Raw genomic sequence first — 110,489 nt, forward strand, 5'->3', positions numbered from 1 at the left:
TTTTTTTTTGTATACCCCTTTTTACCCCCCCACTTGTTCTTGTATTTGCACTGTGGGACTGCCAGAAACGGGATTTCAATTTTCTGTATGTATAACACATGTGGAAACTTTGACAATAAAGTGGACTTTGACTTAATGATGGTAAATATAATCTCCCTTAAATCAGACTTTAGTTCACCTGGAGTAAATTCAGCAACTACCCTGCAGTATAAAAAGCCATTCAAACTAGCTGCACCTTTACCAGCTCTGATAACACTTTAATGATCAATAATTATAAAACATATCAGAGATATTATTCTGAAATGGACCAATCAAACAATGACTGCTTTTACTTTTGGTACTCAAACAAGTAGCCTATATGTTGATGCTGATACTTGTGTACTTTTACTTGGATAACATTTTGATTGCAGGACTTTTATTTGTAAGAGAATATTCCTACACTCTGGTACTTCTACTTTTACCCAAATACAAGATCTGAGTACTACGAGTCAATAGGGTAGGAAACGCTGGAGAGCTTGGCGATACACACAAGACAATCTGGCAGAGGACAAGAGAGAGTGAGGAGGTATATACAGTGGGGAGAACAAGTATTTGATACACTGCCGATTTTGCAGGTTTTCCCACTTACAAAGCATGTAAAGGTCTGTAATTTGTATCATAGGAACACTTTAACTGTGAGAGACGGAATCTAAAACAAAAATCCAGAAAATCACATTGTATGATTTTTGAATAATTAATTTGCTTTTTATTGCATGACATACATATTTGATCACCTACCAACCAGTAAGAATTCCGGCTCTCAAAGACCTGTAGGTTTTTCTTTAAGAAGCCCTCCTGTTCTGCACTCATTATTAACTGCACCTGTTTGAACTCGTTACCTGTATAAAACACACCTCTCCACACACTCAATCCAACAGACTCCAACCTCTCCACAATGGCCAAGACCAGAGAGCTGTGTAAGGACATCAGGGATAAAATTGTAGACCTGCACAAGGCTGGGATGGGCTACAGGACAATAGGCAAGCAGCTCGGTGAGAACACAACAACTGTTGGCGCAATTATTAGAAAATGGAAGAAGTTCAAGATGACGGTCAATCTTCCTCGGTCTGGGGCTCCATGCAAGATCTCACCTCGTGGGGCATCAATGATCATGAGGAAGGTGAGGGATCAGCCCAGAAATACACGGCAGGACCTGGTCAATGACCTGAAGAGAGCTGGGACCACAGTTTCAAAGTAAACCATTAGATTTACACTACGCCGTCATGGATTAAAATCCTGCAGCGCACGCAAGGTCCCCCTGCTCAAGCCAGCGTATGTCCTGGCCCGTCTCAAGATTGCCAATGTCTGGATGATCCAGAGGAGCAATGGGAGAAGGTCATGTGGTCTGATGAGACAAAAATAGAGCTTTTTGGTCTAAACTCCACTCGCCGTGTTTGGAGGAAGAACAAGGATGAATACCACCCCAAGAACACCATCCCAACCGTGAAGCATGGAGGTGGAAACATCATTCTTTGGGGATGCTTTTCTGCAAAGGGGACAGGAGGGCTGCACCGTATTGAGGGGAGGATCGATGGGGCTATGTATCGCGAGATCTTGGCCAACAACCTCCTTCCCTCAGTAAGAGCATTGAAGATGGGTCGTGGCTGGGTCTTCCAGCATGACAACGACCCAAAACACACCGCCAGGGCAACTTAGGAGTGGCTCCGTAAGAAGCATCTCAAGGTCCTGGAGTGGCCTAGCCAGTCTCCAGACCTGAATCCAATAGAAAATCTTTGGAGGGAGCTGAAAGTCCGTATTGCCCAGCGACAGCCCCGAAACCTGAAGGATCTGGAGAAGATCTGTATGGAGGAGTGGGCCAAAATCCCTGCTGCAGTGTGTGCAAACCTGGTCAAGAACTACAGGAAGTGTTTGATCTCTGTATTTGCAAACAAAGGTTTCTGTACCAAATATTAAGTTCTGTTTTTCTGATGTATCAAATACTTATGTAAAATGCAAACTAATTACTTAAAAAGCATACAATATGATTTTCTGGATTTTAGTTTTAGATTCTGTCTCTCACAGTTGAAGAGTACCTATGATAAAAATTACAGACCTCTACATGCTTTGTAAGTGGGAAAACCTGCAAAATCTGCAGTGTATCAAATACTTGTTCTCCCCACTGTGTATAGGGAATGAGTAGCAGGTGAGGAGAAGGGCTGGTGAGACCATGTGAGGGGAATGAGCTGATGGCAAGCGTCTGGGGGAAGGGAGAACCTGAAATGACAGGAGAGTTATTCATGCAAACAACTTAAAATGTATAGAACTGTGACAGTATTAAGAGTTAAGGTACTCATTGCAGAAAAAGTCAAAATATTGAAAAATATTTTAAAGCAAAAGCACAACAACGTCTTAGCAAGATGCCGCCACTAAGTTTTCTGTTCACTTACTTATGCTTTTAGTTAATTAAAAATAAGGTTGGATGATTCCGTCTCTAAATAAATGTATTTTAAAAGTTATTTTTCAAAGTATTTTGCGTCAAAATCTGAATTCATAATAGCTAGTAAATAAATCTATAAAAAGTACAAAATTGACCTCCAAAATGTATTGAGTATAAAGTAGTGTGAAATGAAAATACACGGGCATAGTTTCTCTTTTCATTTTATAACCCTTGCAATCACCCTGAAACATGTACTCATTCAATTAAAAAACTGCTACTATATCCCCAGGTAATTTAGTTGCATTTAGGGTTGTGGTTATTTTATTATTGTGTATTCTAATTTATTATGCCTTTTTTTAAATTTTAGTAGTATGTTTATTTTTTTGTATTGTGTACTCTGTCAGTCAAATCTGTGAGGAAGGACACTGAAGATAACTTTGTGAATGTTTAACTGATAACTGACTTTTATAATGTTAAATTGTAGTTGAGTTCATTTAAATGCAATTACTGGTATACTGTATATATATTGCTCAAGAGTTGCTCTTAAATGTTTTATAGCTCAAAAATATGGTGGCCGACAGGTGCAAATGCGCTACAATTTCCATTTGGAGAAACGCTCTGCAGTTTCACAATTGATGCAAATAGAAATACTCAATCGTATCAAAACACATTAAAATGAAGAAACCTCTGCACCTCTGAAACTGGAAACTGTCACTGGAAACTTAAATCTAATAGTTTTATTGGCTCATTTTAACAGTGATCATATGATTCCTTCTGACATTATTGCAGATCTGCTGTTAGCTAGCTAGCTAAAGTAGTTAACCTAGTCAATTCAAATATACTGACAAAACACTTACAATTATGAAACAGTCAGTTTCTCAGTAACTCTGCGACAGTGACAATTAGCCAACCTGATAATCCCTGAACGTCAAGAAGCGCTCCGGTCCCATCTCTGTGCATCACTTTTTAGTGTCCCCGTTTCTGTTGTGTTTGGAGCTTCTTGCAGCATACTTTAATTGCACTGTATTTTAAAGCAGCGTTTCAATTCCGCAGCGCTTTTAGTAAACGCTGCGAGTGTTGGTGAAGATGTTTTTTGGCACATTTGTTATTTTTTTGTATTTACATCATTTTTTAAACTGCAGCGCGTTTCTGCTATTGGAAGTGTTTTTGGCCGATATAGCATGTTTTCACTGGTTGGCCACCGTAAAACAAATAGAATAACTTTTGCCGATTAATAATTGATCGTTAATAATATTGCAAGGCCAGCATTATATGGTACTGTAACTCCGCTGCCAACCCTTAGTGTACCAAAGGTCAATTATATAGCCTCATTAGCCTCACCATTTCCTTCAGAGACACCTTACTGTATTACCTGTTTTGAAATTGTATCTTGCCTCATACTACTTTTAAACTCTGAGTAGCTCTTGTGGAAATGTATCATAAAGTCTGATATAAACATATGTAGTCTTTGTACACTTGTTGCTTTGGCTCCCTGTGGCTGTGACTCCGGGATTGCAATTACTTTTAATGTAGGTTGAACCGACAAGTTCTTATAAAAATGCATTTGTACCGGTTTTAATCAAACTCCTGCAAGATGTCAGCTATGTGATCATCTAGCTTACACAGTGACAAGGCTCAGCATTACAGAGCTACGGTGAACATGACTCTTGCATAAACTCTACAGATGACAAGGCTTTGACCACAGAGGCATGCTTTTCCAGTCTGCATGCTGCTTTCCTCTCAGGCATGTTTGGAGCTCTAAAATGTTCACCCACAATTCACATCCAAACATTTTTTTTTGTGGGAACATTCACTCCGCCAATACATTTAATTATTGCAACATTGTTTGATAACTATTTTTTTACATTATTGTATTTACAGGCTCCATTTAAAGTGCAATGTGTAGGTCAGGGACACCTGCTTCTAGACATAGTGGGTAGTATTTTACCTTTACTACTGGCTCCATACAATCTTAATTCAACCAATTATCTAAAATAATCAAAGAAGCCAGTTATCTTACATTCACTTTAGCTGTAATAGTTTGGCAAATTCATTGTATTCTAAGTTTTTGAGTATTGAAATGTATTCATCTCAAATCTATACAAGTCATCACATAATAGTTCTTGTTGCAATAATAATATTCAATCAAAGGCAGTTATCTTCAAACACAACTCATTTAAGCATAAAAAACACAAACACATCATGGGAGGTTGGACCCTGTTATGCCTCTCAAAGTTGTTCTTTGGTAAATGGCTAAAATGTCCTGCCTCCAGAGATCAAAAGTATTGGTAGCAACCCATTTGTATGGCTAGTAACCATGACATGTTTTTTAAAGAATTTAGGGCAACCAGTGCCTTTAATATAATGACAGTTGAGAAATGGGGAGACAGAGGGGATGGCATGCAGTAAAGGGTCTCAGCCTGGATTCGAACCTGAGTCCACCGCATGGATGAATGTCTTTGTGATTTGCTTAAAATTAAATAGTAAAGGTTCTAAATAAAATAAAAAAGACATTCTCACTTTCTCTTCATTTCCATATATTGCTATGCATTTTTATCTGCCTCCACCACCAGAATATTGATGTAAATATCACCTAAAGCAACTTGAAAAGCTCAACATGTCCAGGTTGCTGTGGATAATCCACAAACCCCACTTTCATTGAATAGTCTCTCTAATAAAGAGACTACGACAAAGCAAACTGTAAAACACTTGCATGCAGGTCCCTTGTGTAATGATCCACGTGTGGTTTCCTGCTGTGTCCCACTTAACTGTTGTTGAGTCCAGCCAACAGCAGACCATGTTTTCAGTGCATGTTGGGGGCTAACAGGCTTAACGTTTAGGACAGTATAGTCTGTGTGACATGACAGGATCCCTGTTTTGTTTGTTTCATGAAGTGATGACAAAAATGTCTGTGTGTAATTGCTTCACCATTTGAAAAGCACTTCTCCTTCTTAAACTCAACTTTAAAGTTCAAGCCCCGTCTCTCGTCCATTGAATAAGCACAAAAGAAACAAGCTCTAAAAGAATTCCATTAGTCTGGGTTCCAAAAATCTCTCCTGACAGAGTCTTCGTGCAACAGACGGCTCCCGCTGTTTGATTCAAGTTGGAACAAACATATCTTGACAGTCAAACCCCTTCACATAATTACTGGGAGGAGCAGGTGCCCAAAACCGAAGGCAGAGATTAAACACTAACATCCTAACATGTTTGCTTATAGAAAATAAGGGCAAGGTTACCTACTTTATTATTTACAGGCCTTTTGGATGAACAAATATGTGCAATGGAATTTCATAATAAGGATACAGAAAAAGTCATCACATTCCTGGTAAAAGAACATTTTAAATAAGGATTTTCAGCAGGATAACAATGTTACAATAACTGTAAAAAAGATGTATCCTGTTCATTTTCAAGTTCATCATTGTGTTTAATTCCTCTCCTGGGACATGTCTCCATGCTTTAATGTTCAGAAAGCTCTTTATTTTTCTCATACTGCCTGTGCTGCAGCACCTCTTTACACCCTCTGTCTGAAACCAGACTCTGATTGGCTGGCTCTGATGTGATTGGTCAACCACTTAGCGATGCGTCGGAAACGATGCGCTCCTTAGTATGTCACATACAATGTGTTGGAGCGCTAACCAATAGAAGCGCAAGTGTTACATACTGATGTCACTATGTTCTGAGATAAGTAGTGTGTGGAGAGAAACTCCCTCTAGACGGAACACAGGTATTTTAGCCTTTGTAGACCATTTACATGCACACAAACCTATATAAGCCACGACAGGAAAGAAAAAATCCCCAAAAGCACAATATGACCTCTTTGAACAAATAAAAACACAATATATTACTGAGCACGCCAACATTAAGACACTTCCCAAGTCTCCCAACAGCAGGTGAAATGAGTCTCAAATGTTCTGGAAAACAGATTGCTGTTTGTTTGTTTACCAACCAAGAGTCGTTTTTAACAGGATCACGATTGTCCAGTCATAATCAAGTACACATGCAGTGACTTTAAAGGTAACCTTACTTTAGCAAAGTTTACATTTAAACTCAAACCATAATATTTTTCTAAGTTCCACTTCAGTCATCTTGTTGCGCCTGTTTACGTAGTCTGTTTCTAAATCTAGCTAGCTAACCTTGCATCAGCATTATACATTTTGCTTTACCTTTTGGCAAACCGTATATGCATGGTACACACTGCAGCCTGTGAACATGGTGTGTACCTTAAGAATTAAAAAATTCCATTTAATGGTGGCAGATCAGGGCTAATAGTAAACATGAGAACTCATGGTAACACTCAAAGTGGGGTTACTATAGTTTCGTTGTTAAGATTACACCAGACGAGGCGGCAGTGGGGACAAGCTTTATCCCTGTCTCTTCATAACATTCTCCCACATCTGATGCTGAACTGATATCTTTTCCAATCCTCACAAACATCCTTCTCTGTTCATGTACTTAATGCATCTTGTAGACGTCTCAGCTTCAAAGGAATGGGTAGACATTATGCAAACACGAATGTTATAATGCCGCCTCTTGGCTTATTTGATAAACATTTAGAATCAAGTAGCAAATAGTGAACTTATTACAGTAAACCCGCATTGAAGTAAGCTGTTGGTCCTGCTCTATGGTAGGAACCTGTTGGGAGTGTCCATTGTGCACTGCTGGAGTCCATGTGATGCTATGACCGCCAGCTGCAGCTGCACAGAAGAATCTGTTTTGCCTTGTTCCCCACAGTCAGGACAGCGTTGTGTCCTAGATACGTCCCTCTGTTGCAGATGCTATGTTTATTTGGGATTCCGTCACACATCTGCTTGGGTGGTTCAGAGACCTGGAAAACAAACTGTGTGAAGTGAATGGATTCTTTCTGGAGGGGGAATGCTACAGAGCAGCATGCCTGGCAGAGGGGGGCTGAGGAGGACGGTTCCCCACTGGGACCTACAGGTTACTTCAATGCTGGTTTACTGTAATAAGTCCAATATTTGCCATTTCACTTTAAATGTTAAAAATTAAGAGGCAGCGTTATACAGTGGTGGAAAAAATTAAGAGACCACTTCCGCATTATCACTTCCTCTTGTTTTATTATTTATAGATTTGTCTCTCAGTTAAATTATTATTTTTTATTATTATTGTGTTCTATGAACTACTGACAATTTTCTCTGTGTTGAAGTTCAACAAACACTGGAAGGCTGCCATAGATATAGAGATAAAGATGTAAAAACATTTTGGAGTAGTCTCTTAATTTTTTCCAGGGCTGTAGATGCTCCTGTGATCAAACTGTACCTCCAGAGCTGTAGGAGTCCTGTTTGCATAATGGCTACCCAATTTATCCTGGATTGCTTTGGAGCTAAGAAATGAACGCTATACATTGTGTTTACAAAATGCATTTGCAAGTGTAGTACATCTCCTGAGCTGCAAGAGGAGGGGAGAAGTCCAGCAAACCTTCCATCCTGAAACAAGGGACATTCAGCTGTCAGAGCCACAGCAGTCATAAGCGGGAAACACGTGAAGGACAGGATTACGTAATCAGGATATGAACTGTTTTCCCTAACAAGCAGGGTTTTGTTTTTCATCATCTTGTCTTTTAAATGAAAGAAAATGAAGAAGTTAAGTCTCTGTTGACAAAACTTTTTTTTAATAATGTTTCCAATAATGTTACAGTTGGTGAGGTGACAAGGGACACCTAGCACAACAAATATTACTGTATTCTTTCCTTTAAGACGAATAATAGCCACTGATTTTGAATTTCAAAATATCATAGATTGGTATGGTGGAGAAGAAGTGACACATCATTCTGCATCACCCTTTAACTGCAGTACCATCAATATGGTAAAGGGAATATTTATGTTGTCCATGACTCAAAGCGGTGTTACATGCAAGAAAGTAGCATTGAAATATATATATTTTTTAAAGTACTGTACTCGCTATGTTGATATGTAGGTGTAAATTGCACCTGTATATGCCGTCAAAAAACAAATGTTATTATCATCTGTAGATTAATGCTAAATGTAAGTAGTTGATACTCAGAGACCCGGCTGGCCAATAGGTGTTGATTCAATATGAAGTTGTTCTGCTACAGTATGAGGTCAGCTACAGGGTTTACACAGACGTTCCCATAGTTCACAGTGGATCTGGATTCTGATGGATTATCAAGCATCAGAGCGATGGTTGGCCCTCTCTTTGGCTCCTCTTCTGACTTGCTCCAGTTCAGCCATCATGGGTAGAGGACCCTCGTACATGTTGGTCTTGATGGCTCTCAGCTTCTCCTGGTAGTCCTTTGGCAAGCTGTTCTGCTCTGCTCCCATCACGATCACCTGCGGTGGATGAAACCAAAGATATTGACTGTCCGTACAGCCGAATAACCCTGTGTTCTCAGATCATGCATCGTGGATTTTTTAAAACTCAAGTGTCAAATGTGTTGAGTTGGATCAGATGGGGTGTTTCCTGGGGCTGCCTTCACAAACATTTTCAAAGTAGCTACTGCCTGGAAATACTCCTAGAAAAAAGGCTTGGAGGCAGGGTGTGTTTAAGATTAGGACAACAGTTACTTTTTGTTCCTGATCCTATTTTAGAAGATGGTGGATGATTTTCACCTTAAACAGAAATGAAGTACATTCGACTGATGATGCCTCTCTTTTCTCCCTTCACTTGAAGTAAACATGTGAATGCAGGACTTTTACTTTGCCATGTAAATGTTTACCTATCACTATGACAGCCATTCCCAGTTAGAGCTTTAGGATTACTGGGGACTGGAGGAAGGTTGTAGCTGACTTAATGCACTTTAAAGTAACCTGCTTGACTTTATTGGTGAAGTGACAGACCATGGCTGTGCTGTGTAATAACTTTCATTATGAGTGATCATGGTCTGAATGAAAAAGGCTTATTATTTACTTGTTTATTCTTTGGTAATTCTTTGTGTTGATCATTTATACATTCTGATGGTCTGGTGCTCGCCATGTGATCGCCAATTAAATCTGGTTTAATTCATGCAGTAATTAATCCTACCTGTGTCCATACAGCAGAGGCTGAATATGTAGACTTCAGTACAGGAAGTGCTATAATTAATATCGGTTTACGGTTTATGTTTGAGCTTAATCACAAAGTGGCTAGTTTCTGCCAGACATACAGTACGTAATGAAGCTATTGGATTTCAAGATATATGTCATTCCATTTAATGGTGGCAGATCAGGGCTAATATATGTCACTGCAAAGAACAGAGAAACAGCATCTCTGGTGATGTTGCTTAGTGGAATCCACAGCTTATCTTGCAGTTCAGCTCTTAAAATACTTAATTATTCATTTTCCAAGTCCACATCTCATTTTATAGTATTAATACTGTTGAATACTCCATTCTGATTGGTCAATTTGGCAATTCCAGAAGTCTGTTAATAAATCAACTACTGTGTATGCTTGATATGTATGTATGTATTTATGTTTAGTGTATTTGATATTGAGATATCCTAAAGTAACGGAAAGTAATCAAGTTACATTACTTTTATATTGTGCTACTTGGTTACTGATGATTTACTAATTGCAACAACATACCATTTTGAAGTGGTCCTCCCAACCCTGCCCACTATAAATACACAAGATGTGATGCATTACACAACTTTTTTTCATCCACCTCTGTACTGTACTTGGCACTGGTTTGTTCTTTGTGTATCAGCTATGTGATCATCTAGCTTACACAGTGACAAGGCCCAGCATTACAGAGCTACGGTGAACATGACTCTTGCATAAACTCTACAGATGACAAGGCTTTGACCACAGAGGCATGCTTTTCCAGTCTGCATGCTGCTTTTCTCTCGGGCATGTTTGGAGCTCTAAAATGTTCACCCACAATTCACATCCCAAACATTTTTTGGTGGGAACATTCACTCTGCCAATACATTTAATTATTGCAACATTGTTTGATAACAATTTTTTAACATCATTGTATTTACAGGCTCCTTTTCTCTCAGGCATGTTTGGAGCTCTAACATGTGCAGAAGAACAGTCTGTTGTTCAAGCTCACATTTGTCCGATCTGTCAAACGTAGCATTGCAGAGCAGGGGTGTTGACTGTATGGATCTGTTGATCACATAGTCAGATGAGCAGACTTATTCCAAAAGCTTCATGGAGAGAAAGTAGTGCAAAGGTGATGATGCCCCCTGACCTGAATCTTGCCACACTTAGTTAATTCAAAGCACTGCTATTAAGTAACCCAAGAAAAATAGCCCAACCACAGGAGGTGACATTTTGTCAAAACCAAAAGCTCAAAAGATCCGTTTAAGGGCAGCAACATATACTAAACTTATGCATTATACTATATATGTTTTTAAGTAATGCCATGTTTCAGTCAATACGTTCTCAGTAGTTCCACCAAAGAGACATTTAAAGAATTGTTGTCGACCCAAAAGGTCAAATGATCAAATACTCACACAGAAGAACAATGATTTATAAAGAAAAGAATTGTGTTGAGTATTAGTCTGTTATTTTTCTATACTCTCCCATCAATAATCTCATGTTCCCTAAAAAATATCTTGTGAACCTTAAAAGGGACTTGAACCCCAGTTTGGGAAACACTGGACTCATCTACTTAACTGTATTTAAAGTAGATAAACTAGCTCCATCCAGAAACAGCTTAAACCGTTGCCATATTTAAATTGTTACTAACTTAGTATCAAATCAATTAATCATGTTTTAAAATTAACCCCCAATTTCACAAAATTAGCCGTACAGGACTTCACAACACCTTCCTCGTCCCATGTTCTCTCTTCCACTTCAAACAATGCAACACTGTTTAGTCATGTTTGCCAGTAACCAGCTGTTTTAGGTCTTTTTAAACTTGATATTTCTTAGCCTTTTAACATTTTCAATAAGAAGCAATGGGCATGAGCTTAAGTCAGGCTAGTCAGAATGTATTGAGAAAAGGACTCACACCAAAGCTTTGTCTTAACTCAGATACTTCCCTTAGTAAACTGCATGTTGTGCACTGTGAACACGCATAAACACAGATGAAAACACATGACTTTAAACTTCTGTCACATAGGGAAGATGCCACATGTGAAGTGAGGAATTGTTATGGCAAGGGAGTGTGCCTTTATTGTTACATGCTGTGTGGACATTGCCTATACAGTTGAACTTATGGGCCGCTAGCTCTAACAACTGAGCTATGAAGTGACCCTATGGAGTGCTATAGTGTCCAGCATTGCTCTTTTAATGTTTCAGAGTGCACCATCCGTGTGTTTATATTGCATTTTGGCAAATTTTGTGATGCACTCAAAACAGCAAATCTGAGGGTCTGTAAGGGTTTTAAAGGTATGTTGCCAGTAAAATGTAAGGTTGAAGAAATTGTTTGACACTCGCAACTGCCTGTCAAGAATCATTGCTCCAGCATTACAGTGATTTGATACGAGCTGACAAGCAGTGAAAGCAGTCTTACCTGCATGTACTGTGGTGACGGGGGGGCGTACACACAGCTGTTCATTATGTAAGTACGACAGTTGATCTCCTGCTGTTTTGTCTTCACTGACAGCTCCACAGGACTGTAGGCACCTAACGTCACATTCTCTTGACTGAGACCGCATAGAAACACACACATGGTACATGTCAGTTTCAGAGGAAAACATTCAAGAAATCCTGGTGAGGCCATTGAAGAAATGTTCAAATGAAGAATACACCTGTCTAGAGACTCCAGATCAGACATGCTCATCCTCCACACCACACCCCACACCTTGTCCCCTGGGCTGTGCTCTATGGTGGCCACACCTCCATGCCAGCGGTCACTGGCAAGGCCTTTATAGTTCCCAAACATCAGCCTATAGTTCTGAAACAGAGACAAGTTGTGTGTACAGCTCTTATGGGGAGGGAACATACAACTCCGGAAAAAATTATGAGACCACTGCAGCATCAGTTTCTCCTGTTTTACTATTTATAGACATGTCTTTGAGTTAAACGATTTTTTTTTTTTCATTGTATTTTATAAATTACTGACAACATTTCTCTGTGTTCCAATTCAACAGACACTGGAATGGCTGCCATGCATGTAGAGATTTAAGAAACATTTGGAGTGGTCTCTTAATTTTTTCCGGGGCTATAGGTGCTCCTGTGATCAAACTGTACCTTGAGCCTGGCCACACAGTGAACTGCTGCAGAGGGGTTCTTTAGCTGGAGCCGCTCCTTCAGCAGGTTGCTGCCATATGCAAAGTACAGGAAGGTGTGCTCATTCTGCATGTTGTCACCAGCTTCTGCCAGGGGAGGATATGAGAACAAGGAGGGTCGGAGGTGAGGAAAGGTGGAGAGTTTGAGCCGAGCCAGCGGAATGTGGAGGAGCGGAGGGCGGAGGGGAGAGAGCATGAGCAGCAGGGACAGATCTAAGCACCAGCCTTCCAGCACCCACACACCATTCTCATGCTAATCCTGCACTGCCATAAAGCCCTATTCACAGTCACAATACATGGTGCGCTTATGTGTTGAGCCATCAGCTCTGAACCACACACACAAACAAACACAAACATGCACAAATAAACAGGCCATTCAGTAACATAAACTTGAACTTTATTTCTTTATATAAGGTCTTCTGTGCAAACCTGCAATACAAGATAATACAATCCAAACACAATTAACATCAATTTAATGGACAATAACATGTATTACAAAAGTAATTATAACATAGTAGAAGAGTGTAGAAAAAAGATGACTATACACAGCTCAAAAGAAAAACACTTAAAGGGGCCCAATTAGACTTCTTGGGGTTTTCCCTTTCCTGTAGTGAGTTATATAGGTTTTTGTGCATGTGAATGGTCTTGATAATCTTATAGTCTTAAAATCCCTGTGTTCATTTTTTGTTCATTTTTTTGACCTTTTTGAACATTAAAGCATGGAGACATGTCACAGTAGAGGCATTAAATACACATATGAGCCTGATAATTAGCCTTATATGTCCTATGGTTAATGTTTGTACTACGTCCATGTTGCATGTTACCAGTTGATCAATAACAGGGCCTCTTTAACAGACAGGGGGATATATTTTGTTGAGGAAACTCTCCGGTGATGGCTGATGCTTTGCTTTACATATTCAACTGAGATGTGGGCCAAAACAATGTTTCTATGTAAACTATGGCCATATGCCACTGATTTCACACTACTACTTCCCAATAAAGCTCTCATAACATTCACTACTACTGTACCTTGACCACTTGTTGTTTTCCGGTTGAGTGCTACACCTGTGAATTTACATGACTGAATGTGACGCTACCAATTTGGGTCGTACTTTACACTGTGCCACCTCAGGGATAAACAACCCTCTGTGTGTAAAAACAGAGCCCTCCTGCAGCCGAGCTTATCAGGAGCTTCATCTTTATTTACTTCTGTGTGTGTTATCGAGAAGTAAGCTGCTTCCAGTTAAATAACTCATGTTTATATTTGAGCTTGTTGGAACAAATATTGAGAAATTATGGGATTAGTTGTATTTCTTGTGGTGTTTATAACTAACAAATAATCTCATTCCACTCCTTATCTGGTGTATATGTATTGATTTATTGATGGCCTGTTGATGTTTGATTGTGTTTTCTTGTCTAGTGACAAAGTCTGCTCATATAATAGATTAATAATAAACTGTTGGGTTGGTCACAGGCTGTTGGTTATAGCATCGCTGAGAGGAAGCAGCTCATACAGGGTCTATAAATACAATGTGATATTGAAAGACACGTGCAGCATAAGACCCTAAACCAGTTCCACATAACCCACAACTTATCCAGCACACTGCCAAAGCAACAATCAAGAGCAGCTGTCCTTCATCCATTGATGATTCAAATCGTAATGGTGAAACATTCTAAAAATACACCAATCAATAACATTATGACCACTGACCACTGAGGTGAAGCGAAAAACAGAGAATATCTCATCAGAATGGCACATGTCTTTGTCCTCAAAGTTGATGTGTCGGAAGCAGGAAAAATGGGCAAGGATAAGGATGTGAGCGACTTGGACAAGTGCCAAATTGTAATGGCTAGACGACTGAGTCAGAGCATCTCCAAAACTGGTCCAAGAAAGGAAAACCAGTGGACCGGTGACAGGGTCATAGGCAGCCAAGGCACATTGATGTACGTGGGGAGGGAAAGCTGTGGTCCGATCCAACAGAAGAGCTGCTGTAGCTCAAATTGCTGAAACAGTTTGTTGCGTATGGGGCTGCGTATAGCCCCAGACCGGAGGGTGCCCATTCTGCCCCCTTCACGGAGACAGTAATCCCTAAAGGCAGTGGCCTCTTTCAGCAGGATAATGCGACACTGCAGAAATGGTTCAGGAATGGTTTGAGGAACACGAAAACGAATTCAAGGTGACTTGGACTCTCAATCAAACCAACATCTGTAGGATGTGCTGGACAAACAAGTCCGGTCCATGGAGGCCCCACCTCACAACTTACAGGTCTTAAAGGATCTGCTGCTAACGTCTTGTATCTTTCCTTTTTTATATCTGTGTTTGGACTGATTAGTTAATGATTGGAGATCATTCAGTAGTTAGGCTTAGGTTTAGGGTTTTTTAGGGTATTCCGTAAGTGTTTGGTATTTTTTAGCTTGTACATGCTTTTGTAAATGGCAATATGGTATTAAAGCTTAATAAAGTGTAATCCTAATGAAATGTAACTTTTAACAAAGTGGTATCCTGGGTACATATGATTTGCATATCTGAGGGAGAGATTTATGATAATACAGGAAAACAGGGGGAAAGGAAGCAATCTGCCCAAGGGGGGTATCCCAATTGTTCTTGGTAGGGTGTGAGTTTTGCACTTTGATGTTTCCTTGTAAGAGAGTTTGTCACACACAGAGCAGGGCACACTCAGAAGCAGTAGTCAAATGGTCAAGGGCTACTGAGAGAGATATCATTCCAGAGTGGTAATACCAGAGAGTTGAACTGTGATAATGAAAACAATTTAGTAAATTGGGCTTTTAACAGATATAAGAGTACCTGGGGTTAGGAAGTGTGGAGAGGAATGATGACAGTTTAAAGTTAAGCTAAACATAGTATTGTGATGAGACAGGAACTAATTTAGTCAGCACCCTGTCTAAGTCTAGTAGAGACTGAGAAGGAAAGGTAAGTTATAGTCTTAGTCATTTGAAGTTATTATAGGGAGAGCAACAAATACAAGAATCGTTTAAAGAGCCATTTAAATTGCTTGAAGAAAGAAATTTGATGACAGTATGTTGGATTTCTGCAATTCATCTTTTCAGCTTGTTAAGATCCAAACACTAACAGGTAAAAGCAATTTTAAATGGTGCCATTGATAGGATTTACACACACGATCCAGGCAGCGAATGGGTTGTGGTGAAAGACTTCAAAAGATGGAATTGGAGAAAGCCAAGGCGAGCAGGGCCATCGCAAGTCTTGCTGTTGACCAACTCCGTTGTGAAGGTATCTGAGAGGGCAACTCGAGGGAACCACAGGAGACACTGCAGGAAGGCGACACCTCGCGCCTGAGGATCCACAGGGCGATTAAGGGAGCTCTGACTACATCTTTGGAGCTTGTAGAATGGAGTTTGTATGGAAGGAATGGAGCCCACATTTGGGCAAATGGGGAGTGGCACAACAGAAAGCAGTTGCTGCCTTTTTTCATGATTGCAAGCATTAAAACAAGGATGTAAAACACATTATATATCGATATTTTGTTTCTTTGCATATTTGCCTAATTGCCTAAATCATTTTCTCTAGACAGCAACTGATTTTAAGTTGCGACGATAAACACATGAGCTCTCTCTAATTCTAGATGTGTCAGAAAGATATATTGTTAGTTAAGTAAGTTAAGTTTTGGATAGCTTATCAGGGAGTCCAATTTTAAATATCTCCATTATCTGTTATGATTGTACTTGTTAGCCCTGTGGCCAATCAGATTCTTCCCTCTTTAGCTCCTTGTGTTGTGGTTACTTGAATATTGCTGTGTTCTGCATTGACTTTCTGGTTGTAAGTGAGTGAGTAGTTTTTGTTATAGGAACTAAGTCTTTCACGCTTCAACAAATCATGTTGTTTTTTACTTTGTTCAATCCTCTGACAGAAGGCAAATTTGTCTCAATTTGTTTTGACCTGCCAATGTTGTTGTTTTATTTTGGGCACCAGATGGCGGCAAACATATAAAAATGCACTCCTATACAGTTTTCCAACAAGGCAAAATTCTGTATCATTGTGCAGCTATGAGCTGAAGGGGTTCATGTACGGTGTTCTCCATATTTTACAAACTGTACTGTGAGTGCAGTATGCTGTGGACCTCTTCACCGTTTCTTTCATAAATTCCTTCTATGATCAGTGGTGAAAGTAAGTAGTACTCTACTCGAGTACTTCACATATATCTCTATTATACATTAGCATTTTCAACAACAAATACATTTGCCATTAATACAACTTTTCCCATTTTTTTGGCAACCAGTGCCTTTGTTGTAAAGATAGATTTGAAACAGCTCTACTAGCTCTAAAACACAGTCTACAAAGTGAGCTAAACGACGGTCCCTTAATAGAACTTTTAACTTAAGTGTATATTTCACTTCAAGTTCATTTTGCTGATGACATTTATATAGTTACTTGAGTATACTTTTTAATGAACGATGTTTACTTGTCATGGAGCAGTTCAAGTTGTACTATTGGTTTTCTTTTACCTCTCTCAGCTCTTTATGATACACTGTCTGCCACGTGGTAATCCAAGAGAGAAGAAGCACCCAGCAAAACAGGAGGCAACACATTTGGTACGAGATTTTTATTTTAAACAAATAGGAGACTACTGTCTGCAGTTAAGTGTTGCATAGGATTGTTGAATACGGTGGGCTGGAGGACAAGGTGTTCTGTTGAAGCTTTGTGATGACACAGCAGCACTTCTCACTGGATACATTGCCAATGAATATGAAGTAAAACTAATTAAAATCAATTAAGGACTAAGACTGCCTCTACCACGAAAAGAGAGATAGTTTCAGGATGGGATGCGTAGTTTAAAATACTCATTATTATGCTTAAGGTCAGCTACTTCACACACTTTAAATATTCCTTTTTGATCTGGTACTCTGTTAAAAACGTACTGTAATAATCCAGTGGACAGCTAGAATATGTCACCCCACACTGGTGCAGTGAGCCTCATGGCCTCACAAAAGACATATGTACAAAGTGCACTGTGGTGCTAATCAATTACAAACAACACACACTCATCAGGTATTCCCACGCATATCAGTCATTGCTTGTGCCCTATTGGTAAGATGCAGGAGTTTGAGGAACTGTGTATGGAAAGGTAAGAGGTTAAAGAAAGCTGATCTATTCTTTGAGGTGATGGAGTTTTGGTTTGACCCACCTTGTCAGAGGTAGAGCAGCTCATTGAAGAAGGAGCAAGAAAATCACAGGGGGTCAACTCAAGTTCATCACACTTGAAAAGCAAAGATGGAGCTTTCGTCAACATACAACTGAACATGAGCCAAAAACATTTCGTTGAATAACTTATCAACGGAGAATCTAACTGTAGAAACAAAACTTAAATGGCTGCTTATCACCTATCATTTAAATGCACTATAAGCACTAAAGAGTTACAGTATAGCTAAAGCAACAGCTAATTGTTCAAATAAGCACTAAAAGGCTCAGCTCGCTTGTTTTATATTGTGATTCTAACCATGTTTTAATCAGCTCTACCAAATCCAATATGAAATAAATGGGAGTGTCATGTCAAATGTAGAGTTTCTGTTCTCTAAGCAGCAATACTGTTGGAAAAAAAAAAATATATATAGTATGTTTTTTTTAGAGTTATAAGGGATAACTGACCCATTTAATGCAAACATGTTTTCCTAGGATCAAACTGCAGCGTGGTGAATGTTCCATTGAGATCGGGATTCAGCAGGCACAGATTCACTACTCTCACAGCCACTGTCTAGAATAAAATAGTGGTTGGCTGGAGGGGTTTATTAGATGTAAGGACAGTGAAAGTTATATGAGAAATGTATGTAGAATAGTTTAAGGATCCCTTCCCCTAAGGAATATAACTTCAGATAAAACACTAGTTATAATCTAACAAAGTAGTATTGAGTTTAAATAAGTTCCATTAGTCTGCAGCTTCAAACTAAACTAGCCCCGCCCGCTCTGGATTCTATAAAATAGGGTTGTAGCTAAATTGTTTTGCCCATCCATTCTTTCAAGCATACCCCTGTACATGAAAACACACACACACACACACACACACACACACACACACACACACACACACACACACACACACACACACACACACACACACACACACACACACACACACACACACACACACACACACACACACACACATTGTATTGTACAGTGAATTGTGCAAAAATATTTATGACCAACATGGTTGTTTAGTACATTGCGCAAACAACTAAAAAGTGAGATGAGCAGTAAATGTTTACAGGGGTTTGTTCAGATCTGAAAAAAAATCCCATTTCGACTGAACACTGTAATCTCAAGAGAGGCAGAACTCACTGCTGAACCAGCACACTCCTGAACGCACAGAACTGGAGATGTGGCCGGTTTCCTTGGGTTGTCTTTGGTAGCACTTCTGTTTTCTTTTTCTCTGTCCGTCTGTGTGTCTTGCCCTCCTGCTGTTTCTCCTCACGTCTGTGTCGACGAGCGCTCGGCCTTCGTCGCCCCATATGTCGCCTTGGAATGTTGAGCTGCTCCGCGTCACTGCGCCTTCCACAGAGGGTTGTGATACACCCAGCCTTCACCCTACACACACACAAACATAACAGCACATTCATTAATAAAAATAATTTGTAACACATTATATATCAGTGAATACCTAGTTATTGTCCCAAACGCCTGCGTGTCATAACGATTGCGACCACGTGACTTATTGAGACTACTAAATGTCATCACGCCGGACATTAGAAGCCTTTAGCTCAATGGGGATGCACATCCATGCGTAGTTTAACATCTGGCCAAAGCATTTACGCTTCAAAAATCTAAAACTGGTGAAATTATGCTTCTGAAATATAGTATCATACACATTGACCAAAGTCTTATTTCCTGCAATATAATCCATCAGAAAAATCCCCTTCCTTTTTGTCAAAAGAGCCCTTTTGTGATGCTAACTTCAGGGTCGGTCTACAAAAATAAGCAACGCTACACCACTCTATGATTTGGCAGAGTTCCTAAACAGGCTTTTCAGAACATACTGTAACCCCTGACGTGATGCCAGTTGTGATGCCAAAGACCCTAATATTGGATATCCTCAAGTTGTGATGCCAAAGACCCTAATATTGGATATCCTCACCTCTTTAATGAAATATTTGGGTTTCCAGGGGATGTGGGATGCAGCTCTCTGTTTGGCCTCGCGGCGCTGCCTGTCTTCCAGGCAGCGTTTGTGTTCTGTGGCTGCGTCTAAATTTCCTCCCTTCAGTGACGATGTGACATGCTGCCAAAGACACCTAGTGACAAAAATATAACAGAACAAGAAAAATCTTCATTATTATGCCTGGAGAAACCGGCAGAATATAGCTTGCTACATAGATACTACATTCATGTAAACAGCATTTCCCAACTATTTGTCCAGGGTTAGTAAAGAATCAATTAACAGCAATGTATTAAAACTAAACCTCAATCTCAACCTCAAAAAAAGCTAAAAAGGCTGTTGAAGTGACGTCCTAAATTAGAGGGCAAAAATAGAAGAGCACACTGATTTCTCATTTATCCAAGCCTGTTTAGCTGCTCCACTATAACTATGATGCTAATAAACAGAAACACAAAGGCTCACCGGGACTCGTACTGGCCCTGCTTCTCTATAGGCTGGATCTTCTTCTTGATGATTGGCTGCTTGGAGGTATCTATGACCTTGTTCTCCCCGTTGCTGTAAGTGAACTCCAGCACCCCGTTCCACTCCCCCTGGGCCTTACACACAATGTTTCCTGTTTGGTTGTGCTTCACTTCTGCTGTCACTCTGTGGGAAATCAACATGAGCATTGACACTGTAGGAAGGGTTACTTTAAAAAGTTACCTGCCTTTCATTTAGCAGATTCAGGCAGTAGGCGTATAGATCTACACTTAAAGTATTAACAGCTTACAAAGAAGGAATACAATATAAACCCTTTGCAACAAATTAAATATGCCCTTTTAGTTTTCTACAGACATTGTAATCCTGCTAGTAATCCTTCATTTTAGAAATGTAACAGTAATCTGATTACAAGGTGTTGGAGCTATATATTGATTTGTTAATTAATGGTTAATATATATTTTCTTGCTATTTTGTTTATAGCAAATGTATTATTATTTAGTGTCATTATTTAAGTTAATTAAAGTAATTCTTCATGCTTTATTTTGAAGGTGGTTATGTACACCTGGTGATTATTATATATTTGAGACAGGTGGTGGTGGGATTGGCGCACCAGACAATATGTGGTTCTTTACTGTAACGGCTAATCAAAGACATAAAATAGAAACTTAACTTAAACTAAAACTGCTGCTGGGGCACCATGTGTATTTCTTTGTTACACAAGGGAAAACACCAACTTTTGTTGTATCCTAATACTGTAATCTGTTACTTCCCATGCCTGAGCATTAATGATTGACATATAGCCTCTAGCCACATTGCTATGTTTTCAACAGTATTTTTGGATTGGATCTTCCATGTATTTTTGTTAGTGATACAAACCGGATAATACAACATTCTATGATAAGGAAATACTGGGAAAAAAGCCATTCTGCATACTGATACTTTCGATATTTTGCTTACACTGAGCTAAAAATACTTCTGTATCACTACTTAAGTTACATTTTGAATTCAGGATTATAACTTGCAAGGGAGTATAAAAAGTATGTGATTACGTCTTCCATTTTTACACATTGTCACTTTGCTGGTATTCTATATTTTGAGCCAACACTTTTATCGGTAGTTTTATCGGCTCCAAACTGTTGAGTACCGGTATGTGCTGAGGTGGGAGGAGAAAGTGTTATATTTGTGTTTTTTTGGGCACAAATCTGCATGTATTCTTTTGTATAACACTAATACTGCGTGTGAAAACAACATACAATGCCTTGTTGAGTGGTAAAATGGTACACAAATAACCTAGGAAAGTGTGGCATTGGTATTTCTAATCATAAAGCAGCGTATGTCTCTCTCTGCTTACCTGTGTACTTTTCCTCCGTAGAAGGGTTTTGTGTGGAAAGTGACGCTGGCAGAGTATCCACTTTTGGCACAATTGATGGTGACCTTTCCCCCAAGTTCCACCCATGGCACTGTCAGGATGGAGCGGGCGTAGGCACAGGGCAGAGTGAACACGTACTCCTCATCATGCTCCAACAAATACAGCACACCTGGGAGACACAGGACACATTTCACAGCTCAGCAGACAGAAAGGAGCTTTACTGAAATGAAGCATCACTATGGACTGCTCCGATAGAACTCAAAGGTCAGGATTTATTCATCCTGCACAGACCCGGCGCCCATCCAGGATTTTGTCTCCCCCAGGAGAAAGCAATGTTAATATTGTCAATGTGTAGGCCATGGATGTGTAAGAAGAGAAGGAGTAGTCCTGCACACATTTTAAATGTAAGCCAATGTGAAGAAATGTTAATGTGAGACAGTCGTAGGATAACGCAACGTCAGAATAAACGCAGGTGTCTGGAATAACTGTGTGTGTGTGTGTGTGTGTGTGTGTGTGTGTGTGTGTGTGTGTGTGTGTGTGTGTGTGTGTGTGTGTGTGTGTGAGTCTGGTTTCAGCCCTGAGCGACACACACAGAAGAGGATATAGCAGGAAATGGCATAGCGTACATATTATTACATCATATTTATCTTTAAAATAAACGCATGTTCGAGGTAGCGTTACACACATTTGAGACATGTTTATTGCATGTAAATGAGGCCAGAATGTATTACAGCTTGTTTATCAAAAAAATCCCCCGTACAGAGGTCCAAGTAGTTCAATGTTTATGTTGTTCCTACTATATCCACCCATTCATTCAGTAATTTTGTGAATGGTACATATATCACACAACAGAATCACCAGGGGCGATTCTAGGGGAGGCCAACAGGGGCCAGTGCCCAGGTAATGCTGACCTGGGACCCCCTTGTGACCCCCCCTTCCAAAAGAAAAAGTTGATATATATTTGAAATGATTGGCTATAGCGCTGGAGCTGGGGCAGAACTAATGTAACTCAGCATTCTAGTCGGACCCCTTAGATCGGTACACTGCACGGCTGAAACGTGCAGGAAAAAAAACAACACTTCTCCGACCAGAGGCTGTTCCCTTTTTACGTCAAGAAAGATTAAACATTTGCCGTGGAGAGACTAAAAATCATAGAAAGTGCAGGATATTGCTACTGTAATGTGAAAGAAGAAGAAACCTCAGCCTGGGATGCAGAGACCCGGATGTACAGCCTGATATTCAGTGTTGCAGCAAATAATGTTTATGTAATTTAATAAAAGAGTAACTTAGATACTGAAACAAGTCTGCAAAGGAAAAACATAACTACTGAGACAAAGATCTGTAACTTAAAGTCACTGAAATAAATATCTGTACAGAAAGAAATATCAATTGCAATATGCTTTATGTTCAATTTAGCAATTTCTTTCTCCTGTCTTTTTTAACTCGCGTTTATTTTGCCCCTCTCATAAAATAAGTGGCCGCAGCCTGGCCCCCCCAGTAAAATTGTCGAGAACTCAGAGCGGTTTATAGCCCAAGATACATAAAGGAGCAGGGAGAAGAAACTCTCCTTACTCAAAAATAGATGGTCTGTCTTCACAGCTGCCACCAAACTTTACAGTAACATAAAAACAAACAAACCAACAAACAAGAACCAGGGTCAACACAATTATCTATGAGCAGCAATTATGGACCTGGGCCGCTCGTTTTGTCCAGTAAAACCCGCTGCTCGGTGCGCTTGCTCAATATTGAAATCCTCATCGACATTCAGCTTCTCTCAAAACAGTTTTGCCACAAAATCAGACGTGTTTGCGCCCTCATTTTTCAGGCATGGAGTATATTCTTAATTATTCCATTGAGCACTGCTTTCAATATATTCACATTTTTCTTGAATGTGCAGACTGTGGATAAGCACAAATCAAAATTCTCTATTTTATTTAAGGATTTTATCGAGCACCACAAAGCGTTCAGGTGTTTCCTCAGGAGCATTGCTTTCTCCTTTTCACGGCTTCTTCTTATTTTTGGTCTTTTGCAGAAATAAAGCCTGCATGACTTTAATGTTTCTTGGTTGGTTTGGTTAAATTAGTAACAGAAAGTAACTTGAACCTAGCCGCTGCTGCTCACAAAATGACCGTGGTGGCCCTATTCCACTTCCATATCGCTCCGTTGGTCCCAAACTGGGTCAACATATCAGCGCTGCTCCAGAAACTAGCACTTTAATTTCTTGGTCTGAAGCCCTGGTGTCATTCTAAATATATTAAATGCGAATATATATCCGTAACTATGTTGTTTTCAGATCAGTTAAATTCCAGATGCACATGTCACTTATAGAGAGGAAGATATGGTTGTTATCAGTGTTCGAACTATGCCGAGATTTTCGGGGGGTCCCATTTTTCTCTCGGGGGGGGGGGGGGGGGGCGGCGCTTGCTCTTGCGCTTGACTCGGATCCCCCGAGTCCCCCCGTAGTTCGGACACTGCTTGTTATTAATCGGCAAGATCAATAGCCTGATGTGCCAATGCCAGCTTTTATTTTTACTTAGGGCCCGGCCTCGGAAATCAAATGCCCCCCCATGGATTTAAGTTTTCCGCCAGGTCTGATGCTCTGTTTCTAGCAGAGGTGGGGTTTGATTCTTTATTCTTGGCATTCGTTAGCATAATATATGTCAATTTATTAATTTGATCCGTGTTGCAAGTTGCAAGTGCCAGCATTAGAGAACACACTGAACAGACGTTCAATCTCCACACACACACACACACACAGCTTTAGCAGTGAATGGAGAGCCGTGACATTTCATCCAGACATTCAGGGACCCCAGAGGAAACCCTACTGACTACTGGTTAGCCCCATTGTACATTGGATTTATTCTCCTGTCTGTAGTTTGAGCCATGCATTGCAAAAAGATCTGAAGTATACTGTCAGTTGGCCTCCTGGGCACACGGCCACCCCCACCCCCTGCTACTTATATAACAGACAGCTGTCCTGTGCCCAGTCTGATGCTATGGGCCCAGGTCGAACACAACACATCTGTTTGCCAAAGACACACTGACATGTACACACACACACACACACACACACACACACACACACACACACACACACACACACACACACACACACACACACACACACACACACACACACACACACACACACACACACATCATTTAAAATACAATGTTTCAACTGACATTTTTGCACATTTCTACCACGTTTTAATCCAGATATGTATTTCGAAATAACTTTTCGTATGCTAATTGCATTTCCTGTTTTTATATATTTATTTTTCCTTAAGGTGTTTATTTGTTTTATTACATATATTCTTTTTAAGTATTTCTCTTTTTTTTCAATTCCGGCTCTTTTTTAAATGTATTCTTCTGGGTATAAGAATTTACCATGTTTGTCTTTCGTCGATTTTTTCCACAAATGGGTTCACTCTGTAGTGTGCAGGCATACATGCGTGTGTTTGCGTGCGTGTGTGTGAAACAATGACCCACATGCTGCATTCAGTCAGTCGTGCTGTTCTCTGCTGCACAGGGAGCTGACACAGAATGCAGGCTGTAACATCATGAATAGTGTACATTAAAAACTGGGTTTCTTTGTTTTCATGCCACAGTACACTTCATGGCAACATATTGTCTTTGTGCCTCAGGGGTCTGTATTAAACACATGACTTGTTAAGGGCCAACTCTTTCCATCAACAGCAAGACAGAGTTTGGGCCTCACTGTTGCTCAGGGGGTGAATCGAGGGCATGGTAATGTTTCCTCAGTGTAATCATTGGAATGCTGCATTCAGTGCTGCTATCTGGGCTCTACCACATACCCTATACCCAGCTCAGTACCATTTAAGGAGTTTACATGAGAGGTTAAGGTGTCTGTGCATGCGAGAGGGAGATGTACAGTATGTAATAACCCTCAGGGAATGCATGTATTCCTTACTGAGAGTTTATCTCTGAACTTGTAGTATAAACCCAATGAGGGTGTTTAGTCAATGTATCAAGTTCCTGGGCCACGTAATCTGCATTATATTTTATTTCAGATAACCTTCCTTGAGTGAAAATGCAAGGAGCTCACGGGAGGCACGTCAAACTTGAACTACTTGAACTTGAACCAAAGACAAATTACATGTCAACCGGTCCACTCCCGACTGAATGATTTAAAAGCAGGCCATATGATGTAAAACTGCATTTCACAATTCAGTTCCACGACTACATGTTAACTTGGTAAGGCACTATCACCTGTCCTAAATAATAGCAGAAACATAACCTTAACAAAGCCAAATGACCACCACCAGCTCAGGGAGACTAAGATTCACATACACCCACACAAATCGTTGGCTTAACGAGCAAATTTGGAAATGTCGGTGACTAGGATACACCAATACGCTCACTGCAGGGGCGGGGGATCAAACCACCGAATCCACATCCTTAGTCAAAGTCTCCCCAAATTAAACTTAAGAGACCATAAGAGTCAAGCCAACTTGACTCCAAGCCAACTCTGCATCTGCATGAACATGGAATATTTATCACTGAATTTCAAATGTTCATCTTTTCCAAATCAAAACAATATGGTTAGGAGGAAAATTCAAAAGTTATCCCTGATAATTGAAGCTAAACAATAAAACAAAGTGAATTATTACTGCTGGAAACTACATCTTTACATCACATACACAACAGTGTTTCCAATGGAATTAATAACATAGGGAATATTGGACACTCTGAGCTTTTGATGTCCAATACGTTTGTAGTACTTCCTCTTCGATACTCTTATCCTGTTCTACTGCTCTGTTTTTGTTTCAATGCGCCTGGTCCTGGTTGTGTAAGATCTGATCAAGATAACTACATATGGAATGAACACATGCATATGGCACTCTGTTTTGGTGCAACATTTGTCCAATTAGAGGCTGCAGATGGAATATGAGTGCTGCTGTAGGGATTCACCGCGCTGAAGGAGGAGGCTCTGAGTCTGCAAACAGCTGTGGATGTCTGATTGTGGACAGCCATTTATCTATCTGACACCATCTGATTGCTCTGTTGTGTTTCTGAAGCAACATTACCTTCTTTGACAATGATTCAGAAAAGTGATGCAGGAATGAGTCCCAAAACCGGGAAATTAGTTAGCATTAGCACTTCCGGTTCCCTCATCATGACATTATTGGAAAGTGCTTTTGGTTTGATGCCTGATGCCTGTGGTTAACACAAGCTTAAAGATCCCCTATTATACTTGTTCTCAACAGTATATTATAGGTCTCAGATGTAAAATTCATGTCTCGCTAGTGTTTGACTTAGACATCGAACAGATCATTGTAGCATCCCATAAACCCCTCTGTTTCAGCCCTGTTCCAAAAGTGCTGATTCTGTGTCTGTAGCTTTAAATGCTAATGAGCTGCTGCTCTAGGAGGAGATTCAAGTGGTTAGGTGGGCGGGCGTTACCTTGGTTGGTTATTGACTAATGGTTCCACAACCCCAAAAAAACTGGGACATCACAAAGTTGCCAAATCTGATCAGCTCATTCTCAGACAACTTTTTATATATGGATCAGGATGAAAAAGAGAGAGAATCTTTTACGTGAAAAATGTCCCAGTTTGGGAAAAATAAAGTATTTCTGATTCTGATTCTGAGATTATCCTGCTGATCAGAACACAGTAGGTATCATAAAGCCACAGAGCTGCTTTTCAATATTCTTAAGTAAGTCCAATGGAAAAATCCCCTTGCTTTTTGTCGAGGGAGCCCTTGCGATGCTACTTCCAGGATTGTCTACAAAACTATGTTATCACTGCACTGCTTTATTTGTCCACTGGTATTTACATTTATTTATTTCAACCACCATTAAAGAAGTTGCTGAGGATTTTTGTGAAACATTAGAAGGTCTACAGTAAATTTTACCACAACACAATCAGCTAACCATGCATAATGTAATATGTATAATACTCCATAGTTAGCCTCTACTAACACTTGAATGAAAAAACAACCTTTCAAGCTCCAGCGCGGTCAATGTGTTAGTGTGTAACTCATTGCAAAACCATGAAAATCAAGCCAATATTTAATTTTCAAACAAGCTACAGATCTCTTACCTTCCCCGACCATAGACACTCCGACAGACATGCCCATAAACTTGCTCTTGGTCCAGACATGCGTGTTGACACACATCCTCTTCTCCTTGCACTCACAGTAGAATCCTGACACAGGTGGATGATGGGAAACCTGCTCTGCCACAAAACTAACATGATAGCAGTCTGAGTGTTTCCTGCTGCTACCACCCACCCCCCTCTTTGGGGACCCAGGAATGCCCGACGAGTCTGTGGGTGCTGAGTTGGGACCGGGACAGTTGGTGGTCCTGAGGGGTCGCACGCGGACCCGAGGCACATACCAGGAGCAGTGGAAGTTCTCGCCCAGGATGGGGTTGTAGGGCTTCTTGGCCACAGCACCCTTGCGACCCTCGTGGAAGGCGGTCAGGTAGTACTCCACAAAGCGGACCATGCGCTCCTCTGGCGTGCTGCCGCAGGTGATGGACAGGAACATGTCAGGGTGAGCCATGAAGTTGGCGTACATTTCTAGCAGAGAACGCTTCTCCAGGATGAAGGTAGGGAGCACCACCTGAAGAGGGATGGACAGAGATGAGAAGGAGGTATGGCTGTATAATCGACTGTTTGATCACGGAACATGGAACTATGGTCATGCTTGCACTTTTTCTGGATTCTTAGACTGTTTTGCCTAAACATGATGAAACAGAAAACCACATTGAAAAAATATTACGTTTTAGACAAAACTTGGACATTCATACTTAACAACATAAGAGGTGCTTAAGTACTTGTGTTGAATAAGAATAAGAAACAAAGGGATTTAAACAAGGGGTTTTTGTACAAATGGGCTCAGGTCTGTTATAACGTTATCATGAATTGTTCAAATGAAAACTTGTAAAATGTTATTTTTTGGCCAAGAAACCTACGGATGAAGTTGTGTTGTTGAAGTGATTTATTGTTTTTTTTTTGTTTATGAGCCTTTTGTATCAAATTGGTATTGAATATCGTGGAATTTCCGCAGTAATGTCATCTATTACTGCAATAATGGGTGACTGATCATGGTTTTTTTTTCTAGCAGGGATCGCAAACTTATGTTGGCTTGGAAACGCAATATTTTTAAACACTGTTTAATTTTGAATAATCAAACAAAAAAAAGTTGTTAGTATTCATGTTTATATCCATTAATGTTTAACAGTGCTGTGTAGTTGGGTCTTGGTAAACTGCAATGAAAACTGTCAACTTGACGACTTTTTACCTAACTTTATTTTATCTCAAATAGCTTATTGAAACCTTGCTCTTAAATAACAAATGCAAACCTTGAATACTTTGTACTTCTGTTTTTTTTCATTGCATGTTAAGGGGTGGTTTGAATTGGTATGAAACAACAAAACAAATAAATAAAAAATCCTTTAATGGAACGGAAATATTTTTGCCAACAGTTGCAGGCCTGAGGGAGTGTGCATTGAATGATGGTATTGATGTTGCCATGACTCTATATTCTCCTTCTTGGGGTCCCCAAGTCCTCTGAGAACTCATGCCAGTGTGCATTGTTCACTCTGCTGATGTTGTGATTCTTGACTGCAGTGTTTATTGTTGAAAATGCTGATTCAAAGCAATGTGTTGCAACATCAGCATGAACCTTTTAAGAGAAAGTGACAGGGTCAAAGGGAGCTTTTTCTAAGAGCTCAATAACACATTTCTGACAAGAAGCTGGTTTTCATTGCCGGTCTGGAAATACTGTATGTTTTCTCTAAAAAAGTTTGACATTTAAGATATTCAGATGGGACAACATATCAGAGAGAAATACAACAGCTTCCATTTTCTGTTGATTTGCAGAAACTTTACAAACACTTTGGCTTTTCAGTCCAAGAAATGGTCCAGAAAAATTTGATTCATTTTGAGGTTAATTTTGTCTGAAACCAGAGTCCAGTCTGCTCTGATTGGTTAGCTGGCCAGCTCTGTTTTGATTGGTCAACTGCTTAAAGATGTCCTGCCCCTTAGTCTATCAAGTAAAATGTGTTGGAGTGCTGGCCAATAAATGCACAAGTGTTACATAGTGATGTCATTATGTTAATGTACTGAGAATTTAATTAGCTCAACAACCTCAAAGAATCAGCTGCTTTTTATGCGTTTCTTTCCTTATGTAATTCAATGGTATTAAAGAGTGAATAGTTTTTAAAGACCATGCTCATAAAGGCTGCCCCCAGGCTAGATTGAAAGGTACAGCTGCCTCTAAAACAAACACTTTACTAATTTGGAGTCTTTGTGGACAATTTAGATCCCTTCAGCGCGTCATTGGTAGCTAAACTAAGCTAAGCTATGGTTTCATGTCATGTAAAGTGGTCAAATTTAATCGACTCTCTATTGGATTCCTCATTACATAAAGCCAAGCCTGTTACATAACCTGACTGTCCAAACAGTGTCAGCTCACGCTCAGATTTGGTGTTCTTTCAGAGCCGTGCCAGAGGGCAGCCCGAGTGTCGATCCCATTGCATAGCATCGGTCAATATGGACATGGAAGGAGCGGATGGTTGGAGAATGATTGGAAAGATGTGCAGATGGTTTCTTATGTCATCATAAGTGGATAAATGATGTTGTTCTAATACAGAGTTGAATCACAAGGATCCCCCCACCCAGCCACACACACACACACACACACACACACACACACACACACACACACACACACACACACACACACACACACACACACACACACACACACACACACACACACACACACACACACACACACACTACATGAGTTATGGTGTAATCCCATTGTCTCAGGTATTTGAGGTCAGAATCCCCTTCTGTTGCACATTGTCTGCACATTACCCCCGTGATCCAGAGCACTGGGCCATGAGTAATCAGCTCACTGGTCTGAAACAGTCGCCCCTATCACATGAGCAGAGTCTGACTGCTAACCATAACCACAACCAGGGGGGCGGAGACAGCAAAGAGAAGAGAGTAGTATTTACCCTCCCGGCCCTAAAAAGGACACACTACTGCATACGGTGGGAACATGTGCTGGGTTTACATCCTGTGCATACGCTATGAGAAAGGTTGGGAGGGTTAATCAAAAAAATTGAAGTTTCACACAGTAACCTGATTACTTTCAGTTGATTTTTGGATTACCTCAATATCCAATGCAATTCAATAAAATATCAATAAGAAGGCTTTAACTTTAGTATGTTATGTAATACTGAACAATCCAACCTTAGAAAAGAAGAGACCAAGATATTAAGAATACAAAATGTGGCCTCTATTTTGATTTTGGACTGGCAGATTAGCTATAGTTTCACTCTGTGGTGTGAGACTTGTAAAGTGTTGTAATGTCTTTTGTAATATATTGTTTTTTCCCGTTAAAATGTACTGTAACATTGTAATACTGCTAATTATCCCCTTTTTGTATGTAACTGTAAGGGATGATAGTTATCTTTTTTCGCAACCTGATTATGAATCAAGTTGTAATCTGTTACTCCCCAAGCTGGGCTATAAATATTCCACATACTGCCCTTGCTATATCGTGAACTTCCGTACACACACACACACACACACACACACACACACACACACACACACACACACACACACACACACACACACACACACACACACACACACACACACACACACACACACACACAGATAATAACAGACAAATATCATAATCTCAAAATCCCAAAATCCTTGGGAAGATTAAACTGATAATAAACAATAACATAGAGGAAGTAGAGATTGACTACTAAAACATATCTAGAGCTGCCTCCATAAAATAAACTCTTCTTCTTTATATTTGATGTCGATGGACAGAGCAAATAAAAAAAGGTTTCACGAATGCTGACTACTATCATTTGTTAGTGAGTTATACTAGGGGCATTATCCATTCTGTAATACTTTTAATCTTGCTTTATTTCTTTCGCTTTTAGCAACCTTAATATGCTTGTTGTGGCTGTTCTTCAATGGCAAAACAACACCGTACTGGTTTTGCAGTCTTGCTCACAGACACTAAATCAGAGTGGAGCTCCTGCTGTCAGAAAGCTTGTGCAAAGACTTGTAATGAACGGTAGTGAAGGCAGAGGCTTACCCGTGTGAGGTCCATGCCCAGTTTGAGCTGGGACAGGAGGTGAAGCATGATGTTGCGTTGGTCATCCAGAACTCCCAGGTCCTCTTCCTCATGGTCCTCTGTGTCTGTGGTCTCGTCACTGAGGTCTGGGGTCTCTGGGCTGCTGGTCTGGCCCTGCTGGTGGAAGCACAAATTATCACTAAAGTTAGTATGAATGGTAAATCGTAAACAGTCTGCATTTTTTGTACTTATGCATTCTTTGAAAAGCGCTAATACAAATACAACTCAGAGTAAAGGATTAACCTTTTTGCACATTACAGCCAGCAAGTACAATTTGTGGTCCACACTAACTTTATAGAAGGGAAATGTTAATTCTGCAGCAAAAAAGAATGTTTTTTTAGACAATCATGTGCTCCCAGCCTTGAGGCAAAAGTTTGCTAGTAAGCTTTTCCTGTTTCAACACGACAATGCACAAAGCAAGGTCTTTACAGTTTAATGTGGAGGAGTGATTGATGACCACTTGCTCGCTTTTTGCACTGTAATTCATGCCAAATACCTTCAGTGGTTGAGGTCAGGCCTCTGACAAGGTCCGAAAATTACCCGGAATATTAAACAGGAAGATACAAATGTAATTGAATAAGAGCTTTATCAATAGTTTTAGAGTGGTGCAGTGATGACGTATTTTTGTAGGCCAACTGGAAGTTAACATTGCAGGGCTAATATGATTCTTACACATTTCACTAATCAGATGAATCTCCTTAATTAACACCATTTTATGAATTTTAAAGCATTAACGCAACCGCTGTAAGTCAGACGCTAACATTAGGCTATAAACAAACTACATCACAATTGCATGCCCATCGCCACCGCTAAGCTAAAGGCGGCTAATGTTCGGTGTGATGACATAGTCAATTTTTTAGCAAATTGTTAGCAACCTTCATTTTTATGACACGGAAGCTTCGGACATTCACCAGTGAGGTATTGACTGACACTTTTCTGACGTAGCACAAAAAGGGAAAAATTCTTTAGCTTGTCTTAACCAACAACCTTATTTCAGGCTTCTAACAACAAACACAGAACATATGGGTTTAAGGACTCATTCCTGCATCACTCTATAACCATGTGATAGTTTAGTTGAGGATTGACTGATGCTAGTCTTAAAACAAAAGAAACAAGAGCTTGGTCTGTTCTGTTGGCTCATCCATCCACCCGGATATCACCTGACCTCTTGTTGACTGACACTGATTTTTTCTTTGGAGGACAGTTTCCCCTTTCTTCTTCTTCCAGTCTTTGTACTATAAGCAATGCTCAACATGTCCTGTCATCACAATATCAGTGCACCGACATGGCTCCCTGACTCAGAAAACAATGTGTAGTGTAGTGAACTGTCAGACTCTCCGTTGAAGCCTTAGAATAAAAAACAGCAACATATTTCTATTAAATCATATATTAAAAATCTGTTTATTCTAAGGTTATGTAAGACTATGGAAGATGGATGTACCATTTTGAGCCACACACACACACACACACACACACACACACACACACACACACACACACACACACACACACACACACACACACACACACACACACACACACACACACACACACACACTCACACTAACACACACAGACACTCAATAGAGGTTTCAAACTCACGTTGTTGGGCTGGCATGCAACCCCTGCTGACTTGTTGGGAGTTCTGCTGGATTTCATGTCCACCATCCAGAGAGGTAAGGTGAAAGACCCGCTCACTTCAAAATATTACCAAAGTAAAAAGTGACAGAGAGAGCCGAGGAGGAAGGGGGGACAGAACCAGAGTAAGGAAAGGCTGAGAAACATTACAGAAGAAGAGAAGAAAGAAAGTGAGCTGAGATAAGAAGAAGAGGAGGGAGGAAGAAAGGGGATGTGGGCAGAGAGGAAGCAGAGCGTAGAGCTGCTCCTGCACTTCTGATAGGCAGATTAACATGATGCTGGCAATCCTCTCCATCCCCATCAGCCTCTCTTTACACAAGCCCCGCCCCCTGCACAAACACACTGTGTTACATCAGAACCCGTCCTCACTCTGTTCCCTCCCCTGCCTGCTTCACGGTCCCATCCCCCTTACTCCTTGTGTACCTCCATCCACCCCTGGCTACACTCCACAGCCGGTGTAAGCACCAGCATGGAGGCCGCTGAGAGCGCAGAGCAGCTGCTCACTGTGCACTAATTTAAGTCTGCCATGCTGCAAATTGTGTGCTTTGTGCAGTTCTTTGAAAAAATGGGGGCAATAATAAAACACAAACAGTGTCACTGAGTGCTGCACAGAAGATCCTTTGGAAAATATTCAAACTGTTTAGTTGTTTTAAAAAATATATATTCCATATTCAAAAAAATGTCACGGTAAATAGTAAACAAACTCAGTTATAAAGCGCTTTTCTAGTCTTCTCAACCCCTTAACTACTTTAACATACAAGTCAGCTCTCACCCATTCTGCACATTCATACAGAAGCAGGGGCTGCCATATACTGTAAGGTGGAAGGAAATTATTTTTGGTTCTCAATCTGATTCATAAAGTCCCTTTTGTTATCCATACTCAAAAAGCAACAGCAGGTTCTTTCATATAAATATTGAAATGTAATGAAAGACCATCTGCTATCCTGGAAAGAACACATTGAATATATCTGTAAGAGGACCAAACAAAGACTGTATTTTCTCAGCTGCCTTAGGTATTTTGTGGCGAGTAGATCAATTAATTGTTTTCACATCTGTGATTCTGAGTGTTCTACAGTATTGTAATACTACATGGTACAAAGGTTTGTGTAAAACTTGTTCCACCAAATGAAAATGTGCTCAAAGATTTCAGGTCAACATTTTGTGAAACTGTATAAATAATCCTACCATGACAACATATCTGACCACAACCATGTCCTGAACAGTGAATATGAATAGTTCAAATCGGAGATTCAGGGTCCTGCGATTTAATAAAGTTGGACTAAAGAAGTCCGCAATCAATCCTCAAATTAAATCCCAATTAAATCCCAGTTTAAATATATGATAAAAGGTCTTTAAATGATCATCCTCAGTGATTGTAATGTTATAACAAATGTCTCTTTCCTTGTTTTAATATTTGACCTTGTTGATGTTACAAACAGAGCCGTTGAGTAAAGATTTATTGTATTGTATCATATTATCGCACCTGCTCAGGCAGACTAACAATCACACACACTCACACAAATATGGTCATCTGGATAAAATGTTCAGTATAGTTCCAAAGCAAAGTCATCCTGATATCAGTGAATTCACAGCTACACTCACTCTTTTATGTTTAGCAGGTTTAGAAGACAGTTATTTGAGTCAGATATATTTTAATTCAACATCTGTTTTTTAATGCAATTTTGTAAGGTTATTCTATGGGTTTTGCGCTGTCATTTTGCAGCTTCATAACACTGCAGAGGTTCTGTCTTCTCAATCAACAAACACTTTAAGTTTTAACTTCTGAAGTCTGAAGATAAATACATTTATAAAGGATGTAAAACAAGATTCAGATTTCATAAAAAGCTCACTCTGCTTTTAACAGTTTTTGCCTTTGAACTGTTGTTTGGAAGTAATAACTTACCTTTTTGTTAGTGTTTCAGTGAAAATGTGGAAGTGTATGTGTATGAAGCAATTTTTTTAGGGTTTTAGTATCGTATGTGCACAGTATGAGTATCACTGAAAGGTCATGTGTCTGTGTGCGCGTGGTTATTTATGAACATCTACCCCCTCCTCTTAATCCTCCTTATATCCCATGACTGGTCTTTATTCCTCCAGGCTGATCAGCTGCAAAACAAACACGTGACTATTTCCACCAGCTATATTTATAAATTGTTTTCCTTTATTGATTCGTGGAAAAATGCCACTGACAAGAAATTTTAGATAAATAAAAGGTGTGTCAAGGCATTTAGGAACTGGCAGAAGGTTGTATGATTTCAGATGTCATCTATAAAGACACATAAGTGGATGTAGACATGTGATCGGTGGGGTGAGTGAGATGATACAGGACACCAAAGAAAAATATGAGACTTTAGTTAACTCTAATCTAATCTCTTGTTAATCCCCCCCTCCTTTCCGATGGATTGCACTATTTAAACCATGTTCACTGACATTGCAACCGGCAGCTTATAAAATCAACACATTTTTTCCATATATCAGCACCTTGTCATGATCAAAAGATCACATCTTAGTATAAATGTATTAAAATATGTGTTATTAGTCTGATTTTGTCATTTCCAATCCGCCTACTGTTTCAGTCACCGAGGGTGACTGCTTTTTATCATTTACTATCAGCCATTTAGACAGATCCTCCATCACCATGACCTCCACCTCTCTTCTACCCTCTGAGGTCTTTCAAGAGATCCCTAAAAACTACTCTTTTAAGAAATAGGTTTTCTGTAAGGTCGTAGGAACTGCACTGGCAGTTTAATTTACAGAAATGCAACATCATGCATAAACTCTTAAATTTCACTTTTTGTACAGAGATAAAATGCAGAGAAACTAAAGCAACCACTCAAAAGTAACATCAGTACAGTGATGTATAAAAGCAATTCCTACGGCTGGTTTAAGCACTTTTCCATCAAGTTGTGCCTCAACTTTTTGCCTCACTTTGTCATCAGCAAAATGTATCAAAATTAAGAGTTCTAATCCTGCAGATAAATTGACACCATTTCTAAAACATGTAAGGGATAATGACTGCCTCGTTGCAAATTATCCCGCTTATTACACAGCTACATACTAAATAAACCAACGACTTAACTCGTTTTATTGACTTAGTTTAAGCCAAACTGCCCCCCTAATTACAGTGTGGATGTTTAACCATCCACACTTGTGTCTTTTGCAAATGTATTTTCTTTTTTATCTATAAACACAACACATCTCTCCATCCTGGGTGAAGGATCCTTTGCTCTCCCCAAATAAAAAAATAGAAATATATCTTCATTAATCATGGGGTTTCTTTGAGAATATGTCATTCTTACTGTGAGGGTCTAGGGATAGAAGATGTTGTTTACTGTACTGCAGCTAAGATTCAGCTGAGATCGAGATTAAATAAAGCCTTTTAAACAAATTATTTAATCATTTAAAAATGAATTCATAAAAATAGAAAAGATACTAGGAGGAACAGATGGACAAGCATACTGACTTGGCCATGTACAGGATGTGCTATGTGGCTCCCCCTGCTGTTTGACGAAAATACTGTGTTAGATGAATTGAGGACAAAAAATAGAGATGGAGAAAAGCAGAAGGCAAGAAGACACACACACACACACACACACACACACACACACACACACACACACACACACACACACACACACACACACAATTTAGGTGTTATATGGCGCTGTCCTCCTCTCCTCTAAATGATATTTACTGCGTAGCTAATGGTGCTGGCAGAGTCGTACAGCTCTTCTTTACTGCCCTGCTCCTACACACGAGGAAATCACACTCCTCGCTGTTTCACTGAGCTGCATGAGAGGAGTGGTAGATTTATGGTATTTAAAGATACAGTATGTAATATATATCTTGGCATACAATGAGGGTCGGGAGGGTAACTATACACATTTTTTCAGTTTCAATTCTAGTTACCTTTAAAAAAATGTAATTTGTAACCTGATCTTAAAAGAAGAAACCAAGATACTTAATTTGAAAAATGTGACCTCTGATCCGAGATTTTATTGATAGGAAAACCTGCCTTTCATTTAGCATATTCAGGCAGCAGCCAACAATGAAACACTTGAGCTCATACTACAATATGAATCAAATCTGAGCTGACAGAAAATGCTCTGTTTTAGTTTAATACACAAAGTTAAGTCTCACACACTATTTTATGAACATACAGGTTCACCTGCTAATTAAAAACTGAACAAATGAACCAAAGAAAGCCATAAAGCAGATTCAGGCAGTAGGCGTATAGATTCACACTTAAAGTATTAGCCTATAGAACAGCTGACAAAGGAGAGAGAACATCTGATCCTTTACACCAAACACTAGATGCTCCCCAAGCCTGTACAGTATATAATCAATGTCAACACTTTTGACAACTTATAAGTGATGATGATGTCTGAGTGTATCAGTATGATGGCACCAAGTCTAATTTGATCAGTATATGAATGATTGAGCCAGATGAAGGCCTGTCTGCATGAAGTTAATGAAAGCTGGTGTCAATCAGAGATGGTGAGGGCACTCCAGAGAAATGAAGCAGCTGTCACTCTGCTCAGCACACAAAGGACCATGGGAAAAACTAATTACACACTTTTAGATCTGCAAAACATTTATAGATTTAAAGTGGCAGTAAGGTTTTTTTGCCTTAACTTCTCATATGGTACATTTTGATGCCAGATGCATTGGACACACTGGTTCCATTAAAAAACGCTTTCCATCCTACTATGCAAAAACACACCATACTCCCATATATCCACTGTAACAGATCCCGAAAGGGCGTTTCATTATCATTGACAGCAACAATCATAAAAGACAGTATCTCTACACTCTCCAATGCGTTACACTCCCCCTCCATATGAACACTGCCTTGATTACATGTATCCAAAAACTAAATAAAGACCCCACACACTGCTTCATCAAAGGGAGTCCACAGAAAAAAAGCCACAGTTATTCAACAGACTTAATCAATTCAAAACCAAACCTGATACAGAAATGAACCACTTTGCTGCCATCATTGTCGCACTCGACACAGAAAAACCGATAGGATGGCCCTTTGTCTTCACCTCCTTTAACCACTTTGGCTTCTGACACTGGATTAAGACAGTATACAACCTTATCAGCATCTGTAATCACTAATGGAAAAATATCTCAGCCATTAAACCTAAACAGAGGAAAGGATTTCCATTATCACCTTTACTCTTGGCACTTTTTATTGAACCACTCGCTTCAGCCATAAGACAGAATGACAGCATTTCAGGCGTAAAAACTAATTCACATCACCATAAAATCAGTCTTAACACCAATTGCTTTATATAACAAACCCATCAACATCCCGCCCGTCAGTCCTCGATCTGATTAACAGCTTTGGCATGGTTTCCGGCTACTCCATCAACTGGTCCAAATCTGAGATTCTGCCTCTGAGATTCTGCCTCTAAACCATTTTAACTGCGGAATCTGTTTAGATGTTACATTCATGGCTTAAATATGGATGAATAGGGACTTCCCATACATTTGCCTTGCTAGCAGAGTTATGAGGAGAACAGCGACCTTACAGTCCCACCTGCAGACAGTTTACTTTCAAAGGGGCCGTAAAATTCGGTCGGGCTTTTTAAGTTCCTGCTTTCTAGCAGAGGCCAATTTCCCCCTTCAGATCCATACTTGTTAATGGGCCTAAGCCTCACCTCAGACCAATCAAACCAGGAATAAGAAGTTTAGCCAAAATGGCAGTTTATCGTTATCTCTCCGGACGCCTAAAAAATCCATCATTGTACCTTTGGGCAACTTTTTTCGCATCCAGATGTTCCCCTTTAAAATCCATACTTGTGAGTTTGCCTAAACCTAACCATAGAACGCTTGAATCCGGGACTGTAAGTTTATCCAAAACGGCACTTTGTCGTTTTTTCACTCAGTTAGCCCTACGTACCTCAGAACATATAAGGTCGTAATCGAGACGAGAGGATCTGGCCCTGTACGTGTTTACTAATTAAATCAGAATGCTTAAAGCCAAACTTGTCAGAAGGCCAAACTGGCACTTTGTCGTTTTTTCCCATCCCTTCCAGTCAACCGAAGCTGGAGTATCGAGAAGAAGGTCCAGGAATTTTCGGTTCGAGCAATTGTATCTGTCGATCTGAATTGCCCCTAACAAATATGGCCTGTCAACCTGCAAAATCCTCAATTGTCCCTCAGAAATCTGGCCGTGGCCTCGATTGTAACTCTCAAGTCCGAATTTGAAGGTTCAACTTGCCTTGAGTTTTGGTTAGGGTTTAGAGGGTTTCAAGCTTAGGTTTTACCTACCCTACAAGGGTTATGGTTCGGGTTTATTGCCCTACAATCACATTACTTAATCAATTAAATACCTTAGAATCTATATGCGTCAACCAACCAAATTGACTTATTGATTTCAAATGGTATCCCATTACTACAAAACCGCAAAGAAGGAACAAACTCTGCTTTTTTGATCTCAAACAATAAAATTAACATTTTGCCAGGACTGGATCTCCTCTCGCAACACAATACTCAACACTTTCTACTACAAGTAAAAAGGGAAGAATCAAAAATAACTACAAAGCCTGTTATCTGTGTTGTGGCATTATGACAGTAAAGATACAGAATATAAAAAAAGATATGTTTGAGACGTTCTGATGGCTGGGTGCAATATCTTGATAAAAGTGCTTTAGTGTAATACAACACAAAAAGAAAAGCAATGTAATTGTGTGTGAGTTTAGAATTAGGTTGCTACTATGAGAATTAAAGTTAGCTTAAAGAACCCAGAGAAGAACAATGAAGTAATGTGGTTTGGATTACCTCAGGAGGGTCCTTCTGTGTTTGAGGAGAAGAAGGCCGGGTAGAGGAGGAGATAGGAATCTGTGCACCAGTTTTCCCCTGCTTCTCCGAAAGCGATCTGGACCGTCCAGTGGAGCTATCTGGAGGGGAAAGGGAAGAACATTTAACCCAAAAGGTGTTCCAAATTTTCTTAAAATAACTTCTCTTGGCAACAACCCAGCAGGAGGACTGCAAAGACTCAAGGGATTCTGTTGAAAGGATACCCATTTCCATTACCTTTTAGAACATGGTCATTTATGTTCAAGTAAGCAAGACTGCTTTAATCGTCCATTATGTATAGTCCGGGTAGAGGCAGAACATAAATGAAACAATTTAGAGTGTTTATCACCTCGGGTGTGCACATTTAAGGATACTTTTAAGGGTGGGAGTAGATAAAAGCCATTTCCTTCAAGTTGCAAAAGCTTGACCTTTTGTAGAGCAGGAATTAAACATCAACCATACACAATTTCACTAAGGGACACCGAGTGTGTGCATTACACAAATCATTGTTGTATGTGGATTCAGTTATATAAAGACTAAATTAAGGTTATTGTGTTTGGAGACAGGAAGAACGGATTTAGAGTCAGTTTTGGATTTAAATGGGCAATGTTGAAAAACCAAGAACAGGCCAGAAATCCTGACTCCATTTGAACAGCCTCATTAGGACAATTACAAAGTCACCATAATAATATTTGAAGGATTAAAAGATATATGTCAAAGCAGTATACGTCAAACTTGTCCATGCATTTGTCTTCAGAAGACTCGATTACTGGACCAGGTCCTTCCTTCCTGCAGTGGTCAGACTGTACAACACACCCCTGCTAGACCCCCTGCACAATACTGCCTGTTGAGATCTTGTTCAAAACGGCAATGTACAATATATGGACACTTTTATTGAAACACTGTGCATTAATCACCATCATCATCCATCCCTAATGTCTATAATGTATCAACACCTTTCATTACATACTGTATGTAACTAAGTTCTGAAGTTTCTGCTCATCATTTTTTAGCCATGGATGTGTACTAACTTACCTACTTTATTCCAGTATAACTAATGTGTGCTTTTCTTCTATATGTTAGCTTATAATGTGTTGTTGCATGCCTTGTTTTACCTGCTATGCCCATTTTTGTCATGATCCGTGTTTCGTATCTGTCATGTGTTTGTGTTGTGTTTTATTTTGAAATGTTTTCCCCTCTTGTGTCACTTGTTAAGCTTCACTTCCTGTCTGCGTTTCCCTCCTGTGCCTGATTGCGTTATTGTGTTCACCTGTTGCCCCTGTGTTTCTCCTCCCCCTTCCAGCTGTCTCTCTCTTGTGATTACCCATGTGTATTTAGTCCCTGTTTCCCTTTTGTCTGTTGTTCGGTCATCGTCATTTCTTCCCTGATCTTGTCCATGTGACCTGCCTGTTCCTGTCGCCCTTCATGTCTGGAGCTAAGTGTTTTTCATGTCCTGTGTTCCCCTTGCTTTGTGTTTTCATCACCAGCTTTTGAATAAAGCTCGCTTTTAGTTTTTGACCCTTGATTTACTGCACTTGGGTCCTGTTTCCCCAACCCTGACAATTTTGCTGCAACAATGTACATTTCCCCGCTATGGGACTAATAAAGGATTTCCGATTCTGATTCAGTGTCCTTCACAGGTCTCATTTAAAAATCAGGCTGCTGCTGCTGATCCAGAACACGGCTGCTTGAATCCTTGGTTCGGGTCTGTTCTGCTTAAGGTTCAGTTTTTATGCTCCATATTTCTGAAACAAACTCCCAGAAAACTGCAATCCTGCTTTTCTTCTTAAATCAAATAATTATTCATACCTTGCAAAGCACAGACCCTTTTGTTCTTTAATCATGTGTTTCTACAGTATGTCTTATAGAGTATTATTGGTTTTTGGTACTATTCACCACTATCACGATAAAATTGAATTTTTTTTGTGGGACAAAATCTGTTCACTGACAGATGGACATGAATGTAGACAGCCGGTAAAGGACTCAAAACCCCGTCTGTGGTACTTTCTGGGTCAGAGGTCTAGGGCCACATTCTGCCATGCTGACAAACACACAGGGGATAACAGCATCTCTGTGACGGCTGGTAAGAAACATGTGATGTATGACTCTCCCAGTCTTGTGAGACTATTAAAAACTATTAAAATGGAATCAGGTCACATCATTTTTATTTGCATTTTCACTATCAGACAGTGCCAGAAAAAACAACTGCAAGCACATTTAAATGGCATTTAAATGTGCAGTCGCCCAAAGACTTATCCTCTAACTGGTGGCCAATCTTTTTCTTTTGCCCAAGAAATGTCATGATATTCTATAAAGACCATAATGAAGCTTTAAGGTGATCCACAGCTCATCATTTAATGCTTTGTTTTATTAGGTCTTCTTATTATCTTGATTCTGTCCGAACAGCAATTGCATTTTAATATGCACATACACTGAGCTGGTAGATTTGTTAACTAAATGCAATGATACTTTTGAGGTACCGATGATGCAAGGGTCAAGTGACCGTTGGAGACAGACAAAGGCCTACTTCTCAGTGGTGTACAAGTACAATTTTGAGGTACTTGTTCTTTACTTGAGTATTTCCACGTTATGCTACTTTATACTTCTACTCCACTACAATTATTAAATATCTTTATTCATTTTACAGATTTGGATTAATGATGGTAATTATAATCAACCCTTAAATCAGACTTTAGTTCACCTGGAGTAAATTCAGCAGCTACCCTGCAGTATACAAAGTCATTCAAACTAGCTGCACCTTTACCAGCTCTGAGAACACTTTAATGATCAATAATTATAAAACATATCAGAGATATTATTCTGAAATGGACCAATCAAACAATGACTTCTTTTACTGTCGCTACTTTAAGTACATTTAGATGAGAGTACTTTCTACTTTCACTGGAGGAACATTTTGAATGCAGGACATTTACTGTAACAGAGTATTCCTACACTCTGGAACTTCTACTTTTACTTAAGATCTGAGTATGTCTCCCACTTCTGCTACTCCTTTAAGTTGTTTGCTAACCAAGCTAACGTTTTTATCTCGTATTGCTGCCTTTCCTGGCCAGGTCTCGATTGGAAAATGGATTTTCTTATTTCTCAAACGATAAATTATTTCTTGTGATGGGCAGTCAGGTGTAATGCATTCCTGTATATTTATATACCTGCTACACTTGCATTTGTTCAGTTCTGAATTTAAAATTGGGTTAGAATGAGGCCCCATGTTATTATCAAAAAAAATGGTGTCAAAAAGTTTCATCCTTTCCTCCACCGGTTATTTTGATTTTACCAACCATCAGTCAACTCACCTGCATGTTCCCGGGCTTGACCCTGGATGTGGTTATGGCTCTCATTAAAGTTGCGAGTCGGGCTCTCAGACCTGAGGCCCCCGGGCTCCACCTGGCTCACACTGGAGCTGCAGCGCTGACTCCACGACCTGACTCTGTCCGAGGCGGCTGTCTGATTCAAACCCGCCGAACTGGTGCTGAGGCTGGGACTCTGCATGTGGTTCTGGTTCTGATTTTGGTTCTGGTTGAGGACCTGGACGACATTGTGCTGCAGCATACTGAGGCACTCCCCGAGGCAGCTCAAAGTGGCTGCAGAAGTGGCCTTAAAAAGGAGAAGGTCCTTGATCAATGGAAGGAGGAAAGAGAGAAGAAAAAGAGGGCGAGAAGGGGTCAAATTTACATTTTAGAATCAGCTTTTTCTTTCATTATCATACATGGGTGTGAGTGTTCTATAGTATTGCAATACTACATGGGGTTTGTCCACTGCTTTATAGTCAAACTGCTCCACCAATTGAAAGTCTGCTCTTTGTAAGTACGAATGTTGAGACTCTATAAATCATCCAAATATAACACCATATTGAGGCTGGCCAAAAACATTATCTCTGACCCCTACCATGTCCTGAAAATTGATTATGAATTGGTACCAACAAATCAGAGATACAGGGTCCCAGGATTTAATAAGGTTACACTGAAGCACTTTGTATTCAATCCTCAGAATAAAAACAGAGTTAAATCCCCGGACAATAAAGTATAATCGGATCGTATTATTATGTATCGTTGTTGTGAATTCCCCGCGCTGCCCCAAACACTGCCCCTAGAGGGATGACGTTTACTTAACTTACATTCCCTGACCAGCACTCCTTTATTCAAGACCCTTAAGTGGTTAACAATTAAAACCTGCAAATGATTAGTCAAATTAATTACAATCAATTATAATGTGTGTATCATACCGTTATGCGTCTTAACGTACCATATCATATCATTACGTGTGTGTTACGTAGTTTCGTAATGTATCGTAACGTGTCGTATCATGTCTTGTAATGTCTTATTGCATCATTACGTTTTGAATCGCATCAATTTTTTTATTTGTGTCCTGGATTGTCTCATCCAACATGGGACTACAAGACAGCTTTTTTTTACAAAACTCTTCTGGTCTTGCTTATGCAAAGCATAAAGAAAAAAAATGCAACATCCTCTTCACTTCACAAGAAACTCTGAGTGGCTGCTCAGAAGGCGTGGAAAGAGTAGCGGGGTCAACAAGGGCATGAGCGCATTCAATTTTAAATGTACTGCATCAAACAACAACCCTGTCTTGAAAGTGCTGTTCTGTCTTCAATTCAAAAAGGACAGAACAGAAGTACCATGAGCAGACTTTGAGAGATTAAGAGTAATTGGTTTGATATAATTGGATCATGCATTATACCTTTCATTGGTTACTTATCTAATTACCTCATCCAGAGAAGAGAGGGGTCCACCTCGTGGGGGTAGGGATTCTACAGAGTTGACCAGGTTCTTCTGCTGCCCTTCCGCCTGAATCATCACCTTCATATATACACAAAGAAAATATTTATAATCAAGGAAGCAAAAGCATCATGTAACCATCCTGGGGAAGCAATGATTTGTCACCCCTTCTTCCTCAAAGCAGTAATATTTTTCTCTTATGCTGAAATCTTTTTCCAATGGCTAAAGATACAGAGTTGATGCTGTGATTGACTCTCTGGTGAGACCTCCAGTCAACAGAATCAGAGAAAGCCTCTGCAGAGTTGACAATGAGCCCTGGTTGTGCAGAGATAGAGATTAAAGTCCTGGAGGGATTTCAATAAAGAGCGAAAGGTAGATTATGGAATAGAAGTGGGAAGAGGGGGCATCACGGTATGAAGAAAGAAAGGAAAAGTTTTTCCTCGGACCGCAGGAGGTAATTACTTCTGACATGGCCGCTGCAGAGCAGAGGCAATGAGGCATCGCAGAGTGTTTAATCATGTTTAATAATGACTCATGTTTAATGAGTGTGTGAGATGGGCTGTGATCAATGTCTGTCACATGCGCTCTCATACTTGTGAGTTCCACAGCGACTAAAGCTAGTTCTTTATCCCTTCCCCAGGAGATATTACTGCGTCTAATCTCCAGTCTTGGGGGCTCAGTCAGACAAATTCCACATACTACTATTACACGATGCTCTCTATAAATGGAACCACAGCAATCAGTATAGCAGCAAAGAAACCCACTGCAGATTCAATGTTGTATTAAGTTTAATAGAAAAATATAAGATTCAATTATGCAGCTATACTACACATGTTGACCTCAAATTATCCCTCATGTTTTCAGATGTCCCAATTTGGAGTGGGTGCCAATACTTAATGTATGCCCCCAGGTGAATGAGAGGATCCATGTAGTGTGAAATTGGTCAGGTTAGTTTTGGACTGTCTCTTGCCCTTTAGAAAAAGCAGCATTGGATTGTCAGTCTGTCCGTTACTCCAATACTTTGATCCGACACAGACACAGACACAGACACAGACACAGATACAGATCCGGAGTAATATTGTATGAATGTTTTTGGTCCTTAGAAGGTAATTCTTTACATTTTGACCCCCTGTCATCTTTTATCTACCATGATCAGGTTAAAATGCCTTCTTGTCAACCTTTTTCCTCCATGATGCAATTTGGGACAACTGATGGTCATCAACGCTCCCCCGAGGTGAAGATAAATGACTGATCATCCACTTGAAATACAATGATACAATTTAGTGTGATGTGTGCCATGAGGCTCTGGGAGAACATCAATTCTCCCAGAGCCAGATCAGAGCAGACTTTACACTTTCAGCAAGACGGACAATCAGGCTTTGGGAGTAATGGATTACATGTAAAGTTATCAAGATGCAAAACCAGGTAACTCTATTCTCTTATAGATACATGAAATATGACATTATCAGATTACTGGTACATTTTTAAATAAACAGGGAGGAGGATTCAAATTGTACAATACATTTTAAAATAAAGAACGATATATTATAGGTTGATGTACTGACTGAATTTTCATTTGCTTTTCATTTTGGCTACTTTAATTCTTCTTAATTTAATATAATTTGATATTTTTTAAATATATTAGGTGATTTATAAAAAAAAAACAACTGTGTTTAATTTTAATCCATGTAATAAACTAAAACAGCATTTGTAAACTATACCATTATGTACGCCTAACACAATTTTGATCCTAAATATCTTGGTTTCTTCTTTTCTAAGGTCATATTGTTCTGTTGTCTTACATAATACACTTGAGTAAAAAACATCTTATTATTTCTGTATTTATTTGCATTGTATTTGATATCAAGGCAATCTAAAAACAACAAAAAGTTATAATATTATATTACTTCTAAATTTTGATTCTTGGATTAGGTAACTGATTACATTGTTTTACAGGTTTTAACTAACAGTCCAAACCCTATATACATGTATGCTGGGAAAGGTGCAGAAATATATAAAGGGATCTAATTGTGTCTTTTAACACATTTCCTGTCACTCTCTCAGACACTATCATACACACAAACAGGCAGCGCTCAGATCGTGCTGCACTCACACGCGGCGCTCTCAGGGGAGGGTGAGTCATCAGCGCTAGGTTATGAAAAAGCAAGAGGAAGCTATTACAAGACACAATGCTGTCACAGCTTAAATCATGCATGCAGACTTCAGAAATAATGACCTGCAACTCTTGCTTTCATTGTTGACAGCTTCTTTCAGTCAATTTCTCTGTTAAATTAAGAGAAAGTAAGAAAGAGTAAAGATAAATGGAGAAGTATGTGCTCTTTGTGTGTAGAATTCAAATGTTCCTTACAATCTGTGTGAGGTAACTAACATTACTGTGTGCTGACTCTTCTGTACTTGTTATTGTCACAAATACAATTTAATCAGATTCATCTCAAAAGTAAAAAGGATAGACCAATGAGGCTGTGACTAAAATCTTAAAATAAATTAAATTCTACTTATTTTATTTCTAATAGTTCATTCATTCGACCTTTGATGGTTCTCTGACTGTGTTTTTAGCCTATAAAGGGAATAAAGTACACAACGTCACCATTACTATGCTGCTTTAAAGAGTTGCACGTGTTGTCTGTAGCGGATCATGGGCCCAAGGCTGAATGTTCTGGGTACTTTTTGAATCTTTAGTCTCTTTGGGATCATGCGACACTGAGCAACTCTCATAGGAATGAACGGGAGCCCGCCTCCCACCCTGTAACCAGTTCTCTTTAAAGATTCATGCTTAATGCTTTGCTCTCAGCCATTGGAGGCAGGAGGGACTAATATTTATGTGGAGAACGTTGATCCATTTCAATTAAAGGTCCCCCAATTATACTCTTTTTCAACAATAGGTCTTAGTTACATACAGAACATGTCTCTTGGCTGAAACACCAAACAGATCGTTGTAGCATGCCATAAACCCCTCTGTTTCAGCCCTGTTCCAAAAGTGCTGATTCTATGTCTGTAGCTTTAAATGCTAATGAGCTGCTGCTGGCCACGCCCCTCTAAGAGATGATTGGTTTAAAAAACCACAATGGTGCTCTTGGAGGAGATTCATAAGGTGATAAGATGGGCAGGTGTAACCTTGGTTGGTTATTGGCTAATGGTTTCATAACCTAAAAAAACATTGTGACATCACAAAGTGGGCAAAATCTGAGAAGCTCATTTTCAGACAGCTTTTTAAATAGATCAACCAGGAAAATGTTTTAGAAAAAACTGTTTCCTGACATTTTCGGATATTCTTAACACAGATCAGACACATATTCATGTATAAAAGACATGAAAAAGTGGACTTTGCATTATAGGTGACCTTTAAGAAGTATAAAGCCATTAAAAATAATAGAACAGAAGAAGATGGAACATTTACTCTGTGTTTTTGCTTTGGTGAGACACTTTGTTCCTTTTACTTGGGTCTGCATGTGCTTGGCGAAAGAAAATCACATATGTCCTTACCTACAGTACTGAATCACAGTAATAATATCCAGCCTCTCTGGATTTCTGCCTCTTTCTTATAGGAGCAATTTTTTTATGCTGGGAGCTTGTTTTCCTGCATAAAACAATGTATTGTGTGTGTGCTTCAAAGGCCTGTTTTTCCTCTTACAGCTCTGTAACAAAGCAAATCACAGTCTACCAGGAGAGAAAAATGAGACAATCGCATCCTGTCTCTCTTCCCCCCCGGGAAAGGTAGATTTATTGCTTTATAATTAACTCAAACGGAAATGCTGATGTGAACCATAATCATCACAGCGGGAAAAGGAGACGCACATCTTCAAAATGGTTTTTCACTAGAAAGTCTACAGGATTAGATGCTTGTGGTAACAAAACAAAAAAAAAGATCATGCAGACGTTTTTCTATCAAATGATCTCAGACCTAAACTAGGCTGAGAAAGGTTGGGACAAAAATGGTCATTAGAGAAAATTGCATATTTTTTCCTACAGTTAAGAGGACTTCTAAACACCACCTGTAAAAATAATGCTACACATTTTAACCTTTTTGATTCAACAAAAGCAGAAACAGCATTGTGGGGTTATATATGTCATACCCTCTGTCTCAATGGTGAAACAAAGGCACTCTCTCACCCAAATAATATCTTTAAAAAACAAAACAAACACAGCAGCTGAATATGTCATGGCCTCTTTCTGTCTCTCTTTCTTTGAATTTAAAAAACCTTGAGTAGACACACTCCATCATCTTCACTAAATGACTCATCTGAGGAATAGCAGACAGTGTTCCTCATGTTCAGACGGCAGACAGCCAGAACTCAGGCAGTCAAATCAATTCCTTAACTCGACCTCATAGGCGAGTGAAAACACTTTTATATTAGCCGTCCTTCTATCCTCCCAACTTGTAATGCTCTTGCCCTAGCAAACCAACATTTAACTGCACTCTCACCTCCATCGGAATCAGAATTCCTTCATTCATCGTACACTGTTACAGCAAAAGTGGCATAGTAGGTAAAAAAAGGCATGCAATAATAAAAAGTAAGCTATGTTATTAACTATAGAGAAGAAAAACACACATAAGTAATAAAATACAACAATTTAGACATATAAGTACACATACAGTGGGGCAAAAAAGTATTTAGTCAGCCACCAATTGTGCAAGTTCTCCCATTTAAAAAGATGAGAGAGGCCTGTAATTTTTATCATAGGTATACCTCAACTATGAGAGACAAAGTGAGAAAAGAAAATCCAGGAAATCACATTGTAGGATTTTTAATGAATTAATTGGTAAATTCCTCGGTAAAATAAGTATTTGGTCACCTACAAACAAGCAAGATTTCTGGCTCTCACAGACCTGTAACTTCTTCTTTAAGAGGCTCCTCTGTCCTCCACTCGTTACCTGTATTAATGGCAGCTTTTAAACTCGTTATCAGTATAAAAGACACCTGTCCACAACCTCAAACAGTCATACTCCAAACTCCACTATGGCCAAGACCAAAGAGCTGTCAAAGGAGACCAGAGACAAAATTGTAGACCTGCACCAGGCTGGGGAAACTGAATCTGCAATAGGTAAGCAGCTTGGTGTGAAGAAATCAACTGTAGGAGCAATTATTAGAAAATGGGAGACATAAAAGACCACTGCTAATCTCCCTCGATCTGGGGCTCCACGCAAGATCTCACCCCGTGGGGTCAAAATGATCACAAGAATGGTGAGCAAAAATCCCAGAACCACACGGGGGGACCTAGTGAATGACCTGCAGAGAGCTGGGACCAAAGTAACAGAGGCTACCATCAGTAACACACTACGCCGCCAGGGACTTAAATCCTGCAGTTCCAGACGTGTCCCCCTGCTTAAGCCAATACATGTCCAGGCCCGTCTGAAGTTTGCTAGAGGGCATTTGGATGATCCAGAAGAGGATTGGGAGAATGTCATATGGTCAGATGAAACCAAAATAGAACTTTTTGGTAAAAACTCAACTCGTCGTGTTTGGAGGAGAAAGAATGCAGAGTTGCCTCCAAAGAACACCATACCTACTGTGAAGCATGGGGGTGGAAACATCATGCTTTGGGGCTGTTTTTCTGCAAAGGGACCAGGACGACTGATCCGTGTAAAGGAAAGAATGAATGGGGCCATGTATCGTGAGATTTTGAGTGAAAACCTCCTTCCATCAGCAAGGGCACTGAAGATGAAGCGTGGCTGGGTCTTTCAGCATGACAATGATCACAAACACACCGCCAGGGCAACGAAGGAGTGGCTTCGTAAGAAGCATTTCAAGGTCCTGGAGTGGCCTAGCCAGTCTCCAGATCTCAACCCCATAGAAAATCTTTGGAGGGAGTTGAAAGTCTGTGTTGCCCAGCGACAGCCCCAAAACATCACTGCTTTAGAGGAGATCTGCATGGAGGAATGGGCCAAAATACCAGCAACAGTGTGTGAAAACCTTGTGAAGACTTACAGAAAACCTTTGACCTCTGTCATTGCCAACAAAGGGTATATAACAAAGTATTGAGATGAACTTTTGTTATTGACCAAATACTTATTTTCCACAATCATTTGAAAATAAATTCATTAAAAATCCTACAATGTGATTTCCTGGATTTTTTTTCTCATGATGTCTCTCAAAGTTGAGGTATACCTATGATAAAAATTACAGGCCTCTCTCATCTTTTTAAATGGGAGAACTTGCACAATTGGTGGCTGACTAAATACTTTTTTGCCCCACTGTACATGGCTAAAAGTAGCAGAAATGTGAAAAACTAAATGACATAGGCAACATATAAAAGTCTTGAGACTTTTATGAGAAAAAAGTGATAATTGCACAATGCAATTGCAAAAAAGGTGTCTGTATTGGACATTGCCGCTTTACATAACATTTGACTTCATTTTAGTAGTCAACTGCTCCAACTACTATGACCACAGACTGAATTGAAATGGTTAAGTGTTTATTTGATATAAACTAGTGATAAGTTGTGTTGAGTATCCAGGACGTTATTTTTTAAGCGCATATAGAGGCTTGTATCGTTTAAGTCCAGTGAAGTCATTGATGACATCCAAAGCCTCGCTGCCCGTAGATGAAACCATCTTTAAAATCCTCTAGGATACCTCAGCAGTGACCAGGAAGAGAACTGTCACCTTTCAATTCCTACTAGGGACATGATCCAGCAACGCTTTGGTTCAAAGACCAAGTCCCTACAGACTGCACCACTGTAGATACCAGGGGACTGGTTCAGATCGGTCAAACTAGGGAATCTTAAAAGAATGTTTCCAAGCCTTTACTCATAGGGGACTCATTATACCCTGTGGATGTGTCATATCTGCCTGTTTTACACTCTCTGACCAACAGGGGGGTTTGTTTGCAAATTAAGCCTTCAGAAATAAATCCCTTTTACAACAACTTGGTTACCAAGCTTCATCCCGATAACACTAATTTAAACCAGACATTATTTAGTTTAGCTGAACACATTTTTAGCACAGGTTACACAGTTATTTGTTTATAATAGTACAGTTCTCTTTCTTTGAGTTACCATGGTCATTGGGGGAGGTACCTTCCTGGTTCAGCAAAAGGAATGGCTAGATTCCGAAGCAGCCAATTGGGCCAAACCTTGTGCTTTCATGTCAAGGGAGGAATTTGGGTTTTGTAAGTAACTGTGTGGTCTTTTCATCTTAGTTAACCCTTGTTTGCTATTTAGTTTTCCAATTCACTATATATGTTCCAATTTGAGTTATTATCTGTTGATCTCCTCTATAGGCTTAGTCAGTAAAGATTCTAATCCAGATCAACACATCTACCAGAGCGAAGACCAAAATTCCACAGGAACTTAGGCGGAGACAAAGAGATGTAGGGCCATTGCCAAACGCAGAGTCAGAAGTAAAGATAGAATTCCCTTTTTGCAATTAGTCATCATGAGGAAATAAATGTCAAGGTGTGTCTGAAATGTTGAGGTGGTCCCCTGTGCATCAGAATATTATCAGAAACATAATAACTCTCCGTGTGCAGCTATCAAAAAGGTATAAGTTTACATGGTTGATGCATGCTATCCTTGCCAGTGTACAGCAACAAACATTTTGGTTAATGTGTAGCTATTATAGTAAAATTCCAGTTTCAAAACTGTTTCAAAAGTGGATGAAAGAACCTGGTTTAAGAGCAACCGCCACAAGTATAGAGGCACATTTTATTGATGAACACTATACACTTCAGTGGTGTTAATATGTGGAAATTACACGTTGAGTATCATAAATGTGTGTTTGCCACAAACACTTATTTTCTGCAGAATACTGAAATCCATTGCAATCCAATTGCTTTCCGTTGAGGTATCCTTTGTGATGCTAACTTCCGGTTCGGCCTACAAAAATACGTCATCAATTCATCGCTCCATAGGGAAGCACAGAAGAGGATCGATATGGAAAGGCTCAATATCAGATTTAAGGTTAGCGATAAGGTGCTCACCTTTACTTTACATACCACTGTGTGTGTGTGTGTGTGTGTGTGTGTGTGTGTGTGTGTGTGTGTGTGTGTGTGTGTGTGTGTGTGTGTGTGTGTGTGTGTGTGTGTGTGTGTGTGTGTGTGTGTGTGTGTGTGTGTGTGTGTGTATTTGTGTACCTTGGCGCTGCTGTCAGAGTGGCGTCGGGAACACAGCTGTAGCTGAGTCATCCATAACTCTTGCTCCTTGGCGTCCAGTGCTATCAGGAACAGAATAAAGAGGCACAGAATCAATGTGAGTGTTTCCTGCTGTCTGTCCCTGGCCCGGGAAATCACCTGAAAGCAAAGGTTATGTATTTTCTGTGCTTTAACTGTTAAAGGGGAAACTCACTCTCTAATTAAAACTTTTATAATTGTCCACAGTTTGTCCACCCAACATATCTAAGATTGATCCTACTAACAAGTTTTGTGTTTAAATCCAAAACCTATACCTTTATATACTGTGTATAGGCTACATATATATAGAGCTCTATTAGTGTCCAAAGAAACCCCACATCAATGAACCTCATGGCGACTGCTGTTTTTTCATGCCATTTCTCCAAGTGTTGGAGAATGTGTGACCTTAAAAGTGTGAGATATGCTAAGTTTTCAATATAAACCATTTAATAAATCAGTACACCAATGATGTATTTTCCAAGACGTCCATGTTTTTGTGTTGCATAGATGTCCATCTACATGGACGTATAATATGAACTGGATACAGCGTTGGAGGCGGGTCCTCGTTCATTCCTATGAGAGCTGCTCATTAGCGCATGAAGACAAGATGGCCTGAGATTATCGAGTGCAAAAAGTCACATCATGCCTGGCTTTCGAGAGCATAGGGAACACCTTTGAGTTTCCCCTTAAGCCCCGCCCGGATCTCCCACTCTCGACCCAGCAGAATGAGTGGAGAGAGAAAATAAATCTGGATTCAGCCGTTAGCGCATTTTACAACTTTAAGGACCTAATGTTTTTAATTGGGCTATAAGTGTTAATACTGGGTAGTTTATATAATTAGATATCCACCGATTTACAGACGTCTCTTTCCAAATGGTCAATGGGAAAAAAGTATTTCTGGGCCGGGTGACATCACGGACTGATAGGGAAGTCTGGAGCACTTCCTTCGGGCTTGGATATCTACTGAAGTTAGCATGCTAACTTATTAGCCTGTCCCGTTCAATCTTGAATTTCTACTTCTTCCTCTAGAGGTGATAGTGAGTCACTATCGTACAGAATGTACTGTCCAGAACAGAGCCGGCTAAAAAGCTCAGAGAACGGGGACCCGCCTCCAATTATGTATCCCGTTCTCTTTAGACATTCATGGTAGTTCCCTTAATTGTCTCTGCACCCCAGACCCAAGCCAATAAACAAACTATGAAAACTAACACAACACGGACTTACAGCCTTCATAAGTGTCACAGAAAACACACTTTTGCTTTGGCTTGTTGTAAATTGGGCAGACCTCCAAAGTAAGGTCTTGGGCTGACAATACGCCAGTACTGTTGAAAGCTGTGACTTTCCTTGTGTTGCTTTTTATGAAAATTGTCCAGCTTCTTGAATAAAGGCTTCTCTCGGGGCTGCTTCTTGCAAACTATCATGGGCTGAAATAATTCAATTCACAGAAGATTCCCGGCTGAAACAAATTGCTACTTGTACTTTTTGTATATTTTAATGAGTCGAATAACATAAGCTCTGCTGTATAAATATTGTTCTGCCTCCACTACAACTCTGGCACTAACAACTGTTTGTAACATGCCTCTCTGATGGAACAGATTGTAACCATGTGTTTGAACCAAAATGTAATATTAAAGTTCCTCGAACATTGTCCCTGCATCAGAAACCAGACAACAAAGAACCAATAGCAGTCTGGACTGGTTTATCTTTGTTTCGCTGCTGATGAGATGAAAGCTTTGTTAGGCTACACAGAGGAGTGATAAAAATATCTGATCTGGATTGAACACCTCCTCGCCAAAAACCCATCAGTGTGACAAAGAGAGTGAGGAAGAGACAAAGATGGACAGGCGAGGAGGAGTGTGAACAGGAAATCACAGCTGTCGCATACGGAGATTAGCAATTCACTCAGCTCTGACAGTCACACATACTGTGGCCCCGGGGCACTTGGTATCTGAATGGTGCCAACAACACATTTCAAGGACTGCCTTCTTTCATCTTTGTAACATTGCCACAAAATCAGGCATATCCTCCCTCAAAACGATGCAGAAAAACTAATCCATGTTTTCGTTAATTCAAGACTGGATTATTGTACTTCATAATTACCAGGCTGTACCAAAAGTCTCTCAAAACTGTTCAGCTGATTCAAAATGCAGCAGCACGCCTATTGACAAAAATGAGGAAACAATATATATATTACTATTATTTTGGCACCGCAGTTACTCCTTATCAAATCCAGAATACAATTTTAAAATGTTCTTCTTGCCTACAAGGTCTTTAATGGTCAGGCACAATCTTATCTTGAAGAGCCCAGCGAAAACTTTACACGGTATGCAAATGCTGGAGGCCCCAAAAAGATGTAGATTTATCATCATTTAGATATGAAAAGCATTGATTTAAGTTACTATTCTAACTTATTGTACGCAAAATAACAGAAAAAATGATACTAAAAGTAGTAATACTTTTACCTGCCAGAGAAATGTAACATGTGATGTTCCAGATTCAGGTTCGGAGCGCTGGACCTCAATGTTAGCATGATGCACTATTTTCATTTAACTATGCAACTTTAGTTTAGAATTGAAAGCACCACCTTAAACAGCTGTTAAGTTAACTCCATTATGATAACGCTTTATTTCAATCTTCACTTGAAGTGATATTTAGTATGACTTTTACTGTAAGGCATAAATAGTTCACTACTATTTTCACTTTAATACCCAGCTTAGTTCAAAACTCAATTCTGATTGGTCAATTTGGACATTTCAGAAGTTGTTAATTCTCACACACCGCCGATAAGGAGAACATTACTGCTGCTGAGGAGAATTGAGGGGATTATGTGCAGTGATAGTCATATCAATCCGCAGAAAGAATTTGGTACAGTTAATGCCAGCTGTGGATGACAAAATAGAATAGAATACTTGAAATACCATTTTTTATTTTTGTGGAGAGCATCAAACTTTGGATATCTTGCTGTCACTGCAGTTCGGTCATTGGTACGCATTATAACTGACTTATTTTTCTTAGCAGAGGCAATACGATCACTTTGCGTCGGGATCCTAATCACCATGTCAGTGTTCTTATTTATTAATGACCAACTCGTTGCATATTATCCCTTACATAAATCACCTTAGAGAAAAAATGTTCTTCTTCCACCACTGCCAATACCAACATTCCCAGCTAGATAAACTGAAAATTAAAGCAAGACTCCAGGAAAGTGAAGTAGAGTCCGGTTGTAACATTAGTTATTAACATGCTTGACATTGTCTGCCCTGAAGCCCCACCCCCTCGCTGCTGCATAGAGCATAAATTACCCACTGCACTTCCTGGTCCCCAGCCAAACACCTGCCAACTGCTCGGATGAGTGGTTCTAGAGATATGCAGAGGACATACTCCCATACTGACAGTCACATGTTCCTTTCTGTATAATGACATTTTCTTCACAGTATTCAGTCATACAGTATCTGTTCTTCGGTATTTGGACGTCATTCTCTTACCTCTGAGTTTGTAGGAATCCCCAGTAGTGGAATGAATAGTAAACATGTATGGAAACTCATCAGCTGAGACCACCACGGCTCCGAGGAGAGGCATAGACCCTCTGGGAGGTCGCTGGCTCTTACTCAGTTCATTCAGATGATATTGGAGCTGACCAACCTCTGGATCCAATATAAAATATCTGGGAGAGAGAGATGAAGAGAGTTTTAAATGAAGAAACATGACATGCAGAGCTTTGGACAGAGAGAGTAGGGCTGGTTTGGGTGTTAGTGCTGGAGTCTCAGCCATTACATTTACAAATATTTGACTCAATTCAATGTGATTCAGATGTGGCTTATTAGGCTAACAAACTTGACTAGAAGGGGTTTTAATTTTTGGTTGCCATTGGCTTAAAAGCCATGCTTGCCATAGGTTTGATGGGAGACGCAGTTGAATTCATCACTTTATCTGCATGTTTATGCTTGTTAATTAAGTTGTTTGAAAGGTTGATTATATCTAGCTGAACCCAGGGATGGACTGGGACTCAAAAACGCCCCTGAACTCCGATCCCGCACATTCCACAACGATTACGGCCAGATTGGTTTGGTAGGCTGGTTTCAAATGTTATGCTACCACTCCCAATTAACACTCTTTAGCCAGAATTGGCCCAGCAGGATAGTGAGTAAACCGGTCTGCCTTGATCTATGACTGAATGTAGGTGATTCTTACAGTATCTGCCAACCACAGCTGATTTCTAGTATACAAAAGCTCCTTCACTTTATGAAATCCCTGCAGCATGTGAAGGCAGAAAGAATGATGTAGCCTCTGAGATGTGCCGTGCCAGCACGCAGAGCGCAGTGCCTTTGCGCACAGCCGGCCATAGATAACTTCATTAGATCTGCTTTAAAAGACAGCTGCTGCTACAGTATAGCCACAACCAGCTCTACACACACGACAGAAATAATTAAAGACCTTTTGTTGTTGACTTAAGTGATAGAGGGATTCCAAGCCGTATGAATGGGTGTGGGCAAAAATATCTTACGGTTTTTCATACATTGGCTTGTTTTATGTTTATTTGATTATCTTTTTAATGACTATTTTTAAATGCCATTTAATTATGTCTTTCTGCTGCACTATTTCTTAATTGTCTTAATTGTTTTTCATTTTTGTAAAGCATTTTGAATTGCATTGTGTTGAAAGGTGCCATATAAATAAACTTGCCTTGCCTTGCCCTCAGCAGCGCCACAATTCTTTAATCTAAAGTTATGGTATCATAAAATATATCTTTACTTGGCAATCATGGTATTTAAAGGCACAAACACATCATCATACAGTAATGCGGGATCATCAGTCGCACTTGACAGCCGTAATGTGATTCTCTAGAGCACACAGATGGCCAGTGCGCCCCCGGTCGATCCTCATCCGTTTTTTCTCCCCCCTTTTCGGCCTCTGTTTGTTCTTAGGCATGCCCAACCATAATTTACATTTCAACCATTTTCCAATAAAATAGCCAACCAATGGCTCTTAGACTCAGAACCAAGTTCATTAAGAAGTAGGCTTGTACGGACAAAACATTTCAAATAATTCATTTGGGAATTTAACGCATTGGACTGCACAGCATGAGGAATCACACATGGGGATGGAGATGAGAGTGGCTACGTTCTTCCTGAAGTCTTTGACCATCTCTACAGAGTGTTTAACTCTTACTACGTTTTTCTGTCACAAGATCACTGGATGGTCATCTCCCACCTGCAGGCGGACCGACCCTCCCCAGAGATCCAATGAGTTCAGTGAGGTACACTGTGTACTGTGGATAGTAACACCATGGGTTTAACTAACTTTGGGTTCTAAAACATCGGTGATCCCTTAACTTTCCATTTAATGGTCGGAGACGGTAAATGGTAGGATTTTATAAAGTGCGTTTCGAGTGCTGGTCTTCCAACCTCCAGCACTTTCACACCTCATGTTACTTCATGCACTGACGGCAGCTGCTATACAAGGTGCAAAACTGCTCGATATCTAATCTTATCTCGTTCACACCCTCTCAAACACCAATACTTTGGCACCTTTTGGGAGGATAAAGATACAAGCAAGGATACCATGGTATGCTATTACTTGTACAGACTTAAGGTGTATATGCACACTATATGTATATCGTATGTAATGTATTTTCATAATGCTTTTGCTTATGAAAATAGTTATATAAATCACCCAAAACATTATTATTGTAATATAAATTCTATATAATATAACTACATTATTTGAAAGTACGCACTAACCAATTTTTCTTTTAAACTGGGACATCTCCGTGCTTTAATGTTCAAAAAGCTCTTTATTTTTCTCATACTGCCTGTAATGCAGCATCTCTTTTCACCCTCTGTCTGAAACCAGAGCCCAGTCTGCTCTGATTGGTTAGCTAGCTGGCTCCATTGTCAACCAATAGAATTGCGAGTGTTACATCGTGTTGTCACTAAGTCTGGGAAATAAACAAAGGAGTCTAGCTGAGCCTTTTCAGGTGGGAGAGACTTTGGGAGAGAAAATTTGGGATTTTAGCCTTTGCAGACCATTTACATGCACAAAAACCTATATAACGCACTATAAAAAAGGGTAAAACCTAAAAATCCTAGTAGGGCCCCTTTAAATTCAGAGACACTGTGAGGGAGTGAGACAGAAATTATTGTAACTTCCTCTGCAGCGTGGTGCAGAAACAACATAAAAGCACCTCCATTGAGAGTCAGTGTCGTGCTCTGGTTGTATTATTTTATCTCTCCCCTTTGAACGCCCTGCTTACTGTCTCTGTTTTCCTCTCTTTCCCACTTTCACCCTCTCTATATCTCACACACACACACAATCATAACTGCTGTTAGAGTAGTATTGCTCAGTCAGCATTTTCCTCCAGTTATAGTACGAGCGTGAGGACAGATCTTATTCCATCTCTCACTGGAGCTCATATTCAAGTAACTGAGCACTGAGTGATTTTACCCTTGAGCCTTTAATATGGTCATAAAGCAGTATCTCTCAGCACTGATGAGAACCACTGATGGAGGGAACAGCAGAAGCAGGAATAAATAAAGGAGAAAGTGTGCTACAGGGAAAGAGAAAAAAAGTTTAGTAGAAGACAAGGAAACCAAGCAAAGAGAAGAAAGAGAGCGCTATGAATAATTTAAATCTGTTTTCACACAGCAATCTGTTTCCTCTGCTCCACTGCTGTCGTGTGATTGTGTGGAATGCAGTGGAACATCAAGTGGATCCAACTCAGACCTCCTTTGTTTTACACATGATGAGCAACCCATAAAGAAGTGTAGATTAATCACCTCCGTTCTACATCCTGTTTGTGTAACAATTAAAGGTGAGGGGTGCTACGTTAAACTGTCCGTCACCAGATGCAACCGGGAACATGGCAGAGCATATTAAGATTGCTGACACTTGCATGGAGAATGCCCCTCTTAGAGACCTCAAATAAACAACACAATTACAAATCCACAGCAGAATGTCACATAGAATCCTTCTTTCATCCGACCGACTGTGAGCAGTTAAACAAATCACTGCGAGATCTGATTTATAATGACACAAAACAAAGGTTAAGATGTGAGTTAGAGAAAGATCATGGTATGAACAGTTCTGGACACAGAACAGGTAGGAACCCACAATTCAAACTCAGAGACACACAAGGGACAATAATACAAAAGGTTTATTCCAAAATTAGGCAGGAGTCCAAAACCAGAGAGCAATCAAACAAAATCTGCAATACGCCGCACATAGCCGAATGCCTACTGATTGAAACTATAACACAACACATATTACATTATTTCAATGCATTTTTTTCAATAAATATTTCTCTGGATAATGTAAAGTGCCAAAGAATCCCAAAACCAGGAAAAGATATAGCCAATGTACAGCTTGTGGTTCCCCCGTCCCGGACTCAATGGTTTCTGGAACGTGTTTGTGGTTAGAACCCCGACATAAGGTCTGAGGTTATCACAAGCTGATGGCACTATGATGAAATCAACTTTGCACTGTAGTGTAATAACATCATTAATCTCAAGGAAAGAGACACATACAGCAGGTCCAGAGACCACAAATTGTTATCAAATATGTCCATCGCTATGGTCAAATAGTCAAAAGAATAACGTGCCCTTTTCCTTGACCCTCAATGGCAAAATCCTGTGGCCAAGGAAAGATTTGTGGCTCTGTAATTATGCAATGGCGGATGTTATTGATGTGGGTGTGCCACTGCTCTAAATGTTACTGCCACAAGAAATTGTGCCTCAGCATTATTTCATTTCCTCTTGTAAAGGATGGTCCAGTTCTTAAGAAGATAAGAAAGAAAGCATTGAGCAGTATGCGAAATTCATAACCTGATAGAATTGGTAGCCTTGGGCAGAAGGCTTGTAATGAGAGACTTGTGGTGTCATCCTCTATGATTAAATAGTCGTCCTACTCAAAGTGTGGAAGCAAAAAACTAAATTGGCAGGATATGGCATCTTTGTAATGACATCAGACGAGCCATTAAAGGCAGGAAGTGAGGTCATCTGATGGACAAGAAAGAAGTTCTTATCCACGTTGTCTTCGGCAAACCAAGGAGGGTGAAATAGGAGCTGAATTAAAGGCTTGAGCAGTGAGTGTATTGATCTTTCTCCAGCCCTGACACCTCACTCATCTGTAAGCGAGGTGTCCAGCCAACCATTAGATCATGTAGCTCTCGCTATCTCTTAAATCCATCAGCGGATCGGAGCGGCTGCTAAAAGCATGGAGAGGAGAATTAGAGAACAGTTCATTTAGATAGTAGCAGCAAGCAGAGGGGGTGTATACAAAGAGATATATACCCCTTTCCCACCAAACAAGTTCCAGCTCTAGGTCTTTGCTAGTGCTCTTCTGATTCCGAACTTGATCCTCTTTATGGAACCTGTTTTGTTTCCAGAGCCCACAACAGGTGCCAATTCCTGACATCAACATTTACGTCGCTGATTTTCTTGGCAATGCCGAATAACTTCTCCAACATTATAGTCTTTTCCAAAGTGCAGTGCAGTTTATCTAATTCGGATCAGCGGCCGCTGGAGTGATACGCTGGAGTGATACACTGGAGTGATATGCTGGATGGATACGATGTTCGTCGACCGGCGTTTAGTCTACCATTTACTCACGGCAGCAGCCAGTTGAAAACGGTAATTGCAGTCACTGTCTGACTGTCACACACGCACCATCTACTGATGCATATCCCCCATCCCCATAAGTGGAAGGGTTCAGTCTGAAGCGACATTGTTTGGCATCATAACGTTATTAGTAGTAGTACTCTTCATGAACTGTTATTGCTCAGGTTAATCTGGCCCCAGCCCTTCGATGTGAGCCTGATGTATTCGGTTCTTGATTCTTGACGAGCAGTTTTTGTCAGCAGATAACTGGTTTTCAGGTGGAAAAAGGAAGAAGTGGTTCGGAGGTTCGAACTGGCCCTGGAACCGCTTTAGTATTAAGGGGTCTTAGAGACAACAGAAGTCAATAGATGGGAGGGAAAAAAAAAAGAAGTGATGCTTTAGGGCGGGGTTACCTTGTTTGTCAGATCTCTACCCCAGCATTGGACGGTTTAGGTGTTCTCTGCGTTTTGCAGCCATAATGCTTTCTCAGTAGTTTCCAGTTCTTGAAAGTTAACTTTAAACTTTTTGGTTGCCTAAATCTGTGTTATGCAGCATTGGGTTGTATTCCAACTTCTTGTGTCACTTATAATTGGAACGAAAAGATGGCAACGTCTAAAAACCAAAATGGCAAGTCAAAATGCTGAACTTGTGATCCAAAACGCCATTCCAGAAAACCAATGGGTGATATCTACTGTAATATAATCTGACAGGCCCACAGGATGTCCTTTTGGGGTCTCCCCCCCATGGATCCTACTCATTGGCTCTCCAGCAACTGGGAGATGTAGTCAAAATGTGCTAAGAAGATCAACCAGTCATACTACTTCTCTACTCATAAAAGTTAATCCCACATTGAATATTTTCCAATAGTTATCATAGTAATTCTATCATGTCCCAAATAAATTACTCTTGGATTAATCCGATTAATGTCTCAGTCCAGTCAGCTTCTATCTAGTACAAAAAATGCCCCAATTTCTTCAATAAGGTCAGTATTTCTCTCCCAACAGAAACGATTTAAATAGTGTTGTCTCCAGAGAGCTTTGATGGAAACACTTGCAACAGCCGTTCACAGCCCGAACATTCCAATGGATTACTTATTTTTAAGAAATTATCAGATGACACAATTGCCTCAAATGTACTTGTACTTATATTTACCTTAATTCAAATTCAGAAAAGTTGAATCAGGACTTTCACATGTTGTTTTGACTGTTTTTTGACTGACTCATTTATTTTGAGACACTTGCAGAAGAGATTTTGTGGTTTGGGAATCTAACAGTGTTTTGTAATGTGTCTATTTTACCATCATTTTTTTGTGTAATTATTGCTATAACCATTATATATGTATTCAGTGATTTTCAATATTTTGTGAGGTCCCGTTTAAAAAAAATGTAGTGCATCTCAAAAAGTTTATCCTCAAATTTAAATCTGGAACAAATAAAATATACATTTGTTTTTGTTTCCCTTTTTTGTGTCCAGTTCACTTTTACTATTTTGTAGTGTCCTTTGTATGTCCTTCTTGTCCCGTGTCTGTACATACTATATATTTCATCACTGACATCTTTTTTTCATACATAGTAAGTCATTATTAAATATTTTCTTTTTGCAATTTTTAAAAAGCACAGAAAGCTGTGCGGCTCTACCAGTCAAACAGAAAGAGACTACAAGATTAATCAAGGCGGAATGTCTTGGCAGCCACACGGAAAGCAGCTATAACTCTCTGGTGCATATTCTCTATCAACCACCATGTCACAACAACCAACAACAACTAAATCCCTGCTGACAGACTGAGAACAACAATAAAGTCACAATCAGTGTGATGAAACTGTCTGTCTCCAGCCTCAGCTTACTCTCACTCAATGCAGAATGAAGGCACAGATCAGTGTTTAATAAAGAAGGGAGATATTTATATCAAATTCTAACACAGACATACACAGCATGCGGAAGTACACACAAGCTGAGTCAAGTACAGTAGTGTGGGACGGAGAGGGATCGAGAGGGTGTGTGCGTGTGTGTGTGTGTGTGTGTGTGTGTGTGTGTGTGTGTGTGTGTGTGTGTGTGTGTGTGTGTGTGTGTGTGTGTGTGTGTGTGTGTGTGTGTGTGTGTGTGTACATGGAAGTAAGTACACTAGACAAAATATGATCATGAAGCACATTACACGTTTGGATGCATTACCTATCGATCCCTCTGGACAGTGAGTGTGTGTGTGTGTGTGTGTGTGTGTGTGTGGGGGGGGGTGCATAAAGATGCAGGAGAGGAGTGCAGGGCTTTCCTAATCTAGGATGACTCATTCAGTGTTTCTGGGACTTCCACCTCCTCATCTCCACAGAGTGCAGCTGAATGAATAGTGCACATACAGAACAGATGAATGAGTGGAAGCATGATCTGATGGTGTGTTGTTGTTTTTTTAAGATGTAGTGTGATTTTACCCCAAATTTGCCATGATGTAACTAGAACAAATGAAAAATATCTAAATTATTTTGACACCCCTGCATATGTGTTTGATTATACAGAGATTTGGATTGAGGGGTGGGGACAAACTGAGTATCATTGAGTGTAAAAATATAAGTATAACGTTGTTATAAAGGTCTTAAAACAGGTTTAAGACTTCTATGTTGCAAAAATATAACAGAACAGTTAGGGTTATGGAATAAATCTATTGGGGTTGACTGGAGCTATAGGATCATCACAATCTAATCAATTTAAGTTTAAGTCAATTTAAAAAAGACATCTTAATATTAGTGAAGTTGTGTTAATAACTACATTACATTTAACTGCTTTGACCCAATATCAATATAGGAATATTGGAAACAGTAAACAACAGTCAACATCTCTAAATCCCCTAACAAGTAAAACAAACATGTCATTACAAGTCGATGAATACAAGCACACTACCTGCTCTGCCAGCCCTGGAGCGGGTTTGTATATTTCCTCAGGATCCCCTCCAGGTGCCTCTTGGTGCGGGCTGTTTTAAGGGGCGAGGGGCCCGACCCTGCTCCGCTGTCCCTGGTCCCGGAGCCTGCTCCGTGCTCCACGGCAGCGGGGCTGTGCGGCTGTCCTCCCCGCTGCTCCTGCCTCCTGCAGGGGCTCCGAGCGGGACTCTGCTTCATGCTGATTCTGGATCCCACTTTTCAGCAGAGATCAGGACGCGTAAAGACGCACAGAACAGAGATGTGAGGGTTTAATGGGGAACAATGCAGGGCTCTGGAAAGTGATGCAGTGATGAGAGAGCGAGGGAAACAAGTGGAGCATTACTCCATCCTCTCACACTGTGACACACGGGAGGGATATTCCGACTCTTACACTGCGGAGCTCTCTCTCCCCCCCTCTCTCTCTCTCTCTGACGTTATTGCGTTTTTATTTTGGAAATCCCGGGTTGGTCACTCCCCCTATAGCCCGGGATACACCCCTTCAGTCGGCCACTGGGAATCAATAATGCAGTAAAAGCCCAGAGAACATCCACTCTATGGGCTGTATTTATGATATTATTAAAAATGAGAGAACATTACTCCTAATAAACATGCCGCTTTAAGGACATTTGGACATGAAGCTGACATATTTTCAGCCGTGGGCTAACAGAGGATGATGGTTTTGCACATTTGGTGTATTTATGATAATGCATTCTGCAAACACTCGATAAAGCAACTGGAAATCTAACACTAGACTACTGAAATAAAGTTGTTTCATTTGAAGGCTCCTAATGCATAAGAGTAGCACAAATGCACAACTAAAGGATTTTATTACCAGACGGAAACAGAGACTGATTCCGCCTCCACATAGGGACACACTGTGTTGTGTGTTAGGTAGCCTCAGGTAACACTAAATGTCTATCATGAGTAATATTAAAGTGTTTTTTATTCTGTGATCTTTATCATGAAAAGCATGATTCCTGCTGCATATGCATACTCCTTACATAGTAAATCATGTGCTTATTCCAAATGATGTAATCTATCATTCATCAAGTATCCCTGTTATGTAATCGAGAGAGCGCCGTTTACGTCAACAAACACGAAAACTACAACTTCCGACGGTCTCGTCTGCGGCACGGTTGATAACGTCATCAGTATAAGACGCGTGTTGTGCAGATCGTCTCGATAGCGTCCCTCCTCTCCAACCCCTCCAACCCCTCCACCCTCCATGGAAGTGTAAGGTACCCCCCCAGTTTCTGCGTGAGGAGGACAGAGAGCGAGCAGAGGAAACACCAACAGCTCCACACATGGCCTCCCCGCTCAGAGTGTGCATCCTCGGCTCCGGGAACTGGTAAGCTGGGCGGAGGTGGAGTTTAGTGACAGCACTGTGTGATGCTGTACGAGGACAGAGGACAGGAGCTGGATGTCAATATCACTTTAAAAACGACACACAATAACAAATGACATGTAAAATATTGTCATCAGTAACCTAACCCCATTAATCACAATATACAAGTAATGTCATTTCAATATCAAATGCCATGCAAATAAAAACAACAGAAAGGAATAACACTAACATGCCTTCTACTTAAGTGTATTAATGGACTTATGAAGCCAACCCACTAACTGCCTTTCTCCCTATTAAGTTCATAATGCTTTCATGACTGTGTCAATCATACTGTTAATATGCCTGCAGTACAAGGCTCATGTCATGCCTGCATATTATATATGTCATTTATAATGCCGCAGTGACAGATTCAGTGATAGATTGAACACAAAACGGCAATAAATTCTACACCCTGTAAAAGTGTTTGAGCAAAAGTTGAATATTATAACCTACGTTTTAGCTAGGCGTAACCAATAAACTGTATAGTATACTTTAACTACATCTCACTGTCCTTACACAGTTGTCATCACTTGACCTTTTTATGGAGCATGACAACAGATCGTTTTATATACAAGCACCTAATATAGTGCCTTATCAATCACAGACAAACCTCTGTTTTAATTTACACCCTCTGAACTCCTGGCTTTTGGTTGCAGGGGCTCAGCCATCGCCAGGATCATTGGAAGCAATGCGACCTCGCTGCGTTTTGCCACCACAGTGAAGATGTGGGTGTACGAAGAGAATATTAATGGCAGAAAACTCACTGACATCATCAACAGGGAGCATGAAAACATCAAGTACCTGCCGGGATACAAACTGCCGGATAATGTGGTGAGAGAAATCTTTGGTGTGGTGACAGAGCTCTGAAGCTGGGCAGGTAACACTTTGTTGTTGACTTTAAATAGAAAAAAGGTTCTGAAATCATTAAATATCGTTATTAAAATGATAAAAGGACTGTCTGATGTGACTTTTGAACCAGGTTTAGCCCAGTTTTAACCTTGATATCAACTTCCAAATCAGTTTTTACTAAGACTTCCCTAGACAACTCAAAGCCGGCCTTGAGCACAGTTTTGATTTAGTTGAATTTGTATTTCTATTTTTGTTTTATCCTCAGGTTGCTGTCCCGCGCCTGCGTGATGCTGCAGAGGGGGCTGACCTGCTGGTGTTCGTGGTCCCTCACCAGTTTATTCGAAATCTCTGTGATGACATGAAGGGCTGTGTGTCCCCCAAAGCTCGGGGAATCACACTCATAAAGGTAAAAATCCTTCCTCTTTATTGAACAATATTCCAACTGGCTTTCTGGGCACTGCTTTCAGAATGTAGGTATATTATCCTGATAATCAAATATGCCAATCAAACAAATTGTAAGAAATAATAATCAATATTAGGTGTAACAGAAATTTTCCTACAATACCAAAATACTTTACCAACATTTGATTAAACACATTTTGTTTTGCATCACAAATACAGGACATCGTTTTTAAAGTGAGCATTTGTTTTTAGTGAAAATCAGACAATCCTAAATAAGGTAACCCCTGCATGTATTAAGCATAAATAAGAATAAAAAAACACAGTTATTCTCAACAATGATAGCATCTAGACCAATTGTTCAAGTTACTAATGAGAGGATATTTGGGATTTAATGGAAATCTAGCATTTAGCATCTTTTGAGCGTCTCTTCGTGTTGTGCTGTTAAATCCCAAATCGTGACATCAGTCAGACAGCAGAGGAGGCTTTTTATAGAACATCTGAAAACCAGGCTGCTCCACTCTGGGACTTGTTTGTTCGTTTCCACTGCAGCACAGATGACAGAGATGAAAGCCATGCGACACACACACACACTCTCGCACACTCTGTTTGTGTTTGTGACTACGTTTGGGGAAATGAATGCTCAGCTCTCTCCAGGTGAAAAGGCATATTAAAAACCGTGGCGCAGCTTCCTCCTTTGTTTCCTTAAGACACTTAGACGCCTATCAAACAGACATTTCTTATGTGTTATCTTTTATTTTTATTACTTTACTTACAGATTCTAAGTCTTGTTTGGCTTCTTATTATGTGCTGTTAGGATATGCGAGCCATGGTCAATCAAAATAAATTAAAAATCTTTCCACACGCATTTTACAAAGAAAATAAGCCTTTACAACTTTCAACCAATCAAAACAAAGAGGCCAAACTTAATGGTATCAAACTGAAATTGTCTTTATTTGTAATATGACATACGTAATATTCGTCCCTTGACTCCTGGGGTCCCCACTAGGTGAGGTTATTATTTGATCTTTTCACAAAAACCAAAAAAGCCTCTTACCCAGTGTTGGGGGGCATTATGGAGGGGGGCTTTACATCACATCAGGTGTAAGGTGTTGCAGGACAGAGAGACAGTAAGGCTGGATTCACCCTTCATTTCCCTCAGGAATACAAAACCAGGAGCAAACTAGGTCACATGTGTTACCTTACTGCTTTAAATAAAGCAGACCTTCAGAATAAAAGCATTGCCTCATCATATTTAAACTTAAAAGATCATATACATTTGGATGAAAAATTATAACATTTAATTAAAAAATAGAAATCTTAATTCGCACTTTTCTTTGCTTCATACTCACTTTGTCTGTCTATCTTAAAATATATTTTCTCTCGATGAGCAGCAGTTCATCCATCCGGCCAGCGTCTCAGACTATTGTCTCCAGCTGCAGTATAGTGCAGGTTGCCAGGTTTTGGCTTTGGTCTTTTTGTTTTTTTACTTCGAATGCATGTTATAGACACAGAGAAACAGCTGTTCATACAATACATTTGATTTACTGCAGCGCTAAGTCCGGTATCAATCCAGTCCCAACTCCAAAAAGCACAAAAATACAATAAGCTGAGTGGTTGAAGAAGTTGATAAAAAATCCCTGGGGTTTGATTATCTGATTTTTAAGAGCTCAATGTGCTGCGAGTAACAAAAAGTACAAGACCACAGAGTGAGCCCACAACACTGAGGTAGCCATCAGTTGTATTTTCTCTCCTTGGGTCAAAATGAGTGACCGTGTGAGTATTGCTAAGCTGTCCGTTCAGAACCATGGACAGCGCTGGTTCTTGTGTGTGTATGTGCTGCGCTGTCAGAAACAAAACAGAGATCGAGAACACATGTGCTTCCATTCAGTCTTGGTGAATAGAACTCCGGAGTCTCATTCAAGTCTCTTCATTCATCAGGTTTATGACTCGGCTCCCAACGACTCTCTGATTGCTCTGTAGCTTTCAATCAAAGCTCTGGTTGAGGCAGCTCTGCAGCTCTACCTACTGGACAGTGGTGTCAGAGGCATGCTAATGTTCATATCCATGTTGTTACAGTAAATATCTAAATTCAGCTGTGAACTGATTCGCATACACTGATGGAAAACTGTAGTTCAAATCTTTCCAGCTACTTTCAGTGCTGTCAACTCAATGTGTGTCATGAAGAAAGGGAATGGCTTATGTTGAATGATCCATGATGCAGTAATATTGACAATACATGCGTCTGGCCCCAGATGATGAATCATTTTTATTATACATTCAGCAGGAGTGCTCCAGTGTGGCTGTGAAGAGGCTCACACCAGAGCTATCTCTCCACCCCTTCCCTTCCTTGCTAATAAAACACATGGAATATTTCCATCTACCTCAATGTCCCCATCATCCCCAATGTTGCCTCAACTCCCATTACTGTTTTGCATCTCCTTAAGTGCAGCTGCTGACTGACCCCAATCCCCCCCACCATTCCTGCACCTGGCTACAGCCTTTGCTTACATTAGCTGCTGCGCTAGCCTGAGCCTTAGTGGTTGGGAAGACGTTAGCTTCACTGCTAGTGCCTTCTGTTCTGGCTGCACACAAACCGATATTTCTGTCCTTTTCTAAACAAAAACAAGTTCTGCTTTTGGCGTAATCGTTTATTTTTTCTTCCTTTTTTTTGCTAACTTATTGTTAGGCTCTATTATTAGCTAAAGCCTTTTGATTTTGAAATTGTCTGATATTCAGGGTTGGGAGGGTTACTTAAAAATAGATTGAGTCTGCAGGACATTAAAACATTATTCAGACATCTCCCTCCCATATGCTCACCTTCCTCCTGCCGTCACACGCTCCCCGTGTGTGTGTGTGTGTGTGTGTGTGTGTGTGTGTGTGTGTGTGTGTGTCAGGGTATAGACGAGGGACCTGGGGGCCTAAAGCTCGTCTCTGACATCATCCGAGAGAAGATGGGGATTGACGTCAGCGTCCTCATGGGAGCAAACATTGCTAATGAAGTCGCTGCTGAGAAATTCTGCGAAACCACTATCGGTGAGAGGGACACACGTGACTGTGGAGCTCATGTTTAATTATAGAATATTATGGTGAGACAATAAAATAGCATATAAAGGAATTAGAGACCAATCAATACTGAATGTTTACTAGCAAGAAAGAAAAACAAAACTGTGGAGAAGAATAAATAATCTGAAGATCTAAAAATGATACAGTTTTTAAACTGGTCCCTCTCTGTGGCGATAACAATATAAAGTCTAAAATGAATTGATCATTATACAGACTATATCATATCCATAGCATCTTTGATAACTCTCAACAACATTTCTTAACACTGCTGTTACTGATATTTCTGGGATAAACATTTTTAACTGGTAATATCAAACAGAATCTGTAATTTGTATGCATTAAAATATGATATATATTAATCAGAAAATGTTAAGCTGTAGTAATATCCTTTAGCTGCCATTCTGTACACAAACTTCACATGATTGCATTATAAACACAATTGATTTGTGTGTGTGTGTGTGTGTGTGTGTGTGTGTGTGTGTGTGTGTGTGTGTGTGTGTGTGTGTGTGTGTGTGTGTGTGTGTGTGTGTGTGTGTGTGTGTGTGTGTGTGTGTGTGTGTGTGTGTGTGTGTGTGTGTGTGTGTGTGTGTGTGTCGGTGGGGTGGGTGCGCATGCGTTCAGGCAGTAGGATTCTGGAGAATGGACTGCTGTTCAAAGAGCTGCTGCAGACTCCCAACTTCAGGATCACAGTGGTGGATGATGCTGACACGGTGGAGCTATGTGGAGCTCTTAAGGTACATGACACACACACTCTCACATACAGTACACACACTCTGACAGAGCCAAATGCATGTACTGTACACACAAAACACACAACCACACTCACAAACTGTACCAAAAAACCTCCCTTATAAATGATCCTTGAGGTATTTAATAAATTAATTAATAATTTTGAATATTTCGAATGATTAATATTAAATGTTGCGTTCAGGTGTGTGTGGTGTGCTGTGTGTGATGTTGGTGCTCTGTGTTGGAGCAGAACATCGTGGCAGTGGGGGCCGGCTTCTGTGATGGGCTGAAGTGCGGTGACAACACCAAGGCGGCTGTGATCCGTCTGGGGCTGATGGAGATGATGGCCTTCGCTCAACTCTTCTCCAAGAACGGCCCTGTTTCCACGGCAACCTTCCTGGAGAGCTGCGGTGTGGCCGACCTCATCACGACGTGTTACGGCGGCCGCAACCGAAGAGTGGCGGAGGCTTTCTCCAAGACGGGGAAGGTAGGTACACCGTCACCAGAGGACATGGATCTGATGGACGTCCAGGCTTCTCTAGTCTGACTACAATAACACTTTACTGTACATGTATTTAAATCCCTGCAGGAATTTTAAATAACACTTGATTCAATTAACTTCTGTCATAGGTAAATCATGTTTTATATTTCCATGAATTGGTATTGTTTGCTTGTCTGTCCTGTCAGAGCATTGAGGAGCTGGAGAGGGAGATGTTGAACGGACAGAAGCTCCAGGGTCCTGCCACCTCCGCCCAGGTATACCACATCCTCCAACAGAAGGGCCTGGTGGACAGGTCTGTATACTGTCTGTTAGCATGGGACATAAGATTTTCATTGCCAACATATACGTTGTATATGCTGTGCATATGACAAATAAAACCTTGAAACCTTGAAAAGAAAGTGGTAGGCTAAGGGGCGGGACATCTCTCAACGATTGACCGATGACAACAGAGCCGGCCAGCTAACAATTGTTTGTGTGATAGGGATTGGCAATGTTTTTATTGTTTGTTGTGTACCTGCCTAAGGACTGCAGATGGAAATGAGCTAATAGCTCAAATCTGGGATAAACCATCCATTCTCTATTCTGAGATTAATGTAATGTATGCATGGTCCTTGTGAAAAAAACAAACATAAATACAAAAAAATACTAACCAATCAGAGCAGCTCTGGTTTCAGACAGAGGGTGAAAAGAGGTGCTTGCAGCACAGGCAGTATGAGAATATAGATAATAAAGTAAGAAAATAAAGAGCTTTTTGAACATTAAAGCAGGAAACATGTCACAGTAGAAGGTCAAAATACTAATATGAATCTGAAAATTAGCACAATATGTCCCCTTTAAGTAAGGAGTTGGTTAGCGTAGCTTAGCATAAAGACTTGGATCATGTAAAAAACAGCTAGTCTGCATTTGTGTCCCAACTCACTGATTAACCTATTTTTGTTTGTTTTCTATTTATTTGTACTTCTTCCACCAGTGCTCCATGATGAGAGGGTCATGTTTGAGTCTATACTTTAGAGTTTATATATAGAGTTCTTGGTCTGAGTTTGTGCTCCTCTCTGCAGGTTCCCTCTCTTCACAGCAGTCTATCAGATTTGTTTCGAGGGGCGGCCCGTTCAACAGATGATCTCCTGTCTGCAGAGCCACCCGGAGCATGTGTGATCAGGGTTTCACAGCAACACATCAGTTACAGAGCAGCCAGAACACCACCGTTCAGCTCTATCTTGTGCTAAATTCAAACATTATTTACTTTTAACTTAAAACGTTTATGAAGTCAATATTTTGCACTTTATATGGCTATTATTATTTAGCTTTTTATAATGATATTATTAACAAGTTTGTATTCACTTCAGGTGTTTTCAACCTGGACTTATTTTTATAATTATGGCCATTCACACAATGCTAGGTTTGACTCTATCTGTTGTTTCCGGGGAACCTGACTCTGACAAAACAACATACACTGCCCGGGCCAAAAAAAAGGTCACAAGCCTGTGGGGGCAGTGCTGTGATCTGGGGTTGCTGCAGTTGGTCTGGTCTAGGTTCAGCAACGTTATGTGCCCAAAGAATGAGGTCAACTGACTACCTGAATATACTGAGTGACCAGGTTATTCCATCAATGGATTTTTTCTTCCCTGATGGCACGGGCATGTTCCAAGATGACAATGCCAGGATCCATCGGACTCAAATTGTGAAAGAGTGGTTCAGGGAGCATGAGACATCATTTTCACACATGGATTGGCCCCCACAGAGTCCAGACCTGAACCCGATTGAGAATCTTTGGGATGTGCTGGAGAAGACTTTGAGCAGTGGTCCGAATCTCTCGTCATCAATACAAGATCTTGGCGAAAAATGAACGCAAGACAGAAATAAATGTTGTGACATTGCAGAAGCTTATGGAAACGATGCCACAGCGAATGCGTGCCGTAATCAAAGCTCAAGGCGGTCCAACGAATATTAGAGTGTGTGACCTTTTTTTTGGCCAGGCAGTGTATATCGGGGCAAGCAGGTTTAACTCATTTTCAAAAACCCTCTACATTGAGAGATCATCTACAAAAAACATGTAACTTTATGTTATTTTAAAGATGGCACCAGTCCAGGTCAAAGTATATTTCCAGGTTTGTGAATGAATGCTTGAAATGAATCTGTGTTTACTTAATGGGACAGTTTTGGAAATCTTTACAAGCAGGTGCTGAAACAACTAAACACAGCAGCCATAACAACATGGGATCATACTGATGAACTTTAGTTAAGTCCTGCACAAGCACAACACCTGTGCAATATGCATTGTGACTTAGGTAGAGATAAGGGTTTTTACTCTGTGTTTCAGTATACCTTCACAGGATTTGTGTTCATGCATTTTCTTCTCCTCTCAGGTAAACATAGAGTAGTGCAAAAAATGCTCAAAAAAAGACCCTCTCACATCTAGCACTAAAAATGGATTCAATGTGTACAGGCAGACATGAGTTTCAGTTCTACATTAAGTCAATAACGCCTTTAAATAAGCAGGATTAGCTCAGTGTCTGTACATTGTTCTTTTCTTGTTCAACTGCCAAACTGTTGCCAAGTAATAGCAATACTGTAATATGTAATATTGAAGATTATATAGAGCTCTTTTCTAGTATGAGTGTCCTTACAGTCCCAATAGAGCGTCCCAGGACCCGCTGTGTGCTGGACAGTCCCGACAGTTCCCGTTGAAAAGTGCTGTGCTCGGCTCTTTATCTGAGGGGGCGAGCCATCTGCCAATCCAGTGAAATAGGCTGCGTTCAGCATAAAGCCTTTCGTCCTCTAAAAGTGAAACATTGTGAAAACATGTCCATTAAAGCTAAACTCTCACATTTGTGTTGCTTGTGTTTTTATGCTCAGCATTAGCACCTAATGCATTATGAGAACTGGAAACTGTTCCAACTCATTACAATGGTAATATTTTTTATCCGGCACATGACCCCAAAAGGTTTCCTCTGCTTTGAGTCCACTGCCAATGATCACAAGTGAGCCGACAGGCCTGTAGTTAAAATCCATCCATCTGAATTAAACCATAAAAGCCTGGGACAGATGCACTAAGAGCTTAATCCAGTTTCCACCAAGGACAATGAGCCTGTTGTGACTGGTGCGTCAGAGAATTTATTTTTCCTAGAACAACTGAAACTCACTGTGTAATGCGGGTCTAATGTAGGAGCTTAATACACAACCATCCAGACCATCAAATGTCCAGGTACTGATACACACACATGCACCAACAACTTTAAGAGGCAGTTCCCCTTCCAAAACACACACAGGAAAGGTTATTAAGTAAGTATTTAGTTTGTAGCCTTTTACTGTTAATGCCATTTCTTGACGCTTTGACAATATTCTAGTATTTGGATAATTTATCTTTTTTTTAATTATTAAAGCCCTAAAATTAAAGAGAAAAAAAAGAGATTTCGCACAAAAGAAGAACATAATTTATATTAAAAGCCATAGCCTTTGTTGTAATTACTTTCATTTAATTCAGTGTACTTAATATTTTAGTATATTTTTTATATGTTGTATTTATTATTGTTCAATATCTAAGCCATGTTGATTTGTTAAATTCTTCAAATAAAAAAAACAGATTAAAAAAACGAAGAAGTCCAGCTGACGGAAGTGGCGTAATGTTGTTGACGCGAGGTGTATGCTGGGAAAGTTTTGATAGTTCGCCATTTTCCTGTTAGAAAGAGAGGGAGAGCCAGAAAGGTTGTAGCGTCGTAGCTACCAACATTATCAGGTACATTAACGTTTGCTCTTCAGTGGGTAAGAACCAGTTTTATGGGTTTATTTATTAGAAACTGATGTGTTTAGAGCCCTACTCCTGGTTCAGTTGCGTTTACTGACCCAAATGGCCTAAATACGGCTCTGTTGCACAAAGAGATGTTTCTATAAGTCAGTGAAGCAAAGTGCAGTGGGAGGGATACTCTGCACCTGGTTTATCCACAGCTTCATCCGGGTATTTAAATACCCTTTATACTGATAGTGAGTCTTTGATCTCAGCCGTGTAGCATTAGCTCGGACAGCTAATATCGAACATTAGCTAGTTTCTGGTTGAACCGTTGTTGGCATCCAGCATCAAAGATGTTGCGTTAAACCAGATATGTCACCGACTGTCATTATGCACAACCCTAATGTATCTTCAAGTAACAAGAGAGGCGAGAGACTTAAATAGAAGTATTTTACAATTTCCAAATTTTGCTGCTCGTTAAATTTAGAGTTGCTCTTTTAATTTATAACAAGGAAGTGAAATGCACATGTGTCTGGTTGTAGAACCTTTGCACCATTTCACCATTTCAGCTCCAACCGTTCAAATTACATAGCTGCTACTTATATCCAAATTTCAAAATGTCCTAAATGCCAGTTCACCTTCTTGTTGTTTCCCTCTGTAAGCTTTGGTTCTGGGTGTGACATGCCTGTATGCCAGGGTCCTATTGACCATAACTATTATCTTTGTCTTGTCATTCCGTCAGTATTACATAAACATTAGGTTGCTGGGATGAATCTGCACAATATGTCTTGTAAGCAAAGTGGCACATTTGATATTAAATCGTTTTAGATTAGATTCCTTTAATTGTCCTTCTGGACATGAGTGATCGGCCCTATGTCAGACTTAATGTTGTTGTATTTTAATAGTGTTGATGTTGATCGTACCAAGTTAATGCATCTGTTTTAAAATGCCTATTATTTTTATAAGAGAACATGTATAATAAATGTTACAATATAACAACAACAAAATATTATGTGCAAGGCCTCTAAACGTATTTCACTGTTAAGACCATTATCTATAATTGCCTGTACAGGACTGCTGTTTGTGGTGGTTCTTAACAAAATGTGCTGTAGCAGGTCTTCCTAAAAAGATGTTATCACAAAGGCATGGATCTGTTTTATATGAGTCTTTGTTTTCTCTTTAGACACGATGGCGAGTCCGGGGAAAGACACGTTCAGGATGAAGAGCTATAAGAACAAAGCGCTGAATCCTCAGGAGATGCGTCGAAGGCGAGAGGAGGAAGGAATACAGCTACGCAAACAGAAAAGAGAGGAGCAGGTAAACACTCATCTTAAACCACCTTTAAGATCACATTATCCCCAGCACATGTAATCACAACAACAACAACAACAACAACAACAACACCACATCACATCAAATCAGCATCAAGGTGCAGCTTCTGTATGTATGATGGTATTGAAAATCATACCGTGGGGATTTCTAAGTAACCTAAGTCACACCCTTGGGTTCCTCTCAGCTGTTCCTCCCAGTGTTTGAAACACATTAATAAGTGATGTCTCAGGAAAGCAGTTTAATATTTAAAATAATAATTGTTCTTCTGATTAATAATAGGAAACCTCTTGGATTTCTGAAATTCTGCCAAAAGTTAAACTAAATTGTAATACTTGTTTTTTATAATCTTTATATTTTTGACCTACTTTTACAACTTATTTTATTAGATTGTTTATGTTTGCACCACCTGACACCAAATCATATTGTATGTGTTATCTACCTGGCAATAAACTTCATTCTGATTCGGAAATAGAATATAATACAGATAAAATTGTCAATAGAAAGCATTAAAAAAACAGCTCTAATAAATAATAAAAGTGGCAACAATACATATCACAGACACCCATCCTGTGTGTGCTTCTGTACTGTTGCTTTTAACACCCAAATTTCCCCCACTAGTTAAATAAAGTTCCATCTTTTCTTATAATCAATACTATGTGACTCCAAATAAAGAATAATAAAAAAATAGCAATAAGGTAAAACAAGTGAAACCAGTTGAAAAGAGTGTCTTAAAGAGGATAGAACAGCAGAAACAAAAGGGTCTGAAAATGGTCTCTATTGTAACCATGTGTTGATGAATGTGTGCCCACAGCTGTACAAGAGGAGAAATGTGTGTGTACCGAGTGATGAGTCAATGCTGGAGTGCCCGATCCAGGATCCAGACGTCAGCTCCACAGTGCCTGCTGCAGGGGTAAGAGCTGCTTCCCCCCTCTGTTTTCACATTTACTGAAAGCTACAGCTACCTGAACATGATTGTCATTTAGAATATTTCCCTAATGTTTACAGGAAGGGGTCATAACTCCAGATATGATCCAGATGATCTTCTCTGAGGACCCAGACCAGCAGCTCATTGCTACACAGAAATTTAGGAAATTACTCTCCAAAGGTTTGTGTTGCATCTCGGAATTATCTTTATTCCTGTCAATCATTGATTGATCTGCCACCGCTTCCTCTATAATATGTTGCAGCACACTGTAAATCATTGATATAATAAATGAAAGTTCTCCACCACAATGACCCATGAGAGACTAAGGCAATCAATCTTGATATTTTTGGAGTATCACCTTACAACGGAAAATTAACAAACACACATTAGGTCAATTTGTATTCCTGTGCTATAATTAAAAAATAACTAATTGACTTGACATAGAGTTCATTTTGTTGTTGTACAGATAACTGTAATCACTTGTGCTAATATAACCTTAATATCCACACAAATAAACACAGATACAATAAGAGCCTGTGTTTGTTCTTCTGTGCAGAGCCCAACCCCCCCATAGATGAGGTCATTGCCACGGCTGGTGTTGTCAATCTTTTTGTGCAGTTCCTGAAGAGGAGTGAGAACTGCACACTGCAGGTGAGAGCCACACAGCACACTCTCAATGCACACCATGATCCACCATGGTCAACGGATGCACCATGAAAGCTGACATTGGCCGATGGCTCTGGCCTATGTTTATATATTTAGCTCGGCCCTGTGACTAAGCACTGTGGAAGAGGTTGTATTAGCCATGCTTTTTTTTTAATTATGGAGGATAAAATCTGAATGAATTCATCCTTTTGAAGGAAAAGATCAGTGACTGAAAACTTGCAGTAAGTTTTTATTTATTTTTAACATTATATTTATTGGGTTTTTTAACATAGAAAGAACATATAGTCACACATACATACATTAACACACAGGAAAATAACACTCAACATCGAACATTCTGGGAAACTTCACAGATTGAAATGAAACAGGAGTAAATACAATCAGATAAATTAAAGGATGTGAAACAATATTGCAAAAAATAAATATGAGAGAATGACTTGTTTCTATATTTAGAGATAATTATTCTTATTCTTATCATAAGCAGCATTGTTATTATGCCTTCTTTTTTATCAGTTTTTGATAGCAATATTATCCACCAATTTCACTCGTCAATTTCCACTTGATAACTTGCAGGAACTTTGAAGTAGTTCTCTCTTCCTCCCTCCCCAGTGGGATTTCAGCCCGATAAAATAAGCTTTTTAAGGATCAGTAAATATTATTTTGCATCTTGTCAACATCTGATCACTCTCCCGGAAGAACATTTTCCTAACCTCTAAACTTTGTCTGACGTAGCGCTGTCAGTTCAGGGTGCAGAGTGTCAGCAGAGCACAAGCAGGTTCAGCTGTCACAGCAGAATTACCATGGCAACAAGAAACTGTGTCTGTGGCAAGCACACACCAAGTAGTGTATAGCAAACTCAAAGCATGTTTTTTAAGGGAATTTGTGCTCATCAGTTAGTGTGATGAAGGGCTGAGGTTTTTATTTAAATGATTTATTTGTTTTCCTGGCACAAAAAAGGAAAAAGTATCAATTAAAAAAATGAACTGCAAAAATACTGTGTGTGTGTGTGTGTGTGTGTGTGTGTGTGTGTGTGTGTGTGTGTGTGTGTGTGTGTGTGTGTGTGTGTGTGTGTGTGTGTGTGTGTGTGTGTGTGTGTGTGTGTGTGTGTGTGTGTGTGTGTGTGTGTGTGTGTGTGTGTGTTTCACAGTTTGAGGCGGCCTGGGCCCTGACCAACATCGCCTCAGGGACCTTCCTCCACACCAAGGTGGTGATCGAAACAGGAGCAGTCCCCATCTTCATCGAGCTGCTCAACTCTGAGTACGAGGATGTCCAGGAACAGGTGAGAGCCCACAAGGCAACAGTAAACACTGCCAGAGCCCAAACCGTGTTCCCGTTAGGAGTTCTGAACGTGTTCCCTGATTGATCCAGCACACCCCACCTGGATAACTGAAGCTTGTGGTTGTGTTTCAGGCGGTGTGGGCGTTGGGGAACATAGCAGGAGATAACGCTGAGTGCAGGGACTACGTGCTGGACTGTGGCATTCTGCCATTTCTGCAACAGTAGGTGTTCCTCCTCTGTCTGAATGTGTGGAAACATCGCTTGATCGCTTCTGAAAACTGTGTTGTTCTTCAGGTTACTCGCAAAGTCCAACCGTCTTACAACAACCCGCAACGCAGTGTGGGCTCTGTCCAACCTCTGCCGGGGGAAGAACCCACCACCAGATTTTGCCAAAGTGAGTCTATGTTTGAACTATTAACCGCTTTTCCTTATTTCTGCCTGCAGCAGTCATTATTGTGTTGTCCATCCACTGGTATTGACTGTCCTGCTTGTGGTGTCTCCCTGTGTGGCAGGTGTCTCCCTGTCTCAAGGTGCTGTCCCGGCTGCTGTTCAGCAGTGATCCAGATGTGCTGGCTGATGCCTGCTGGGCTCTGTCCTACCTGTCTGACGGACCCAACGAGAAGATCCAGACGGTCATTGACTCCGGGGTGTGCCGCAGATTGGTGGAGCTGCTCATGTAAGCAGGGTTGGGAGGGTCACTTTGAAAATGGAATGTTTACGATACTATCGCGATACCTAAGCCACGCTACGATAGTATTGCGAGTTTACGACATGCTAAGTTTTGCGATATGGTGCATTTCTGATTTCTTTCTCTGCTGACTCAAACTTTGTTTTGACTAACTTCCTGCCACTGACTTTACCCATGGCCATGTCCGCACAAGAAAAAGCTCAGCACTTTCTAGTGGATTGAAAAAGCAGTTGTTAGCAAAAACTTTAATTTGGATTTGCAATATGAATAGTTATATAATAAAATATTGATACAATATCGCACACAAAGTGTCGCGATACTTTGCTGTATGGATTGTTTCCCCCACCCCTACTAGTTACCTGTAGATGTAACCTTTTCTTAGTATCTTTTTACTTGAGTATATTATGTAAGACAACAGAACAATGTGACCATAGAAAAGAAAAACACAAGATATTTAGTATCAAAGATGTTTCCTCTGCTCAGAGATTTTATTAATAGGAAAAGTGTAAGAAATGTAACAGTAATCTTGTAACATTTTCTTTATGTAACTGTAAGGGAATACGGTTCCCTGTTTTTTGTATTCTGATAGCGTAATCCTGTTGTATGTAATCCGTCACTCCCAAAGCCTGCATGTAATATATATTCAGTATGTGGATGTAATAAAGAACATAGAGCTCCCCCTAGAGGCCAAAATGAGTTTCTGTCAGTGTGCATGTGCAGGAGGGTTTGCCATAACAACACTAAAGTGCTGAAATGTTCCTTTTGTTTTGAACAGGCACAGCGACTATAAGGTGGTTTCACCTGCTCTGCGTGCGGTCGGCAACATCGTAACAGGAGATGACATCCAGACTCAGGTAGAGGCTCATATACAATAACAGCAGATACTATTCCCCTCCCTTTATTCCCGAGATGTAGTCATCTGATTTCCGTGTGAAACCCCAGGTTATCTTGAACTGCTCAGCACTGCCGTGTCTCCTTCACCTGCTCAGCAGTCCCAAGGAGTCCATCAAGAAGGAGGCGTGCTGGACCGTGTCCAACATCACGGCAGGGAACAGAGCTCAGATTCAGGTAGAGGCCGCTCCAGCTCCATCTGAAGGAGGGCTGCGTTTCTGTGTCGCTGACAACTTTTCCTCTCTCTGTCAGAATGTGATCGATGCCAACATCTTCCCAGTGCTCATCGAGATCCTCCAGAAGGCCGAGTTCCGCACAAGGAAGGAAGCAGCGTGGGCCGTCACTAACGCCACGTCCGGGGGCACGCCGGCCCAGATAACGTCCGTGTAGCGCGATTTCTCCTATGAAAAGCTTTTAACCTGACCTAAATCAAACCCTGCCAGTTGAATTTCAGTAACATGTCTCCTTGTGTGAACAGGTACCTGGTGTCCCTGAACACCATCAAACCCATGTGTGACCTGCTCACAGTGATGGACTCTAAGATCGTGCAGGTGTCTCTGAACGGTCTGGAGAACATCCTCCGGCTGGGAGAGCAGGAGGCCAAGCAGAGCGGCAGCGGCATCAACCCATACTGCGCTCTCATCGAGGAGGCTTACGGTACAGCAACACATCCACTAATAGGATGCAGCGCACACAATAATCCTGCCAGTTCAGTCCGTCTATATCTAACTTTAATCAGTACTTTTCATACACCAGGTTCAGCTCAAAGATCTTTCACAACACGGCACAGATTAAAACTAAAAGCTAGAAATTCATTTCAGGTCAAACGTTAAAACTTTTTTGCTTATATGAATAAATACAATAAAATATTAAAATCTATCAAATAAATAAAACAACAATAATATAAATTATAATAAAATAAATAATAAAAAGATTAAAATACCAATTTAAACAGAGATGTCTTTAATAAAACTATAACATTAAATATAAATAAAAAACAATTAAACCTATAGAATAAATAAAACTACAGAAAAGAGAATATTACAGATTAAAATACCATTTAGAACGGGGGTGTCGTGAATAAAAAGCTAATCTAAATAGATATGTCTTCTGTTTATAAATGTCCTCTGAGATGGCCTCACTGATATTCTCTAGTAGGGTGTTCCACAGTTTGAGTGTGTCTAATTGTGTGTGTGTGTGTGTGTGTGTGTGTGTGCACACACCCCTGCAGGCCTGGACAAAATCGAGTTCCTGCAGAGCCACGAGAACCAGGAGATCTACCAGAAGGCCTTCGACCTGATCGAACACTACTTTGGTGTGGAGGAGGAGGATGCCAGCCTGGCCCCGCAGGTGGACCACACTCAGGGCCAGTTCGTCTTCCAGCAGCAGGAGGGACCAATGGAGGGGTTTCAGCTCTAACCTAACCTCCACCCCACAACACCCCTCTCCTCCTGGACTCTATACCTCTGAGACAGCAGCCGGATGGCCTCCAGACCCTCAAAAGGACGTAACCTGGGTCAAAAAGCAGCCCCAGACCTTCAGTCCTGCTCTGAGTACAGCTACTCTGGGGGGAAAGACAGATCTGTGAATATGGAGATCAAATCTCTCTTTTTTTCCTTAAGGCTACAGATTCTCCTTTGACTTCCTGGGATATTATTTCTTATCATCCTAAATGATATTCAGCATCCACATGTAATTTGAAATGAGAAACTACCTCTTCAGGAGTAAAGGAAGAAAGCAAGGCTTACATGAAATCAAATCACATCAGTCATGTGTCAGGCAGGGCTTTAGACCGGTGGATGTACATCTGCTGCACGTCCTCGAAAGATTTCTCCACTTAAAAAGCACTTGACGAGCGCCGAGAGACCCTGGACTCTTATTTATTTGTGTCCTGACAGCCGGGGAGGCACTCCTGTTCCTCTGCTCAGTTCTGAAGGCTACAGCTGTAGCCCGCCAAGTGGACGAGTGTTGGCTGTTCACTCCTGATTTTTCTGCCTACTTTAAACGTCTTTAGTACAGAAAGCAGTATCAGGGCCATGCTGTCTGTTACACGATGCAGTGTGTGGTAGTTAAAGATGTTTTGGTTCCATTTTCTAGTCGACCTGAACTAGCAACTCAATTTATCTTAAAATATTAGTTATGCCAGTAATCAGTTTCTTGCCTTGATGCTGGTAGTGGACTGACTTGGAGGGTTTGTATATTATATATACATGTGAGGAAAGTTGCTACGACAGTGCGTAAAATGCAATTTAGGTTTCTTCCTGCAAATGTATTTCTGATATTTCCAGTACAACATTACGGTGGCTGACGGGTGCATACACGTCACAACGGTCCAAAACATTTTCATCAGGAGAAACGGTGCAGCTTCAGAAACGGTGCAACTAAAACACACAAGCCAAAACACATGGAAATGAAGAAACAGCTCCACCAACTTAACAACTTCATGACGCATAACTGTCACTGTTGGTGGAAACTCACCTGAAATATCAATTTAATTGGCCTATTTTAACGATGTGATCACATGATTCAGTCTAATAAAATTGCAGATCCGTGGAACCTAGCTAGCTAAGGTAACATAACTTAATCATTTCAAATATAATGATGATGATAATAATAATAATAATAATAATAATAATAATAATACACTTTATTTGTATATCACCTTTCATGCACAAAGCAGCCCAAAGTGCTTTACAAAACAAGAAGAAAACATGGCAACAATATTAAAATAAATCTGACCCAAAAAAAAGCTGACAAGAAATAAAAATAGGTTAAAAGAAAACAATTTTAAAAAAGAAAATATAAAATTAAAGGAAAACAGATCAAAAATACAATGATACCAGTGATAATAGAAAGTTATCCCAAATTCAAAGCCATGTTGAAAAGATGCGCGTTTCCTGAAGTTGGTGAAGACGTTGCTTCATTTGCCTGTGTTTTGGCCCATTTGTGTTTTTATATTTGAATCGTTCCTGAAGCGGCAGTGGGTTTCTTTCTTGGAAGTGTTTATGGCCGCTGTAGCGCTTTGGCACCTGTCGGCCACCGTACAGAATATCTTCTCCGTTATGTGCCCTTTTTTCAGGATTCACCCTTCACACATTTTAATTTCAGGAGGTTCGTTTCCTCTCAGACTTTAGGCTTCATGTTTAATTTTCCATGTCATTGATTTGTGGTTTAGTCTACAGACTGCAGTGTTTCCATCTGTAGACTCAGTGATCAGAGAGTTGGATATGAGCACATCGGCAGCATTCATCAGAGGATTAACATTAAATGGATTAACTGTGAAATGGAACATATTTGTAATGCAGAAGTGACATCAAGCACATTTATTCGTGTATAGTTTTCTAATAATTCTGGTTTGTATGATTGTGTATGTTCTTTTGTAGTGTTTTTATTTTCTCCTGAAAGTGTGTCCTTGTAGGAGAGATACATGCTGTGGCTCTTTACACCTTGATACCACACAGTCATCAGAGAAGTGGTGCCTCAGAATGCCTGTCGGCCAATAAGTGGCCCCTGAACGCTTAATCTACGGCGGCAGGCGCTCTGGGGGCCGATAATGGGCTTGGTGTCGGGCCCTGAACACAGCTTATCCCAGTTCTGATTCCTTGCTCTTCTTTGTGTGGATGCAACTTATATTGTAAAACAATAATGATTAAACCATTCTGTTGATACAAACCAAACACACTCGCATTACAGATTTTTTACATTTTCTTTGGGATATAGGTTTTTCAATTGAAATTCAAGCGTCGTTGTTGTTGTTGGTTGGAGGGAAGAAAATGTGTTTACTTTAGAAGCTCAACGTGTTTTTTTATATTAATTGGAAACTTAAAACTGCCTTTTTAGATTAGAATCAACTTTATTATCGTTGCACAGACACCGCATCTAACCAGAGGGCAAAATAAGTAGTACATTGCAGCGATCTTCTAGAAAAATATACATTTATAAAATTTAAACAATTTAACTGTTTACACTATGAACAGAATAAGGAGGGATATAAACATTATAAATAGCAGTATAAAAAATGAATCCAGTATAGATCAGTTATAAATAAGACAGCATAATACACAAAGTAGACCGTTATTTATAAGGGAAATGCAGTACATTTACTCGGCTCAATTAACAAAAATGTAGTTAGCTTATGTTTTTACATTTTATTTCATTTAGCTGACATTTTTCTCAAATAAACTGAATAAACCATAAAGATACAAACTCAGAACAACAAGAAAACTCCAGATATACAACTCCGGAAAAAAATAAGAGACCACTCCAAAAGTTTCTTAAATCTTTATCTCTACATGTATGGCAGCTGTTCTGAATTCCTCAAGTTAGAAATGTTTATATATTCATGCCTTTATTTTGAAGTGGGCGTTTTATTTTGAAGACGGTTTATGCAGTTCCTCTTCCTTTCCTCACGTTCACCACTCGGCATGTTTACAACGGTGCGGCAGTCACTGACGATAAACTGCTCTGTACCCAGAACGCATCGCTGTATCCATACAGTTCTACAGTAAACATTATAAACTCAACTGATGTCTCGCGTGCTTCCTGACCGAAGCCCTGCAGTGGTCAATTAGGCAAAACAATCAGCAGCAGAGGTCACATTCCTCAACAAAGGTCCTTCAAGCCGGATTATTGAGTACTGCAGAATATGTCATCAGAGGAAGATACAACATCCCCCACTAATACTGATGCACGAGAGCGACATGCAAGGCAACACCGTACACCCAAGCACCTAGAAGACTACATCCTTGCCTACAATCATCGTGGACCTGCCCTTTCCTCTCACCCCGACGACGGAGAGCATGAGGAGCAGAGAGGAGCAGCAGCCGCATCAGACAGTGGACAAGCAGATGCAGGTTTTCGTCTTGGTACCAGCAGAGCCTCACATGGCCCCGGTCCAGGTGATCCACTGAGCACCACATACTCAGGCGAACTTATGGAATCCATATCCAGGAGTGAGAGGGAGGAAAAGGCTGAAATAGCTCAAGTCACCAACAAACTCCGCCAATATGAACATCGAAAACGTCGTCGCCGAGAGCTGTTGGAGCATATTACATCATTCCGACGGGAAGAAGAGGAGAATGAGGAGAATCACAATGTGAGAGGTACCACGCCCCCAATTCAACCACTACGTCCCCCTTCATACATCCACTCTCCAAGCCATTCCCCATCAACAGAGAAGCAGGTGCACAACACGGAGTCTCACAATGAAAGACACACACCAGCAAATGTGATCTTAACATTGGAAGGAGAAGATGAGCTGAGAGACTACACCCCTGCAGTAGTAGGTAAAGGAGCAAAATCTGCATTCACACCAATACATCCAGCTTCTCCAAAGCACTCAAGCTCCTCCTATCCAATCATCTCATCTGGTAGAGTGGTAGCTGTTGAGAAAATGGTCGTCCGCTCTCGTGAGGACCAGGATGCCATGAACCTCTTGGAAACAAAAACACAGCGACTGGAAGTTGAAGGAGTTCACAGCTATGCAACCCCCCTCCTGCGGAAACTGGGAGCACCCAAGCTCAACGGTTCCACACATTCAGTCATGGCTCATTTGAGGGCCACAGAGAAATGACTCAAGAGGGAACCAGAGAAAGCGGCAATCTACTCATCTGAAATCAACAAACTCATCAACGCTGGGTACGTCAAGAAGCTTCAACCGAAGGAGGTGGAACAGTCTGCAGAAACATGGTATCTCCCCCATCATCTTGTGTGCCACAACAACAAACCACGTCTGGTCTTCAATTGTTCATTTATGCACCACAACGTCTCCCTGAATGAGCAACTCTTACCTGGGCCTACACTGGGTCCATCGCTGGTAGGTGTTCTCATCCGATTCAGGCAGCACCAGATTGCAGTGAGCGGGGACATCCGTGCAATGTTTCATCAAATCCGCCTGCTGCCTGAAGACAGACCACTCCTTCGGTTCATCTGGAGGGGCATGTGCTGCGAAGACCCACCAGATGTGTACGAATGGCAAGTGCAGCCATTCGGCACAACCAGCAGTCCATGCTGTGCTATCTTCGCTCTGCAGCAACATGCTCGTAACCACCTAGACAGCCATCCTGAAGTGCTACAGTCGGTGCAGCAGAGCTTCTACGTCGACAACTGCCTCGAAAGCTTTCCCACCATATTTACAGCCAAGCAAAGAGTCGACCAGCTACGCACCTTACTGGCAGAAGGAGGATTTGACCTCAGGCAGTGCGCCAGTAATCAACCAATGGTGGTAGCACATCTTCCCACTGACGCCAGATCTTCAGCTACAGAGCAGTGGCTGAGCCAGAGCCGTACAGACCCACTTGAACCCACCTTAGGCCTGAGATGGAACTGTGCTGCTGACACCCTTGGCTATCAGTATCGGATCATTGAGCACTCTATGCTGACGATGAGGACAGCCTATCAAGTGTTAGCCAGTCAATATGACCCTCTAGGGTTCATGGTGCCATTCACAACCCGCGCCAAAGTGTTAATCCAGCAGCTTTGGTCCAAACAAAGAGGCTGGGACGATCCTGACCTACCTCCTGCCCTCCGAGAAGCCTGGGAAACCTGGGAGAGTGAGCTGAAACATCTTAACAGTGTGTCCATTCCCCGCTGTTATTCACCACTCCCTGCCAAAGGTACAGATGCAAAGTATGATCTCCATATCTTTTGTGACGCTTCGGAGCGAGCATACGGAGCAGTAGCTTACCTTATGGTCGATACAGGAGAAACCATCCACACTTCCTTCGTGATGGCTAGGTCCAGGGTCGCTCCCAAACGGCAACAGTCCATACCCCGCCTAGAACTCTGCGCAGCACTAGCCGGAGCTCAACTGTCCAAGCTCATAGAGACTGAGATGACGCTCCCCATCCGACAAACAGTGTTGTGGTCCGACTCCACTACAGTATTGGAGTGGCTTCAATCAGATTCCTGCCGTTATAAGGTATTTGTCGAAACCCGTGTGTCGGAGATCCAAGAACTAACCGACCGACAGGCTTGGCGATACATTGACAGTCCAAACAATCCGGCAGACGATATAACAAGGGGAAAATCACTGCTGGTGCTAGCAGGACCTGGTCGCTGGAGTCAAGGGCCCCCACTCCTTAAACAGAGTGCTGAACACTGGCCGAAGAAACCCGAGCAAACTACAACAGTGGGCTCATCCGAATTGAAAGGTATCATCTTCTGCTGCTTCACAGCCGTGGAGCCCAACGACCACATCCCTGATGCTACCCAGTACAGCTCATGGAAGGAACTGGTGGAGGCAACGCGACAAGCTCATGGGGCGGCAGCAACAGATCCAATGCACAACCAGCTCATTAGTCACCGAGATGCGGAGGTCTTGCTGCTGAGAGGATGTCAAGAACATAGCTTCTCAGGAGAAGTCGCTGCCTTTAAGGCACGGAAACCTGTGCCAAATCACAGTCATCTGCTCAGCCTTGCTCCAGAGTGGGACGCTGCAACATGTCTCATCCGCGTGGGGGGAAGGCTGCTTAGATTGCGGAACCCAAGAGTTGGGGAGATCCACCCAATTGTGCTTGACCCAAGGCACCCAGCTGTGAAACTTCTCATCAAAGACATGGATGAACGTCTACTGCACCCAGGTACAGAACGGGTCTATGCTGAGTTACGGAGACAGTATTGGATCTTGCGGGGACGACAGGCCATCCGACACCACCCACTCAACTGCTCCACTTGTCAGCGCTGGAGAGCTCAGCCAAAGGTGCCGCAGATGGCAGATCTGCCCCTGCAACGCCTCAGACTTCTCTTTCCACCCTTTTATTCAACTGGCGTTGATTGTTTCGGCCCTTACCTGGTGAAGATAGGTAGGAGGACGGAGAAGCGCTGGGGTGTGATCCTCAAGTGCCTCACAACACGAGCGGTGCACATAGAGCTTCTGAACTCTATGGATGTGGATGCTTTCCTCCTTGCTCTTCGTCGTTTCATTGCCAGACGGGGTCGACCAAAGCAAGTGCTATCAGACTGTGGTACCAACTTCTGCGGTGCTGAGAGAGAACTCAGGGAGGCTTTCGCAGCCATGTACCCAACAACTGAAAGATCAACTGACAGAATACCAGATTGACTTCAAGTTCAATCCACCGAACGCTCCCCACTTCAGGGGAGCATGGGAGAGATAGAGGTACGTTCTATCAAATCTGGCCTCCAAGTCGCAGTGGGCAGCCAATCCGTTTCAGAAGATGTTCTGTACACAGCTTTGGTGGAAGTAGAGGGGATCTTAAATTCACAGCCACTGGGATACGTGTCAGCTGATGTAGCCGACCTGGACCCCATCACTCCAAACATCCTCCTGATGGGGCGGCGGGATGCGGCTCTGCCTCGGGTGGTCTACACTCAGTTTTGGCTTCAGTTCACAAGGAACTACCTGCCGAATCTCCAGACGTGGCAAAAGTGGCAAAGGTCATAAAAGAACATCACTCTGGAGTCTGTCGCGCTAATCATAGACCCATCTCTTCCGAGAGCTCAATGGCCCATCGGGAGAGTCGTCAAGGCCATCGCTAGCCCGGATGGATGTATCAGTACGGCAGAGGTCAAAGTCAAAGACAAAGTCTACACGAGATCAGTTGCTCGACTTATCGAACTTCCTGTACTTCAGGATGACACCAAAGACACTTGAAGAATCCCTGGTTTTACACATTTACAAGCAAATGTGGGGGCGGCTGTTCTGAATTCCTCAAGTTAGAAATGTTTATATATTCATGCCTTTATTTTGAAGTGGGCGTTTTTTTTTGAAGACGGTTTATGCAGTTCCTCTTCCTTTCCTCACGTTCACCACTCGACATGTTTACAACGGTGCGGCAGTCACTGACGATAAACTGTTCTGTACCCAGGACGCATCGCTGTATCCATACAGTTCTACAGTAAACATTATAAACTCAACTGATGTCTCGCGTGCTTCCTGACCGAAGACCTGCAGTGGTCAATTAGGCAAAACAATCAGCAGCAGAGGTCACATTCCTCAACAGCAGCCATTCGACTGTCTGTTGAATTCCAACAGACAGTTTATAGAATAGAGTTTATAGAATACAATACAAATATTTTTAAAATCATTTAACTCAAAGACATAATAAAACAAGAGAACATCCTAATGCTGAAGTGGTCTCTTAATGTTTTCCGTTTGCTTCAAATAAGCCAAGCCACTGTTGGTTTAAAATGGGCTAAACTTTAAGTGCTTTTTGTGTTTAATTTAATGTCCAAGGCACATGATAAACAGGTGGGCTTTTTAGTTGTAGGATGGTACAAGAGCCTGGATCTGTGTTGCCTTCTGGGTAAGTTCTGGATGTATCCTCCTGACATTTTAAGGAGTGTGTGTACAGGAGCGATGTCAGCAGTAAAGGACAGCTGGTTGACCAGGGTAACAACACCTGGGTAACCCTAACCCGAGGAAAAGACAGAATCAGTAGGTACAGGTATGCTGGTTCCAATAAACGTGGTTCCTTATCATTTTTTAGTCAAAAACTCAAAATATTACTTATATATTTGATTTAGCGTACATCATTTATGTTAAAAAAGTCTGGTAAGCGACTTTTACTAATAAGCCATACACATTCACACTTTTCAGAAATACCACCTAATTAAGAGGCTGGACTAAACAACCATGTGGTTTTGTAAACAACACAACCATAAACACATTTGTTGAATATGATACATCGTAAAGCATGAAACACACACCCACAGAGCATGGTAAGAGATACAGGCTCTGTGTTTCAAGACGGGTATACATCTACAGAGCCAGGGTTTCTTTTCTTTAGCTGGCTTGAGAAAACCTGAAACCCTAACGGACACCTCAGCGGTTATCAAGTGTCTCTGTTTAGCCAGGCGTTCATCCTCAGGCTCTGATGATACAAAGGGGGATGTTTGTGGGTCATTTTACTCTTTTAATGCACAAAAGGGATCGATCGCCACCCCCCTACCCACTTATAAGAATATCAAAAATATTTTTGACATAATGAAACCTGTTGCTGCAAATAAGAGAGGGATGCTGGATGAAGTGTACTTTTGTATTTCATATATTTAATTTACCACTTGATGCAATATTTGCCTCTAATTTATTTCAACCTTGACCACTGCAGCTTTTTAAACTTAACTAGTTATACTTAAGAATTACATTTAGGTCTGGCAGTGTCCTCTAATGGAGGTTATGAAAAACCTCACTTTAGTTTTTGATCAAATCAAAGAATGAAAACTACTGATTAAATATTATCTGCAATCAATATCAATAGACCAATCCATTTTCTAAGTGGCATATAGCTCCAGTGTAAAACAAACTTCAGCAAATTAGTCATAAATCATAATCCATAGTGGTATCAAACAGGAATTATACTACATTTTATATTCAAGTTATCTCTGCACTGATGAATAAGCTAAAGTTTCTTGGGGCGATTGTGGAGGAATTCAGACAATTTTAATTAAGTATGATTTATTTTGTGTATTATTGCTAATTTTCAGGCCCGCACAAATCGTCCCTCACTGTTTAAATCCAGTGGACTTCATGTTTGGTGCTATTTAAAGACCATTTGAGGTCAAGGAAAGACCTTGCCATGGCATGGTGGTGCATGATCCGCTGTGATCAAACTGGCCTCGAATTCCACATGCATGATCAGGCTTCACAGAGAGCAGATGTTTAATATCTGTATCATCCTTTAACAAAAGCTTCATAGTCAAAGATTGGACTTTTCCCAAGTTTTGATCCACAAGGGAATCTCTTAACTTAAGCAATTCTAAAAGTGACTGTGTGCGGAAATTCCTAATTTTCTTATTGTTAAAGGTATTGGTAATTCCGTGGTTATAAAACATCGTCATAAAAAGAGAGTCTTTGAGCATGAAGAGGAAGTGCTCCTCAGAAACTGAATTTTGTGAATATGACATGTTGATTCTAGGAAGTTATACACTGCCCGGCCAAAAAAAAAGGTCACAAGCCTGTGGGGGCGGTGCTATGATCTGGGGTTGCTGCAGTTGGTCTGGTCTAGGTTCAGCAACGTTATGTATGTGCCCAAAGAATGAGGTCAGCTGACTACCTGAATATAGCGAATGACCAGGTTATTCCATCAATGGATTTTTTCTTCCCTGATGGCACGGGCATGTTCCGGGCTCAAATTGTGAAAGAGTGGTTCAGGGAGCATGAGACATCATTTTCACACATGGATTGGCCACCACAGAGTACAGCGGCTATTTGTAGTGGCTGATTATGCTTAACCAAATGTTCAAAGGCCACTTAGTGTGCAGGGCGCATTCGAGTATTGACTTGCATGAAATGAATAAACCCAGATACCTTCATCGTTCCATTGAAGTGCTTTATTCCTTGGTTTTCAATGTGCCCTTTGTCGTCCCACTGCCGACTTGAGACTTCTACGCATCACAAAGTCAATTGATAGAAACAGAAATAAAACGGGCGTGGGGATGCATGCGGTCAAAAACTTTTTTGCGTGCCCCTTCCAGACTTTCATTCAGACTTTGTCACGCTGGCAATGGCATTTATACCCGAGACTGCACACTCGAGCCTGCGCACAACAGTCTGCTATAATTATTTTCAATAAATAACGAAACATAAATAAAGGGCAGTCCACAAACAAAACAAACTGTTACAAAAACTGTATAATTATAATTAAGTTCATTAAAGCATATGCAATGTTCTCATCAAACTATAAATAATTACAACAAATAAAATACACTATTTATTATTTTTGTCATTTAATGTGGGTTTTTTCTACACCCAAACGCTAACGTTCCTGCCCCTGCTTATGTACACTTGGTCAAGCTCTGTTAAATTCACAAAGAGTTATTGATATAAACAAAACAAGATCTGGGCACAAAGTGAATCATATTTCGTCCTTCTTATTTCCCTGCAACTGTGCACCTTACACCAGGGGCATGCTGGGTAGTGGAATAGCTTTTGATTAGCTTAGCTTCTCCTGCTGCACTCACTTTGACTTTGGTGCCGTTTGCTCCGGCTGTGCTGGCTGAGTAGTTTGGAAGATGCAGACAGACAGTGATCATCTCAAATTCTGCTTCACTAAATCCATTCCCTGTGACCTTTCTTTATGTTGATAGGTGTGTATACTGTAGCAACTGACATTTATCCATGAGCGTTTCTAACTTTGTTATGTAGGAAACAGGTAAGAATGTATTAATATAACCAACATGTATACGATTTTCACCAAACGTTATAAAAACTGTGGGTCCAAAAATAAGATTGAGGTGCTTCTTCTTAGAAAAAATAGTGAAAATAATGATGTTTTGAGAAGTTTGGGCACATACATTTTTTTTAATTAAGTAAAAATAAAAAAATAAAAGTCAACAGCCACCCTCAGACCGACTCAATAGTCAGTGGCCATAGATTGTATTTTTAACCATGTGCTATCCACAAACAGTGACGACCTTTATCATAGCAAAAAAATGCAAAAAGGATTCATGAAAAAGTTTGGAATCTCCTGCCGTAAGCATTTAACCTCTGCTGTACTGTTCCTATTGTTGCACATGATTATATCCCCGAGAATCAGTGACAATAGATTACACAATTGTGGAATGCCAGCTCACTTATATCCTGTTACAGCGTGAGTCTCGCAGCAGGCTGATGCTTACATTCCTCAAGGTTTCTGTTGATCTCTTTTTCTGCCTGCAGTCACTGGAATTTGGTATGGGGGGGATTTCCAAACAACTTGATTAACCCATCATGAGACAGTTCAACCTGTCTGACCACAGTTATCTTCATCAAACGTTTCCATTGTTTTAAATAGTTGGGGAGTGTATGAGGCGCCTTAATAAATGATGGCCTGTTTTGTCTCAATAAATCTTACATTTAAGTGCAGCCCCAGACCCTGTCAGTTTTCTTTTTTCTTTTAATGATCGATGTTCAAGTCTGTTCTCATTTTCTTTTCCATTAACCAGTCTTTAAACACTGCAAGAGCCCATATGATGTTCCCTTTAGTGTTTACTTCTAGTCTGCCTTCCTTCCCCAATTTATGGCAACTATCTCACATTCCTCATCAGATGATTTAAATATGTAAACTTTATAATAAAACTTGCAAAAAATACAATTAATTAAAATCATTTCTGACAACCCGGTTGGACAGTTTATATGCTGTTGTTTCTTCTGAAGCAGTGTTGCGTGATTGACACTTTTGGGCACGTAGCCCCTTCCCTGCAGTCTGTCACCGCAGACACGGAAAAAACATCACTGGTTTTTTGAGAGTACTCATATAGTTTCTTCTTAAAAGCAGTGCTTGTGTTCTGTTCCTTCTTAAAGATAATTATGTAGCACTTTGCAAAAAAATGACAGCAGAGGATGCCATAGTTGGAGATGAGGATGACCACCATCTCCACAGCTGGCAGGTAGACTCCTGAAGTCGTAATGTAGACGGGAACAAACAGCAGCCAGGAGATGAGGTATAGCAGCATGCTGAAGGTGATGAACCTAGCCTCGTTGTACAGGTGTGGCAGTTTGCGACCTTTGAAGGCGCAGATGAAACAAATGAATGCCAGGACAGCTATGTAGCCTAACATCACCCCGAAGGCCAAATACGAGCCCTCGTGACAGTCCTCCAGCAGAGTGGTGGGATTATTAATGATTTGATTATATGGGCTTTTTAGGACCAGCCAGCAGATACAGGTTGCTGCTTGTAAGCTCACACAGATGGAGACGATGATGTACGGCTTGTATAGCCCACGTATAACCTCCTGCAGCTCGGGGTTCAACTGGAAGGCGAACAGAATGTGCAGCGTCTTCACCAGGATGCAGGACACACACAGAGTGAAGCTGATGCCAAAGAGCACCTGCCGAGCCTTACATTGGAGACTGTTAGGCCGGCCTACAAACAACATGGCACTGATGTCACTGATGACTAGAGAAAATAGGATGACCTGGCTCAGTGGCCCCCCGGCGGCCTTCACAACAGGAGTCTCCCGCTGATAGAGAAACAGAGCGGACACCAGCAGAGCCAGGAGGATGCCCAGGGCAGAAAAGCTCAGGAGAACCATGGCGAATGGGTCCTGCCAGGAGAAGAAGAGTCGGGCTTTAGGGGTGCAGCTGGAGCTGCCCTCAAGAGACCATTCTTTGTTTGTGTCACACCTGAGACACTGGGCCATATCTGCAGGAACAAACAGGAAGAGCAAGGGGAGCTAAATGGAAAGACAACTCAATTATTGTTTAAGTGTTGAAGATCTTTTCAAAATACTTCATCTGTTTCTGTCTTTTAAATGTTGATGGCTGGAAAGGGAACACAAGGACACATTTTTGTGAGAGTGGTAATGAGTCCTAAAAACCCGGGAAGACATTTTACTTCTTCCCGTCCCCTTGTCTTGATGTCAATGGTTTTTTGAACGCGCTTGTGGTTAGAAGCATTAAATAACATCTATGGTTAACACAAGCTGGAGAGATGTGCAAACCCTAAACCCTAAATACAGTAGGTGCAAAGCTCTAATGTGTCATCAACTCTGGTTGCTAGCAAGTGATTAAATGAGACCAATGAATGTCATCACTTAGCAGTCGTGATGAGCATCCATGTGACAGTGATGTAGTTCCTTCATAGAATCATACAGAGTTTTTTGGTTGTTGCTGATTGCATTTATGCTTAAAAATAACTCCCAAAGTGGTGTTAGCAACAGCTGTTAGCGAATGATGACAGACCTCTGGAATTTCTAGGTTGACCCATCAAAATTGAGTATTCAACTAAGCTGTGTAATAAGAAACATTTTGACCTGTTTTACACTAATGCTGTTGCAAATAAATAATATTAACTAACACATACAAATTATTATATTATATAAAGTAAAAAGAAGACCAATGAACCCTGTGGTTTTACAGCAGTGTGTGGAGCTCTAACACAATAGATATCAAACTCATTACAGTGGCACACTGGTTGATGTTTCTTGGAAGTGAGCAACATTTTGGTGAGTACATTTGAACATATGAAATTGCCCGTTTTGAACAGCAGCTCACAGCTTTGGCGCAAATTAGCCATTTTTCTGTTGGTTCTTTTTCACTGGCTATCAGGTGTAATCAATACCTAGCCTACAAAAGTTGTCATGTCAGACTATCACAAGTAAGATCATTGTGAAAATAAGCCAGTAGAAAACGGCTTAGGCCACGGTGAGAGCAGCAAGTGGTAGATAGAAGATAGTCAAAAGGGCTATTGTGGCTATGCTAACATGGCACTACGATGCCAAATGTTGTCAGTTAAAACAAAACGTATGGGTAAAAATGCATCAGGGGATGTTATTTGTGCGACAGTCAGATAGTGGATTACTGCTTTCCAGTGGCAACATGAGCACAGCTCCGAAGCAGTCCGTCATTTTTCTTTGCACAATATTTATGCTACTGCTAGTGTTGCTGTCGCTGAGAAAATCAGCGACGTAGACTGTGACGTCATGACGTGGCTACACTTTCCAGTAGGAAAACCAAATGGGTTCAAACAACTGCAAACCAAACTAGTACAAGAGCAGAACTGATTTCGGAACTGATTTCAGTGGAAATGTGTGTTTCAGTGGAAATATTTGCCTAATGTTTGTGGGTCTCCTGATGTAACAGCACAAACGAGAATGCACTAAGCTTCTAAGTTTCTTGGTTGAAATGTGATTATACCTGAATTCCTGTGCTTGTACAGTGAGCTCATTATATGATTACCAAAACACTTTTATTCCATAATGCCTATTCCTCATTTGGATGTAAATAAATGTGAGTATGAAGGGGAATGTCTTGCCTGTGTCATTAGAGTAGTAGTTTGCAGAACAGATGGCACACTCGTAGCAGCAAGTGTGTTCACTCTTGGTGGTTTTCTTGGACTCTCCAGGGACGCAGCTTTTGGAGCATTTTGAGATGATGTGCTGAGGAAAACAGGGAGAAATTATTATCATAACATTTTTGACTTTATATATTAGTTCTTTAAATTAGTTATATTGTATTGTTTTACTGAATGCCGCATTACCATTGTAGGAGCCTAAATGCAGTTTGTTGGTGTTTTGATACACTCATGGGAGGAGTTTCCGGGGTTAATCTGGGTCAGTCAGGAAATGCGAGAGTGGAGCCAAACAGTTTTTTGACCTCTCTCATTCTCTCTCGATCTTTGGATAAACTGTATAACTTTGTAAAAAGACATTATTTTCTGTGCTTATTTTTCTTGAATTGAAGTAAACGGTTGAATTTACCGAGTTGTCCTGTGGATTCTTTGATTTGGATTACGACGAGGGAGATTGTTACGAGCGTCAAGCTAAAGCTTCATTCACTGGAAAGCTACATTAGTCAAAAAACTAGCTCTGCATGGATTAACGCTACTGGAATTTGGAACGGCTTGACTCGAAACGGATAACGAAAGAAGGAACTTTGCACTGACTTCACGGTGGTATTGAGAAGATAATTCAACAAACCGTAAGTTTTATCTGCCTTTGCTCTGCCGCGGATCGCTAATTGACGCTACTCTATGAGGACGGCAGTGAAGTGCATGCGCGTGCCGTGCCCGTCGTTCGGCTGAATGACGAAGTGGAACGGATTTCAAGCGTAACGCTCACTCTGCGGTGTTTCGACATTTTTACCAAGTAGGCTAAGTGTGGAAAATTCAGCTTGTTATGGATGAACAAGACAGTGGAAAACGAACAGTAAAAATGACTGAGAAGGCTGTAGAAGAACGCAAGGCTAGACAAATCCAAGCACGCAAATGCAAGCTGTCCCAGCTAACTAGCATGATAAAGCAAATTGAGCAATTAATGGAAGATGATGCAAATGTCGACACTGTAAAAAATAAATTGCGTGTTGACTTTAGTGTTTTGCATCAAGAGTTGTCCAACCTAAATTCTGGTTTGCAACAATTCATGGATGAGGATGAATATGCTGATAATCAAAAGAATTGGTTTAATCCTAAAGATAAATCAATGGATGATTTCTTCTGGAAATGTGAGGAATGGATGAAAGAGGTCATGAAACACTCAGTGCAGGCTGAAGAGTGTGATGAACAAGTAACACACACAGATAGGCCTACATCATCAAAATCGACTACTAAACGTACAAGTAGACGCGGATCACTATTTGGAAGCGAGTTGTCAGCTTCTTCCTCAATCAGAATAAAGGCAGAAATGGAGCGTGCATCTTTAAATGCAAAGGCTGCTGCTTTAAGGGAGAAGTTGGCCATAGAAAAGGAAGAAGCAGATTGGCATGCAGAAAAGGGATACAGAGAAGCAGAGCACAAAAGAATAGAAGCCGCCATAAAGGCTAGAAAAGAAATGCATGAAATGCAGACTGCTCTTGCTGAGTCAGATGCAAAAATTGAAGTTTTGCAAAAATATGAATACACACAAGCAGGCACGAGCATCATTGACATTGATGAACAGGTTGGCGAAACAGAGGTAAAAACTACTTTTCAACTACCATTACAGCACGTCATAACTAATCCCGACGTTAAACCCATTCTTCAGCCAGCAATGCCTCAAAGAGCCTCAACTGCAAAAGACATGGAACTCAATCGTGGACCTGGGCTTGATAGTCTATGCAAGGCCATCTCTCAGCAAGTCAATGTGACAGAGTATCTTGTGAAGAATCACAACGCTTCATTACTTCCCCATCTCACTATTCCAATATTCAAGGGTGACCCGCTTGAATATAAATCCTTTATCAGATCTATTGAACATGGAGTTGAAGGCCGCACTGGCGACAATCGTGATCGCCTACAATTTTTGCTGCAGTACACAAGTGGACAACCGCACGACTTAGTTAAGAGCTGCATCCACATGGAACCCTCAGCAGGTTATGCTAAAGCAACACAAATGCTGAAGGAGTTTTTCGGCGACGACTACAAGATAGCAGAAGCTTACATAACGGAGGCTTTGGATTGGCAGACAATTAAGCCAGAAGATGGCGCCGCATTACAGTCCTTCGCATTATTCCTCACTGGATGCTCAAACACAATGACAGATATTAGCTACATGGAAGACTTGGATAACACAGCTAACATAAAGGCATTGGCTAACAAGCTTCCATACAGACTCAAAGAAACCTGGAGAAAGTCTGCCTGCGACCTACAAGAAAAAACAAAGAAAAGAGCGAATTTCAAGGATTTTGTCAACTTTGTCAACAAGCAGGTTAGATATATGTTACACCCACTCTATGGAAACATAAAAGAAACCACCACAGGCATGAAAGACCCAGTCCGACCAAAACCACAATATGCCGAGACATTCAAACCCAAGAAGGTATTCACAACAGCCGTTGTTCCCGCCGGAATCGAAAACAAAGTCAAGATGGAAAACGACAAGCAAGCAACTTTAAAAACACAACCCGTCACAGTGGACGCAAACAGCAAGCCTTGTGTTTATTGCAAAGGAGAGCAACACAGCCTCACAGTCTGCAGAAAACTCAAGGGCAAGCCACACAAAGAGAAGATTGACTTCTTGAGACGCAAAGGTTTGTGTTTTGCATGTTTGAAACACGGTCACATGAGTAGCAGCTGCAAAGAGAAAGTTCAATGTGAAGAGTGCTCTCGACTGCATCCCACACTGCTGCACATGTACACTAAAGACTTGCAGGGAGAAACTGCAACAGAAAGTCGTGGACAGCAATCTTTATCAAGTGCTCTTGTACAAATGACTGAAACTGTTGGCATCATTGGGGCCGGTAAGGAGGATTGTGTCCTTTCCATTATTCCAGTGTGTGTCAAGGCACAAAAAGGAACCAAGGCAGTGAGAACATATGCCTTTTTGGACCCAGGTAGCTCAGCTACTTTCGCTACAGAGTCACTGATAAACCAACTTAACATGAATGGACGCAATGTTAATATCTCGTTGCGTACTATGGGTAATGAATCTGTTGTGAACACATGCATTGTCACTGGACTGGAAATCAGTAGTCTGGATGGCAACCAGTTTATTGAACTTTCAGAGGTGTATTCACAAAAACACATCCCTGTAACCAAAGATAATATCCCCCGCCAAGAGGATGTTAACAGTTGGCCTCACCTAAAGGAGGTGAAACTTCCCACTATCAAAGCTGGGGTTGGATTACTCATTGGAGCAAATGTTCCCAAGGCAATGGAGCCACTACAAGTGGTCAACAGCGTGGACGATGGACCATACGCCGTGAGAACAATATTAGGCTGGACTGTAAATGGACCGCTCAGGGGTGGAAGTGGTACAATGGAGACAAACAGATTGACAGAAGTCTTTGCTAATCGAATCTCAGTAGCTAAGCTAGAAGAGCTCTGGCAACTGCAGTTCAAGCAGGACTTTCCCGATGCCGGACAAGACGAGGATATCGAAATGTCCAAGGATGATCACAAGTTCGTCAACACAACTCTGAATCCCGCTGATCATGTCTCGAGAGGACAGACTGTTGAAGCATTCCTGACATGTGAAAGCTGGCTTTCAAGACCAAATTTCTTGCTTTGCTCACAAGATCAGTGGCCCAAGAATCCAGATCCTGGAATGCTGGACGTCAACGACCCAGAGGTCAAAAGAGTAGCTCAAGTACATGTCATTCAGGCTCAAGAGCCCAAAGATACAATGGACTATTGGATGACTCACTACTCATCCTGGACAAAGCTTAAACGTGCTGTTGCCTGGTTTCTGAAACTGAAAGACTTGCTCAAGGAACTGAAAGCAAAGAGAAAAGAACCAAACACTTTAAGTGGAGAAAGCAGAGTGAATCAGTTTAAGAAAACTTTTAAAGGAACACACCTAACCTGTGAAGGTTTGACTGAAGCAGAAAAAGAAATTGTGAAGTACTGTCAAAAGAAAAGTTTCAAAGAAGACTTGGCAACCCTGAAGAAGCATCAAAGGGTAAAGAAAGGCAGCTCACTTCATAAGCTGAATCCAGTACTTCAAGACGGAGTCATGAGAGTCGGCGGAAGGTTGAGCCGAGCAGCAATGCCGGATGATTCCAAACAGCAAGTCATCTTGCCAAAAGATTCGCACATCACAAGGCTGGTGCTGAGACATACTCATGAGATAACAGCTCACGCCGGAAGGAATCACATGTTAGCTCAACTGCGACAACGATTCTGGATCCCTGGAGCAAATGGAACCATCAGAAGGTTTTTGTCCAAGTGCATCACCTGTAAAAAATTACACGGATCTGCTGGCAAACAACTCATGGCGGATCTACCAAAATGCAGGGTCCTGCCCGACGATCCCCCATTCACAAGAGTCGGTGTCGACTACTTCGGCCCGTTCCTGGTGAAAAGAGGAAGAGGGCAAGTAAAGAGATACGGCGTCATCTTCACGTGTCTCGCCATACGAGCCGTACATCTAGAAGTTGCCTCTTCACTTGACACGGACGCGTGCCTCAACGCAATTAGAAGATTCCTTGCCAGAAGAGGCCAAGTCAAAGAGATGTACTCAGATAATGGCACCAACTTCCGGTCTGCCGACAGTGAGTTGAAGAAATCGATCCAAGAGTGGAACACTAAAAAGATCGCAAAACAGTTGCAACAGAAGGGCGTCCAATGGCACTTCAATCCTCCCGCAGGTTCTCACCACGGAGGAAGCTGGGAGCGGCTGATCCGCTCAGTGAGGAAGATTCTGAACATCACAGTGAAGGAACAACTTTTGGATGAAGAAGGTCTCCATACCTTGCTGTGTGAAGCTGAGGCTGTCATAAACAGCAGGCCCATCACAAAGTCATCTTCAGACCTCAATGATTTAGAGGCTTTAACACCCAACCACCTGGTGTTGCTCAAGATCAAACCTGAATTACCACCAGGGGTATTCAACAAGGACGACCAGTACGCTAATCGTAGATGGAGACAGGTCCAGTACCTCGCGGACGTGTTCTGGAAACGCTGGTGCAAGGAATACCTCATGCAGCTTCAAGAACGTCAACGATGGTTCACGCCTGGAAGAAACTTCTGCGTCGGTGATGTGGTGCTGATTGTAGACGACACTTCACCCAGAAATTCATGGCCACTTGGAAGAATTGTGGAAACCTTTCCCGACAAGAAAGGCCTGGTTCGTCAGGTGAAAGTCAAGACCAAGACCAATGAGCTTTGTCGTCCAATAACAAAGCTATGTCTTCTGCAAGAATCAGAGGATAATTGATGAACTGTTTTGAAAGACCCGTTTGGACAGGGCGATGAACAAGAATAAGATTTGTTTATATTGTTGTTCTATAACTACAGTAAAAGTAACATAGCATGTAGGCTCCTTTAATTTAAGTTAAAAGTTTGAGTAATTGTCTTCAAGGTCATTGATTACAATTAGGGGCCGGTAATGTAGGAGCCTAAATGCAGTTTGTTGGTGTTTTGATACACTCATGGGAGGAGTTTCCGGGGTTAATCTGGGTCAGTCAGGAAATGCGAGAGTGGAGCCAAACAGTTTTTTGACCTCTCTCATTCTCTCTCGATCTTTGGATAAACTGTATAACTTTGTAAAAAGACATTATTTTCTGTGCTTATTTTTCTTGAATTGAAGTAAACGGTTGAATTTACCGAGTTGTCCTGTGGATTCTTTGATTTGGATTACGACGAGGGAGATTGTTACGAGCGTCAAGCTAAGGCTTCATTCACTGGAAAGCTACAACCATACTGGTTATACTGTGGAACCGGTTTTCAGTATCGCTTGAGTTAGCAGAGATGGTCTGAATGTGTAGTAAACACACACTGCAGCATGTGTGTGCAAAATAACTGCCTTATGAAGGGCCTACATTCAGTGCATTGAGCTGCTGGGTGGTGCTGTGGTTGGTGTAGGTGAAGCTGTTGTTGTGCGGGTGATACTCGGCCACAACATCATCGACGTTGATGTTCCCTCCGTCTGACCTCCACATTGTCACATCGTAGCCCAGGTTGATGTCTCCGTTGTTGTCAAACTTATAGCTCTCGTCTCTCAGTTTAAACTCCTCCATCCACATAGCTTTGAGCACCTATAAGAGACATTTCATTATCAAATACTATTTCTGATGACTCAATCAAACCGAACAATTTGCACAACCATATTGTTTTGTATTAACTGCATGTCTATTCATTAGTACATTTTAATCCTCACTGTCACTGGAAACGTACCTAATCTGTTCATTTATTGGTTTATTTTAACAATTTGATCTCATATCCCTTCTGATATTATTGCAGGTGTGCTGTTAGCTAGCTAGCTAACGTAGCTAACCTAGTCATTTAAAATGTACTGATTAACACTTACAGTTATGAAACAGACTAACTGCCAGTTGGCCAACTTTAACTGACCTGTCCCAGCTGTGTGCGTCACTTGTTAGTGTCCCCGTTTACGCTGTGTTTTGAGATTTCTGCATCAATTTTTTTATTTACAGTGTTTCGTTTATGCAGTGCTTTTAGTAAACGCACCGGATGTGTTTTGGCACATTAGTGTATTTGCATCATTTTTTAAAGTGTAGCACGTTTCTCCTGATGAAAGTGTTTACGGCTGTTTTAGCACGTTCAGAGGTGAAATAATTACTCTGATTATTGCTTAAGTTAAATTAGCAATATTATATCCTAAAAATACTCTGTTACAAGTACAAGTAAAACACATTAACATTAAAGAAATACTTTAAGAGACATAAGTAAAAGTACTCATTAAGCAGTTAAGGCACCAGATATTATTATTATTGTATAAAAAATATTGTTGCGTTTATGTGTTCATTACTTCAGTGTTGCATCTGGTAAAGGTAGAATTACTTCCTACAATACTGGGAAGCTTAACTTGTAATATTATAATATGATGTGTGTTGAATTTTGTATTTATAATCTAAAAACACTAAATCTGCAAAGTAACAAGTAACTACATAGGTAAAATAAATGTAGTGATGTAAAAAGTACAACATTTGCCAAAAAAGTGATGAAATAAAAGTATAAGGTGGCACAATGTACTTCCATTTTATTTATTTTTTACTTAAGTACAATATTGAGTAAAAGTCTCTTTACAACACTGAGCCTATTTGCATCTGTCTGCCTCCATACTTCTTCCATCTCTGAAAGGGACTCATGTGGACCTTATAGATTGTGCATGATTACCTCCCAGGGTTGCACTGTGCCGGGTGCTTTGCAGTCTCTGGTCCTGCAGATAGACGCCACAGCTTGAGCGATGGCGCTCACAGCCATCTCCACACTGAAGATATTGTCGGCATGAGTGTTTTCTCTGAGGGTTTTCACAGCCTTAGACCCCAGCTCAGAGTCTCCATAACCTTCACTAGCATTCAGCTGTTTGTAGAACTCCTGCAGGAAGGTGTTATTCTCTGTATAGTCATGTCCAGCCGACTCCAGTCTGCTCAGGTACTCATTGAACGACGATAGGTCTCCACTTTTGAAGGTGAAGCCCAGAACATGTCCAACGTCTTCCAGATTTATGTTTTCCTTCACGGAGCTCGAGGAGGACCAGCTGTCACTGGCTACCCAGACTCTTTTCATGGACTTTCGTTCCCCTCCTGCTCTCATCATCTGGTTCTTAAGCTCCTGGTAAAGGTACACCATGTGAGTGGACCTGGCAAATGCCACGATCACCTGTGCCTCAGGATTCTCAAAGATGGAACTTGCGGTCTGCGTGATAGCAGACCCGACATCCTGACTGCTCACTGATTGAGGAATGATGGATTTGAAGGCCACACAGATCCCCTTTTTGGAAGCCTCGGAAATAAAGTTCTCAAGAGCTGATTGTCCGTAATTCCCATCAGTGATTACTACTCCCACCCAGGTCCAGCCGTAGATGCTGAGCAGACTGACCATGGCTGTAGTCTGGTGATTGTCATGAGGAATAGTCCTCATGAAGGCAGGGAACCGACTCTTATCACTCAGAGTGACAGCAGTGGATGAATAACTGACCTGGAGGAGAGAAATACAGTCATTTCAATTCATTTCAAAGATGTGTCATTTTATTTGAAAGGGCGCCTAAAAATGTATATGGAGGCCTACAATGCAGGTTTGAGGAGTTACGGATTACATTAAACAACAGGATTATGTAATCAGGTTATAAAAAAGGTAACTGTATCCCTTAGAGTAACATAAAAAAGACAAAATCAGATTACTGTTACATTTCTAAAAAATTGGGGATTACTAGCAGGATTACGAGTTAACTAAAAACCCTAAAAAGAGAATTTTGTAAAGGATCAGATGTTCTCTCTCTCTGTAAACTGTTCTGTTCTGTAAGCTAACACTGTGAATCTATACACTTAATGCCTGAATCTGCTTTATGGTTTTCACTTTCTTTGGTTCATTTGTTCTGTTTTTAAATCAGCAGGTGAACCTATATGTTCATAAAATAGTGTGTGTGAGTTTAACTGTGTATTAAACTAAAATGAAGCATTTTCTGTCAGCTCAGGTTGTATTTCTGCTCTTCCTTTGCTATTCTTGTTACTAAATATCTTGGTTGCTTCTTTTCTAAGATCACATTGTTCTGTTGTCTGACATAATAGACTTAAAAAACACAAAATCATCCTTTTTTTGTTTGGCATAATACAAGAGTATCACAAAGTAATCAAGTCACATTAAAATATGTTAAAGGGAACTACTAACTGTAACAGAATTCATTTTTTAAGGGTAACTAATTGAAATAAAATACATTTTTAAAGCTATCCTCCCAACCCTGGATACTGCCTACCTGAGGAATCATCTCTAGGGTAAATTGCCTGGCGGTGGCGATGGATTCTTCAGAGTGAGTGGCCCCCACAACAGCCAGGACTCGGGGGCCACAGCTGGTGTTCCCGGAGCAGTGGCTCTGCTGGATGAAGTGTGCTGTGGCTCTCAGAGCGTTGCTTACATCAGTGCAGGAGTCCAGGATGTGGTAGCCCAGAGTGATGTTCACATCAGTGAGCAGCGGGGATTTATTCATCATCTCTACAGCATTGATCATAGCCAGCATCCTCACCAGACCTTCTTCATCCAACCTGTGGAGCAGAAGAGTAAAATAACGAATAAAGACGGTATAGATCGGTGAGCTGAAAAGAGATATGCAAGGAGGGACATAAAGGAAGAAGGTTATAACGATGTCAAGAATATGACTTTATGAAGGATTAAAGAGACGTATTAACATATTCTGCTTTTTCAGGTTCATATTTGTATTCTGAGCCTCTCCTGTGACATGTCTCCATGCTTTAATGTTCAAAAAGCTCTTTATTTTTCTCATACTGCCTGTGCTGCTGCACCTCTTTTCACCCTCTGTCTGAAACCAGAGCCCAGTCTTCTCCACTCTGTTGTGATTGGTCAACCGCTCAGAGATGTCCCACCCCTCAGCCTGCATGTACAATGTGTTGGAGCTAAAACTAAAACAAAACTAAAAAACATTTAGTTGACCTTAAGCCTCTCGATTTGAGAACAAGACTTAGTAAAAAAGAGTAGTTATGTAAGATTCCTCGAGGTCAAAGGAAGAGATTTGGAAGTTTTGGGAATTGCACCCAACGGTTCAGGGTCAAAAAGAATAGATAGAAGTTGACATTGATAGAAGATCTCACCTGATGCATGGACGGATGTGTGGTGCAAAGGCTCTGTCTTCTTTTTCTACATCTTCATGAATGGCAAAGATTCCTCCCAGGATGACAGTACCTTGGGCTGTAACTCCCAGCATGCTGCTCTCCTTCTCAGCGGCATTTCCCATTCCCAGGAAAATAAGGAATACTGTGATGTGCAAACGGATTACAAGCCAGGCCATAACACTTTTCTGCTGCATTCTGTTTCTAGAAATGTTTTCCCTCTCCTCTCTCTAACTGGTTATTCACCTGGAGCAGAGTGATACTCTCCTTTTAAAGCATTGTCGTTAAAGAAAACACTCCTCTTCCTCCTTCACAGACGACTATTCTCATATTCTCCCCTGCAGCCCTGCCCACCTTATGAGTGACAGTAGGATGAGTCACTGTCTTCCAGAAGCAGGTTTATCACATTTTATGTTATGGGTCCGGAAGAATTATGCTGATAGAAAACAACTTACCATCTGCAAGTTGTAAACAAACCCATGACCACACCATGCAAACACCTGAGCAATGTTAACGTTGGAACGTGAGGGTTTACTCTTTAACAGGAAGTCTTTAGGCATTTTTTAACCTTTAATTGATTTTTAAATGTAATCCAAAGTGTCAGTAAATAGTTATATTATTTCTTAGATTCCCCAAAACATTGACTAAAAAATCAAAAACAATTCTAATAACAATTACAAACCTTAAATCCCCACGATAGAGATGTTCACCCAGGGATTTTATGGTATTTATTATTTAAAAATATATTTACGTTTCGGATTACCTAAAAAAATCAACTTAAAAATAGGATGTCAAATGAAATTGCATTGTAAAATCTATATGTACTGATTTATTTTTTGCCACTTTCTTTTCCTCTTTTTCTTTGCGTTTTTTTGTATTGTATTATTATTGTAGCCCTGAAAATTACCTTGTTAAAATCCTACCTCGAAACATGAGGTAAGTATGTATATGTTTATATATGTATTTGCATTCATATATAGACGTTAACAGGTGTGTGTATTTGTATAAATATATCATTATTATTTATATTTATACATTTTATATGAAATCATGGAAGTGGTGTTTCTATGTGAGGAATATTATATCACTTATCTCTTTTTCTTTAAAATGTTCTATACACGCTGAAAAATATCTCTTTTTTGTCTCAATTTCTGTATTAATATAGAATTTAATTATTAGAACTACTAAATAGTTATTAACAATTGATTTTCTGATGATCAATTTGACATCTAATAGTTTAAGATGTATACAGGGAATAGTACATGTGAGTCATTGTTCTAACAGCAGCCTATCATAGAGTGCCTTACTACTCTATGTACTGGATAAAGGTGGAACAGAAAGTCATGTTATAACATAAACAAAGCACTGGTCGGGTCAAAACCTGAAGAAGATATTTACTCAATATGGAGACCGCTACAGGTGATGATAAATATCCCATTGTGGACTTCCAGAGAATTTCTTTGTAAACCTAATGGACCAGTTGGTACCAGAGACAAGCCTTTTCATAACTGGCTGATGTTTGAGACATTATACTAAGTGGTAGGGATTTCCTTGATTCGTTCACACAGATAGTCTTAAGTCTCCAGGCTAAAAGTCAGCGGGGCTATTGACTCTGAGAGAAGTGATGCAGGCAGAGGTGGGAGAAAACTCAGAACTTGTACTTGAGTAAAAGTAAAAGTACCAGGCTGAAGGAATACTCTGTTACAAGTAAAAGTCCTGCATTATAAATGTTACTCAAGTACAAAAGTACAAAAGTATTAGCATCAAAATCTACTTAAAGTACCGTCAGTAAAAGTAGTCATTGTGCAGATTGGTTCATTTCAGAATAATATATCTGATATGTTTTCACTTTAAGCAGCGATAGGAAGAGTAGTATTACCATTAAAATCTTAACGATACCCATCCCTACGCAAAAGTCATTGAAAGGTAGGCTATGTGTAAATAGGAATAAAATAGTGATGTAATTATTTGCAACCTGCAGTTCAAATAGTAGTTAACGTTGATTGATATTCTTTCATTAAAACATGTATCTAAAATAAATCTACTAGTCTACTACTAAAATTCTCCTACTTTCAATTTGGCCTAATTATTTCACAGTGGCACAGGATCATTTGCGAATACAGGCACTTTTGTTCATGTTCACTCCATAACAACATCTAATTATAGTTGGATCTTTGTGTCTTGTTATTATTAGCAGAGAAAATGTAATATTTTTACAACTATATAATTAATCCTACATTTCCCCTGTACACTGATTCTCTGACCACATCAGTTATTTTCTTTTTATCGATATGGTCTTACTTTAGCCTTTAAAACGCTTTGAGTATTACATTTCTGGTTTTAAGATAGTCCAAAGCAATTGTATGATGTGTGTGATCTGCTGTACTCCAGTCCGCTAAGTGGCAGCACGGGGCAACATCACTGTCTGGGGCGGGAACACTTGAAAGAGAACAGGCCGGAAATAAAAGCATATCAATGACAGAAGAAGAAAAAGGATGTAAAAGAGAAAGACTGAATAATGATCTTGCTGTTTATACTGCAGAGTTGATAGCGATCCTCATGGCTCTGGCCTGGGTTGAGAGTAACAGGCCTAGACATGGTGTGCTAATTGCTTCAGATTCTGCCTCTGCACTGGTGAGTATTCAATACACAAGTTCTCAATCCAGACAGGACATTGTTCTAGAAATTGCACAGATGACAAGTAGGTTACAGTCTGATATTAACGTCAGTTTCCTATTGGTTACTGCTCATTTCGGAGTCAGAGGAAATGAGCAAGCAGATAAGAACGCTCAGAAAGCATGTGAGTCATCTGAAGTCACCATGAATATAAGTTTTAGTAAGGCTGAAATTAAGACCATAGTCAAGGCCAACTCTAAGAGGAAATGGCAAAATGATTGGAGCAATGCTATCACCGGGAGGAAGTACTATAGTGTACAAAGGTATGTTGGTGAAGCAAGGTGAACATCTAGAACAGGGGTCTCCAACCTTTTCCCCTCTGAGAGCTACCTCTAAAGAAAAAAAATTACGGAGAGCTACTTGTGTTTTATATCATGTGTAACATTTATTCACACGTATCTAAATCCCTGAATAAGGTTTCATTTGGCACAAGCATATACGGAACATACATCCAACACTCACTATTTGTGTAAGAACATTAATACTCAAATTAAACTCAAAGTATGCACGTCAAAACATTTCTTTCTCTTTTCAACATATTTTTTTTGCATGAACATTTTCAAAATATTGGCAGCCAATACTCACACTCAAAATACAGAAATGTAACTAAATATGTATCAGTAGGCATGTCTATGCATTTCTTTCTTTTCAGCTATCACTGATAAACTCACATTTTTTGCATAACATTTACAAAACACTGACCTCTAATACTCACACTTTGTGTGAAACATAGCCCAAATTGAACTCATCAGCATATGCATTTCTTTATCTGTTCAAACTATAAAACACATTAAACTCACATTTTTTGCATAACATTTACAAAACACTGACACTTTGTCAAAACATAACTCACACCTTTGAAATCACATAGGCTTTCAGTAATTTATTCACTAGTCTACATATTCAGTCAAGCACCTTTAGTTAGTGAGATACCTGGCACTGCATGGTGCCAACAAGAGAGCTGTATGCTGGAATATACCCACTTAGGTTCACTCTTATGGAGTCTTTCAAATGTTCATCTGTCAGTCTTGTTCTGAACTTAGATCTGATGACATTCATGTCAGAAAAAGAAGATTCACAGAGGTATGTAGACCCAAACAAAGCAGCTGTCTTCAGAGCTGCTTGACACAGATTCTTATAGTTTTCTGGCTCAACCAAGCTCCAGAAATGTTCAGCATGCTGTTGAGATTTCAGCTGTATGTCGTTTTGGAGGTTTAAAAGTTCCATTTCCATTTCCACAGGATCGATACAGAAAAGGTCTGCCATCTGCCCAGAAATCTGACTAATGTCCATATTCATGAATGGGTTGGAAATTAATGTCACACAGGGCTCAAGTCTCTCAAAGTATCTGAACCTGTCTGCAAACTCCTGGCCAAGCTTGATCAAGAGGTCACAGGACTTCTCTGTGTTCAAAGCATCAGCTACCCCTGCATGGGTTTCCAAAACCTTTGTGACAGAGGGGAAATGCTGGAATCTTTTGGCCTTCAACTGCTGGATGAAAAA

The 110,489-nt window shown here is 40.6% G+C and overlaps 5 protein-coding genes across 7 annotated transcripts; 2 read left to right on the forward strand and 3 right to left on the reverse strand.

Annotated features, from left to right (window-relative positions):
* Positions 1-8,043: 8,043 nt before the first annotated feature.
* ggctb (gamma-glutamylcyclotransferase b) lies at positions 8,044-12,764 on the reverse strand. The gene is made up of 4 exons (XM_063879657.1): positions 12,515-12,764; positions 12,073-12,218; positions 11,835-11,967; positions 8,044-8,724 (listed from the first exon to the last, which is right to left on the reverse strand). The coding sequence occupies exons 1-4, from the start codon at positions 12,746-12,748 to the stop codon at positions 8,560-8,562; spliced, it is 678 nt and encodes a 225-aa protein (XP_063735727.1). The 5' UTR covers positions 12,749-12,764; the 3' UTR covers positions 8,044-8,559.
* Positions 12,765-17,135: 4,371 nt separating this feature from the next.
* On the reverse strand, positions 17,136-64,694 carry LOC134861715 (oxysterol-binding protein-related protein 10-like). Its single transcript, XM_063879133.1, has 12 exons — positions 64,480-64,694; positions 56,482-56,660; positions 52,961-53,040; positions 44,856-44,948; positions 43,428-43,746; positions 40,099-40,217; positions 31,633-31,788; positions 27,594-28,116; positions 21,508-21,694; positions 20,139-20,321; positions 19,659-19,812; positions 17,136-19,111 (listed from the first exon to the last, which is right to left on the reverse strand). Exons 1-12 carry the CDS (start codon positions 64,692-64,694, stop codon positions 19,067-19,069), a joined length of 2,253 nt encoding a protein of 750 aa, XP_063735203.1. The 3' UTR covers positions 17,136-19,066.
* Positions 64,695-65,633: 939 nt separating this feature from the next.
* On the forward strand, positions 65,634-74,251 carry gpd1l (glycerol-3-phosphate dehydrogenase 1 like). 2 transcript variants are annotated; one of them, XM_063879563.1, is made up of 8 exons: positions 65,634-65,844; positions 66,537-66,711; positions 66,995-67,135; positions 70,026-70,164; positions 70,816-70,928; positions 71,174-71,410; positions 71,611-71,717; positions 72,484-74,251. In XM_063879563.1, the coding sequence occupies exons 1-8, from the start codon at positions 65,801-65,803 to the stop codon at positions 72,578-72,580; spliced, it is 1,053 nt and encodes a 350-aa protein (XP_063735633.1). In that variant the 5' UTR covers positions 65,634-65,800; the 3' UTR covers positions 72,581-74,251. The 2 variants fall into 2 exon arrangements, with proteins under 2 accessions (XP_063735633.1, XP_063735632.1); XM_063879562.1 differs by having other exon boundaries at positions 71,611-71,679.
* An 820-nt stretch (positions 74,252-75,071) lies between these two features.
* kpna5 (karyopherin alpha 5 (importin alpha 6)) lies at positions 75,072-84,609 on the forward strand. Of its 2 annotated transcripts, none has more exons than XM_063878540.1 (14): positions 75,072-75,161; positions 76,336-76,469; positions 77,296-77,394; positions 77,490-77,589; positions 77,966-78,060; positions 79,223-79,354; positions 79,486-79,574; positions 79,648-79,747; positions 79,866-80,029; positions 80,817-80,895; positions 80,984-81,109; positions 81,185-81,312; positions 81,411-81,589; positions 82,164-84,609. In XM_063878540.1, the coding sequence occupies exons 2-14, from the start codon at positions 76,341-76,343 to the stop codon at positions 82,349-82,351; spliced, it is 1,608 nt and encodes a 535-aa protein (XP_063734610.1). In that variant the 5' UTR covers positions 75,072-75,161; positions 76,336-76,340; the 3' UTR covers positions 82,352-84,609. The 2 variants fall into 2 exon arrangements, with proteins under 2 accessions (XP_063734610.1, XP_063734611.1); XM_063878541.1 differs by having other exon boundaries at positions 75,132-75,187.
* A 7,597-nt stretch (positions 84,610-92,206) lies between these two features.
* On the reverse strand, positions 92,207-106,610 carry gprc6a (G protein-coupled receptor, class C, group 6, member A). Its single transcript, XM_063878539.1, has 6 exons — positions 106,293-106,610; positions 105,443-105,728; positions 103,864-104,667; positions 102,546-102,761; positions 96,625-96,748; positions 92,207-95,013 (listed from the first exon to the last, which is right to left on the reverse strand). The coding sequence occupies exons 1-6, from the start codon at positions 106,505-106,507 to the stop codon at positions 94,001-94,003; spliced, it is 2,658 nt and encodes an 885-aa protein (XP_063734609.1). The 5' UTR covers positions 106,508-106,610; the 3' UTR covers positions 92,207-94,000.
* Between the last annotated feature and the right edge of the window lie 3,879 nt (positions 106,611-110,489).

Source organism: Eleginops maclovinus, chromosome 3 (genome assembly GCF_036324505.1).
Source record: "Eleginops maclovinus isolate JMC-PN-2008 ecotype Puerto Natales chromosome 3, JC_Emac_rtc_rv5, whole genome shotgun sequence".
NCBI classification, from domain to species: domain Eukaryota; kingdom Metazoa; phylum Chordata; class Actinopteri; order Perciformes; family Eleginopidae; genus Eleginops; species Eleginops maclovinus.

Excerpts from the sequence above, each read along its gene's own strand:
- ggctb (XM_063879657.1), bottom strand. The coding sequence starts at position 12,748 with ATGCTCTCTCCCCTCCGCCCTCCGCTCCTCCACATTCCGCTGGCTCGG. Across the intron at positions 12,219-12,514 it reads ACTGTGTGGCCAGGCTCAAG|AACTATAGGCTGATGTTTGG; the intron begins GTACAGTTTGAT and ends TCTCTGTTTCAG. Across the intron at positions 8,725-11,834 it reads CGTCACCACAGTACATGCAG|GTGATCGTGATGGGAGCAGA; the intron begins GTAAGACTGCTT and ends CATCCACCGCAG.
- LOC134861715 (XM_063879133.1), bottom strand. The coding sequence starts at position 64,694 with ATGAAGCAGAGTCCCGCTCGGAGCCCCTGCAGGAGGCAGGAGCAGCGG. Across the intron at positions 20,322-21,507 it reads TACGGAGGAAAAGTACACAG|AGTGACAGCAGAAGTGAAGC; the intron begins GTAAGCAGAGAG and ends GATTTCCCACAG. Across the intron at positions 19,813-20,138 it reads CAGGGCCAGTACGAGTCCCG|GTGTCTTTGGCAGCATGTCA; the intron begins GTGAGCCTTTGT and ends TTTTGTCACTAG.
- gpd1l (XM_063879562.1), top strand. The coding sequence starts at position 65,801 with ATGGCCTCCCCGCTCAGAGTGTGCATCCTCGGCTCCGGGAACTG. Across the intron at positions 65,845-66,536 it reads ATCCTCGGCTCCGGGAACTG|GGGCTCAGCCATCGCCAGGA; the intron begins GTAAGCTGGGCG and ends TTTTGGTTGCAG. Across the intron at positions 66,712-66,994 it reads ACAAACTGCCGGATAATGTG|GTTGCTGTCCCGCGCCTGCG; the intron begins GTGAGAGAAATC and ends TTTTATCCTCAG.
- kpna5 (XM_063878540.1), top strand. The coding sequence starts at position 76,341 with ATGGCGAGTCCGGGGAAAGACACGTTCAGGATGAAGAGCTATAAGAAC. Across the intron at positions 79,355-79,485 it reads ACGAGGATGTCCAGGAACAG|GCGGTGTGGGCGTTGGGGAA; the intron begins GTGAGAGCCCAC and ends GTTGTGTTTCAG. Across the intron at positions 81,590-82,163 it reads TCTCATCGAGGAGGCTTACG|GCCTGGACAAAATCGAGTTC; the intron begins GTACAGCAACAC and ends ACACCCCTGCAG.
- gprc6a (XM_063878539.1), bottom strand. The coding sequence starts at position 106,507 with ATGCAGCAGAAAAGTGTTATGGCCTGGCTTGTAATCCGTTTGCACATC. Across the intron at positions 105,729-106,292 it reads CACATCCGTCCATGCATCAG|GTTGGATGAAGAAGGTCTGG; the intron begins GTGAGATCTTCT and ends TCTGCTCCACAG. Across the intron at positions 104,668-105,442 it reads CCCTAGAGATGATTCCTCAG|GTCAGTTATTCATCCACTGC; the intron begins GTAGGCAGTATC and ends TCTCTCCTCCAG.